This window comes from Eubalaena glacialis, chromosome 4 (genome assembly GCF_028564815.1).
Source record: "Eubalaena glacialis isolate mEubGla1 chromosome 4, mEubGla1.1.hap2.+ XY, whole genome shotgun sequence".
Classification (NCBI taxonomy): Eukaryota; Metazoa; Chordata; class Mammalia; order Artiodactyla; family Balaenidae; genus Eubalaena; species Eubalaena glacialis.
The window spans coordinates 127,344,589-127,474,916 of record NC_083719.1 but is presented as its reverse complement, the minus strand read 5'-3'; the positions used below and the strand labels follow the sequence as shown (position 1 = coordinate 127,474,916).

At 51.9% G+C, this 130,328-nt stretch overlaps 2 protein-coding genes across 2 annotated transcripts; both read left to right on the top strand.

Moving 5' to 3' along the window:
• Positions 1-51,746: 51,746 nt before the first annotated feature.
• ARSI (arylsulfatase family member I) lies at positions 51,747-59,198 on the top strand. Its single transcript, XM_061188338.1, has 2 exons — positions 51,747-52,653; positions 56,941-59,198. The coding sequence occupies exons 1-2, from the start codon at positions 52,337-52,339 to the stop codon at positions 58,343-58,345; spliced, it is 1,722 nt and encodes a 573-aa protein (XP_061044321.1). The 5' UTR covers positions 51,747-52,336; the 3' UTR covers positions 58,346-59,198.
• Positions 59,199-65,732: 6,534 nt separating this feature from the next.
• Positions 65,733-128,943, top strand: CAMK2A (calcium/calmodulin dependent protein kinase II alpha). The gene is made up of 19 exons (XM_061188336.1): positions 65,733-65,794; positions 82,204-82,298; positions 89,796-89,855; positions 96,967-97,021; positions 97,910-97,975; positions 98,088-98,160; positions 101,146-101,248; positions 102,569-102,652; positions 102,809-102,903; positions 103,969-104,091; positions 104,450-104,533; positions 106,081-106,123; positions 108,635-108,675; positions 113,382-113,414; positions 114,372-114,420; positions 120,957-121,032; positions 124,556-124,650; positions 128,387-128,615; positions 128,879-128,943. Exons 1-19 carry the CDS (start codon positions 65,733-65,735, stop codon positions 128,880-128,882), a joined length of 1,470 nt encoding a protein of 489 aa, XP_061044319.1. The 3' UTR covers positions 128,883-128,943.
• The last annotated feature ends 1,385 nt before the right edge of the window (positions 128,944-130,328 follow it).

Below are 130,328 nucleotides of genomic sequence, written 5' to 3'. Positions count from 1 at the left end.
AGTTAGCAGGGCCTACAGCACGCCCTCCCCCCAGCCACAGTTTGCACCTTTGCTCCAAGGGCAATAGATAGTCTCTGACTGATTTTATGCAGGAGGGTGATCTGGATTTATGTTTTTAAAAGATTGCTATGACCAAAGCATGGAAGATGGATTTGTGGAGAACAAAACCGGACGTGAGGGTGTTGTAGTTGTGGAGGGGAGGTTGGCAGGGAGAGGGTGACCTAGGCTGGGGAATATTTGAATCAGCTGTTCTTAACTTCATGGATCCATCGAGAAACTGAAGACAGCACGAACCTAACCTTTGCTGCAGAAAAATTTGAAGTGTACAGACACATAACGTTTTCCATCCAGTTTTAGGACATGGATAAGCACATACCGGAACCTCCTAGGCTTAGGAACTGCTGCTCTAGGAAGAAACAGGGACAGGACCAGGTGACTGATGGAATGTGGTGAAAGAGGAGACTAATCTACATTCAGCTATTTAGGAAATATTTATTAAGTACCTACTATTGGGGATAAAACTGTCTCTACCCCAATAGAGCTTGTAGTCTAATGGGGGAGACACAAGCTAAACAAATAGTCATACAAATACATTGTTACAAACAGTAGTAAGTGCAGAAAGGAAGAGGATAGTGTTTTCTTATGGAAGAATTGGAGACTTCCCTGGTGGCGCAGTGGTTAAGAATCCATCTGCCAATGCAGGGGACACGGGTTTGAGCCCTGGTCCGGGGAGATCCCACATGCTGCAGAGCAACTAAGCCTGTGCGCCACAACTACTGAGCCTGCGAGCCACAACTACTGAAGCCCGAGTGCCTAAAGCCCGTGCTCCACAACAAGAGAAGCCACTGCAATGAGGAGCCCGTGCACCGCAATGAAGAGTAGCCCCCGCTCGCCACAACTAGAGAAAGCCGGCGCGCAGCAACAAAGACCCAACGCAGCCAAAAATAAATTAAAAAAAAAAAAAAGCTACACTGGAGTCATGCTGCCTGTGTTCAAATTCCCGCTTTGCCTCTTATTAACTAGGTGACCTTGGGTAAGTTACATAACTTCTTGGTCCCTCAGTTTCTTCACCCATAAAACAGAGATAATTATAATTTCTACCTCATAGGGTTGCCATGAGGAGTAAATGAGTTCTAAGCAGAAATGCACAGAAGAGTTCCAACGAATAGTACTGCGCTTGTGTGTACGTTAGCCATTACTGTGAAAGCATTTGACAGGATGGAGGGACCTATCTCTTCTTGGGGAAGGATTCCCTGAGGAAATGATCTTTGTGAGGAAATCTGAGCTATATGCAGGGGAGGATGGGGTATGGGGAGAATCCTAGGCAGAAGAAAGAACCTGTGCAAAGGGCCTGAGGCAGAAGTTACAGCTAGAGAAGAGGTGAGAAAAGGCCTGTATAACAGGGCCAGAGGGAGAGCAGGGGGATTGGGGAGTACAGAAGGTGGGCAGAGGCAGATTTTACATTAAGGATCTTTCTCTTCATCCTCCGAGTGATAGGAAACCACTGACAGTGTAGACCCAAGAAGGACAGGATGACATTTGCATTTTAATGTGACCCGTGTGAATGCCTAGTGGAGAGTGGAGTAGTGTGTGTATGAGTAGCTGCAGGATAAGTTAGGGTTAGGAGTACCGGCAGGCATCCAGGGAGAATATCACAGAGGTGGTGCTGGTGGCAGTGCAGTTGGAGAGCGGTGGAAGGTTCCAGTTATCAGGAAGTAAAATCGTCACAAAGATGTGTGGGAATGGAAGGTAAGGGAGGGGTAGTGTCAGGATGGACTCTGAGGTTTCCCTGCAAACAGGCAGGCAGTAGTTTTCACTGAGATGGGGAAAACTGGAGACCACTGGGAGGCGGTGTTGGGTGAGCGAGGATGGGAGGGTGTGGAGGGGGACGTGAAAAGTGCAACTTCCACTTTAGATGTGTTGAGCTTGAAAGGCCTTTGGGACACAGTGTAGATGTTGAGTAGGCGCTTGGAGGCCTGGCTTTGGAGGCACATGAGGATGGGAAGTTGTCAGGAGACAAATGATCACGAGGCTGTGGATGAGGGCTGGGTTGTCCAAAGAGAAGGCGCCCCAGGATGGAGCTGTGAGACACACCACAGGTTAGGGTTGTGCAAACGAGGATATACCTGCAGAGGCTGAGAAGGAGGGCCTGAGAGGTGCGAGAAAACCCTGGAGAGTGGGCGTAGGGAAGGCAGCCAAGGGAAGGAAGCTGAGAGTTTCAGGAAAGTGGGAGGAGTCAATGGGGAATGCTCTGAGAGGTCAGAAGGATGCGGATGGAAGCAGCGGCTTTCGTTAATGACAGACACGGGCAGATGTTGGTAGCTTTGGGGAGCACTGTTTCTGCAGAGTGATGAGAGGGTCAGATGGCAGCGGGTCTGATGAGTGAAGGAGGGGTGAAGGAGGCAGTGGGTCTTTTGAGAAGTATTTGTGTGAAGGGGAGGAGAGAGATGCTATGACGGGGTCAAAGCATATGTCGGGGAGGGGAAGGTGTGTTAGAAGGTGGAAGAGACCTGAGTTTGTTTACAGGCTGATGGCAGATCAAGGGGAGAGATTAATTAAGGGTGTGGGAAAGAGGGGAGATAATCAGCAAGCGATGTTCATGAGCATGTGCGAGGGGATGGGATCAGGCATGTAGGTGGAGAGGCTGGTCTTGGAAAGGAGGAGGGATGACTTCTCTAGAACCAAAAGAAGGAACAAAGAGAGGATGGGTGCAGATGTAGATGTAGGTTTGTAGTGGGATGTTAAGGGAGATTTCATCTTGAGCTTCTATTTTTTCTGCAAAGTGGGAGGCAAGGTCTTCTGCTGAGAGTGAGGAAGAGGTGGTGAGGAGTCTGAAGGAAGGAGGAGAGCGTGCATTCAGACAGCTGAGGAGCAAACTTGCCCACAGAATCCCCAAATGTCCGACACTGTTGACAACCCAGTGTGTCCTGTCCTGTCGGCTGGGTGATTTCCCCCACCATGGGTCACCTACCCACGTGCAAACAGGGGAAAGTACTTGGTGGGGTTTATCCAGGCCCAGGGCCTTGCCAGATGGGTGGGGAAAAGGGCAAAGGGTTCTAAAATGTTGGTGAAAGAGATGCCTGATCTTTCGGCCCTGGGAACTAGGCTGGCCGGGGTGGGAAGTGAAGACAGATGGGGTCCATTTTCAGGGAGAGAGTGGAAGCCTTCATGGACTGGGTAGCCACAAGGTCAGTAACCAGGAGCCTGAGCTCAGGGTTGGCAACTCGAATTGATGACCATGCCCTGGTTACTGACTGGGTGGCTGGTAGGGCTACTCACTGAGACAGTGAACAGGCTGATAAGCATGCAAATCATTAGGAAGATAAAAGTTTTTTTACCCCTCCAAGAACCAATTTTCATCCCCTTGGGGCATTATGGCCCCAGTTGAGAATGCCTGCCTTAGTAGAATGTAAATTCCCTGAAGGCAGACTGGTGGTCCTCTTGTTGCCTGCATTATTCCCAACCCCGGTCCATAAATACTGGCCAGTGCAAGGGTGGTTACAGCCTGTCTCCTGAAGAAGAGAGGAGGGCAGAGCAGGCAGGGCACACACCATGAGTACAGGGCTGGAAGCAGAAATGTGGACGTCTTCTAGAAGACAGTGGAGAAGGAACTGTGTCTTCCATCCTTGGCTGACCTTGGAAGAAATGGAGAATTGGTATTAAATTAAAAAACAAAAACCAAACCAAACCAGGATGATCTAATACCTTTGGTCTGGCAACAGGTTGCTTGTTTTTGTTTTGTTCCTAATGAAATTCATTTTAGGCGTTTATGGTTTATCCTTGGCTCCTGGGAGGCTGCTTCTTCTGTGGACAATTTCTCTGTTTCCTTGATTTTCCAAATCATACCCTTCACTGCATTGCCTTGGGGCCCAAGCACAAAATCAAAACATTAAACTGATAAAATATAACATGGCAACAATTAAGACAGCAACAAACAAAAGAGTGCATTTAAAAAAAACAAAACAGCAAACACAAAACAAAACAAAGCACACACAAAACTGGCCTCAGAGCATTTTTCTACCACTTAGAAAAAGATGTCTTTGTTAGTGTTAGGAGCCAGAAGCTCCCAGGCCACTCGACTGTGAGCGCCTCTCAGGTAAGCAGTATGCCTTAGTCATCTTGAATTCTCGAGCAGGGCACTCAGGAAATGAGTGAAGGAAGGACTGTCAGTAGAAGGAAAGGAAGCTAAGCAGGTAGGGCTCTATCCCCTTCTCTTCCCAGCAGGAGTGGCTCCTGCACAGAGGTGGGAGGTAGCTCGATACAGGGGAGAGGTTACTGGGCCAGGAGTCAGGAAACTGCTTTTTTGGCCTGGCTCTACTGTGTGACCTTGGGTTAGTCTCTTGCCCTCTCTGATCTTCAAATTTTCTTTTCGTCAGAGAAGCTGGACAAAAACCCTTCCAGCACAAACACTCTCAAGAGAGGAGCCCATGTGGGAAGACTGCCTTTGCCCCCAGCACCCAAAGTCGGCCCCTTCATCCACTGTGAAAATGGACTCTCCGTGGCCAAGTCACTTGTGCCAGCTGTGTTTCCTGCAGCTTCTTTCTCTCTCCTGGGATGACAATTTCTCTGTTTCTTTTTTTCTTCAATCGCACTGGAGATTTTTTAAAAATTAATTAATTAATTAATTTTTCGCTGTGTTGGGTCTTCATTGCTGTGTGCTGGCTTTCTCTAGTTGCAGCGAGCAAGGGCTACTCTTCATTGTGGTGCGTGGGCTTCTCATTGCAGTGACTTCTCTTGTTGCGGAGCATGGGCTCTAGGCGCGCAGGCTTCAGTAGTTGTGGCATGTGGGCTCCGTAGTTGTGGCTCGTGGGCTCTAGAGCGCAGTCTCAGTAGTTGTGGAGCACGGGCTTAGTTGCTCCGCGACATGTGGGATCTTCCTGGACCAGGGCTCGAACCCGTGTCCCCTGCATTGGCAGACGGATTCTTAACTACTGGGCCACCAGGGAAGTCCCCGCACTGGAGATTTTTAAAGGTTATAAAAGATTGAAAAGTTATTACTGCAGTAACAAATAAAACAGTTCATAGATATATAAAGACTGAGTTAATCTTCCCTTCTCTCATCCATTCCCAGCCCACTCCTGAAACCGAGTGAGGCCCTTTGGGGTTCCCGGGCATGGAGGCCCTTTTGTCCCCAGTTTCTTGTCAAGACTCCAGCCTCCATGACCGTCCCTGAGTTCCAAAGGGCAGATTCGAACAGTTGCTAATCAAGTTGCTAATCCTTCTTCTGCAGTCAAGAAACCACCTGAGGAAAGATTAAAGGAACCAAAGGGACTACCCTGGTGGTCCAGTGGTTAAGACTCCCACTCTGGGACTTCCCTGGTGGTCCAGGGGTAAAGAATCCGCCTTACGATGCAGGGGATGCAGGTTCGATCCCTGGTCAGGGAACTAAGATCCCATATGCCGCAGGGCAACTAAGCCCACGCGTGCCACAACTACTGAGCTCGCCCGCCTCAACTAGAGAGCCCGAGTGCTGCAAACTGCAGAGCCCACGTGCCCTGGAGCCTGCGTGCCACGACTAGAGAAGAGAAAACCCGCACTCCACAACTAGAGAGAAGCTCACATGCTGCAACGAAGAGCCTGCGTGCCACAACGAAGACCCAACGCAGCCAAAAATAAATAAATAAATAAAATAAATAATAAAATAAATCTTTAAAAAAAGAAAAAGACTCCTACTCCCAATGCAGGGGGCCCGTGTTCGATCCCTGGTCCAGGAACTAGACCCTGCTGCAGCCAAATAAATAAATTAGAAAAAAAAAAAGATGAAAGGGACGAGAGAAGCTCATCAAGATTAGGAGACAGACCACCTGAGACAAGATGAAGGGAGCGCAAGCCCTCCTCACCCCTAATCTTGTCAGAGACCCCACCTTTGAACCATCGTTATAAGCCCCTCATCAGATCCTCCCCTGTTGGGACACATAGTTTTTCGAGGCAGGAGCCCCCCTTTGCCTGGCAAAGTAATAAAGCTATCCTTTTCTACTTCACCCAAAACTCTGTCTCCAAGACTTGATTTGGCACCGGTGTACAGAGAGGCCAAGCTTTCGGTAACATTCCCGACACTCAGCCCCTCCTTTCCCCAACCCGTCTCAGGGGCCTAGTGTCAGATCCCTTCATGTCCTTCGTCCGCGCAGACATAGACATCCTTCACGAGGTTTCAACCCCCTTTTCCGTTCTCTCTTCTTTCTATTTTACGAAAGGGGATCATACTAAACACACAAATCCGCAACTTGCTTTTTTTCAGTTAATAACATATTAGAGCCATTTCTCCAGATGTTTGGATCTGCCACGGCCTTTTGAGTAATACTAACAGCTCACATTTGTAGAGTGGGTACCATGAGCCTCTGCTGTGCATCCTAGGCAGCATATAACTGGTTATTAGCCCCGTTTATAGACGAGGAAACAGGCTCAGAGAGGTCAAGGCCTCAGCCGTGCAGCCAGTGAATGGCAGCATTCAGACAGGCTCCCGCTGCTGAGTGCTCCTAACCATTCCCCGTGGCACCACTGACCGACAGAGGCGGGAGAGAGTGTGATATAGGTTAGTCCCTTCTAGTTGTTTGGCTAATACAACAGTGCCGCTCAGAACAGCCTAGTAAATACATTCGTACAGACCAGAGCTTTAATTCTCGTAGGATGGAATCAAAAGGGGGTCAGAGGAGATGAATAGGTTTATTTTAATAGCTAAAGCCAGATTAACTGCCAAAAGGGTTGTAACAATCCAGTCTCGTCGGCATAATTTCTTCTTCTTTTTTTTTTTTTGACTCAAATACACTTTCTTTCTTTCTTTCTTTCTTTTTAATTTTTGAATTTTTTTTATACAGCAGGTTCTTATTAGTTATCCATTTTATATTTATTAGTGTATACATGTCAGTCCCAATCTCCCAATTCATCACACCCCCATGCCCACCCCCCACCCCCTGCTGCTTTCCCCCCTTGGTGTCCATACGTTTGTTCTCTACATCTGTGTCTCAATTTCTGCCCTGCAAACCGGTTCGTCTGTACCATTTTTCTAGGTTCCACATATATGCGTTAATATGTGATATTTGTTTTTCTCTTTCTGACTTACTTCACTATGTATGACAGTCTCTAAATTCATCCACGTCTCTACAAATGACCCAATTTCGTTCCTTTTTATGGCTGAGTAATATTCCATTGTATATATGTGCCACATCTTCTTTATCCATTCATCTGTCGATAGGCATTTAGGTTGCTTCCATGACCTGACTATTGCATAATTTCCTCTTTACGTGGTTATTTCTCAGAGCCGAAAGGGTCCTTGGAGGGCATGGAGCCCAGCTCTCTCGTCTTGCCCATAAGGAAACGGGCCCAAAGGTAGGAATTGACTTGGAGAAGTCCCCAGTGGGGTAGAGGCAGAGGTAGGCCCTGTCTCTCTTTGCCTGGACCATTGCCACATTGCTCTTCCCTCCAGGCAACCTCTGCCCTCATTCTCTTCTCCCCGTCACTCTCCCTTCCCCTGTGTGTTCTTCACACTGCATTTGGCATTGCACCACTCTGCTGCTTACCAAACCTTCCCCAGATGAACCACTGACCATGGGATCAAATCACAGTTTCCTAATAGGCATTCAGGCCCATCCCAGTCTGTTCATCCTTCAAAACCAAGTACAAATGCCACCTCCACAATGATGCCTTCCCTGACTACCCCAGCTTCTCATCTCAGCATCGTCGTCTGCAGCAAGGCCCCCTCTTCCGGCTGCTCCTTCCAGGAGGAGCCACATTGCAGAAGAACGGGCCAGGAGGGGGCAGTGCACAACCAAAGGAAGGTCTCCCTAAAGGTCAAGGTCGCCAGGGTGCCTGGGGCCCACTGAGGGCCCTGTGGTGTGTACTCCTTAGTCTCTCTAGTGTGGATGCCTGTGGGAAAATGAGGTTCCACCCAGGGCTGTGACCTGTGGCAAATGCCACCTCTGCCTGCACCTCAGTTTGCATCTCTGTAAACAAGAGGGATGGACAAGTTTAATGTTTCTGAAAAGTGCGGTGACTCACAAAATGATTTCAGGAGATACATAGATGGACATTTCAAAATGGAAATCATTATGTATTTATTTTAAAGTGTATTAGACAAAAAATAACCAGCACATCAAACCTGTTATTTCACAGATATCATTGCTTAGAGTGGGGCTAAAGTAGGCATTCAAGTAAAAAAAAAAACAGTGAGTCAATGTAAAAGAAAGTATCAATTAAATAACAGTACAGGTGGTAAGACAGCGGTGAATGGCTGCAATTGGGAAAACATTGGTCTGCCTCTGACATTCTAGTTCTAGAATTCTGTGATTTGCGGTGACTCCTGCCCTCGCCCAGGTGTGGAGGGAGGGAGGAGAGGAAGGAGCTGTCTCTAGGGGCTGGGGTGCTGGTTCTTGGGGCGGAGGGGCAGGAATTATGCAGATGGGCCGTGTCCCCACCACCAGCCCCTCCTCTCCCCGTGGAGGGTACCAGTGCTTGCCCCTCTCCCCCCGCCTTCTTTCTCAGCTTTCCTGCAGTTACTAAGGAGTGGGAGGCTGAGAGGGGCTGCATTCTGGAAACTCATCTGCTCCCTCATTCTCACCCAGCACCCTGTTTGGCATAAACTATTCAGGGTGATGATTAACGAGGATGCAGGAAGGCACTGGGGGTGGGGAGAGAAAATAAGGTGATGTGGATAGAGTTTTCTCACAGACGTGAATGTCCAACCTGGAATGACTGTCTAACGATTCCCAGACTTGCCCAGGCATTGGAATCACCTGGCGATTCACTAGAAAGACAATTCCAGGGCCCCACCTCAGGCAATTCTGATTATGGGGCCCCTGCATCTGCGTTTTTCAAAGCTCCCCAGTAAATGTTGATGCTTCTAGGTTTGCATCTCCCTCCGTGTACCTGGGGAGACACTGAGGCTCAGAGAGGTTGTGTCACTTACCCAGAGTCACCCAGTAAATCAACAGCAGATGTCCTGACTCCCAGCTCAGTTCTTCCCACTAAGCATCCCTTGCTGAGCCTGGTCCACTGTTAGCAAAGAGAACTCCACTGACAAATGTGGTGCAATTCATCTGAGCCTTCTTTGCCTCTGAGCTTCTCAAGGACTTTCCACAGAAAAGAACATGCTGTGTGAGCAGCCATCTGCTGAGAGGGCCGGAAGAGGTGGTGAGGGGTGGAGGAGGGTGGCAATGGAGGGGACGGCTGGGAGATGCAGGTTCCTCTCTGCAGTTGCCAGCCTGCACGAGTAGCCTGCTGAGGGCAGGAGCCAATTCGGATGTATGCCACCAATAGTTGGGTTTTCACATGGGATCCTGAAGAAACAGAATTAGGAGCAATGACTAGGAGTACATTTCAGATGGAATTCTCTAACCGTGATCAGTGACCTGAGAGACAATTGACCCTGGAGCAACTGTCCAGCTCTCTGCTTTTCTTTATTATAAAACATTTAACATGAAAAATATAGGGACAAATACATACAGCTCCTATGTTCCCAGGACCTAGATTGTGAAACATGGCATCACAAATAAATAGGAGCTTCTCAGCCTATTCCCCTCCCTCCTGCCCAGAGAGTCACCACCCCATTCCCTGAGGTTGGTGTGAATCCTTCCTGTACATGTTTTCATATTTATGCTACGTATGTATATATTCATAAAACACATAAAGTGTTGCTTTGCAGATTTTTGAAGTTTTTGTAAATGATATAATATCGTACATTGTCTTCTGCAACTTGTTTTCATTCAACCTTTTGTTTGAAATTTATCCACGTTAATGTGCAGAGCTCTGCAGAATACATCATCACTATTCTAATCCTTTTCATTGTATGTACCACAATTTATTAATCCATTCTCTTGTTGATGGGTATTTATTTCCAGTTTTCCACTGTACAAAACACACAGCCGTGGACATCCTTGCATCTGAAGGCCTGGCTAATTTCTGCCGTTCCACATCCAGGTTTAGGCAGGCAATCGTCAGACTTCAGAATTTATGTCACTCTGATAGGGGCTAAATGCCTCTCCTTCGTATTTTTAATTGTATGTCTTTGATCAGTGAAGCAGAAACGTTTTCATCATTTTATTGGTCTTTTGCATTTCCTCTCCTGTGAATTGCCTCTGTATCCCGAGCTGTGTTTCCTTGGGTTGTTTGTGTCGTTCTTATTGATCTGTGACAGCTTTAATCCTGGGTCTGTTTCTACTATCTTCTGCCAGTTGGTGGCTTGTCTTTTCACTTTATTTATGGAGTCCTGATGCACAAAGGTTTTACATTTTAATATAACCAACAGCACCAATCTCTTCCTCTACTGTCTGGGCTTCTGCGGGTTGCAGAAGCTGAGGCCATTTTTCGGTCATAGTGCCCTTCTCGGGAGGCCCTGGGGTGGAGTGAGAGGTGAGTGGCTTCTCCAGCTGGGCCAACCTGGGCTGAATTCAGCCTGAGAGGTTTATAGGCTTGGTGAACTTGGGAGGAAGTTAACTTACCTCACCTCTGGGTTCCAGCTTCCTCACTTGTAAAATTGGGATGAGGGGGAATTCCCTGGTGGCCTAATGGTTAGGACTCAGCGCTTTCGCTGCCATGGCCCAGGTTCAATCCCCGGTTGGGGAACTGAGATGCCGCAAGCTGCGTGGCGTGGCCAAAAACATAAAAAATAAAAATAAAAAAATAAAATAGGGATGAGAACAGTCTTGAGTTCTCTGGGAGGCGGGGAAGAGGAGGGCAGTGGCAGGAAGTACTGAGGCCCCCAGGCAGGACTCACTAAGAAAAGTCTCTGGAGAAGCTGCACCCAGAAGGCCATCCTGTGAGGCTGCCCCAACCTTGTCTGGCCCAAAGGGATCAACACAGTCTCTTCAAATCTAACTACATCTCGGAGTGGGAGTTCTTCTCTGGAAGAACTGGGACATGGGGAACCCAGATCTATCAGCCCTGGGTCCCGAGGCATGTTGGCTGGCTCCAGAGACAGGGATGTGAGTGGAGTGGCATTCCTGGCCTCTCAGGAGAGGAGGCAGGATGCACACCATGGCCGCAGAAAGCTGCCCATTTGCCCGTGGCAGCAGGCTTGGGAGAGCACCGGACGGCTCCAAGGAAAACATTTGTCTGGGAAAGAAAGGGCCACACGTGCCTGGTCACTTTCACTCATATGTGACCACATGATGCCCACCGAAACAGGTCTCTTGAGGCCACAGCAGGGCAGTTACCCCTGTTTCCTCCAAGTAATTCATCCTGGGCACAGCACCCTGTTGGGGTGGGATCAAGCTAAGGGTGGGTGGGCAGAGCCCTCTCAGGTCAGCAGCCTCTTGGACGAGGCCATAGAGCCATGGTCAACAAGGCCAGGGGCTGTCTCTCTCTTTTTTTTTTTAGGTCATTTAACTTATCTTTTTTTTTTTAAACATCTTTATTGGAGTATAATTGCTTTACAATGGTGTGTTAGTTTCTGCTGTATAACAAACTGAATCAGCTATACATATACATATATCCCCATATATCCTTGCTCTTGTGTCTCCCTCCCACCCTCCCTATCCCACCCCTCTAGGTGGTCACAAAGCACCGAGCTGATCTCCCTGTGCTATGCGGCTGCTTCCCACTAGCTATCTATTTTACATTTGGTAGTATATATTAGTCCATGCCACTATCCAGGAGATGTCTCTTTATTCACCCCACTTACTGACCCCAAAGTACTACCACTGACACCATCACCACCACAGGGGGGTCAGCCTGCTCAAATGACCAGAGCACTGGGATGGCATCAGGAGCATTGTTTACTTTGAAACATCTCTGGAGTAGGTGATACATATACATGATGCAAAATTGTAAATGTACAAAAAAGATACAGAGAAAAGTAAGTCTCCCAGCTTCCCAACCCCTCCCCCAGATTCCCAGGAGGAAGCAATGTTACCGCTGAGTATATACATACATGTATTTACATGACATTGATAGTGACACATTATACACACTGTGGTAAACCTTATTTATGTTTTCCTACCCTATCTTCTCTTTCCCAAGTTGAGGACAGGCAGGAGTGAATGTTCTAAGAATGATGGATTAGTGAATGGGGTGGTGGATGAATGAATGATGTTCGATCAGGTTTAGGCCTTTTTTACTCTGTATTTCGAGACCCATCCCTGACCTTGGGAGGTTCCCTCCTCCTTCGGCATGTCACTGCAGGTGGGTAAATTCAGGCCTTCTTGACCCTGGCGTGGAGCCATAATGAGGGAACTAAGTGAACCAGGCAGCTGAACAGCTTAATTGTCATTTCCACCAGCAGATGGTTACCAGGGAGACTCAAAGAATGTTAGAACTGGGAGGGGTTTTTCAGCTACGTGGAGGCAGCCTGACAGAATCTCAGATTGGGGGCGGGGGGTAGTCCCCAAGTTCATTAAGACTTTAATTTTTTTATGCTCATTTCAGTGATAATCTAAAACAATTAAAAATTATATTTTTGGATCATCTGGTTGTCTGTCTCATGTGCCTCATGTTGCATGGCCATGTGACTACACCCGTGTTGGTGTTTGTATTTATGATCACACGGGCACTGGGAGAATCAATGATTACACAGACCCCTGAATAAACCAAGATTTTCAGGTAGATCAAACCGAGAAGGTTCTTATATTTTGTGTCTGCAGACCTCCGCAGTCAAGATCCCTTGACGTATTCTTAGGATTGTTGAGACTTTTTTTAAAGGCATCTGGATGTTACTCTAGTACCAGAAACCCTGGTGAAGACAAGAGGATGCCAGGCAAGGGTCAGGAGGCGGTTTGTGGGTCCTGTCTCTGCCTCTGATTGGCTGGGTCACCTGGACTCTTCTGTCTCTTCTGCTTTAATTTCCTCATCAATAAAATAGGAATCAAAATGCCTTCCTTGCAGGATATTATGGAGGCAAAATGAGACAGTAAATGTGAAAGTTCAGTCTTTATAAGTGTGTTCAGCCCTCTCATTTTACGAAGGAGAGGGATGAGGCCTGAGAAGGTGAAATGACTTTTCCAGCATCAATTATTGGCAGAGCTGGGCTGGGAACTCAGGCTCCTAATCCCACCTGGTGCTTCTCCCACTGCCCCGGGCACCTAGGCCATTAGCAGTAATGGTGTGACTCTAATTCTGGAAAGTGTAGTAATAACATCTCAGACGGGGCCTGCCACAACTTGGGCAAACATACTATCTTTATTTTTGTTAAAGAGATTAAATTAAGGAAACCAAACAAATAAATGAGCACATTGAACTCCCCACAGCTATACCTCTCTTCCTGGAGCAAAACCAAATTCTTCCTCAGGCAAAACGTCAGACAGGAGGTCGATGGAGACAGAACACCCAACCAAGCACTGCAGTGCCTGACGCTTTGATTTACCAGTTTGCTGGGGTGAAGGGTTACTGAGCCAGGCACGTGGGCTTCATTTCAGCACCTGCTATTCTGGGGGATGCAGTTTCAGGTTCAGGGTCACCCAGGGCAGACTCTGAGCTTCAGAAATCAGGGACCATGTCTGGTCAGTGCTGTTTCCCCCAAGCTCAGCTCAGAGCCTGGCATACAGTACGTGCTCAATCAACGTTTAGAGAATGAAGGAATGAGTGGCTTGTGTCACTTTCTTTGTGTTTAAAGATTCGGAGGGGCTTCTCAGAGAAGATTTTCGCACAAATCCCCGTTCAAAATCAAAGAGTTCAGGAAGTGAGGGAGATCAGGGCAGAAATGGCCTGTGGCCTGGATTTCAGGGATCAGGCAGGTGGTAAGCGGGCATGAGGCCAGGTCCAGAGGCTGAGGTCAGACACAACAGGTTGATTGATTGATTAACTGATTGATTTGTTGGATCAAGTCTCTGTGCTGAACATGTTCCATATGTCAGGCTCTGGGCTGGAGGCTGGGGATCCCAAGTGGAGAAAGTCCTACATCCCAGGAACCTCCAGTCTGCGGTGATGAGCACACAGTAGTGAAGAGGAGTTTGGGCCTCAGAATCAAAAAGACGAGAGCGCAAACCCCAGCTCCACAATGTGTGACCTTGGACAAGCCCCTTTACTTCTTCTCTACATGTCAGTTTCCCTCCCTGTAAAATGAGATGAAGACTAATAACTTCCTCCTCCACTGGTAAATAAGATACAACCCAAAGGCACAGAACACCTGGCCCAGAGTGATGGCTTAGTACCTGCTATCCAGCGTAACCATCTGACTGGGACTGGGCCCCACTAAGTATGGGCCCAGCTTCTCCCTCTACCCTGAGTCCTGACCAGCTTCTCTGACCCAGCAAGAGGAAGCAGCTCTGATGGGCACCTCTTGTCCGTGCACATCAAGTTATTTAGAGTTGATTTGTTATTGTAGTTGTCGTGGTTGTTATTTCTCCTAAGAACATTGATGCTATGAATAAACTGTGCATTTCTCTTGGTAAATGTGGAAAAGAGTTTCTCTCTGGTGTATATAATAATAATAAACAACCAGAAAAATAAGGACACTGAGCAATCGCGATGAATGCTATGGAGCTGGAACCTGGCTTGGAGGTGTTCTGAGAGGTCAGGTGTTAACCGTATAGTTGCTGGATCATGGAGAGGTTGGGGGTGTCCCCAGGGGAGGATCTGGGGCAGCCAGAGCACAGGGCGTCACATGGTGAAGGGATTGGGGAGAGACTCAGAGTAGTAGCTATTTACTAACTGGTATTATTTGGTTACTAATACCAACATGGAATTATTTCAAAATTTTAACAACCAGTGTGGTCAAAATGGTAAGCACTGGTGTATATACACCTGGGAGTATATATGTCCAGGAGTGGAATTGCTAGATTGTAGGGAAAGTGAATGATCAACTTTATAAAATATAATAGGACTTCCCTGGTGGCGCAGTGGTTAAGAATCTGCCTGCCAATGCAGGGGACACAGTTGGAGCCCCGGTCCGGGAAGATCCCACATGCCGCGGAGCAACTAAGCCTGTGCGCCACAACTACTGAGCCTGCGCTCTAGAGCCCGCGGGCCAAACCTACTGAGCCCGCATGCCTCGAGCCCGTGCTCCGCAACAACAGAAGCCACTGCAATGAGAAGCCTGCGCACTGCAACGAAGAGTAGCCCCCACTCGCTGCAACTAGAGAAAGCCTGTGTGCAGCAAAGAAGACCCAACGCAGCCAAAAATAAATAAATAAGTAAACAAATTTATTTTTAAAAATGTGTATATATATATATAATAACAGATTGTTTTCCAAATCACTTATCCCTACAGACATTTCCTCTAGCAGGAAGCATCTGGTTGATCCCCATCCTTGTCAACACTTGGTATTGTTAGATTCCTTATTTTTTTTTCTCAATGTAGTGGATGTAAAAGGATATCTCATAAAGGTCTTAATTTGTATTTCTCGGAATCCTAACGAGGATAAACATCTTTTCATATGTTTATGGGCCTAGAGTTATTTGCTTAAAGGACCTGGGCCTCTGACACCACAGAGAACATTCTGCTACCTGCCTTTATCAACAGCCAGGTGGAGTGGTAAAAGCACCTGGTGGGAAGCCAGGAGACCTGGGTTCCAGCCTCAGCATGGTCACAGCCCCACTCTGTGGACTTAGGCAAGGCATTTGCCTTTTCTGAGCCTCAATATTACCATCAGCCATGCTGGGGAGAGCCTTATTCTTCTCACAGGTTGGGCAGGGAAGAGATCAAGTGAGATCATGGAAGTAAATGTGCTTTGGGAACTGAAAAATCCTGCAGCAGGCAGGGATACGTATTCCCTCTTTGAAGACAGGTTAAGAAGGCTGTGAAGCCCGGGAAGCAGGAGCAGCCAGCCAGCCTCCCGGAAGCAGAGAGCACCAGCTCCAAGGCTTGAATGAATGTCTTCTTCCTTCTTCCTGTCACCACCTCCAGGCACTCTCTACCCCCCATCAGGCAGAGAAGGAAAAAATCCCTTTAACTCTTGGCACAAACATGCCTTAGGCACTCTGAGGGGCTTTGGGAACCCAAATTCATGCCCCGCTTGCTCTAATGTGAAGGTGGTGGGCCTCCTGGGGGCCTGGTCCTTTCTTGGGAGGCCTGCTGGGCAGGCTTGCCAGCAGGCGGCCATGAACTTAGCTGTCCAGACCAAGTCCCAGAGACGCAGCCACGTGACCGTGCCTAACTCTTACATTCATGGCTCTTTCCTCCGTTCCTTCTGGCCTCACATCCCTCACCTGTTCGGTAGCAGGAAGGTTAGGCTAGACAGGCATTTCTCAAAGCGTGTGCTGTGGAACACCAACCATCATGGACAATGGTTAATAAGAGGAGGAAAGATTCTGTGGCGAATGAAACATTGAGTTAAATTATTTCTGCAGCTAACATTTGCTGAATGCGCCAGACGCCAGGCTAGGCACTTTACAAGCATTTTCTCATTGACCTCTTGCAACAACTTTCTGAGGCAGGCCCTATGGCTGGCTCCATTTTACAGGTGAAGAAACTAAGCTTTTGCAAGGTTAAATGACTTACTCAAGGTCTCTCAACTGGTAAGTGGTAGAGCCATGATTCAAACCCAGGCGGCCTATTTCCAGATCTCCTGTTCTCAATCAGGTTGAATTAACAGGACGTGGTGATGGATGACACTGTGGGGGTCTGAGGAAGGGGAGGTAGAATTCACATGCCCTTTCTCTGATTTAGCTCAGTATCATATAGTAGTGTCCTGGTGGCTGGAGGAGAAATACAATGAAAAAAAAAAAAAAAACAAAATCCCACCCCACTCTATCCTCCCAGAAGTTCAGATGAGGAGGAAGATTTAGCAGAACATGAAAGCACACTGAGGTGGGTATGGGGAGACAAGGCTTCCTGAAGTGGTCTCTTTTAAGCCAAGACTTAAGGGACCAGTAAACATGGGAAGAGGCTGGGAAAAGGGAGCCCCACGCAGGGAAAATAGCATGTGCAAAGGCCAGGAGCTAAGGCAGAGCATGCAAATCCACAGACACGGTGGACTGAAGAGGTGGGGACAAGGGAGATGAGAGCCTGGACGTCAGCATCCAGGGTAGTCACCCAAGGCCTTGACTTTGAGGCTTCTGGAGTGGGACTGGGACAAGGGAGGGGAGGGAATTTGAGGAAGTACTGGGGGAACAGTAGTCTGTTGGCTGGAGCTGGGAACATGGGCAGAGGAGTGAGGTTGGGGGTTGAGGGGCTGGTGGTAATGAGCTTGGCTTTGGCCTCCCCAGTGTTGAGGGAGGTCACCGTTAAGGTCTCTTCCACTGCTGACCTTCTCAACTTCCCTGGAAGGGAGGAACATCTCCGGCCCCTCCACCCTCAAATATTCTAGGCAGGAAGGAGAGGGATCTGTTTTGTCAACGCAGCTTGTAATAAAGAGTCTCATTCAGGGAGGCAAACAGCTGCTTGACTATTAATAGGCAGGGGCCTCAGCCGCAGCCTGCTGGGAGGGCCTCGGCATCCAGTTCTGCAAAGGTGAATCGCTTCCTTCTGCCTGTCTGGATTTTGCACCCCATGGCAGAACAATTGGCCAGGTGCTCATTTCTCGGAAGGTCTCACCCGAAGACTGGCCTGGGGCAGCTTAGAACACGTGTGGCAGGGCCCTGCTGAGGTGTTGACCCTCCCCCTTCACGCTGGACCCAGCCAGAGGGAGAGGGAGCCCAGAGGACCCAGAGCTGGCCTGAGAAGCAGACGTCCATGCGGATGGAGGGGAATGTCCGGTTGGGGTCTCCACAGCTGCTCTTATGTAAGATCAGGCACCCACCCTGAAGGGGGTCATGGAGAGACCAGAGTTGGGTGGCTGGAAGGGAAGGGTGTGTGTGTGTGAGTCTAGAAACAAGAAAACTGATGAAAGGAACTGAAGGGCACAGGAGGTGGAGGTTGAGCCTGCCTGGGGTCAGAGAGAGCCCATGCATGGGGCATCCCTGGTCACGAGCCAGGCCAGGGCTCAGAGGAGTCTGGAAGTCGAGACCTGAGAGGGTGAGGCCTAGGGAAGGCCACAGGCCCCTTCTGGCTGCCTCCATCACGACGCATGACCTCGTGTGTGGCCAGCCAGATCGCCCCTCTGAACGAGCCTGTGGAGAGGGCGGCTGGGAGTGAGCTAATGGAAACCCGATGGGCGCCCTGTTGAGGCCAAGGTCCTGCCGTGTGAGCAGCCCTGCGGTGCCTGCCCGAGCGGACACAGGCCTCACAGGCTGGCTTTGTTCCCACCCCCTCAGGTGGCTGCTTCAGGTGGTGGCCACTTCAAAGAAGCCCCAGGTAAAGCAGGGCCTCGCCTCAAGTTTCCTAAGGGCCCTGTCCGGGCTAACGAGATCATTAAGACGCTCCTTGTTAAATGGTTTAAATAGGGTTTGCCTGTACGGCCTTTGGCTGAGCCCTGCGCCCTGGGTGCAGTTTTTTTTTAAAATTGTATTTAATTTTAACGTACGTGTATTTGTATCTGCATACATACTTAACAACGTGCTTGAGAGTGTAGGCTCAGGCCTTGGGCTGCTGGGATTGCATCCTGGCCCCCTCACTTTCTGGTAGTGTGACTTCAGGCCGGTGACCTACCACTCCTCAGTGCCTCAGTTTCCCCATCTGTAAAAGGGGGCCGGTAGCCGCACTGCTGAATCACGCTATAGAACCATCCGCTGACTCCCCGTTGCCCTCAGGAGAGTGACCAGGCTCCTCAGACTGGTCAAAACTTCATGGCCTGTGCATGGCCCCATTCCTCACCACACCCCTTTCTCACTCTCCTCACGTGGACCAAACGCACCCACCCTCCGGATCAGCCTTCACGTGTGCTCTTTACCCATCGTGGAAGGTTCTTTGCCTTCATCTTTCCCTGCCTCGCCTTCCTTCTCCTTGAGCTCCCCATTAAAGTTCTGCTTCCTGGGAGGCCTCTGCCGATCACTTACTGGTTCCGTGTGTCCCCCCGACAGCACCCGCTGCATTGTACTGAAATGCCCCGCCAACTCGGTGGCTTTCTTTGCTAGACTAAGCTCCATGAGGGCAGGGACTCAGCCGCGCTCCTCACGGTGCCTCCAGGGCCCAGTGCTGCACGTGATAGTTTCTTAATAAGTCTCCGTCATTCATTCGCAGTTCTTTTAAAGGTTAGGGCTGCCTCTGGGTCTTCTGTCATTGGCTGTTCTTGAAGTTGCCCCCTGTTCCTTCTCACTGGCCTTGACTCAACCCCAGTGCAGCGAAGCGTGTGCCAGGAAGGAAGCACGGGGTCGGGGTAGGGGTCCAGATCCAGGTGCCCTGGAAGCCAAACCCACCTGGATGCGGCTGTCATTCCTCCGTCGACAACCCAAACTCCAGCCTCTTGATTAGGCCTATCTGGCTCCACTGGGCCTTCCGCTGAGGAGAGGATGCAGCTTTCCAGAGCATTCTGAATCTTTGTACTTCTTCCCCCCAGAACCCCACAACACTGGTGTCTAGATTGATAGGGAGGCCCATGAAGTGGTGCCCAGCTCCAAGTGGGAGGTCTAAGGCTGTCTGGCTGGCATAGCAAGACGGAGGTCAGGATCCTCACTGAGGGGGGAAAACAGCATTTTTCAAGTCACAGGGATGATGAAAGAGCAGATAAATGGGAGGCAGAGTAAGAAAACTAAAGTTGGGGGTGGAGCAATCAGGCGAGAACCAGGGCCAGCTTGGAAGGGTGAATGGAGGCTGGTAGTTCAGGACCAAGTGCGTGAGCAGAGTGAACCCACCACTAACTTGTGCCATTGGGGACAACCAGGCAGCTTACGGGGGCCACTCAGGCTAAATACTCACCTTCCCACTAAACCAGGAGGTCCTCAAGGAGACGGACCATGTACTCTTCACATCTGTGTCCCCTGGATTGCAGAATGAATCTCATATCCTTTCACGCAGTCAGCATTTAACAGACGGGTTCTCTTCCCTGGGCACGTGAAATTGATGACGCTCCTCCTCTCGTAGAAATGGATGTAATTTGTTGAGCTCTTACCATGTACCAGGCACGGTGCTGAATACTTCACATCCATCATCTCCAATGCCGTCAGGTCCACGAGAGCAGGAACTGGGTCTGTGTTGTCTCACCACTGCGTCCCCAGGGCCCAGCACAAGCCTGACACAGAACTGATGCTAAATATGTATTTGTTGAATCAACAAACACTCCTGCCTATAATCTGTATTTTACAGATAAGGAGATGAATCTCAAATAAGCTGAGTAACTAAGGTTATTTAGTTAGTGAGATGGGGAAGTCAGGATTTGCACCCACGTCTGTCTGACTCCAAAGTTCATGGGCTTAGCCATGCTCTGCTGTCATGGCTGTTTGTTATCTCAGACCTCGCTAGCAAAGTGTGACCTGAGAACCAGATCACTGGCATCACCTGGGAGCTTGTTGGAACTGCAGAATCTCAGCTGCACCCCAGACCTATTGAATCAGAATCTGCACTAGAACAAGATGCCCAGGTGATTCAGATACACGTTAAGCTGTGAGAAGCCTGTTTTCAGTGGCACACACTTCCTCCCTCCTCCCCAGCCAGTGCATCCCCACAGACCCTCAGGGGGGTCTGCGCCCTTGACTGCCAAACAGCCTCATTCAAACTACACTTGGCCATTGGGTCCTTTGTCCTTTGCCACGAGACTGCTGGGTGTAATTGTGCTGGCAGCTTTGGCCTTGACTTTTATAATGATTACCACTGAAGGATCAAAAGCATATTTTCACCTTTTAAATCTTGTATGCCCATCAAGTTTCTAGCAACGGGAGGTACATGTTCATGACAATGGAGAAAGAGTTTTCCAGATGGTGGTCTTGCCTCTGAACAGGACCATGGTTGGGGGGGGGGGTCTTGTCTGGACAGGGGCCCTTCTTGATTCTCTGCTGTTTTACATCCAGTCACAGAGGTTGTGGATTCTCAGCCCAGCCTCTGTTGATTATGAACAGATAATTTAATCCAATAATTTTATTTATAAACAATTCCCCAATGATTTAAGAGGCTCTGCTTTTTTATGTTTTGAAGATTATGAGTTTGGTCTTTCAAAATAGCTTAAAGAATTGCTTTGTCTAACAAAAGGAACAGAGAAGATGGCTCATGGTTTACTTCACCCAAATTTCCCCCTCTCCCTTCTCTCTCTGGCTGAGGCCCCCCACGTCTCTAGGCCATTGACCCCCGTGTGTCTCTAGCCTCTCCAATAAATTGTGTGCTGTTCTTGTTCAAGAATTCAATGTAGGAAACAAACTTACGGTTACCAGGGGGTAACAGGGGTGGGGGAGGGATAAATTGGGAGATTGGGATTGACATATACACACTACTATGTGTAAAATAGATAACTAATAAGGACCTACTGTATAGCACAGGGAACTCTACTCAGTACTCTGTAATGGCCTATATGGGAAAAGCATCTAAAAAAGAGTGGATATATGTATATGTATAACTGATTCACTTTGCTGTACACCTAAAAGTAACACAACATTGTAAATCAACTATACTCCAATAAAAATTAAAAAAAAAAAGAATTCAATATAGGGATTTTCTCCAGACTCACCTGACTTCTGCTTATAGGTTTATCTAAGTCAAGAGTTCTTAACCTCAGGTTTGTGAAATGAACTAGGAGGCCTTTGATCACCAAGAAACTGTATGTGAAATTTGGTGTCAGCATGCATTTTTACAGGGGAGAGTCAATAATTTTCTCAGATTCTCAGTGGGGTCTGTGACCTCCAGAAGATCACTGGTCTCTCTTGCCTCTGAACTTTCAGGACCCACATCTGCTTCTCTCCTTGTATTCAGGTGACTTGGATTCTATCCTATTTGTAAAACTGTAAGTTCCACGCGAGTGAGGACTAGAGCCAGTGCCATTCACGTCAGAGGTTCTGCCTTTTAACGTACAAGACCCTTTTGCGAAGCGCATCATCCTCCTTACACCAACACACGTGAAAGGTGTTGTAATTTCATGTATTTAGTTTGCAGACAATTCTTGATGCACTGATGACTTCCCAGACCTCTTAAAAAAAACTCTGCCCTCCTCCCCGCATCACATCCCCCCCACCCCCGCCCAGGAATCTGTAGCTCACAGGTTGAGACTTTGGTCATAGATGATAAGAAAGGAAAGATTCTTAGATATTATCAGTCCAATTCCCCCATTTCAAAGATGAGGACACTAAGGCTACTAAGAAAAAAAGTGACTTGCCCAAGGTCAGAATGTCTGTCAGACCTGGGGCTAGGAAACAAGGGTTCTGACTTCCCGAATTCCATGCCTGTCCCCCACTGAGGTCTGTGTAGCCTCAGCTACACAGACATTCACAAGAAATGTCTGTGAAATAAATGATTGAATATTGGGCATGGTAAGGATACCTGTAGATTTGAAGTTTATTTAGCTAAAATAAGTTAATAGTCTCTCTCTCTCTCTGTCACACACACACACACACACACACACACACACGCTTAGATTGCGCCGATACAGCAGTTCGAGCCTGGAGGAAAAGACTGAAGGGATGAGGGGGCTTTTCTCTTTGGAGCTTAAGGTTAAGGAGCCCTAACTTGATTTCATTTGACTCCAACTTCCGTTTCTAATAATAATTTTATCATACCACTTTTCAAGCGTGGATGCATTCATTTGATTATTATTTATTGAGCAACTTTTATGTGTTGAGTACTGTGCTGGGCTGAGGATGTGAGGGTCAGTAAATACAGGCGTGGTCCCGTCCTCTTGTTGCTTGCAGAGGTGATGGCTACGAACCTTCTTTAGAAGCCATGGAGCCGATTGTCTCCATTTTCCTGACTGCAAGTCTGATAGATCTTCATTGATCCAAGGGAGTCCAAGTAGCCAGGATCACTTCCTTCTTGTGGTGGGCACTGCTGCATCTGACACTCCCAATGCCAGGACTGAAAGGAACTTGGAGGACGTTCAGTTCAATGCTTTGTTTCATACGGGGAAACTGAGGCCCAGAGCAGCCACGGGACTTACCTAAAGTAATCAGAGAATCATGGGTCCAGCCAGGACCGTCACCTGGGTCTCGGAATTTGGTCCTGTGGGCTGGATTAAGCCAGGGGCAGAGAGGAGGGTGAAGGCAGGATTAAGGGCAGAGGGCAAGAGGCGGGAATGTACACGGGCTGAAGGGAGCAGGGAGGAAGGCATCCCTGGCTTTTCAGATATTGTTCTGGAGTCAGATGAAGAGAGGTTGCCTTGGATGTGAGGTCAAGGTCACCATCACGGAGAAGTTGTTCTGTGCCCAGCTGCCGAGGCTGAGCCCAGTTCAGAGACTGATGCTGCCCTCAGGAGCCAGGGGGCCTGGCAGGTGGGAAACAGAATTGTTACCAAATTTATAAAGTACTTCCCTGTACTAGAACATTTTTTTTTAAGATTTTTTTTTGGATGTGGACCATTTTTAAAATCTTTATTGAATTTGTTACTATATTGTTTCTGTTTTACGTTTTGGATTTTTGGGCACGAGACATGTGGGATCTTAGCTCCCCTGACCAGGGATCAAACCTGCACCCCCTGCATTGGAAGGCGAAGTCTTTTTTTTTTTTTTTTTAATTTAATTTCTTTCACTAGTGTATTTTTTTTAATTTTACTTATTTACTTATTTATTTATTTATTTATGGCTGCGTTGGGTCTTCATGGCTGCGCGTGGGTTTTCTCCAGTTGCGGCGAGCGAGGGCTATTCTTCTCCAGTTGCGGTGCGCGAGCTTCTCATTGTGGTGGCTTCTCTTTGTTGCAGAGCATGGGCTCTAGGTGCGCGGGCTTCAGTAGCTGTGGCTCATGGGCTTAGTTGTTCCACAGCATGTGGGATCTTCCCGGACCAGGGCTCGAACCCTGAACTGGCAGGCGGATTCTTAACCTCTGCACCACCAGGGAAGTCCCGGAAAGTGAAGTCTTAACCACTGGACCACCAGGGAAGTCCCTGTACATTTATATGTATTGACCCTGTCAATAAGAAAGTTGCTGCCCACCCCACCCTTCCCCAAAGAATTGTGAGGGTTAAATAATAATTATTATTGTTATAACAATAATAGCAGGAGCCATTTATCTGAGATACAAATATGTGACTTGGGAGTCAGCAGGCAGTCAGACGCGATGGTCAGAGCTGGTGCATCCATCACGATTTTACAGGGAGGAAGGAAGTGGCTCCACGGAGGAGAAGAAATTTGCCCACGGTCCCACTGTGGACCAGCAGTGGGTGGGATTAGGACTTGGGTCCTCCTGCCCAGAGGTCAGGGCCTGGCCTGATGCCCCTAGCTCTGCAGCCAGCCCCAGAGAGGGTGAGCACCGCCTTGAACAGGCCAGGCAGTTTCTACAGCCCCTCACCCTCCCTGACCTGGGGGTGCAGCCCCACTGGGTCTGTGCCTGCCCTCTCCGTCCCTCAGGCAAAGGCATCACCTATAGGCCCAGCTGTCATCACACCTGCGCTGAAGCAAGAGCACTTCTGCCCGGCTGAGTCCTGCCAGCGGCTCTGGGGCCACGGATGTCTCTGTCTTCAGGTGGTTGGCTTTGGGTGTTTCCAGTCTCCCCCTTCTTAGCGAGAAGGGGACGAGCAGAGGAAGACCCAGGCCTAAAGTTGAGGGCAATTATCTCTGGATAATACGTTTGTGGCCTGGGAGGTGAGAGTTCCGGGTGCCTTCACCCACGTAGCAGAGCCAGGGGATTTGCACAGTGAAGGGACACACTCCTGTGGTGAACGTAGGTGATGTCCAGAGATGGCGTGGCACACCGAATCCCTTAATGAGAACGAGATGAAAAGTTCAGTTTTATTTTCAGGCCTTCTCATTATACTGTTTTAATTTGATGCTAACATGTTTTTAATACCTCTTTAAGCCTTGCTAGCCTGTGTGTGTGTGTGTGTGTATATATATATATACACGCACACAGTTAAATAAATTTTTTTTAAAGCAGGCCTTGGGCTCGGAGCCTTTGGCAGGCAACAGTATCTAGTTAGAATTTAATAACATTGTTTTTATGGTATTTATTTTTACTTTTAGCTCCTATTTATGGCAGGTGAGACTGGTTTTCCATTTGCAGTAGTGATATAAAGTTTCCATTTTAAAGACATTTGTTTAAGTTAAAAAGAGTCTATTTAAAGAAAAACACTAAATGAATAATAATACAGGTGGTATGCAGACATAACCTACATGGTAAATGTGGTACGGGTACCACTGAAATTTGGGAAATACTGACACATGGAATTGTGGAACAAAAAAAGTCGTATGTTCTCAGAATCAAAGACCATTGAATTTTAGAAGCCCAGGATTCTAGAATCCCAGGACACAGATTCTTAGCACCATAAATCCTAAAATGAACAATATAATATATATGATACTATAAAACATAGTCTCTCACAAAATCTTTGCATGTGGAGGAGAAAGCCTTGAAGCCATCTGTTGGTTCAATTCCCTCATTTTGATGTGGGGAAACTGAGGCCCCAAGAGATTAAGGATAGAATGAAATAACATATGTGAAAGAGCCTTGTAAAACATAATGTGTTCTTCAAACGTGAGGGATATATGTAAAAGGGTTCCCCAAAGTCACAGGGCTTTCTAGCAGGGAACGGGGACTGAAGTCAGCTTTCGTGACTCCTGCCCCTGCATCTGGTGCTTTCTTGTCCTCCTCAGCTATGACTAGTTTCTTGAGGCTCCTCTGGCCCAGGCCCGGCCTCTGCTGGGAGCGGGGGGACATCTGCATGGGGGTGGCCTGCTGGGCCCCCTCCAGAGGTAGGAGCAGAGGAGAGGGAGGCCGGGTTCGGGGGTCCTGGACATAGGGGATCACGCAGTGCAGTGGGGTATGGGGGTGGCAACAGGGGCACATTTAGTCCTCTCTCTTCTCTTAGCTGTAGAGTTCCCACTTGCCAGACCAGAAGGTTGCCAGATGGCCTCCAAGGGAAAATCCATTTTATGATTCTAACTCAGTTTATTCTGGGGCCTCAGTTTCTTCTTCTGTCCAATAGGAAACTAACTAACACTTTTCCTGACCCCCAGGGCTGCAAGAAGGATTCCCAGGGTCTTACCTGTAAAGAGCGCAGGGCTCCATCCCAAGGGTATCTTGGAGAGTCTCAGTGGGAACCAGGACGTTGGGCAAAGCAAGGTCTTGAGAGCTGTTGATGGGATGAAGGGAAAAGAGGTCCATGACTCTGTTGAGAAAGACCTCTATTCCCCAGCTTCTGCCAGAGTGACCTTCCTTTCTCCATGGGCCTGAAATTTATGGGCTCTCCTTGGCCTGGGGCCAACTGCCCTGCAAACTGGGGCTCCAAGCTATGGTGACAGGCTGGACCACGTGGGGAGGTCAGATATGCTGATCTGACTTAGTGCCTCTGGGTACCCAGTTTTTAGAATTGTCCACTGAGCCCCAGGCACAAAATGTGGCCCCATGCAGGTCCCAGCCCTTCTTCACGCTGTAGGGAGAGGGGGTCTCTGGCAGGGGTCACGGGGGCAATTCCCTCTAACCACACAGCCAATGAGCCCTTTCTCCTGATGACCAGACCTCAGGGAACTCCTTCAGACTAATTCTCCAGGAGATCCAAGGCCACAGAGTTGCCCCCTTCTCATGGGGCACCTCATCTGCCAGGCCCAAATTATCACACCCACTTCTGAAGTATGTTCTCTCTCCATCTCCCCCAAGAACTGTTTCATGTGGCTTGTGGAAGGGGAAATGTCACGGGCAGTTGCTTCTCTGTAGCCTTCTAGCTGGGGCTGCAGCAACCTCTCTTCCTGAGGTGGCCCGCAGCCCACCTCCCGGGTGCCAGGGGCCCTGTGTGTTCAGTGAAGTGGATTCCTGTGCAAGTTCCAGGTGGCCCAGCAGCAGCCCGCACCAACACGCCTGACCCTTCCCGGCCCATCATCCTCCAGACAGGCGCCTGAGGAGGAGGAAAAAAAGGAACCACTTCTCAGCGTTGGCCCTCAGAAGTGTCTAAGCCATTCTCCCTACATTAATCATGGAAAAGACAGCACGCCCCAGCCCGGGAGAGAAAAGGCGCCTTTTTCATCTGTCTGGCTACATGGGTCTCAACACAAAAGTTCAGCTCTGACTAAGCTCTCACTCTTGACAGCTGTCCCACCACCTCTGACCCATCTCAGCCTCTTCCAACCACACCCGCAAAAGGTAACAGGATTAGGTCAATTTCACTTTGCCGAGAAATCCTTCCATAGCCTATCTTGTCCACTGTGCAGTGGAGGCCGCCTCGGGCTCCTTGGCACCCAGCGGCGGGATCCCTGCCCTCCCTGGCCGTTATCCTGGGCTGGGGCTGGTAAGTATTTCCTCATTAAAGCCCTGGCAGCTCGGCTCAGGTCTGCAAGCCAACACCAATAGTTACAACGGCCCCAGAATGTTTGACCAGATTTCTGCAGTTACGAGCTTATGAAGTTGAAAGGTTTTATAGGCGGGGACCATACTGGTGTTAAGGGAGACCATTCCTCTGGGAAGGGGGCACTGGTGCTGAGTCTGCTGTGTCTTAAGATCCTAGCGGCAGGAAGAGGAGACGAACGGGCCAGAAGGAACGGGGGAGGGCAACCAAAGAGCAAGAATAACGAGCCCAGACTGCCAGGAGGTAGGGGCAAGAGTGAGAGGGGCACCAAGGGGCACTTTTCCCTCCAAATGAGGAAATATAAATCCCGCAAAAGGCGAGAAACAAATCCTGACCACCTTTTGCAACCAAAGGAAGAGCCATTTGATCTTCACTGTTTTCTGTTCCCAAATCTGAAAACCTCAGCAAGGTCAGGGTGCCCGGGGTAGGTATCAAAGGGGCTGAGGACCCCTCTCCCCAAAGCTGATGCAAAATATTGTGAATGTGCTTTCTTGGGGAGAGGATCTCTAAACTGTATTACATTTGAAAACGTGTCTGTGACCAGAGCGCTGGAGTTATACCTACCTTCCCATTGTGTTGATAGGAGAACTGAGGCCCATTCTAGTCGTTCAACCACCTGTTCATCAAATATTTATTGACTGTCTAAGCACTGAGGCCACAGTAGGGAAGCAGACAGAAGGTCCCTGGTGGCATGATGCTAATTGTCACAGGGATGAAATGGGGAGGGGTGCAGACATGGGCTCGTGGGACGGGGCTGGTGGTGGGCAAAACCTCTCTGAGGAATGACATTGCAGCTGGGGCTCCAGATTCAAGAAGGTGGCAGCCATGTGAAGGTGTAAGAGAGTTCTAGGCAGAGGAAATAGCCAGTGCGAAGGCTCTGAGGGCATATGAGCTTGGAGGGAAGGCAGGGAGCTAGTGCGATAGGAGGGGTATGAGCAAGAGGCAGAGATGGGAGCAGAGTCAGCTGGTGAGATGGATCACGTGGGACCATGGCAAGGAATTTGGGGTTTATTCTCAGGGCAGTTGGAAGACACAGAGAGTTTGGAGTAGAATACTCCAGATAATGCCCACCTAAAGAATCTTCAACTTAGAATTCCAGAAGGCAAGCCCAGTGCTCTTCCTGCTGTATCACGCTGCCTTTCTCCAGGTTGCCCTGCATCCGTCACTCTCTGCTCTTTGTGGAAAAGGAGGAACCTCAAGAAAAGATCTGGGGGGTGGGGTTGCCTCCTTGACCACTGCAATAGTTCAGCTGTAGGCCACTCTGTATGAAAGGCCCCTACTGTAACATCTGGCCCAGAGAGGGAAAGGGGCTTGCCCAAGGCCACACAGCACATTCATGGCAGAGCAGGAAGTAGACCTAGTTCCTCTCCCAGGCCCGTGGTCTCTCCACTGGTCCATATGCTCTGGTTTATCACAACACACTCCAGTCCTGACAGTTAGCCATAGGCCAGGGCCAGGCTGGGGCCCTGAAAGGGGGTGGATAATGGTCTAGAGCCAAAGGGAATGACAGACAAAGAGGAAGCAAGAGGTCTGGTCCTGGAAGGGAAGCTCAGAGAATGGCCAGAAAACTCCATAAATCTTCTTGTCCTACTGGTAAAACCACTAAAACAATGAAGCAAAGCACCCACCTCTTTTCTATTTTAAAGAAATTCACTCTTATATTAAAAATGAGTTATACAGAAAAGTAGAAAAAATTCGCCTATGGTCTCATCACCCCAAAAAGCCATTGATGAACAATTTGGTATATTGTAGATTTGGGTTCTTCTTTCTCTATTGAACTTAACTCCACCATGGAATAGAAAGCAGCAGCATAGACAGGAAAGAGCTAGACTCTTGGGCCACCTTGCACGTGACTTTAACCTTGCTGTGCCTTCCTTTCCTGGGGGTTCAGATGGGGATAATTGGAGTACGTTTTTTGTAGGGTTGTTGTGAATACACAAGATCAGCTACTGGGGGGAGCCTGTGGGCAGGCAGTTGTCCTCTCAGGGACGTTGTGCTTCTTCCTCTGTGGATTTGCTCCTTCTGTCCCCTCTCCCTGGAGCAGTCCCTTGGCCCTGGGTGTGCAGTGGTCCCTGCGCTTCCTGGCCTGGACCAGTGCCCCCTCCTCCAAGATGCCTTCCCCAGGATGTGCATCTGGAGACAGCCCCCCTGAACCGCCTCAGCACTTTGGCCAATGTCTTATGAGGTCTCTTTCTACTTTGGATTGTGATAACTTCTGTCCAGATCTTCCTTCCTCCTCAACTGTACACTCAGACCTGGGATTTCATAGATCAGATGCATTTCAAAACAATTTTTTAATTGGAAACTGGGAGACTGAGATAGGATTGCCAATGTATTGGCAACTGTATTGCCAGTGTATTTTCTTTCGCTAAATACACTTTTAAAAGACTATTGTTTCATAATCTTTTAGCGATGATTTCCTTAAAGAAAGGACTTTTTGATATCAAACAAAGCAGAAAGGGCATAACTCCTGAACAAAAGACAATTCTTTAAACTGAGTGAACGAAGCTTTAGGAAAAACTACGTTGTTCTTACTCTCACTTTGCTGTAGATCTATGAAATCTTCCCCTTGGACCAGATTTGGAGCTGTTCCTCATCAGACTCTGCCTAGTTCTGCCTAAAAAGACCCTTGGCACTGCTCTCTGCTCCAGCGGGGTTTTCCCCCAGACCCTCACAGCCGTGATATTCAAGGGGTAATTTTTTTTTCACCTTGAAAGAGAAGCAGGGTCTGTGGATTCCAAAAACTGTTATTAATCCTTTAAAAAATGCCATGTTCCAACCAAAATGTGGACATGCTTTTAAATGTTTGTAGTACCTCCCTCTCCCTCTCCACTTTCAAGAAGTGAGGACTTCAAAGGCCATTTCCTTGCAGAAATAAACACTGGGGCTGGAGGTAGGGGAGAGAAACATGGGCTTGCTGAGTGGAAAAGAAAATTGTATTTTCCTTCTAAAAGGCACCCAGACCCATCACCGAGAAAATGGCCTCAGGTCTGCAGGACAATCGTTCAGAAGGTTGAGGACAAGGGTTGGGGGTGTATGCGGGCTGTGATGACTGGTCCCCTTGCCCTTGTGGGTTCCAACATGGGGTGGGGTTGAGCCTGGGCGATTCTATGAACAAGGGCCATGTTGGTGCCTGAGAACTGCTTTATCAGTGGAGCTTAAGAGCTCGACTCTGGAGCTTCCTAGCTTCATTCACAGCCCAGTCACTTAGCAGCTGTGTGGATATAACTTTTCCTTGCCTCAGTGTTGTCCTCTGTAAAGTGGGGGTAATAGTCTTCGTGAAGATCAAGCCAGCTGATGCATGTGTAATTGCTTACAGCAGTGCCTGGCATGTAGTAAGCACTAGGTAAATGGTAGCTGCTGTGATTGTTACTATTTCTGAAAATGTCCAGAGAGCAGGATGGCTGTCTAATTCCCTTCCCCAAGGTTTTGCCCAAACTTGAAAATTCCTATGGTTCTGATCACCTCCCAACCCTATCCCACTCCCTCATCAGGGGAAACGGCTGGATTCCCTGGAGAAGCAGCAGGCCATTGGCTCACGTGGCAGCCCGGGCAAGCCCCGCCACGGGGTGCAGAGCAGATGGACGCCCTGGCTTAGAGCCCCTGCTCAACCCCCTACTACGGCAAGGCCAGTGTTATAGGCCTTCATCTGTAAAATGGGACTAACAAGAGAGTCCTTGTGAGGATGCAGTGAGATGATGTTTGTAAAGGGCACGGTGCAGGGGAGCTCTCCCCCTCCTCCCCCTCCTCCCCCTCCTCCCCCTCCTCCCCCTCCTTCCTCTTCCTGTCTGTCTCCTTCTTTTCCTTCTCCATCTTTGTCTTATTCTTCTTCCTCAGTGGAGCCTGCATGAAAATGGCCTCCTTACATGTCCTTCAACATCACCTTGGACTTCCCTGGCAGTCCACTGGTTAAGACTCCACGTTTCCACTGCACGGGGCACAGGTTCGATCCCTGGTCAGGGAACTAAGATCCCACATGCTGCGCAGTGCAGCCCCCCCCCCAAAAAAAGAAAAAATCACCTGGGGTTGGCCAGGTCCTGATTCTGGGAAGAAACATGGGGTTGCACCCGAGCCTCAGGGGAAGGGAAAAGATGAGTAAGGAGAGAAAATAGCAGAAGGAATCAGAGAGGATGCCCCAGAGGTGAGGCTGGAGAGAAAGGAGCCCAGTTTGGAAGCTGCAGCAGGGCAGAGGTCAGGGAGCGTGTCCAGAGCCTGACCCCAGTGTGTGTCAAAGTGGGAGGAGAAGGAGTGCTCCATGGGGGGGCGGGGATCAGGCAGCTGCCAGCCCACCATGAGACGGGGACAGCTCAGAGAGAAAGGAGCTGGCCACCTCATGTGCAGAGAGTGGAGAGAGGGCCTTGACTTGGTTGGGGGCGGGAAGGCCCAACCAAGCAGCTAGGGAGAAAGGATTCTCAGGGGTACAGGGAGAGGAGGCCCAGGCTGGGATGGCTGAGCACTGTCCCTGGACGGCCATGGTCCACACCAGGAACCCAGCCTCCCAGGCTCCCTCCCCATCCCCTGAGTGACCAGGCGGGTCCCACCTCACTTTCTCTGAGAAGCTTTCCTCTAACTCCTCCCTGCTCCCCCAGCCTGTCCTCAGTCCCATTGTCACCAGGTGCTCTGTTGTCTGATCTTGCACTGACTGCAAGCCTGGTTTATTGTTTGCCTTTTCCTCACAAGATGTAAGATCTGGGAGTAGACGGCTGGGAGCATCAAGTTCACCTCCATATCCCCTGGGCTCAGCTCCATGCCTGGGGCAGAGCGAGCCAGCAGTAAATATTGGTTGAACAGATAAATACGAGCTAAAAAAGACATTGCTTAGCAACAGCAGTGGTGAGAAAGAAAAGGCTTCTTAGGTGATCTTGGCTAAATTCATGGCTATCCCTCCCTCCTTCCCTCCCTCCCTTTCTTCCTTCATTCCTTCCTTCCTTCCTTCCTCTCTCCTTCCCTCTCTTTCTTACACAATATATCAAGCACCTACTATGTGCCTAGTGCTATTTTAGGCACCGGGGTGTTGTGTTGAATGGACAGAGGGTTCCTGTCATTATAGGGCAGATATGTTAGTGGCAGAGCCTGGGAAACCACAAACTACGAATAAGTGTATAGTATAATGTCAGGTAAGGATAAATGTTTTCAGGAAAAACAGTGTCAAGGCTGTGTATATGCGTGTGGTTTTAGGTAGGGTGGGAAGGCGAGGCTTTGCTGAATCCTGGAGACCTGAATGAAGTGAAGCGGTACATTTACACTGCGGGATGGTGCTCCTGGTGACAGGCACGGCAGATGTTAAGGCTGGGTGGTGAGGGCAGCTTTGGCATGTTCCAAAGGGGGGTTGGTTGTTGAACTGCAGAAAAACAGACTTGAAGGGCTTTCATCTAGGCTAGCCTCTTCTGTGATGAAGGAGGAAAGACCCCCAAAGAGGGGAAGGAATTGCCCAAGCATGTCAGTGGCCGAGCAGGAAGCAGAACCAGGAGTCCTGGCATTTGAGCTCCTGCCACTGTGCCGATCCTCAGCCCCTCCTGATCTGGGGCCAGAAGTGCCCTAAAGGACCACCTCAGGCTAGGATCACACAACAGGAAAGCTGGAGGGGCCTCCCAGAGACTGCAGAGCCTCAGGCCTTCATTGTGCCAATGACAAGACTAAGGACCAGAGAGAGCGGGGCCATTCCCCAAGCCTCACAGCAAGCCTAGCCAGTGCGATTTCCCAACAAACCGGACCCATCCTCTTTGAAGCCTGGCAAGACACTGAGTAGGGGGCTGCATCGAACGCTGCTGGATGAAGGTATGAATGAAGGCCCAGGGCTAAGGCAGATGCAATTACTCCGATGCACTGGCTGTCTCTATGTTGTATGTGCTATTTCCCGGTGGTGATGATCAAATCAATATTAATGAATATTTATTCAATTTACCATGTGTCAGGCACTGTGCTGACTTAACTGCATTGCCTCTAAATATAATCCTTGCAATAAGCATATGGGGTGGCAACCAATCCTCCTACTTTACAGGGAAGGAAACTGAGACTTGGAGAGCCAAGTAACTGAACTAAGGAAGCCAGGAGAAAGGGTAAGTTCATGAGAGAACCTCAGAGATGGAGAGTGTTGGAGGGCTGAGGGCCCAGCCTCGGACATGTCTAATTAGCAGAGTCAGTAGAAAAACTATCATTGCAGTAAGTCTGCCCAGCTCATGGGTGAGGATGGGAGAGCAGTCAAGGGCTGAGAGCAAGCCTTCTGATCCGTGCATGGGGTTTCGATTGGCAAAGCCCCTTCACACCATACCCCACCTTGTTTGGGTCTCACAAGAACCTGGTTGGGGGTGGAGAATGCTTTTCCTTGTCTTACCATGAAGAAAAATGAGACCAGGAAGGGGAGTGCCCAGGGTCACGCTGGGAGCAGAATGCAGAGTCCAGGTGTCCTGATGCCCCAGCCAGAGCTCCCCACTCACCTGCGTCCCAGTTTCTATGGCCCCATGGGGAAAGTCAGAGGTCAAGGGGCCATGTCTCCTGACTCCTGGTGTTTTGGGTTGAATTGTGTCCCCCTAGAAGATATGTTGAAGTCCTAACCCCAGTACCTGTGAATGTGACCTGATTTGGAAATAATCTTGCAGATGAAACCAAGTTAAAATGAGGTCATATTGGTTTGAGGGCTATTGGAGGGAGGGCTAATCCAATAGGACTGGTGTCCTTTATAAAAAGAGAAGAGACACACACACACGGAGAACACCACGTGAAGACACAGCACACGAGGAGAACGTCCCATGACACAACAGAGACAGAGATTGCAGTGATGCTTCTGCATGTGAAGGAAGGCCAAGGTTTGATGGCCACCACCAGAAGCTAGGAGGAGGCAAGTATTCTACCCAGAGTCTCAGAGGGAGCACGGCCCTATGGAAACCTTGATTTTGAATATCTAGTCTCCAGAACTGTGAGAGAATAAATTTCTGTTGTTTTAAGCCACCCCAGCTTGTGCTACTTTGTTATAGCAGCCCTGGCAAACTAATATACTTAGTACCCAATCTTTCCACCAAAGGGACCCTCAGGAGTAAGGGGGAGGGTCCCAGGCCTTCCATGCACAAGCCAGAAGCAAGGTGGAGGCAGGATTCCAATGAGCAGGGAACATACTGATACTTTGATGCTTATAAATATCTTCTTATGCAGCAGGCATTGTTCTATGTGCTTTACATTTATTAACACACTGAATCCTCACAACAGCTGTGAATAGCAGAGTCCTATCGCCATCTTCATGTTATAGATGAGGAAACATCCCCAGAGAGGTGAAGTGATGAGTCTAGCATCACACAGCTAACAATCAGCTGAGCCTGGATCCAGACACAGGCAGTCTGTCTGATTACCATGACACTGGCTGGGGCAGAGATGGCAGTGTGTATCATTCCTGCCAGAGACAAACGCACAAAAGCAAAGCTCTGGAAGGGGGAGAGTCAAGGGCACTTTGGGGGAATGGTTAGTTTTCCAAGGTAGTGAACCCAGGGAAGGAGACCTGGTAAAGGTAAGAGCGTTCTATAAGGAAGACAAAGGCTTAGGCTTGGCCAATGTCAGCACTGCACGGGAATTAAGGCTGTGGGCTCTGAAAAGAGAGCTGCATCTTCAGTATGTTTCTGGATGACATGCTCTATTAGTCAGAATAGTTAGGTTATGCTGTGTTAAATAAACAATCCGAAAGCCTTAATGGTTTGTGACATCAAGGCCTATTTCTTGCCCATGTTACATATTCACTGTGGCTCCGCTGGAGGCTTACTTTCCTTGGCACTGTCCTTACTCTGGGACCTAGGCTATGAGGCATCTGCTTTTTGGAAAAGAGAGCGTTGGAGGACCTCAAATCAGCAATTAAATGCTGCAGCCCACAATAATGTACAATTCAGGACCAGAACTGGTCATGTGACCCCACCCAACCACAAAGGGACCAGGAGGTGTCATCCTTCCATGTGCCCGGGAGGCAGAAACCCAGAAATGTTTGGTGAACGGCACTAACGAGGACCACACAGCCAAGCTGCATTAAACGACTGGGAAGAACACAGTGAAAAACTGACTTCCTTTTCCCTCTCATTTTAGCTTTCAGATTCTTTCAAGGAGAAAGCCTCCGTTCAGCACTAGTGTGTCATAGACACCTACCCAACACGTGCTAATCTCTCTTTTTCATCATTTGAGAGCACCTCTCAGGTTCAGATCTTTGACAGCAACAGTATTTAGTTAGAATTTAGTTAGAATTTACTCACGTTATTTGGTTTACATTGCATTTATTTTTACCTTTGCCCAAGATAGACTTTTATTAATAGTAGTAATAAGAAGTTTTCTTTGAGAAAAATAATTAATTTAAGTAAATAAAACACAACCAGGAAACAAAAACCCAGAGTGAGCTTTAGAGTCAGAAGGCCTGGGTTCAGAGCCAGATTCCTCCACTTAATAGTTCCTTGACATCGGGCATGTAATTGAATCTCTCTAAGCCTCAGTTTCCGCATCTGTAAAATGGCAGTAACAGGAGTAATCACATCACAGGGTTGTTGTGAAATGTTGGTCAAGTTCTTACCACCATGAAGACCCATAATAAGTTCTCAACATTAGCAATTATTATGATCTAGCTGGGCGACCTCAGTTTCCCTATCTCTGAAGAGGGTTCAGGGGATGATCTATGGCAGGCTGTCAACCCTGCCTAGGACAGTCACCGTAGAATCCAGTGTGACTGAACTCTGTAGGCAGGGGGAGGACCCCAGCGAGCCTGGCAGCCCCCTCCCTTCTCCAGTCCGGGTCCCTCCCTGCAGGTGTTGTGTTGGACCTCTCGCTGACAGCTGTGTTTTCTCTGCTCAGCAAAGGCCTTAACCATAAACAGCAGAAATCTAGTGACCTCTGGCCCTCGGAAAGCCTCATTCCAGGGGCCTGGGTGAGAAAAGGCTCCTTGTGTCTGGGGTAGGGGTGGTTCTGCATTCCTCAGGTCCAACCATTTGGGCAGAGCTGCTCCAGGAATGCAGCTGCAGGGCCCAGGCACCCCCTCCCCTGCCAGAAATAGCCAGTGCTGGGCAGCTTTGCTGTGGTCTCCCTGCTCCGGGGAGGGCCTTGCTGGTGCTGGGAGGGCTGAGGGTCACAGCATCCTGGACAGGACACAGGCTGTCCCCTGGGGACAATGGTCACGCTCTCCCCAGCTGAGTTCTGACTCAGGAGTTTGGGAATGTTGCCCTGGAACCCCAGCCTACAGAGGCATGGAATTGCATTTAGAAAGAAATGAACATGTTTTAACACAGCTTGAAAGGTCCTGCCGCTCTGGCAGCCCCATTAACCTCCTCACCCTTCCTTCCCCAGCAGAATTTTGCCAGGCGCTGGAGCTCGCCCTTGCCCTTGCCCTTGCCCTGGCAGAAGCGCTCCACCTCCTGCCTCTTCATGAGGCTGGCCTCTCACAGTTCAAACCTCTCATCTACAGCGTAAACATCACCCCCTTAGAGAGGCCGCTCCTAGCCACTCCATCTAAGTGGCCTCCCCAAATCACCCTCAACCATATCTGTCACTTTCTTGCTCATTATCAGTTTGCCTATTTACGATGTCACTTTTTCCCATTAGAATGTAAGTTCCATGATCATGGAGACCACGCCTGTCAACATCCATGTTTTCTCTGCTCAGCCAAGGTCTCAACCATGAACATCAGCAACTAGATGACCTCTAGTCTCTGGAAAGCCCGGTTCTCAGCTTTGTCCCCACCTGGTAAGTACTCAATAAATATTGGTTAGGGGAATGAATGAGTGAATGGGTGAATGAATAAAAGAAGAATGCCAGAAAAGAGCCTGGATACTATTTACTATTATCTTAATAATAGCACTCAATTCTTAAGTGCTTTCTCTTTGCCCTGCCCTGTGCTAAGTGCATTATGTACATTTAGTCCTGCCGCAGTTCTGTGAGGTGAGTATTGGTCTTCCCATTTTCAGAGGCCCAGAGAGGGTAAGTAACTTGCCAAGGTCACATGTGAATAAGAGGCAGAATTGCGACTCCAGCTGCAAACCAGGTTTGTCTCATGGCAAAGTCTGTGCTCTTAACATCCCCTATCCTCTCTGCACCACCTCCGCACCCAGAGGTGGGGAGTGACTTGACCAAAGAGGGGTGGAGGGCATGTCAGAGAACCTTCTCACTGCTTCCCACCTCCTCTCCCAGCCTAGACCATTGCCAGGACCTTCCACCCCAGGCCCCTTCACAGAGAGCACACATGGTCAGCTTCCAGCTTCCAGGCAGCACAGAAACGGCTGAGGTTTCTCTGAGTCATCCGAACCCCTGAGACCCCCGCAGGTCAGCTCCCAGGCCATTAGGCCATGACCTGAGGCCACTCATCCGGCTGACTCTCTAACATCCAGCCTAGCTGGAGGATGCACCAGGCTCACCGAGGTACAGGGGAGGGCCTGTGGCTGTGCTGTGTGCTCTCAGCCCTGAAGAATGCTGCTGACTCACAGTAGGCGGGCTGGCCACCATGACTCAGGGATAGTACAGGCACGGCCCTAGGGAGAGGAGGCGGGGGTTTCCAGGTGGAGGCCAAGCCCCAGCCCTGAACTGACATGCCATAAGGGCTCTCTCCACATGAGCCACTGTTATGGTCCAGCTCGGTGACCTCAGCAGCCCTTCTCTCAGTGGGCCTCCACTTTCCTGTCTGTGCATGAAGCAGAGACGAAGCATGATCCATGACTGGCTGTCATCTGCGGTGAAGATAATGAACGTGGATGAGAACCAGGTGATGCAGGGCCTTGAGTGCCATTGTGAGGAGGTTGGACAGGATTCAGTGGAGGCCAAAGCCCTGAGCTGGGAGCTGGGAGTCTTGGGTTCAAGTCTCCCCCTTAACACCAAGTCATTGCATGACCTTGGTAAAATTACCTCCCCTCTCTGGTTCCCTCATCAATCAAAGGCTGGCTTCTAGTGGGCAGAGGGGACGGTCACTGACTTGGCTTTTGTCCACACTGTTCCCGCTGCTGAGAAAGCCCCAGCTGCCGTCTCTGCCTCCTGATCAGTCAATGGCCTGTTCAAATGCCACTTCCTCAAAGGAGCCTTTCAGAAACTTCCACTCAAAAGTCATCGCTCACAGATATTAAAATGATGGAAAATGATGGCATGAATCTACATTTGATGACATTTAGAAAAAGTCCAAAATAGATTAGGTGAAAAAAAGCAGGAGACAGAATAAAATGCATTAAAGGCATTTTTATCCATATATGTGTGTCTATAACTGGAAATGCATTAATAAAAGGTCTTGGAGGATATCTCTATCTATCTATCTATCTATCTATCATCTAAAATGTTAACAATGATAATCTCTGAGTCATGACAATTATGGTGATATTTAGTTTTTAATAAATATTAAAATATTTATTTAATATTTGATATTTAATATTTTTATTAATAAAAATTAATAAATTATGGTGATAATAAATTAATAAATTATGGTGATATTTAATATTTTTCAAGGTTTTCTAAATTGATGCGACAAGCATGTTGCTTTTATAAACAGAAAGGCTTTAGAGCTTCTTTCCAGTTCTCTTTTAGCTCTGATCTTTAAAGGTTCTTTTATTTATTAAACTAAAGTATCATTTTCTAAGAAGAGCATGCTGTCTCCCACCTCTTCAGGAAATGTAGCTTCTCCCTACTGCAACCATGTGACCAATGGGAGCTGCCATCTCTTTGCAGATCCACCCCTAGTCCCTGTTGATTGGCCAGGGTGGGCACCTGATTCCAAGCTAGGCCAATCAGAGCTCTCCTATGGGACTTTTAAATCTTATTGTGGTGAAATTCACATAACCTATGATTATGTGAGTGAACAATTCAATTCAATATTGTGCAACCACCACCTCTATCTAGTTCCAAAATGCTTTCATCACCTCCAAAGGAAACCCCATACCAGTTAAGCAATTGGTCCTGATTTCCCCTTTCTAACTCCCCTGGCAACCACCAATCTACGTTCTGTCTATGGATTTACTTCTTCTAGATATTTCACATAAATGGAGTCATATAATATGTGAAATTTTGTGTCTGGCTTCTTTCACTTAGCGTATTAGTTTTGAGGTTCATCCACATTGTAGCATGTATCGGGACTTCCTTCCTTTTTATGGCTGAGTACTATTCCATTGTATGTATTTACTATAATTTGTTTATCCATTCATCCCTTGAAGGCTATTTGGGCTGTTTCCACCTTTTGGCTCTTGTGAATAGTGCTGCTATGAACATTCATGTACAAGTGTATGTTTGAGTCCCTGTTTTCAATCTTTTTGGGTATATAGCTAGGAGTGGAATTGCTGGGTCATGTGGTAATTCTATGTTTAACTTTTTGTTTCCCACAGTGGCTGTACCATTTTACACTCCCATTCACAATATATCTACAAAGTCTCCAGGACTTCTTAACTTGGACTGGGAAAGACTGGCTCTGAATCTCTTCCTGGTGAGTCTGGGGCTACTTGTCTGGAATAACGAAAATGACACCCACAGAAGGGAAAAGGCAAAAGATGGGAAGAATGCAAGTCATCCCCGAAGCTCCCCTCCATCCCACCTCCATCCTTGTGGTTACGCAAGTCTTGCCTAAGCTGGCCGCTTGGGTTTCTGTCCCCCCAAGCGTCCTGACTGATACCCTCTTCTCAGTGCTGAGTTCAGAATCTTGATGGCTCAAGCTGTGTTTGAGGGTGCTCCAGATGCAGCCCTCCACATCGGGAGCCACCTGGACCCTGCAGCCGAACCGCTCAACCAAAAGCTCCCTCTGCTGCTCCCCAGGTCCTTAGCCAAGAGCCCAGACAGACCCTAAGGAAAATGTGACACTGGCTGGTCCTCTAATGAGAGAGTCAGCCAAGGAGGCTGGTGGTAAGGGCGGGTGGGAGGTGGGTTAGAGGGGAGAAGAGGGCAGGGGTTCTTCTGAGGACACTGTGGAGCTGGGAAAATGGAAGGGAGGCTGGAGGCCAGACCGGGGGCTGGGGGTAGGGGTGCCGGGTCGGGGTGGTAGGAAGAGGAAAAGGTGGAAAGAAAAACCCAGCAGAATTGCCAATGTTTAGATGGCCTTTCACAGGGTAATGGAGACAGCACGTCTGTGGCCAAACATAAAGGCGATGTTCCTTCAGGTTCTAAGAGGAAATAACTCCAATTTTGTTTTCTGGGTAGGGAAAAGGGATGGAAAATGATGGGGAAAGGTGGTTTCAGAGGTAGGGTCCAGGCCATTCTGACCCCTTCGTTCTTCAGAATCTCAAATCTGTGATCTGGGCCCATGGAAACAGAGCCCAGCTGGTTGTTTTTCTAAACAGGATCTGGGGAGCACACACTGGCCCCAGGATGAGGGCCCCAGGGGTGGAGGTAGGGAAGTCCTAGTGGTGGACAATGGGAGAAAGTTCTGGATGGCCAGAGCAGTGTATTATTTAGGGAATGAGGGCAGGCCACAGGTGCCATCTTAGGTATACTCTTGGTAGGATAGGAAAACGACTTTGTAATCGTTTTCTATAGAGAAAATGGAAAGGTAATCCACTCTTTCCTCTTGCATGTTTTTTAAAATTAATTAATTAATTAATTTATTTATTTTTGGCTGTGTTGGGTCTTCGTTGCTGCGCACGGGCTTTCTCTAGTTGCGGTGAGCGGGGGTACTCTTCGTTGCAGTGCGCAGGTTTCTCATTGCAGTGGCTTCTCTTGTTGCGGAGCACGGGCTCTAGGTGCGGGGGCTTCAGTAGTTGTGGCTTGCGGGCTCTAGAGCGCAGGCTCAGTAGTTGTGGCGCATGTGGGATCTTCCCGGACCAGAGCTTGAACCTGTGTCCCCTGCATTGGCAGGCGTATTCTTAACCCCTGAGCCACCAGGGAAGTCCCTCTTGCATGGTTAATTGCATTTTTCTTTTTAGTTTTTGACAGTTGGGATGCATAAAACATGGGACTTCACACAGGGATGTACTCACTGTTTGTGGTACTGCCCCAGGTTTGTGGAGTACAGACACAGGTCTTCTGGCAAATTCTATTCCACATGTGTATTTGTTCACCAGGGCTGCCATAACAAAGTAACACAAACTGGGTGGCTTAAACACCAGAAATGTATTGTATTATTGTCTCCCATTTCTGGAGGCTAGAAGTCTGAAATCAAGTGTCCGCAGGGTTGTTCCTTCTGAGGGCTGTGAAGGAGAATCTGCCCAGGCCTCTCTCCTGGCTTCTGGTGCTCTGCTGACCATCTTCTGTGTTCCTTGGCTTGTAGATGCTGTACCCCAATCTCTGCCTTCATCTTTACCTGGGGTCTTCCCTGTGTTTGTGTCTCTGTATCCAACTTCCCCTTTGTATAAGGACACTGGTCATATTGGGGTAGGTCCCATCCTATTGACCTAATTTTAACTTGAGAACCCCTATAACCCGTTTTTCCAAATTAGGTCCCATTCTGAGGTACTGGGGATTAGGGCTTCAACATATCTTTTTGGAGGGACACAATTCAACCCACTGACAACATGATACTCATCAAAAGGAAGTAAAAGGTTATGGTGCATTTCTAATTGTATGAACTGTTTTATAGAGAATATTGCTGACAGGAAATAACTTCCATTTTGTCTAAGTATCTCTGAGCACCAAATCCTCTACTTACAGTTGGACAGGCCTGATAATTGGTAGAATTTTCCACAGCCTAGTTTCTGGCTCCTTAGATTTCAAACTTCACTTATTCAGACACATAGTTCTGTTGCCAGATGCCGGGGGACACGTTCGCATCACTGTGTGAGCTCTGAGCCTGCACCTTTGGACAGGTGAATTGGCTCAGTGGACAGAAAGAGGGTCCCGAAGGCATTTACATACAAAGACAGCTGACTTAACTATACATGGAACCTACACAGCCACCAAATGCAGACTAAATGTTTTCCCAATTCACCTTCCCCTTAGCCAGACCCCAAGATGCCACAGCCATTCTAAAGCCATCTGACAGGAGGAAAATATGACAGTGAGGAAAGAGGTCAGAGTGGAGCCAGTGATCTCAACCCTTTGCAGTTAAAATGACTTGTGCAAATGTTACAGAAGCATATGACCACGTGAACACATTGCTAGGGCCCCTCCCGGGGCTTAGGGAAGGGCCCGTGCCAGCAAGGGATCCTGAAGCTTATGCTGTACTAGTTTTATGGTCAGTCTGCCTCAGAATGGGCATCACTCTCCATCTTAAAAAATCCCACAAACATTCATTTGAGAAAAACTTATTCATCTACTGTATGCCAGACCCTGTGCTAGACACGGATGAGGCAGAGACAGATAAAGCAAGCTGAGTGCAAATCCAACTTCTAGACATCACAGCCTCCCTGAGGGACCCAGCCCTGGAGAGACTGGGTTTTCCCAGGCATGAGTCATCGGATAAAGTAGAAAAACTAGCCACAGCTTAGGCCCGAAAGTGGGGCCCTTCCCTTTGAAAAATGTAGTGAAAACTCCTGGGAGAAGAAGCCTCCTCCCAGATTTTTCCTCCCAAGATAATCTTGTTGCTGGAGAGCCTTTAACAATCAGAGTTCCAGCTCAAAAGGAGAAGCTGTCCATTAAGCCAAGAGCGTGGGAGTCAAATCCCCCAAGTCAGATCTCAGAGCCATGCTCCTCCCAGGAAACTGTCACCTGCCTGGAGCTCTGAACCCAGGCGACCAGAGCCTCAGCCTCTGCATCCAACCTCTGGCCTGGGCCCAGAAACTTTTTGCTTTGACCTGGGATGAGCAGAAACTCATGACTCCCTAAACCAGTCCTGCTGGTAACTGACAAGTCCCAGCTGCCTGCCTCAGCTCCTGCCCAGCTTCACTCAGGGTCTTGGTCCTCTATATCATCTGAAGGACACATACTTTGGGGCATCCCCCTCCCCGAGCCTCAGTCTCTTCATAGGTGAAGTGAGATGACAATAGACTATTAACTCCCAGAGAGCCTGGTGTTATCCTCTCCACCACTGTAGCCTCAGGCCAGCTGAGTGGATGGCAATAAGTGTTCGTTGAGTGAATGAATGGGATAAAGAGATCCTTGACTTCTGTGTGGAGGAGGAATAGCTGGTACTTGTTCAGGTGCAAGTGACAGACATCAGTGCGAACTGGCATGAGGAAGACCGTATTGGTTCACGTCACTCACATCCAGGGGGGTTCTAGCTTCAGGATTCGCATGCTCAGATGCTGTTATTATGGGTCCGTCTGCCTCTGCCTCTGCACTTTGCTTTCCTCTCTGTCAGGGTTAGCCCCAGGCAGGTCCAGGCTTATATTTCAGCAGAAAAGAGACAATCTTGTTCTCAAAAATTCAAACAAAAATCTCGGACTCAAGTCTCATTGGACAGACTTGGACCCCTTGTCCATCCCTGAACTAATCACTGTGGCAGAGGGACATCTGATGCTCCGATTGTCCAAGCCTGTCCCTGGAGTTGACACCAGTGGAGAGGAGTAATTCTGCAAAGGGAAATCTGGGTTCTGCTTCCAGGAGAGGGGAAGTGGCTCCAAGGCAGACAGCAGGTGCCCACCACAGCACTCACCTGATGTCTGAACATTTAGGCAACTCTTCCCCTCTCTGAGCTCAGTCTCTTCATGTGTCATTGATGATAACACTGACAAAAGCCTTGCCCTTCTTCATATCCTAGAGCTTTTGTGGGGTCCAAATGAGACCCCACAAAAATGATAACAGCTAACATTTATTGAAGCACCACTAGGTATCTGGCCCTGTGCTAAGTAAACCTTTTACACTTTTATTTTATTTTATTTTTTATAAATTTATTTTATTTATTTATTTTTGGCTGCGTTGGGTCTTCATTGCTGTGCTCGGGCTTTCTCTAGTTGCGGCGAGCGGGGGCTACTCTTCATTATGCTGTGTGGGCTTCTCATTGTGGTGGCTTCTCTTGTTGCAGAGCACGGGCTCTAAGCATGTGGGCCTCGGTAGTTGTGGCGTGCAGGCTTCAGTAGTTGTGGCGCACAGGCTTAGTTATTCCACAGCACGTGGGATCTTCCTGGACCAGGGATTGAACCCGTGTCCCCTGCATTGGCAGGCAGATTCCTAACCACTGTGCCACCAGGGGAGTCCCTACACACTTATTTTAATATTTACAACAATCTATTTTACTGATGAGAAGCCGGTTGAGAGCATTTCCAGGGCTTGTACACTGTCACACAGCTAGCAAAGGTGGAGCTGGGGTTTAAAGCAGTGCCCTCAAGCATGAAGCTATATATAAACTGTAAATAATTTTACAAGCATAAGGGATTATTAGTAATGGTCTGTACTGTTAATAATAGTAATTTTTAAAAACCCTGAAAGGGAAATTCAAATAAATTTAGACAAATATTTGTTTAGTACCTACTATGGGCTGATCACTCACCAGGGGCTCAGAAGGAGACACATAAATAACTGTGAAACAGGCAGACTGTGATCTAATAAAGCCATAAGCACGCCCCAGGGGAGTGTGGGGAGCAAGAGATTGACTCCACGTGGGGAGGGGAGGGGTGAGGGACTCTGGAAAGGTCTCTTAGAAGAGGTAGGATTTGAGCTGAGCTTTAAAGATAAAAGGACTTCAAAAAAGGGAGGAAAGAGAAAGTCAACTTTATAAGGGACCTGGAAGGATCTGAAGACCCGGAACAGAGTTCCTGGATAAGAGTTAAGCATTTCTTTGCAAAATAACTTTCACACCAGCAGGAGCTTCAAAATGTGATCGACTAAGTGGAGGGCCACAGTTGCCATGGGAACAGAGGCAAGCTTCATCCCTGTCATTAGTGAGCATCCCTGCCTTCGAGCTGTCTAGCCAAGGCCAGGAGGCAGCGGGGGCTGCATTGTGCTGTCCCCGAGAAGAAAAAGCCCAGCAAGATTGCTGCCCTGAGAGGCTGACTCTTGTTTCACAGGAGAGCAGAGCTGACAGGTGACATCTGGGTCTGAGAAGATAGACAGCCAGGGGAAGCCTCTGTCATGAAGGGCTTTGGAATATCCTGAAGCTACTGGAGCCAGCAATGGGGCCTCAGGGACAGGGGTTTGAGGGCAGGGAACAGGCCTGAGAACAGGCTTCCAAGGTGGCTCCCATTTCCCTCGGGGCCTGAGGGGTGAAGCCATTCAGGAGGCAGCTCCACCTGGGATGTTGATGTGAGGGAGCCTCCCAGAGTATGTATCTGTGACATTTCCAGGCCCATTCAGACCTCCCAGGGGCCCTGGGACTGCCAGGGCATTCTAAGTACATTGGGAGAGTTGATATTTAACCACTCAAGTGCAGAGGGAAAAATGGAAGTGAAGACACTATTGGCGGGTCTGGTGTCTCTAATGGGAGGGAGAATGGTATGGTATTTAATATAGCAGGTGTTAGATTTTAGACCTAGGCTCAAATCCTGGCGCCGACACATCTCAGCTGTGTGACCCTGGGCAAATTACTTACTCTTTTTTTTTGGCCATGCCACAGGGCATGCGGGATCTTGGTTCCCTGACCAGGGATCGAACCTGCACCCCCTGCAGTGGAAGTGCAGAGTCTTGACCACTGGACCGCCAGGGAAGTCCCGCAAATTACTTACTCCTTCTTTGCTTCTCAGTTCCTCCATCTGTAAGATGATGGTAATAATTTTACCTACATCATAAGACTACATGAGAATTGTGAGATAATGGATATAAAGTGTCATGTATGGTACCAGGCACATAGTAGATGTTCAATAAATGGAAGCTATTATTATTATTACGTCTGAATTTCAATTTGGTATTGATTCAGGGTTTTTTTTGTTCCCCAAGGCAGGGTCACCTTATAAATTTGTGCTAAAAGCCAGTTTCTCTAAGTAGTACAATAGACGATGACCATGACAACCGTAATATAGTGATGGGATTTATTTGCCTTCCACGTATCCAGTGACTATAATGAAGGAGGAAATCAAAGTTCTACCCCTAAGTGCCAGGCCAAGGGGCTGGATTTTTTACTGCAGACGGTTGGTAGCCATTGAAAATTTTGGAGGAAAGGAATGACTTGATCAGGAGAATGTGGATTTTTGTCCCTGAGGCTGTACACTTGTAGGAATAGACTCTAAATATAATGACAATAGAATCTAAGTATAACGACAATAGAATCTAAGTATAGTAACAATAATAACAATAGCTATCTGTTCTCGAGAGCTTATTATGCACCAGGCACTGTGCTAAGAGTTTCACTTGGCTTGTCTGCTGTGATCCTGACAACAACCTTATGAGGTGGGTACTATTATTATTTCCATTTTACAAATAAGTAAACTGGGGTACCAAGAGGTTAACTCAGATAACTAAGTCACACAACTAGCAAATGGCAGAGCTGGGCTGGAACACAGGCAATCTGGTTCCGACGTCTCACATTTAACCCGAACACTCTTGCCGTCCCTGAACCTGCAAGGAACTTGGAGCCCTGGGGTGGGCGAAGGGGTGGCAGCACTGGTGTGCAGCCTGCCATCCTCTCTTTTAGGAGCCCCTCCATTTGTCTGGATCTCAGTGGCCCCCACTCTCCATCTGATTCTCTGAGACTTCACCTCTTTCTTTGAAAGTCCCATCTGATGTGTGTGTGTGTGTGTGTGTGTGTGTGTGTGCACGCGCGCGCACGCGCGCATATGTGTATGTGTGAGAAAGAGAGAAACTTCAGCTGACCAGCGAGGACAGAAGCCTCTGGACATCAAAGTGGGCAGAGCCTCAGATAGGTGGATGGATGGGCTGGAGGCAAGCCTGGGACACGTTAGGCTAATTCTGCCCAAGGCTGGCAGAGGCCACAGCGGGAACTTCTGAGAAGGCGGAGAACAAGTCCTTTCATACGGCCTCCCTCTAGCGAGCCGGCCTTGAGGTGGGGCCGGGGTCGGGTGGGTGGAGGGTGGATGGTGTGCGGAGAGGGGAGGCCGCAGTCGGGCTGGGCAAACAGATTGGGCAGTGGCTGTGAGCACAGAGCGCCCATTGTGTATCCAGAGCTCTGCTTTCAATAATCTACTCGGAAGAATGTTTCATTGAGCGCCAGAGAAAGGAGCCATTGAAATGCCCAGAGCCAGAGCCCCGTGAAGGGTTAAAGGCAAGGGGCTTTGGGTGCCCGGGCTCTTGCCACTCCAGGCTCAGATGTCTGATATGGGATTCTGACAGACAAGGGGCACTCAGCGAGACCACCAAGAGGGCCTGGAAGCAGGGGTCAGGGGAATGTGTGTCTCCCCCGGAAATGCTAAAGGGGCTGCCCCAGCATCAAGGAGGAAAGCACTTTTCCTCCCAGAACCATTTTGCCCAAATACAGCAATATCCAGCAAGAACCGGGCCTCAGCCTGCCCACTGGGGAGAACGGCTTACCTCGGCAGGCCGGTCTCTACCTGGACTTCTCACATGCACCCTTAACTGGGGCCCTGGCAATACATTCTCCATAGGGCAGCCATCCTGGCTTTCTTAAACACCTCTGACCTTACCATTAATCATTAATTAATTATAATGAATGATGCACTAGTCGAGAGCATGGGGGTTAAGGCGAGAACCAGTGGTTACTAGATGAGGTGAACAAGGGCACCTGTGGAATCTTCTCTTGCGGGAGGTCTTTACTCCTCAGTAGGAGGATACAGCCCAACTGTCAGAAAGGGAATTTCTGTGTTCCCACTTGGTGTGCTGCTTTCCCGAGGGCCACTCACCCTTTCAAGCTACAGAGGCTTATGGTGCTTGAAGTGCAGGGAACATAATGCTGGCATCTGAGGGCAGTGAGGAGGAGGCAGGAGGTGGATGAGCTTGACCTGTCCCTGGGGATCATGCTCTGTGGTTGCTGAGCCTGACCTCCAGCATCACAGCTGTGCAGGATCCTCAGCGCCACCACGGAAGCACTGCAGAAGGCACTGCCTCCTGAACCTGCAAATTCTGGGAGGATGTTCTACCGTGGAAGCTGAGCTTACACCATGAACTTGTCATAGTAACAATTTTGGATGGAAAAAATAGTTGATGCCTTCCCCAGCTTTCTTCAAAAGAGGATCCCGAACAGGATTGAAACTCTGGAGGGCGACCCGTCATTCATTTCTGTGCTGGGTTGTGATCTGGTGATGCCCTTGGTTCTGTTTGGGTAGATATGGCTCTTTGCTTCTGCATCAAATGGCCCCAAACTCCCAGGCTTTGGGAACTCATCAGTCTGATTTTATGTTTGTTCTTTTGTTTCTCCCTAATGTTTTCACTATGAAACTGTATTACTGTAAAACAGGCAGGTGCCTCAGGCCACCTTCTTATGTATTCCCTCTGAGCTGCTTGCAATATTCTTGGGCTGGCAAATGAAATCATTAGCCTTATAAGAATTGTGTATGAAGTAAGAGTCAGTAGGCTTGGAGTGAGGAAGGTCTGAGGAGCTCTACTCTAAGTTAAGGGATTGAACTCTGTGACATTTTTGTCTGTCCAGAGGCCTTCTATGTTTTCTTGTAGCTCCTTGATTTGGTCCAGCATAGACAAATTGACTTCCAGAGGATGACGACATGCATGATCTGTACATAAGATCTTTGCCAAGGTCAATTAAGTCAGAAGGAAATAATAACTGTACTGAGATAATTTTACTTCAAAGACCGCCAAACATAACATACACAGTTACACACCTACACACATACACACCTACACAAATACACACACACCTACACACACACAGCCCCCTACACAAATACACACACACATACCACGCACAGCAATGAAAGACAAAGGCACAAAAAAGACTCACCTGTGTTTCACTTTTATTTCTCTGTGTCCTAAAAAATTTTCTGGGAATAAATAATTAGAATCATAACATTTTCAAGTTGGAAAGAACTTTCAAAGTCCTTTAGCTTTGCTCCCCATTTTAGTTCAGGAATCTCTCCTATTACCTCCTGGACAGACGGGCACTTTTTCCCCTTCTTGCATAGTTCCAGTAATGAGGAACTCAGTGCTTTTTAAAGTCTGATTTCATCAATGGAAATCTCCAACAGCAAGTAACAACACCACACCCCTGCCACATCTGATCTGCATTTCGTGTGCATGTGCTAGGCTTCTAGTAGGGTGTTAATGTAGATGTCCTTTGGGGGTTATGGCGTATGTGTGCACCTATGGGAAAGGGGGAATGGAACTTCCCTGTGGATATTCCTGCTGTCAATCATCTTGGAATCATCTTGGATCCTGAGATAGAAACTGCAAAGGCTGGTTTAGCTGGAGAAGGGACTTCTGTTTCTCTGAGCCTTACTTCTTGGGTCTGAACTTAAGACATCTTGGAGTTCTTGAGATCTACCTGGATGGGGTAGGGCTGATGGACATTGTCCCAGGGAAGAGGACAGGTAGGCATATGGTAGAGAACACAAAGGGAAGATGAGTGAGCCACATTCTGAAAGTGCCATGACCTGGATTCACATTACTCTGTGTGTTTATTTCCCCCCTTGTCATCCCTGAGCCTTTGGAAATGTCTGGCTTCAATGTTGCACCCTGGCCCAGTTGTGTAATGGCATTAAAGGAAGAGTTGAGGGTCAGGGTTCATTTCCCTAGAACATTAGAGGGGGGGATGGAGCCCTCTGAAGCCACTGTGGGTTTCAGTGATTACTGAGGGACTCTTGAAAGAAATGTGAATATTGGGGAACAAGAGTCCACCCACTCTTCTCCACATGGTGATTCACCCATCACTGCCATCCTTTTATTAAGCAAGCTGCCAGATTTCCTACACAAGTAATCCCTTAAATTGGCCTGAAATCTGTTTCCCAGTAACTTTCACCCACAGGACTCAGTCTTTTCTCTCAGAAGCACAGAGAACAATCATCATAACCACTGACATTCATCAAGTGCTTACTATGTGCTAGGCATTTACTGAGAACTGTGTTGTATCTCATTTATATTATCACCCCATTTTACAGATGAAGAAATTGAGGCTGAGGGAGACAAAATAATTTGGCCAAGGCCTGACCTCAACTAAGTGCCAGGATTTGAACTCAAGCAGTCTGATGTCAGAGCCCACGGTCTTGAATTCTCAAAAATTCTGCTTGTCTTGTCCCTGTGGCAGCTCCACAGAGATCTACAGCCCGTGGGATGGCCTCCCTGGACCTATTCAAGGCTGAATCCCCACCCCAAGCCCCTTGCTGTTTCTCCTTGTGCCATTTCTCAGGAGGAACTTGGTCAGTTCCTCCTGACCAAGGTCTGGGACAGACAATGCAAAGAGTACAAAACCCAAGTCCATCTGACCTCCTGTGACCTGTCCCACTTTGACACCCTGGACAGCCTCAGGCTGAAGCCTCCGGAAGCACCATTTTAGCTGCATTCCCCTCAGGAGGCTGTATTTTTCCTGTCCGTCCTCAACATTTCTTCTGCCAGAACAACAGGCTCAGTTTTCCCTTCTGATAAATCTGGTCATCCTAAATATGGGGCTTTGAGCAAACAGGAGTGGCCAGCCCCACGCAGCCCTCATTTCGAAATGCAGATTCACTTGGGCTGCTATTTTGGAGGTCTGTTTTCTTTCCCCACACACAGTGGTTTTAAAGAAAAGGGAAGGGAACACGGCAGAATATTGGCAGGGGAAAGATGCTGGGAGAGAAGACCCACCTGGGCAGTCTTTGTGTTTCAAAGTTCCCAAAACACTGGCTCTTGGAGAAGCTCTGTGAAAAAGAGGGTCCTCAGTCACATAAAATTGGGAAATACAGTTTTAGCAACCCCTGCTTTTGGAGATGAGCATATTAAAGATTGAAGTTCCGGGAGTAAAAAAGCCTAACTAGTTTTGTTTAATTCAGTTTTCCCACTAAAAAATACAGCCTCGTTAAAATCTGGAAAACAATGATGCAGAGTGGAAGTTGCAAACAGGCGCCCGATGGCCTAAAATATTCCTCAGATAGGTTTGATTTGGCCTGTACAGGGCTTCAATTTACTTTAAATTAGTTACTAGCTCTTAACAATTGGAATATTTCTCATAATAATCTGGATTTGGGTGTTCTCGGAAAATCAGAAGATCTGGAAACACTGGTCCACATTCTTGCATGACAACAGTCAGCTGGACACAAGGCTGAGGTCTTTTGCTCCATGCAGCCCCTGCCTTCCTCGGCCAACACAGTGGCCTCTCTGCTTTACACATTTGTGATACTTGCCTGGCCCAGGAGTTCCCCAACCTTGCTTTCCCTGCTGTGGAGATTTCCTTGGGTGGGTGTTGGCCTGGGCGACCTCTGAGGCCCATTCATCTATTCATCCCTGCAATACGTACTGATCGAGCTTCTGAAGCCTGTGGAGAACGAGATGTATACAACAGCTTCTGTCCTCGGGATTCTAGGGCTGCCAGTCTAAGATTCAAGCTGTCAATTGAAGAATGAGGAGGGGGAGGGGTTGGGGAGAGAGGTAAGCCCCCGGCAAGGCCAGAACCTATTGCTGGTGCTTGCCAAAGTCGGTGCTTGCCAAAGTCGTCCCTACTCTCCATTGCTGTCTCTACTGCCACTCAGCCAGCAGCTGTTAGCCCCAACAGGGAAGAAGCCACCAACTTGCTCGTGATTTAGACGAGTTCCCGGCCATCTCAGGGCCTCAGTTTCACCAGCTGTAGAATGACCGGCTTGGCATAGAAAATTATGCGCCTCCCTTCCAGGACTGGCACTCAGAGAAGCTAAGACTCCATGATCGAGGAATGTCCGACCGGGCCATTCCAGAGCTGTTCCATCGAATTCCGAGCAGCCCCCTCCCTCCTTTCCCCAGTCTGGGCCAGGGCGGAGGCTGGAGCCAGAGGGCCCAGCCGACCCGGGCTTCCCGCCCGGGGGCGGAGCCGCCGCTGGACGCCCCGCCCCTCTACCTGGGGCTCGGCTCCGGCAGATGTTACAACTTTTTCGCATTCTCTCCCGCGTTGTCCCCCACAGACCCGCCCAGCCCGTGCTTCCTCCCCCTTCCCCGCTGGGGTCCTGCCCACCACCCTACGGAGCCGACAGTTCTCGGGACTCAGGGCGGGGCGAGAGGCTGGGCCAGGGGCTGGAGGGTCGGGAGGAGGAGAAAGAGAAAGCAGAGGCGAGAGAAATTAGGAGACGGGAGAAATCGAGGGCTAGAAGGAAGAGGGGAGTCAGAGGATGGTGGAGAGCACTTTTTGGAAGCCGCCACACCAAGTCTCAGGCTGGCCTGGCTGAACTGGGGGAGAGGGAGCACGGGCGGCGCAGAGCTGGCGCTCAGGCAGCGGGAGGCAGCTCGGCGCGGGCCTGACCTCCCCAGAGCGCCCCGCTGCGGCCGCGCAGGTCCGGCCTCACAGTCCAGCCCGTCCCGGACTGGCCGCTGGGCCTCCCCTGGGGACGCTGAGCGCTCTCGCGGTGTCCGGGCGGGCTGGCCGGAGGGCGTGCGGGCCGTGCGCCCTGGGCGCGCGAGGCGGTGAGGCCCTGGGAGCCCTGCGCGCCGGGACGCACGGGCCGGCATGGCGATGCACGCCCTCACCGGCTTCTCTCTGGTCAGCCTGCTCAGCTTCGGCTACCTGTCCTGGGACTGGGCCAAGCCGAGCCTAGTGGCTGACGCGCCCGCGGAGGCCGGCGAGCAGCCCTCGGCCGCTCCACGCCAGCCTCCCCACATCATCTTCATCCTCACCGACGACCAGGGCTACCACGACGTGGGCTACCATGGCTCAGATATCGAAACCCCTACGTTGGACCGGCTGGCAGCCGAGGGTGTCAAGTTGGAGAATTATTATATCCAGCCCATCTGCACGCCTTCGCGGAGCCAACTTCTCACGGGCAGGTAGGCATGGCCCAAGCCACTGATGCTGGTGGTCCAAGCCCCAAATAAACGCAGCTGTAGGTTTCACTTGTACCGACATTACCCCCACTGGGAAGTTCGGGCTCACGGCCAGTTCTGTCCCCAATTGGCTGTGACCATTAGTAAGTCCTTTGCCCTTTATGGGCCTCAGTTTCCCTACTGTACGCTGAATGGGTTGGATCATCTTTGGGGTCTTCTCCCTCTGATGTTCTAGGACATTCAAACTCCACACCATGTGAAGGAGACATCTGGTCATCTCTTTGTTAGAGGGACATGGCAGCCTCTGACATTTAGCTTTGAGTGCTGCTTCTATTTACACACCCTGAGACTCTGAGCAAATCACTTAACTCCTCCAAGCCTCAGTTTTCCTGTCCATAAAATGGGGTGAACAGTTTTAAATCTTGAAAAGGAGTGGTGAGGATGAAACCAGTTGCATATAGCCTGCTTGGCTATCAATAAATGGCAGCCTCTATGTCACTGGAAGGATTAGGATCCCCAAATTGTTTGATGACCACATTGGGAGGAAACCAAGGAGTTGATAGGTGGAGGAGAAAGACACACACAGGATGCAGTGACCTGTGTAGCCTTAGGCTAGTCAGTTTATTTCTCAAAGCCTCTGTTTTTTCATCTGCAAAATCCTCCCAAGTTGGCTGGGGGCCCCAAGGAGACGTGCTGCTTTCTCCATAAGGAGTTGTCCACAGGCAAGGTGGTAGGATTACAGGATTAAAAGAGCAGGGAAACAGGAGGCGGAGGGTGGAGCGGGTGTATGTAGAAGGCAAAACGCTGGCCACTTAGGAGAAAATCCTTTGGCACGGCTGAAGCTAATCCTTGGATGGGGCGTGCTTTCTCCCAAGTTCTACCCAAAAGCCACTAGTGTGATCTCAGAAACCAGAGCCATAGTCTCCCTGTTTCCTGGATGGGAGAAGCTGAGGCACAGAATCAGGGAGGGCCAAACTCGATGCCTGTGCCAAACTTCGGGGTCTGTAGGAGAGAGGACTGAGAGGCCAGGTGCTTTAGAGGGGCCCTGGAGCTGGGAGTCAAAAGGGATGCCTTTTCTTTCTTCCATCTGCTGCTCAGCATTGAGCTCTAGGAACTGGGAAAGAGAACAGGAAAGAGGAAGGGACACCAGTGTAAGTGTTGAGGGATGGGGGCCGATGGTAAAGACCAAGTGTTGACCAACCTCCAGAAGAGGGAGGAGGAATCTGCATTCCTGAGAGTTGTGCACATGTTTGCATTTCTCTCCGAGAGATGACTTTTGGTTTAAGCAGGGGAATGAACAGCATGCAGGGCAGCGTTCCAGCCCCGCCAGCACTGCCCCCCCCCCAGTATGCAAACTTAGCTGAGCGTGGCTGGGCAGCGTCTGCCCTCCGCCCCCTGCAGCTGGCTCCATCTGACTGATGCTGACTACTCTCATTAGTATTTGTTAGTGCATCCAGTCGTGTTTGGTAAAGCCGGAGAGAAACAGTTTCCTGCGTTACTCACTTGCAGACAGGCTGCGGTGACTTAGCTGGCCCACCCACTTTAGGAACCAGTGTTCCGTGGTGCCCAGACCCTATGAAGAGAGGCTCGCTGTGACTCAGGGGCCTAGGGTACTTCCTGTATCAAATCTGATCGTTCATTAGCTTGACTGAGGTCTGCAGAGGCCACATCACTGAGAGATTTTGCCATGAGTCGCAGAGACCTGGGCTCAAGGCTCAGCTCCACTGCTTGCCAGCTGTCTGAACTTGGGCCCGTTGCTGCACTTTTGGGAGTCTCAGTTTCATCACCTGTAGAATGGAGCTAATAGCAGTCTTCACTGTAGGTTTCTTATGCAAAGTAAGTGAAATAGTGTGCGCGGCATATAGTGTTAAAAATGGCAGTAGTGGGACTTCCCTGGTGGCGCAGTGGTTAAGAATCCGCCTGCCAATGCAGGGGACACGGGTTCGAGCCCTGGTCCGGGAAGATTCCACAACTAAGCCCATGCGCCACAACTACTGCGTCTGCACTCTAGAGCCCGCGAGCCACAACTACTGAGCCTGTGTGCCACAACTACTGAGGCCCTCCTGCCTAGAGCCTGTGTTCCGCAACAAGAGAAGCCACCACAATGAGAAGCCTGCACACCACAACGAGGAGTAGCCCCCGCTCGCCACAACTAGAGAAAGCCTGCGCACAGCAACAAAGACCCAACACAGCCATAAATAAATAAATAAATAAATGGCAGTAGTAGCTAATGATAGCTAACAACCAAAACAGCTTTTTTTTTTTTGCGGTCACTTTTGGAGAGGGACACAATTCAACTCACCCCAGCAGTGAAGCAGCGGGGCCAACAGGCTCCAACTCTTTTTTTTTTACGTTTTTTTTTAAAAATTTATTTTATTATTTTATTTTTTGGCTGCATTGGGTCTTCGTTGCTGCGCGCGGGCTTTCTCTGGTTGCAATGAGCGAGGGCTACTCTTCGTTGCAGTGCGCGGGCTTCTCATTGCGGTAGCTTCTCTTGTTGCGGAGCACAGGCTCTAGGCGCGGGGGCTTCAGTAGTTGTGGTGCGGGGGCTTCAGTAGTTGTGGCTCGCGGGCTCTAGAGCACAGGCTCAGTAGTTGTGGCGCACGGGCTTCGTTGCCCCGCGGCATGTGGGATCTTCCCGGACCAGGGCTCGAACCCGTGTCCCCTGCATTGGCAGGCGGATTCTTAACCACTGTGCCACCAGGGAAGCCCAGCAAAACAGCTTTAAGATAAGGAAAGCAAAACAGAAAAACCCACCCCAGTGCCTGGCTTAAAGTTGTCAGGAATTTAGGTCTGGGCTTGACTTTGATGCCCGGGAGTGAGAAAAACGTGTGGGGTTCTAATACACGTGTGAAGTTCCAGGCTTCTTATTTAGTCTGGGACTTGTAAGACTTGAGTAAAGGCAAGACACCCTAAGCAGATCACATGGGTGCCTTGACCACAGAAGGAATGGGATATGAATGAATAAACAAGGAATGCAGAGTTCTGTTAACCATTTGCTCCTGCCTCAGGGTGTTAGCCTGTGTGAGTGACCTGGATCTAGGGGCCACATAAACTTGTGGGCAGGCACATGAGAACTGGTCTCATAAAATGTGGGAACTGGAAGGTTTTTAGAGGTGTCCCATTCCAACCAACTCACTCCTACACATGACAAACTGAGGCCTCCGTGGGGGAAGAGAAGTGGCAACCTAGTTTGCCAGAAGAGGGTCTGTGCTTGGACTCTGATTGGATTTATGTTCAAGTCCTGGCTCTGCTCCTGACCACTGAGTGACCTTGGGCAAGGTCTTTCCCCTCCTCTGGACCTTAGTTTCTTTTTAAGTTGAGGTGAATAAACTAGAAAATGACTTGGGTCCCTTCTGGCTCTAAAATCCTTTGAGGGCCATTCTTCATTCATTCATTTTGTAATTGAGGGTCCTTGAAACATCACCTGAATGCTAGGAATACAAGGATGAGTAAGGGACAGTCTCATTAAATATCATCGGGCCCAAGAGCATGTACAGATGACTGAATAGAATCCTATGGCCAAGTTGGACCAATGAAGATTTGTACTAAATGCTGTGGGAACCCAGAAGCAAAAGTGACTCATTCTTTGAGTGAGAAACTGAGAAACTTTACAGTGAGGGTAGCATTTGGGCTGGGCGTTTAAGAGTGAATAGGAGTTTTCTTGGGAGTGGAAGACTTGCTCTAGGCCCCATGGCAAGTTGGTGGCTTAGAGTGTAGGGACTCTGAAACCTGGAGTCAGACTGCTGGGGATACAAATTCCAACTCCAATTACTAATTGTGTGAATCACTGGACAAATGACTTAATTTACTGAGCCTCAGTTTTCTTATTTGGGAGATGGGAATAATAATAACGACAGGCACCCCCTAGGTTACGGTGAGGATTTAGTGAGATAATTCCTGTAAAGGGCTTAGCACAATGCTGAGCATACAGCAAGTGCTTGGTGTCAGCTTTTATTATTGTTGTTGTCATGATTAGCCTGTGTTCAACTCTTAACTCCCCAACTTCCTAGCTGTGTGATACTGCACGGGTGGCTTAACCATTCTGAGCTTTATCCTCCTCATCTGTAAGATGACAATGATACCTGCTTCAGTTGATTTCGGGGATTCAATGAGATAATGCATTTGAAGTGCTTGGCACATTTGATAACACCTACTGGTTACTGTTACTTTGCTTACCGGTAGCGCTTGGATCAGAGCCTACCTCAGGGTGAGTGTTGGGGGTTGGGTGGCCAGAGCAGTGGTTCCTGGCTCACTGGTGCCTTCTGTGTCCTCCCCTCTTCCCACCAGATACCAGATCCACACAGGACTGCAGCATTCCATCATCCGTCCTCGGCAGCCCAACTGCCTGCCCCTGGACCAGGTAACACTGCCCCAGAAGCTGCAGGAGCTGGGTTACTCTACCCACATGGTGGGCAAGTGGCACCTGGGCTTCTACCGGAAGGAGTGCCTGCCCACCCGCCGGGGCTTTGACACCTTCCTGGGCTCGCTCACAGGCAACGTAGACTACTACACCTATGACAACTGCGACGGCCCGGGGGTGTGCGGCTTTGACCTGCACGAGGGCGAGAGTGTGGCCTGGGGGCTCAGCGGCCAGTACTCCACTCTGCTCTATGCCCAGCGCGTCAGCCACATCCTAGCCAGCCACAGCCCCCGGCGGCCCCTCTTCCTCTATGTGGCCTTCCAGGCGGTCCACACACCCCTGCAGTCCCCTCGCGAGTACCTGTACCGCTACCGCACCATGGGCAATGTGGCCCGGCGGAAGTATGCGGCCATGGTGACCTGCATGGATGAGGCCGTGCGCAATATCACCTGGGCTCTCAAGCGCTATGGTTTCTATGACAACAGTGTCATCATCTTCTCCAGTGACAATGGTGGCCAGACCTTCTCAGGGGGCAGCAACTGGCCGCTGCGAGGACGCAAGGGCACTTACTGGGAAGGGGGTGTGCGGGGCCTGGGCTTCGTCCACAGCCCCCTGCTCAAGCGAAAGCGATGGACAAACTGGGCACTGGTGCACATCACTGACTGGTACCCAACCCTGGTGGGTCTGGCAGGTGGCACCGCCTCGGGGGCCGATGGGCTGGACGGCTATGACGTGTGGCCAGCCATCAGCGAGGGCCAGGCCTCGCCACGCACGGAGATCCTGCACAACATTGACCCACTCTACAACCACGCGCGGCATGGCTCCCTGGAGGGTGGCTTCGGCATCTGGAACACTGCTGTTCAGGCCGCCATCCGCGTGGGCGAGTGGAAGCTGCTGACGGGAGACCCGGGCTATGGCGATTGGATCCCACCCCAGACACTGGCTGCCTTCCCCGGCAGCTGGTGGAACCTGGAGCGGATGGCCAGCGCCCGCCAGGCTGTGTGGCTCTTCAACATCAGTGCTGACCCCTATGAACGGGAGGACCTCGCTGGCCAGCGGCCGGATGTGGTCCGAGCCCTGCTGGCCCGCTTGGTGGACTATAATCGCACAGCCATCCCCGTGCGCTACCCGGCTGAGAATCCCCGAGCCCATCCTGACTTTAATGGGGGTGCTTGGGGGCCTTGGGCCAGCGATGAGAAAGAAGATGAAGAAGAGGAGGAAGGCAGGGCTCGAAGCCTTTCCCAAGGGCACCGTAAGAAAAAATGCAAGATTTGCAAGCTGCGATCCTTTTTCCGTAAACTCAACACCAGACTAATGTCCCACCGGATCTGATGGGGGGAGGTGAGGTCCTTCCCCACGCAAGCCTGGCCCTGGTCCTCACCAGCGAGGGGCCCCAGGTCAAGTCCTCATCTGCAGGGAAATGGAGGGCGTAGGGCCCCTCAGTTGAAGGCTGGGGAGCTTGGTTTAGGAGTCGGGAGAGAATAAACTAGACTGGGATCCCTGGGTCCCAGTCCCACCTCTCCATTGACTTGCTCTGTGACCTCGAGTGACCTGCATGAGCTCTCTGGGCCTCAGTTTCCTCATCTGGAGAATGAGCTCTAATAGCTTTGTCGCTCTGTGGTGTGGACCTGGTGCCTGGGGCAGTGGTGGAGTTCCCATCAACTTTGTCACCTCCTGGCTCACTTAAGGCCTTGCTCTTGAACCCTGGACCTCTGTGGTACTTCTTGGGTGAGGGACCACCTGGAGGCAGCTCCAGGCCTGGACCCCAGCCGAGGCGTGGTGATGTGGCCGCTCTCTGAAGGGATCCCCTGAGTGCTGAGGGTGGAGGTGCAGGGACCCGGGGGTGACCTTCCTGGATCTTCATGTGGCCTGGGCTAGTCCTGGGAACAGACCAGTGGCGGGAGCAGTGGTGGTGAGCTCCTCTTCCTGGGAGGGAAGGGGAGGACTGGGCATGGCTGTTAGCTCCTGCAGGATCAAGCTGTGAAAAGAGCCGGGCACCAACAATCAGGACATCTGGGTTCTACTCTGACCTTCGGCCCAGTCCTTTTCCCCTGGGCCTCGATTTCCCCACCTGCAATGGGAGTGCTAGCCCTGGCCCTGCCTACCTCACAGGCCTGTAGAGGACTGGCCAAGGTAAGGGTTGTGGAGGAACCCGTGAACTTGATTAAAACGCAGTAACACAGAAGCGAGGGCTGCAGTGCTCATGTGCGTGTGTGCACGTGCGTCCTGGGCCAGGCGTGAGCTCACTGTTGGTCCAGGGAATGGGAGAGGAGGTGGGCGCCCTGGCCAGGAGGCAGAACGTGTGGGACCTGGTCACAGAGCCACTGTGGGGCCTCGGCAAATCTCAGGCCCGCTCCGGGCCTCAGTGTCCCTGTGTACAGTGGACAAGCTGAGAGCCCCCCCCCCAGGTGTTCTGGGCGCCCCTAGGTGTGTGAGTGTTGGGGACACGGGCAGGGCGGTGGGGAGAAGAGGCATGGGGGTCTCGGGGCTCGCTGGCTGTGTAGCGGGCCTCTATCCGCACGCTGCGTTCTGCATATCTCCCTTCAGCTTCCAGTCGGTGCAGCGTGTGTAGGCGAAAGCCCTGCTGTGAATTTTGAAAATAGTTATTTTTGTCTCTGGCAAAGGAGGCCTGTTAGGACTCGTCAGCATGTGGATGAGCGGGACGGGTGGGGTGGGTGTGGTGCAGTGAGGGGCCTTCAAGAATTGGTTACAGAGCTGCATCCCTACTGCAGAGGTTGCTGAGCCCAGGAGGGAGGGGCAGGCCTGGGGCTGCGTGGTGGAGGTGACCGTCCATGTCCTGAGGCCCTTCCTCCCAGCCCTGCTCTCTTTACCTCTTATGGCCTCCCCCAACTGGAACCCTTCTCTGTCTCCAGGATGTTGATGCCTGGGTCATGATGGGGCAGGGGCAGGACCAGCTGGGGCCTCTGGGTTCCGGCCACCCCCAGTTCTTATGCCTGCTCTGGAGGGAAGCTCTGAAGTCCCAGGTCTGGCATACCCCAGGGATGGGTTATCCATGGTCTGCCCACGACCCAAGATATTCTGGCTCTGCCGGGACCTTGTCCCAGCTGCGTGGGCTGGCCCCTTCCAGAGTGGCATGGATTCGGGGCTCCCCTGCCGCCCCAGGCTTACACCAGTTGAGTGGAGGCCTCTCCTGTGTCTGCTGAGTTGGCCCGGCCCAAGGTGGCCCAGCCTCCAGCTCCAGCCCTGCTTCTCTTCCTGGGTCTCTGCCTTTTGGGGCCACAAGTGCAGGACCATAAAAGGCCAATTTCTCCTCTTCTCTAGGCACCAAGGCCTACCCCCTGTGGCCAATCTGGCCCCAAACATGGAGAGTCCAGCTGGGGCTGGGGGCTAGGGGCTGGTGCCTGCTCCCCATGCCCTGAGAAGGAGGCTGGATCTTATCTTAAACCCAGCCTAGAGCTCATCTGCCTCAGAGTCCTCCCTAACCCAGAGCCCAGCTAACAGCCCAGGAGCCCCACTCAAGCTTCAGCCTGTAACCCTGTCCACAGCCCAGCAGTCCCCAAGCCTGCCTAACTGGGGCACCGGCGGCTGGCCGGGGCCTGGGATTGGTTGCTCAGGATGAGGAGCAACTCAGGGCTCAGGGCGTTGTGATGAGAGGCTCAGCCTGCTTGCTGTGGCTTCTGCTCTGCCCAGCAATCAGCATGGCCCCCGACCCCCTTCTTCCCACCCCCTCTGGCTCCTGCCTTCCCCCCCAGCCAGGGCACCTGGGTCTGAACTCTGTGTCAGGCCCTTGAATGGCATCTCCAGGCAGATGCTTGCACCACCTATGGTGAGGAGGGACGGAAGGAAGGGCAGGCCAGAGGCAGCTCTGGCCCCTTAGGGGAGTGGAGCCTGGAGATGCCAGACAGGCCCCCTCTTTCCCCCTTGGCTGGACCAGATGACAGCAGATCTGCCACAGATGGGTTAGAGCCAGGGGCGGCCCCGTCGGAGTTGGGCCCTGTCTGTGGAGCCCTGGGCAGGGATGACCAGTCCCCTAGGAGCCAGGAGGGAGCCCTAACCTGGCTGGAGGAGCAGGGCTCTGGGCCCCACCCTGGGCCTTGGCACTATTTCCTCTTCCTGGTTGGTGCCTTTGGGTACCTTGGGACCTGGCAGGTAGCCCTGAGTGCAGGAAAGAGCGGGGCAAGGAGGGGAAGGGAAGGAGCACTGCTGGGGGAGTCAGGCATTCTGGCTTGTCGTCCTGACTGCCCTGGACTTGTGCGACTGCAGGAGGGCAGCTTCCTCTCTCTGGGCCTCAGTCCCCTGTATGTAAGCGGCCTGGGCTGCCTCAGGGCCCTTCTGGAGCTAGTGGAGTCCAAGGAACACAGGGCAGGGTGCTGAAGTCAAACAAACCTTATATTGGTTAAGTCCCGCCACATCTCTGCAAAACGGGTGATGATTGTACCTCTCTCACGGACATTTGTTGTGAGGTATAAATAGTGCAGTATGTAAAGTGCTTAGCACAGGGCTTGGCTCTAAAGTGGAAAGAACTGTTTTTCACGTCCTTGGAGTCAGTGAAGGAACATCTTGTCTTTACATTTCTCAGGAAGGAATGGAGGCCCCACTGGGAAAAAGACCTGCCATAAACACTGACAGCCAATGGCAGGACTTGAACTTGGGTCCTTGAGCTGCAGGTTGTGCTGTGCAGACATGGGCCCAGTAGCTGTGGTTCTCTGTCCCTTGGCTCCCTGTGTCCCTCTCCCCTGCAAGGAGTGCCACATATGTGGGACACCTCAGGGGACTGAGCTGCTCCCTGACCCCTGGCTCCTCTCCCTTCTGAGTGCGAGGCTGGCATGACTTACTGCAAGTAATGAACCAAATCACTCTCCACCTAGACCCTCTGCAGAATCATTTCTCTCTTGGCCCACTTTCCACCGATTCTGCCCCCATGCTCACTGCCCTTAATGGGACAGGCCTCTTGGGGACCTTGCAGATGGCACGTTTTCTGTGGTGCCTACCCAGGCCCTGCGGGACCCTGAGGCACTCGTGCGTGTGTGTGTGAGCACACGTGGAGGCTGTGCAAGGTGGGATTTGAGTCGGGTGTCACCCCCTGCTGTGGCCCAGGAACTTGGCCCTGGTCCCCGTTTGTCCCTCTCCAGCTCCTTGGGGTACAGTCTGTGTTCCGGTTCCCTGTCCTAGCGTGTCAGAGCCAAGCTCAGTGCCCTCCAGGGCTCCCACCCCTGGCCACCAGCCTGTGGCAGGCAGGCCTGCTCTTGAGTACCGCACGCAAGTTGCAGCTGGGGGCACACGTGCTGGCTCTCCTGCTGCCACTTCCCTGGGAAGTGGGGAGTCTGGCAGGAACAGTCCCCCTGCTGCAATCAGCGGCTCGTGCTCTCAGCGCCACCGAGGCAGGGCTGGCTCCTTGCTGCCCGCTGCCACCGGGCACAGCTGCCAGCTTCTCAGGCTCAGGGGAGGCAGTGAATTAGCAGTTGTGCCTCCTTGGCAGGGCAACAGTACAGTCAGGTTGGGGGTGCCTGTCTGAGGCAGTGCCCACACCCCTGTGCTAGGCTCTCGAAGGTTCGGAGGGGTGTGTGTGTGTGTGTGTGTGTGTGTGTGTATAAGAGAGTTGCCAAGGAGACCTTTTCCTCTTCTCCCTTCTCTTCCTCCCTCTCCGTCCTCTCCAGGCATCTCGGTACCATCAGGATCCTACAGCCTGGGTCCTGCCCATCCCTCCAGGACAGTGTGCACAGGATCCAGGCTAGAACTGGGAGGGAGAGAAGGATGACTGAGACTGAGAGAAAGAGGGGAAGGGAGATAGAAACAAGAAAGGGGATGAAAAGGAATAGGAAGGATAGGGACACCTGAGAAGGAAGAACTCAAGGGAAGGAAAGGAGGGGTGAGGAGAGGGGAGAGGATCAGGCCAGCTCCAAGCCAAGCAGGACTATCACCTCCTTTATTCAGAATATTAGATTCCCATTAATACAGCCTCAGGGCACAGTTGCCTTTTGTCTTATTTGTTAATTTCTAAAGCACCATTAGGTTGACACCTGACAAGCTGGAGGCCTTGTGACCCCTGCCTTCTAGCCCCAGTCCTTTGTTCTATGGGAATTCTGCAAACCAGGCCAGGGCAAGGTGATGTTCAAACCATGAGCTTAACTCCAGTGGGGACTCAGAGAATGGTACCCAAAGTGCTGGGACTTGAAGATAGTGATGTGTACTTGCATGATTCAGAGAGAGCAGTGTGAAGACGGAGGGACTTTTGAGTCCTTAATAAGAATAATTTCCCATCTATTGAGCATTTACAGTGTGTCAGACACTGTGCTCATCACATTTCATCCTGAGAACAGCCCTGGAGCTAGGGAATGTTTTACTCTATTTTGCAGATTAAGAAATCGAGACACAGGGCATCTAGGATACCCATCCCAAATCACACAGCCTATAGGTCATGGAGTCGCTCTAACTACTGCAGAACGCTGCCTCTCCTCTCCTCTGGGCAATGATGCAAGTGCCCTCAGTGGTGACTGAGGACTGTTCCAGCGCTTTCATGTGTGGTAGCCATCCCCTCCTGGGGACAGGCTAGAGGGTCTGGGACACAGAGGTGGCGGTGCAGCCCTTCCTCCAGTTGCGCGCATTTGCCTCTAGCCTCTAGCGGTATTCTGTGCCCTGCCCGCTGCCCACCGGCTGTGCAGCCCCCGAGCAAAGGGCTCTCTTCTCTGCCTCTGAATTGCAACGTTGGCGGCAGAAGCAGGAAGCATATTGTGCGCAGAAACAAAACTGAGTGGTTTTTCCTTTTTCTGAAGGTGGTAATGGTGCAATTAGTGGCTAAGCCATTACTCCCTCCTCCCTGGCTCTCCTCCCCTCCTTCCCCCTCTGCCTCCCTCCTGTTTCTCTCCTGGGAAGAAGTGGCTGCATCAGAGTCAACTCCATCATTCTTTCCCACTCCCAACTCTCAGGAAGAGGGGCAGAATTGTGGGGGGGGGCACCTAGATTTCTCCAGGGGCTCCTGGACCTAGGGTGGTGAGTCAGGCATCTGCTGTGGTTGGGGATGACCAACAAGCAGACAATGTGTCCAGCAAGTGAGGTGACCAGTAAGGCAATTTGGAGGTTCAGAATGGGTGGGTTAGAAACCCAGAGGGTTTGGATCCTGGATCCTTTTATCCTGTGCTCATTGTGGGCAAGTGCTGGCATGAGACCTCAGCCTGGTGGGCTGTGAAGTGAGCTTGAATGGAGGAGGTGGGTGTGAGGGTCTGAGATTCTGAGTTCAAGCTAGAGCGATGGGGGTGGTCATGGTCTCACTTTAGACCTTCCTTTTCCTCTTCTAGAAACTAAAAAGAGGCCTCATAGTTACATACTCCCCAAAGGCCTCTACAGCCCTCAGCCTGCTCTATCTTCACAGCCTTCCTCTGCAGTGGCAACTTTGTTCTGTTTTGTAGAAAAGGAGCTAGAGGCTCAGAGAGGGGCTGTGACTTTCTCAGCGTCACACAGTTAATATATGTTAGGGCTGGAATTGAATTCAGATCTTTAAATGCCAGTCCTTTTCCTTCTTAACCCCCCAGGCCTTGGGGTGAGATCTTGGGGCCATAGATATGGTTATTGCCCTGAAGAGTTGAAGTTGGCCAGGAAAGTGCCCACAAAATTTGGGAATGAGGATTTTAGGGCAGGTCCACGGCCACTCCCCTCCAAGCCAGGCCATGCTCCCCTCCCCACTGCCGCCTCCACCTCTTTCACCTTGACTTGAAGCACAAGCAGAAACTGGGACATGAGCCCCAGGAGACCAGATCTCCATGGCCCCTCTGGCGGCCTGGGGTAAGGGAGTGGTTATGGAAGAGACTTCAGGAGGGGACCAATTGTCATAGCTGAGAGGGGTTGGGGTGAGCAGGCAGCCAGGGATGTTCCCTCCAGAATCCTGGTAGCTCCTCTGCACTTCCCCCTAGCTAGAGTCCCAGTGTGATGGACAAGGTGGCAAAGAACAGAGAGAGAGAGAGAGAGAGAGAGAGAGAGCAAAATAAGAAAGACAGAGGAAGAGGCAAAAAAAAAAAAAATTAGAGGGGAGCAGAGAGATAGTTACAGAGACTACGGTGATCCACTGAGAGAGAGAGATCCCAATGAATTAGCCATCGTTTCCCTGTAAACCTTAGAACCTGGCTGTTGCCAGGGCAACGGGGCAATACCTGTCTCTCCAGAGGAGATGAAGTTGCCAGGGTAACTGCATCCTGTCTTTCCGGGGGACCATCCCAGAATGTGGCACCCACCGGCTGTTACCATGGCAACTGCCTTTTTGCCCCACTTAATCCCATCTTGTCTGTTACAAGGGCCCCACAGTGGGAAATGGGGGAGGTGGGAAGATTGAAGATTACTTGTGGACTAAGTTTGTTCTCCTTCCCCTCCTCCAACCCCTCCCTTGGTCCATCACCTCAGGGGTGCTGGGTCCACCCACCCCCGGGTCCACACAGGCCTGCAGTACTGTGTGCAGTAGGGCCAGGGCGTCCAGTAGCAGGTTTTGAAGTGGAAGGCAGGCAGGTGTTGGGGAGGCAGTTACCGGGGCAACGGGAACAGGGCGTTTCGGAGGTGGTTGCCATGGGGACCTGAATGCTGACGAAGACTCGCGAGGCTGTGAGCAGACACAGTGCTCTGCTCAGAAGCCCCGGGCTCGTCAGTCAAGCCGGTTCTCAGTTTGCACTTGGCAGCACGGGCAGGCGAGTGGCCCCTAGTTCTGGAAGCAGAGCAGCAGCACCCCAGTCCTGGTCCTCCAGCCCCAAGCCTCGCCTGCCCACCCAGCGCCAGGATGGCCACCATCACCTGCACCCGCTTCACGGAAGAGTACCAGCTCTTCGAGGAACTGGGCAAGTGAGTTGCACCTCAGAGAGTCCTGGAGGGCTCAGGGGGTCAGTGTCACGGGTGGGGGTGTGCACCTGCAGTGCTTCCAGTGCACACGCAGGGAGGAAGGCTGCATGTGTTTGGGGGCACTTGTATGTGCAGAGTGCCTAGAGCCAGGTGCGGGCATGTTTGCCAAGATGAGCCAAGGCCAGCCCGGCAAGTGTGTGCGTAGAGGTGAAGGGTTGACAGTGCATGGCAGTGTCTGTGCATGTATACACACACACATACACACACAAATGCACATGACCTGGGCACACACAGATTCTTAGAAACAGGATTAAAAAGGGATCTTCCCAGTCAGCTGAGTCTAAGGCTGGAATCCCCTGTTGAGTTTCTCTTGAGGTGGCCATCTCCCTCAACTTGGTTACTTCTGGTGACAGAGAGCTCACCACCTCCTGGGTAGTTCCTCCTGCCTTTAGGCACCTACAGCAGCTGTGCAGAGTGGCCAACTTCTCCCTGTAAGAACATCTCCTCCCCACCTCCCCCTTGCCAGCTCCTGCCAGGGGTGAGGGCAACGGTACAGCAGGGGTTAATAATGGAGCCACTGGTGAGGCTTCCTGGGTGTTGGGAGGAGGGGAGGGGCAATCAGGCGAGCAGTGGGGGGACACTGCTGTTGCAGGGGCTAGTGATGTAAGGGTGCACCAGCTCTGGTCCCTTGGCAAAGTTTGCCAGCCCCAGAGCTCATTTCCTGCCTCTGATGACTGGTGTAGAGAGAAGGGTGGGAGGATGTGGGGGGTGGAGAGCCCTTTGGGGTAGCCCCATAGATTGTGGAGTGTCAGGGAAGCATTCCCGGATGCCGCCAGCTAAGTCTGTGGAGGATCCAGGGATGGATCCATGGTAGGGGTACAGTTTAGAGGCAGAGTTTGCCCCGTGGGCAGAGCAGCTCCAATGCCCTGGGTGGTCCCTGCTGTAGCAGCAGGAGTGCAGGGGATAGGGGCCCTGTGAGCAGGTATGTGCTGCTGTGAGGTCTGGATGTGCACACACAGGGGTGTGCTTTGATGTGTGTTGCTGCGTGAGAACTGACTCTGGGGTACACTTGCATGCACTGAAAAGGTGTGCAAATGTTCACGTGTGTGTGCACCGGAAGGGAGGTGCTGGTGTGTGCTTCATGTGTAAGGCCTGAAAATGCAAGTGTGCCCTGCAGGGGTGGGTGGATGCAAGTGGCACAAGGAGGTCCGTTGGCTGGTTTGCATGGGAACGAAGGTGTGTACATGCGTCACTGTGTATACACATGTATGGCCGGTCAGAGCTGTATGCACATCAGCTGTGCGTAAATATATGTCTATGTAAGGATACGCATGTGGGACTTGGGCTCACTGGTGTTCCTGTGAGGTCTGGACATGCACATCTGAGAGGAACAGGGGGGCATGCCCACGGGAAGGTTTATGTGTGTGCGTGTGAGGCCTGGGCGCATGGGCTCGGGTGGGAGTGTGGGTGTTGAAGGCATGTGTGAGCTCAGGCTGGTGTCTGCATATATGTGGGAGGTGGGCCTGTGGTTGTGTACAAGTAGGCTGCCCGCACACACACACACACACACACACACACACTCACACACTTGCACACCAGGCTATCCTGATACCTACAGGCACACACCAGCTCCCTCATACAGACACACACCCATGTGCAGATGTGTGCTCACTCCTGTCTGCAGACTTCCTGTCTTTCTGAGTGTGTTTTTGTGCTGGGGATGTTGGGGGCTGGACAGCAGGAACGAAACGTTTGGGGCTGTTCTGGAGGACCGAGGCTGTCTGCTGCACTTGTGCAGGGACCCCTTCTCAGCTGGGTTCTGGCATCCACGGAACGAAGGATTCCCTGATCAGCTGGGAGCTGCCTTTCAGGGTGCGAGCAAGGCTCGGTTTCGGGAGGACTGCGTCACAGAGTGCAGTGAAATGGAGTTGAGACATGACTCAGGCGCTCAAAGTGAAAATAAAAGTGATGTTTTGCCCCAAGAGGAGATGGATATCATGAAGACTGGGTGCTGTGGGGGTGACTTGTCAAGGAGAGCCTGCGTGAGCCTTCTTGGAGCCGGGGCGCTTGGAGGGACTGGGGCACGGGCAGAATTTCAGGGGACAGGGAGCCCTTTCGTGGCCATGGCAGGAAAACTGAGGGTGGCGGGCATGGCCAGGCCTAATCTGATCAATTTCAGACCTTTTCCTTCCACAACCATCAGTGCTCTTAACTTTTTTTAGGTCACATATTCCTCCAGGAATCTGATGAAAGTCTAAGTCTACCTTCCCTAGAAAAATACACAAACTTACGAAATGGTACAGGCAATGTCAGGACTTGCAAGACATCGGAAAGGCTAAGGATGGGCCTGAGGTTCAGGATGCTTGTATTGGAAAAAAAAGGAGATGAGGCTCTACACCTCTAATGCCTGGATCTAAAAGGCCTGGGTGCATCACTGAGGAGACGGGGCTTTCGTGCTCTGCGTGCAGCTTCAGTCCAAGTGCCCAGTGGGACAGGAAGTGGCAGTGCCCAGAGAGGGCACAGGGTCTGGACCTCACCACCCATAGCACTGTGACACTGGGCAGGCTATAGCACCTCTTTCCCCTGACCTGTAACCTGGAGGTAAAAAGGGCTGGGAGGATGAAATGAGATGGTTCTCATAAAGACATAGTGACAAGCCTGGCACACTGGGGTCATTGTTGCCCTCAGACGGACAGGCTGAAGCTGACCTGCCACATCTTTACCTTTTGTCTGGAGTTTTCCTGGCTTGGCAGAGGGGGCTGACCAAGCCCTGCCCCCTACCCCACCACCCCAGGCTGGCAGGGATGCAACAGCTCCTGTTCTGTTGGGATAAGCAACGAAGGTGCCTGCAGGGCCCATCCTTCAATTGGTGACCCAAGGTCCCTGTCAGCCGGGACACTGCTGTTACCACCCAGAAACCGAGCCCCCATTCTAGGAGCCCACTTCAGATCACTGGCACGGTGACTGCCTGAGGCAGCTGGGCTGGCCCTCCAAGGGGACATGGGGGTCTTTGGACCTCCTTCTGAAGGGCCCTGGCTGCCCAGCTGGAGAGGAGGACACGTGCCTCTCGAGGGCTTCCTGGCACCCTGCCCAGTGAGGCCTGGCTCCTGACTGCAGGCCTTTGAGCAGCTCGTGGTAGGGCTGGCAGTTCCTCCCCCGCCTGGTGGGCAGCCAGTTGAGGGGGCGTGGGCTGGAATCAGGGCCCTGGGGCCTCTTGATGCCGCTGGACGAAGGTCGCACTGCAGCATATGATTCACATAAGCCAGGAACTTGATTCCAGTTTCCCTAGAGGGTTGAGGTGGGGCTGTCTCTTGGGACCCGGAGACTAGCTCACTCCCTCCTCCCTTGACCCCAATCCTCCTTCCTCTCATGGGAGAGAGAAATGGAAGCCCGGACCTTAGGAGCACAGAAGCTTGTTTGGAGGCAGAAGGCAGGCTGCAGCGACGCCAGCTGCAGGGTCAGAGTGGGCCTGGGCAGTGGGACCAGAGCTCCCCTGCAGACTCAGCCTTCTCGAAGACCAAGATCAGGGGAAAGGGTTGGGTTCCAAGAGGTGGAGAAGGAGGATGCCTCCACCAGCCTTTGACATGCTCTGGGCTTTGGATCCCACTCCCAGGAGAGGTTAGTTAGAGAGGCAGAATTGCCCTGCAGCCTGTGTAATCACTGGGCTGCACAGAAAGAGGCTCGGAAGGGGATTTTTCTTGAGAAAGGGGTGGGGGAGGAGGGAGGGAGGCTGGAGAGCTTGCAACCCACTCTTTCCTCTCTAGAAACAGGGGTCTGAAACTGACTCAAGGGCGGTGTTGGGGCTAGGGGAGGGGCTGCAGGCGCCAGCAAGTTTGCCCGAAGGAGGGGGGAGAGCTAGCTCCAGAGCCCCCAACCCCTCTTAACTCCATGGCTTTGTATCATGAATGGGGCTTAGGCTGGGATGATCAGTGGGGGACACTGGGGACCAGAGGCAGCTCCCTGCGCTGGGGGGTGGGGTGTGTGTGGGGGGCCCAGGGTCCTGGGTGCTTAGGTTCTCTCTTGCGACACAAGCTCTAACATCTGCAAAATGTGCTTAGCAATCCTGCCCTTCCCTGGCAGAGCTGTTAGAAGGATCGATGGTGTAATATTGGAGAGGGAGAAAACACATGGGCATCGATGTACTCCCCCCACCAAAGACTGGTATTGTGCTTTTATTTTGCTTCTAATAACCTCTCACCTTCACAACACTTTGGGGCCGGTGTGGCACTTCTCCACCCATTAGCTCTGAGGGAGGCAGAGAACTTACTGGCCCATCTTACAGATGAGGAGACTGAGGCTTGAGGAGGTGGAATGACGGGCTCAGCGGACTGGTGGCAGCTCTCAGGCTTGGGTGTGGGTCTCCAGCACCCTGCATGTAGGGGGAGGGTTGATGAGAGGGGCCGCTTCTGGTGCCCTGTCTGGGGAACACTTCCAGGGAAGAGGGGTGTGGCCTTGTGGGTGAGGGAACTCTGAACTGTCACTTTTTGTCCAGTCATGATTCTACTTCTAATTTGAGGCACCACCCTGGGTGGATTCCTTGTCCTTGGTGTACCTCAGCTTTACCATCTGTGAAATGGGGATCAGAACACTTCTGCAGATGCTGAAATGTGCCGTTAGAGTTGCTACCCTCTTTAGCCTCCGTCTGTGGAAGGCACCCTTGGGAAATTTCAGGCTTACAGAACACCAGAGCTGGGAGGACCACAGACACTGTCTCTCACAAGCATCGACGGTGGAGCCAACGCCCAGGGAGAGGTGGTTTGCCCAAGGCCACAGGGAGACGCAGAAGCAGGGTCTGGTAGGGGACCAGATGGTGTGCAGGGGCCAGAGGCCAAGGATGGGAAGTTGGGGGGCAGGTGGGAAGGGGACAGGCTTTCCTTCCTCCTCCTCCGAGCCAGCAGAGCGGAAGGCACGCACATGTTCTGGTGCATGCCGCAGGCCTCCGCCTCCACACAGCCTGAGACACACTGACACTGCCGAGCTTCCCTCCCGCCTGCCCGCCTCCCTGCACAAGTGTGCGGTGACTGCTGCCAGCACCCCTGCAGTCTTGGGCCCCGGTCCTCTCAGTGGGGTGATGACAGAGCCTTGGAATGCAGCGCCTGCATCCTGTTGCTAGTGCACGAAGACACACACACACGGGTGCATGTGGACGTGCAAGTACACAAACACACTGGCTCCAACAGGGCATCGAGCAAGAGTCTTACCTCCCAGTGCAGGGAGAGCAAGATGATGCTGGCTAGGCTTCTGGGCTGTCTCTCTGTCTCTCTCTCTCTCTCCCTCTGCCCTTGCCTCTCGTCCTTCCCTGTGTCTCTCTGGTCTCTGTTTCTTTCTCTCCGCTTCCCTCTTTTTTGTGCTGGTCCCTTGGCCATAGTCCACCCCTCCTGCACGCATGTTGCCCGTGTCACGGTCTCTTCCGAGCCTCTCTCTGGCACAGTAGGAAGCCTCCCTCCCCAGGCCAGCCTGGTGCAGCCCCCTGAGCATGTCACAGCCTGCTGAGACCCAGCCCAGGCACTAGATCTAGGTCCTCGTGGGGTTTAGCTGCCCATCAAGGCGTCAGGTGGGGCTGTAAGGCCGGTGGGACTTTCTGTGCTGGAAAACGCTGACGGCCTTGGTGTCTTGGCATCACATAAAAGGGGGAACATTTTTGTGACTCTTGCATCCACTCAACAAGTATTTCCTGACAACAGACTCTGTTCCCAGCCCCAGGCTGAGCCCAGCAGATACCACATGCCAGACTTATGTCATCTCTGCCCGTTTGGGGCTTATGGTTTAGTGAGAATCTGACATTAATTAAATCACTTCAGATATTATTATTTAAATGCAACTGGTTAAGGGCTGTGAGCACAAACATGGGGCTATGAGCTGCAAAGAGACCTCAACTAGTTGGAATGAGGGAGGTATCAGGGAAGGCTCCCCTGAGGAGGTGACACTGGGGAGCTGGAAGCTGAATAAGAGTCAGTCAGAGGGAAGAGTGTGGAATAGTGTTCCTCAGAGTGGGAACAGCACAGGCAAAGGCTTTGAGGTGTGTATTTTGATGGAGCATGTCAGCCCCAGGGAGGTTGGTGGCCCTACTCTTCTTAGGCCTGCTCAAATTGCCTCCAACTTTTGGACGCCTGGGTACTAAAAGGAGTATTAAAAACCTATAGAATGTCTAGAAGAGTGGGCCTAGGCAGGGTGGCCAAGGTCTGGAAGCCAAATCAAGTGAGAGAGGGCTAAGAAGCTGGGGGAATTTAGCAGGGAGAAAAGACCCCTCGGGGGTGTGTCCTCTCCCCTCATCTCTGCAGGGACATCATGGGGCCCCAGAGATGAGACAAGGCTGCTCTGTATGGCCCTGGAGGGCAGAGCAGGACCAAATGTGTAGAGTAACAAGGAGGTGGATTTCAGCTCAACGTAAGGAAGAACTTTCCAATGGTCAGAACTGCCCTTCTACCGCCCAGACGGACATGGCCTTGGGAGATAGTGAGCACTCTGTTAGCAGAGATATGCATGCACTTCCACAGCCCTCTTCTCACCCCGTGCGTCCAGTTCCCTCCTGCCCTGCATCCCTGTCCTCGCCTGGTGAGATGCTTTGCTGCAAGCACGAAGTGGGAGACGGTTTAGGGGCCAGAATAGCCTCAGTTCTGCACAGAATACCAAAATGAAGAGTGCTCCCTTGTCTTAGGGATGGGGAAATAAGGCCCAGAGAGGGTCAGGGCCTTGCCTGAGGTCACACAAGCCAGTAACACATGAGGTTTGGGCGCTCCAGCCTCCTTCCAGTCCAGTGCTTGCCTTTTTACCCCTTGGAGCCTCTCTCTCTGAAGCTCTGAAAGTCTTTGCTGTGTACATGTCGATGGAGCCAGGCCAGGAGGCCCTTGGAGCCAGGGGAGAAAGCAGACCCTCAGCCTTTTTCCTGCTTTGCCTGCTCTGATCCTGTCACCAAGCTCTGTGGATATATATATATTTTTTATACAGCAGGTTCTTATTAGTTATCCATTTTATACATATTAGTGTATATATGTCAATCCCAATCTCCCAATTCATCACACCATCACCTGTGGATATATTTTTTATTTTCCTCTTTGTAACCCATTCAAGAAAACCCAGGCATAGCCCAAACAAGGAATATGTTGGAACTTCTGTTGGTTCAATGTTCCCTGCAGCAAAGAGACTCTTCTGGTTCCCAGGCCTTCTGTGTCCCCCACAAGACTTCTGCTGGGTTGGCGCACGGCAGGCCTGTGGGGGGTGTGCAGGATAGCTCGAAGACACTGTGTCCCTGCAGGATCTTTTGGAGTCTGGAAGTGGGCGGCTGCAGCGGCTTGGGGAGGGATGTGTGGTTTCAGAAAAAGGTCCTAGGATTTTCTGGCTCTCAAATGCTAGTTTGCGGAGTTTGGGGCAGAGCTGCCATGCTGAGCTGGGGAGAAGAGAGAGAAAACCAAGTGGAAGGGGTCCTGAGCTGCCAGCCCCTACCATCTCAGCTTTATTTGCCGTCTGGTGACCTGCATAGCTGTGTTTTGTTTGTTTGTTATTAAGAAATGATACTATTGCTTCAAACGAAAAAAATAAAGAGAGGGCTTAAAAATGATCAACAGTTGATTTCACAGATGGGTAAACTGAGGCCCGCCCAAAAGTGAAGGGAATTGCTTAAAGTATGTAGAGGTGGGTGTTATGGAAACCAAGATGTTCCTTTCGTTTCTGGACAAATCTGATCCCAGATTTTTAACTGTTTGAGGAATCTAGGAGCCCTCAGAGAATCTCATATGAGCCACAGTCACCCCTGAAAACACACACTCACTCCAACTCACAGAATGTTGTATATTATTTCCCACAGATCCCCCCACCCTAACACCCATCTGTGGACCCCAAGTTAGGGCCCTCTGATCCGAGAGTATGGGGTATTGGAAAGAACAAAAGACGATGAGTCAAGAGTCCTGGGTTCAAGGTCTTGGCCTCAGTTTCTTTATCTGTAGAATGGGGAGAGAATGGACCTCAATGGCAAGATACTATTGCAGCTTCCGATGTAGCCACATGTGGCCCACACTCTGACCCCTGGGGTGGAGCTGCTCCGGTGGCCAACCCCAGCTCTGTCCCTTCCCCCAGCCATTCAAACCCCATCTGCTCTGGGTTCCATGCCCCCAGGGCTTGCTCTTTGCCAAGTGATCAGATCAGCTAACCTGGGCTGTAAGTTACTGACCACCAAGAGGTATTGGAAGCTAATCCTCTCACAGATAACAGGTCTGTATACATTTGAGCAGGAACGTTCCTTTTTTTTTTTTTTTTTTTTGTCATGTGATGCACCATGTGGCATGCGGGATCTTAGTTCCCCAACCAGGGATTGAACCCGTGCCCCCTGCATTAGGAGCACAGAGTCTTACTACTGGACCGCCAGGGAAGTCCCGAGCAGGAACTTTCTGAAATCACCCCAGCTTGTCTCAGACAGGTAGAATGTTTAGGTATATTAACCCAGAGTGGGGAGATTTGTGGGGAGGAGACTGGACTTTGATTAAGAGGTGCCTATCAGGGGCCTCCCTGGTGGCGCAGTGGTTGAGAATCTGCCTGCCAATGCAGGGGACACGGGTTCGAGCCCTGGTCTGGGAAGATCCCACATGCCGCGGAGCAACTAAGCCCGTGAGCCACAATTACTGAGCCTGCGCGTCTGGAGCCTGTGCTCCGCAGCAAGAGAGGCCACGATAGTGAGAGGCCCGCGCACCGCGATGAAGAGTGGCCCCCGCTTGCCGCAACTAGAGAAAGCCCTCGCACAGAAACGAAGACCCAACACAGCCATAAATAAATAAATAAATAAAATTTAAAAAAAAAAAAAAAAAAGAGGTGCCTATCACATAACATCCAGGCGAGATGGTGAGTAGGTAGAAATTTGGGACTAGCATTCTGAAGAGAGGAGGGGCAGTATAGAAGCAGATTTCAGTGATAGTCAGTGATAGTCAGTGGCTTTCATCATTTTTGGGGGGACGGGTGTCAGAGAATCCTTTGTGAAGCTAATGGAAAATATGCATTGTCTGCCCAGAACAATGCACAGACACAGAATAATTTTGTTAAAATTTTAGGTGTGTTCATGAACGCCCAGAGCCTCCCCAGAGATACCAGCTAATGGTCCTGGGTAGAAGGGATGGAGGGGGAAGAGGTAAGAATGGGTGGAGAGAGAACAGGGAGCATCGATGCTGTGGGAAGGAGGGATGAAGAAGTGAAAGCACTGTCAGCAAGTGGCGGGGGGGGGCGGTTCCGGGGAGAGTGCGGCAACCCAGAAACAAGAGGGAAGCTAGGTCTCAAAGCTGGGTGGTCAGTGGGGCAATCAAGGCAGATCAGACCTCGTGGGGGCTGCCGGGGCTGGCGGGGGGCTGGGGGGACTGGGGGGACGGGCCTGGCACAACTTTTCTTCCAGGGAGCCCGGGGGTGGGAACCAGATTGTGGTGGGTTCATGGAGTGTGGGAGGTGGGAAGAGGAGGCGGTGGATGTCGGACACTTGTTCTGGAAGTTTGGCAGCAACGAAGGGAGGAAGGAAGTGGCCCAGGTTGCTGGGTCGAGAGAAACGCTCTTGCTTTTTATTCAACTTTTTAAGTTTGGGAGAAGGAAGGTTGTTTATTTTTGCAGAATGAGGGAGACCTGGGTGTGTTTGAGGAAGCAGCCAATGAAGGGAAGACCCTAGAGATTGTCAGGACTCCTGCTAATCAGACCCCCAAGGAGGGCAGAGTGGAGAGAGGGTTCGGTGACTGAGGCCCCGTAAGCAGTGTCCCTGTCTGCTGACACCCACAGGCATATGCCCTGGGCTCTGGGAGGCTCCGGCGTAAAGGAGGGGAGGGTTCCTTTAGGGGAAGTTGGCAGTAACCAGTCTTGGGTATCAGGAACCTCTTCTTATCACTACGTAGCAGAGACTTCTCACAGCTGGCCCAGGAGGAAGTGGGCCTGGGGCTCCTCATCTCCATTTTTCAAATGGAAGGATAAACAGGCTGGCAGCCAAGGACCCAGGTCTTCTGAGTCCCCATCTAAGGTTCCTGGTGCCGCCTCTGCTGCCATGTCAGCATTTTGGGGTGTTTTAGGTCAGAGAGGGTGATGAACCTGCTGTGGGTGGCAGCCAGCAACTCCCAGGACACGCTGCCTGCCAGGCAGCTGAGAAGCAATCTCCCAGTGTGAATCTTGCTTTTCACGGCCCGTTAGCACGTTCGCACATTCTCAGCCACACCGGACCCTCTATCACGGCGCCCTCCCCACCCGTCAGTCAGAGAAACAGGTGCGGCCTCCCTGCCTGCTCATACCCAGGGGCAGGCTGCTGGGCCCTGGGGAGCACCCCACCCCCTCACCATGGCCTCCCCACACCTCCTGTCCTGGCTTGCTTCTTTCCCGAGCTTGGCAGACAAGGTCCATTTTGCCTCTGAGGATGCTGGCTGTTCTCATCACTTCGGAGATCATGATGCCTGTAAAAGGTGTTGTTTCTTGAGCATTTACTACACTCCAGGGACTGGGCTAAACCCACTGCATACCTTACTCTCTCACTGGATCCTTGAAACAGCTGCTCAGGGTGGGTACTATCTTTACCTACATTTTACAGGGGAGGAAATAGTCTTACCAAGGTTAAATAACTTGCTGGTAAGAGGCTGAACCACGATTTGAACTCTGGTTTGAACCAGAGTTTTGAACTCAGGAGCGCCTGTTCTGATCCACATAAAACCTCACTATCCAATATGGTGTTCACTAGCCACTTATAATGATTTAAATGAAATAAAATTAAAAATTCAGTCCTTCAGTCCTACTAGCCACACTTCAAGTGCTCTATAGCCATATGAGGCTTGTGCCTGTCACAATGGACAACACAGAATATTTCCATCATCATAGAAAGTTCTGTTGGACAGCTCGGTACAGAATATTGAAGGTGGAAAGGCCTCTGTACTTTTTAGCCCCAAGTCCACCCCACCCCCCAAGTTGCAGACGAAGAAATTGATGCCCACGCTGGGCAGGACCCCTGCCCAAGACCTCCCAGCAGGGCTGAGAGCTGCGGTCTTGTCCCTCCAGTGTCTATCTCACACACACCCCTCCCTGCCCACATTCTGTGACCCTCTCCTAACATGGGTACTTACCCAGGGTGACGCACGTGTGCTTTGTCACACCCAGAGCCTCTTGGCATCACATACACAAGGGCACTGATGGGCTGCTGACACACACCTGTGGGCAGACACACCCCCTGAACCCTTTGCACCCAGGAACGCTGTCACAGGCACTCCCAGTACCTCCAGTGGACATCCCCCACTCACGTAGGGCCCTCACATGCAGGCCTCATCCCTTCCTCTTGGGACCCCTGGTCACTCCCTCCCACCCTGCCCTCCCCACCTTGGCCTCCTCCCCTTTTCCGCCCTGTCCTGTTTCCAGGCTCCTACCCACCCACCCACTGGCCACCTGCTCAGCTCAGGGCTGTGGGAGGAGTGGGCTGGCTCTTCCTTTTGCCAAGGCTGCTGGGCTGTGGCCACTGGCTCACGCGGGACGAGAATGCAGAAACATGCCTTTTTTAAACAAAAGATAAAAAAGAAAGGAAGTTAGGGCTGCGAGCTTGCTGCCCACACTCTCATTTTTGCTGCAGATTCTCTTCTGCCCCTCCTCTCCTTGATCCCCGGCACCGGGGCAGGCAAGGAGGAGCCTTTCCACTTGTGGATGGAGGCCTGAGGCTGCGTAGGTAGAAAGAGGGGCTCCTTGGCCCAGACCCTTTCCTCGCCCCATTCAGGGATTTGTGTACCTGACACTGTGCCCAGTGTTTTGCATGTGTTACCTCCCTTAATCTCCCCAACAAACCCAGGAGGGAGGTATTATTATTGCCCCCATTTTATAGGAGGAAACAGAGAGTTGAAGGGCCAAGTTCAATATCACACAGCCGGGGGTCAGTCACGATCGGATCACAAGGCTTTGTGAGCCCAGAGCCCCTGCTTTTTAGGGTCACACTCTCTTGCCTTTGGTGGAGTCAGAAGAACAAGGGCAGGTGACCTGGATTCTCTTCACAGCCTCGAGAGGATTATACTTGCTCCCTTGAGGCTTCAGTTTCTTGATCTGTGAAATAGGGGATCATAATTCCAACTTCACAGGGTTGCTGTGAGGGCCAAGGAGCTTAGTGGTGAACGTGCATTTGAAGGGAGGACATCTTCTGGGTATGTGAGAGGCTGGTGTTCTCTGGATCAGTAGGCCTGAACTGGATTTGATAAACTCCTCCCTCTGAGCATCTGCTAAAAGCTATGCATTCTTGCCCCAGAAAAAAATGCATATGCCTACGTTCAGAGACACAGGGCTCCTGCAGCTGCTCCGCCCTTGGCCTGGACCCCTAGTTAGAGCCTGGGATTTACACAAATCTTGGTGCTGTGTTTTGAGGAGGAAGTTCAGCAAGCGTGCCTTCTCTTGTTTTATAGACATGGCTCTTAGGTCCTCAGCTCCTGGGGCAGAGCCCAGGGTCATAGAGCCTCTTGAGCCTCTCTGCACAGAGCCCCATGTGATGGCCCATCAGTGCTGATTTCTAGGGGGACCAGGCATCTAGCAGGACTTCCCCAGAAGGCGGGCAGGGCAGTGCCAAGCTGGCTGGGAAACAATCACTTGGGCAGCCTGTTAACTGAAAATACTGATTTCTGGGCCCGCATCTGAAGGTTCTGATTTGGTAGGTCTGGGAGAGGTCTTGGAATATGTTTTTTTTAAATTTATTTTTGGCTGCATTGGGTCTTTGTTGCTGTGTGTGGGCTTTCTCTAGTTGCGGCGAGCGGGGGCTACTCTTCGTTGCGGTGCGCGGGCTTCTCGTTGCGGTGGCTTCTCTTGTTGCAGAGCACGGGCTCTAGGCGTGCGGGCTTCAGTAGTTGTGGCATGCGGGCTCAGTAGCTGTGGCTCGCGGGCTCTAGAGCGCAGGCTCAGTAGTTATGGCGCACGGGCTTAGTTGCTCCGCGGCATGTGGGATCTTCCTGGACCAGGGCTCGAACCCGTGTCGCTTGCATTGGCAGACGGATTCTTAACCACTGCGCCACCAGGGAAGCCTGGAATATGTATTTTTAAAAGATTCCCGGACTTCCCTGGTGGCACAGTGGTTAAGAATCCGCCTGCCAATACAGGGGACACGGGTTCGAGCCCTGGTCCAGGAAGATCCCACATGCCGCGGAGCAACTAAGCCCGTGCGCCACAACTACTGAGCCTGCGCTCTAGAGCCCGCGAGCCACAGCTACTGAGCCCACGTGCAGCAACTGCTGAAGCCTGTGCGCCTAGAGCCCGTGCTCTGCAGCAAGAGAAGCCGCTGCAATGAGAAACCCGCGCACCAAAAAAAAAAGAAGATTCCCAAGGCATTCTGAAACAGCCAGTTTGATAACCATTGATCTAATGTCTTTATCTAGAATGGAGTTTTGTTTCTCTAGTGGAGAAATTATATTTCTCCCTCCCTCCCTCACCTCTTCCCTTTCTCCCTCACTCTAACTCCATCCAAGTTAATTAAACTCCAGCTCTGGCCCAAGCATGAGCTAGATGCTGGTGAGTGAGACAAGCCCTCCTTCCCTGCTCCTCCTCTCCCTGGAGTTCGCAAAACCTTTCCCAGAAGTGGCCCCTTGAAACATTCTCTCTAATCGGGCTTCTGAGAATCATGGTCTCCCACTGGGCAGAAACCTCCCTGTTTGGGTAGGGTGGGCACCTTTGAGAGACCAGTGTGCGCACCTTCCTCAGATGCCTGTTCCTATTCCTAACACCCCAGACTGAAATCTTCTCCCCGTCTCACTTCAGTCCCTCTCACATAAATCTGCCTCCTGTTCCTATAGTAGCATTTATGGAGGCCCTGTTGGTAGGTAGCATTGGGTACCTGGGCATGGGTGTGGAGAACATTCCAGTCCTGGCCCTCAGGAACCCTCCGTCTGGTGGACAGACAAGCTGAACGAGCAAGCACAGTCCTAGGCTAGATGGGGAGGTGTGGGGTGCTCTGGGAGCACAAACAATGGGACATGTCACCAGGAGGCTTCTCAGGGAGGGACACCCGGTCTGCTGCTCTCTCCAGGTGGAGGACAGGCAGGGCTGCACACCCCACGGACGGTCTGTTGCTGTGCCCATGAATTCCGGCCTTCCTCAGCTTTCCTACGAGGTCATATTTCCTGGTCCCTAGCCCTCCTCCCAGATCTTTCTTCCTCATCCTTCGCCACAGTTTCCCACCCGTTCCCTTCATGCTGCCCGGACACGAAGAAGCCAGTGACACAACGCCCAGGGGTGTGTGTAGAGCAGGCATCTCCGCCAGCCTGTGGGCTTCCTCGGTGCCTGCCAGCATCCTCCCCTGCTCCCATCAGCCTCATTTTTGTGGCTTGAACCTGCCTGTGTGCTTAGGAGAGGGGATCAAAGTTTGGAGGATATGGTGGGGTGAGGCCATTTCAGGAACCTGGGCATTCAGGCAAGCAATCGGCAGGCTCCCTGGGTGGAAGAGAAGCCAAAAACCTGGGGGAGCAAATATCTGAGTTCTAGACATGGCATGGCCTGTAGCTAGCTGTGTGACCTTGAGCAATCAATCTACTCTGAGCTACGCTGAAGCTCAAAATCTTGGGCTCCACCTCAGACTTAAGGAATCAGAATCTGCCTTTTAAACAAGATGCCTGGGTAATACATTAAAACTGGGGAAGGCTGCCCAGGAGACTTGCTTCTTGCCATTAGCCTGTGGTTAAGGTGGTAATGGTGGTGACCACAGGTAGTGTCTGGCCCCTTAGGGGCCTCCTCTGTGATGTGAAGGGGTTGGACCCGATGACCTTTGTGGTAGAGGGTATAACATGGCACCTAGATGACAGATCTAGCCCTCAAACTAGTTTTGTTTGGCAAAATACTATGTTTAAATTTTTTGGAATAAGGTACCAGTATTTAAAAATTGGGAAATGTCACGAAAATATCCAGACTTCCAGTTTTTCTCGAAAAATCAAACAATCTGGGAAATGGGCCACATTCCACATGGCAACAATGTCTCCTATGAGCAGTGAAACCCACAGCCCTTGCTCCAAGTTCTCCCAGCCACAAATACTTTGAAGATAAAAACCCAGGAGTCTCTGAAAACATGAAAAACTGCTCAGCTTCGCTCTTGATATGAGAATTCCAAATCAAATCTACACTGAGTCACCATGTTCCACCTCTCACTAGCAAAGATATGAAAGTTTGATAACCCATTGTGTTGACAAGGGTGGAGGAAAATGGTCCCCTCACGTACTAGTACGAAAGTAAGCTGGTACACCTCTAAGACGGATCATCTCTCATTATCTATCAGAATTACCAAACAGCACCTACCCTTTGACCAAAAAATACCAGTTCTAGAAGTTTAGTCGCAGACACTTGTACACATGGGAAATGTAATTCTAATGCACGCATACAAGGTTAGTCATTGCAGCACTGTTTGTAACAGCTATAGATCGGAAGTAACCTAATTGCCCATCGATAGGGGACTGGCTAGGTAAGTTATAGGACAGCCACATGATTAAATGAGGAACTCTTTTTTAAAAAAACATTTATTTATTTATTTATTTTTAAATTTTTATTGGAGTAGAGTTGATTTACAATAGGAACTCTTTATGTTATAATACAGAAGGAGGATCTCTAAAAAATTTCTGAAGAAGAGCAGAATGGGGGCTTCCCTGGTGGCGCAGTGGTTGAGAATCTGCCTGCCAATGCGGGGGACACGGGTTCGAGCCCTGGTCTGGGAAGATCCCACATGCCGCGGAGCAACTAGGCCTGTGAGCCACAACTACTGAGCCTGCGCCTCTGGAGCCCATGCTCCGCAACAAGAGAGGCCGCGATAGTGAGAGGCCCGCGCGCCGCGATGAAGAGTGGCCCCCGCTTGCCGCAACTGGAGAAAGCCCTCGCACAGAAACGAAGACCCAACGCAGCCAAAAATAAATAAATTAATTAATTAATTAATTTAAAAAAAAAAAAGGAGGAGACTGCAGAACAGCATGTAAGGTCCAGTATCCAGTATTGGGGAGAGTATCTGTGGAAAGATGCTCTGGTAACACTGGCCATCTCTTGGGAGGGGACTTTGGAGACTAGGGTACAGGGATGGGGAGGACTCTTTTAACTATCTACACTTTTGTATCTTTTGAACTTTGAACCATGTCAATGTGTTACCTACTCAAAGAATAAAAAACCGAAAATTTCCAGGGACCTAGATTCTGTGATTCTAACACTGCATGATTCTAATGTTTTAGAATTTGGTGAACCTAACTTATTATGACTCTACAAGTCTCATGTCTCATGAGGCCAAGCTCCTAATGATTTACTACCAGTGGTTCCCCTGGGTCTCCGGGCCTGCTCCGTCCCTGAATCGGGCCACAGCAGCCCCTACGAGCTCGAGCAGCCCTGAACGAGGGCTCCCTCCCAGCACGGTGCAGCTGCAGGGACTGTGGTGTCTCTTGGGGACGCAGCCCTTGGGCCCTCCCTCACCCTCTTTGCCTTCTCTGTCCTAGGGGAGCCTTCTCAGTGGTGCGCAGGTGTGTGAAGGTGCTGGCTGGCCAGGAATATGCTGCCAAGATCATCAACACTAAGAAGCTCTCGGCCAGAGGTAGGCGGTGGATCCGTGCCTGGCCTGCCCTCCGGGGCTCTCCTCCCTTCAGCCCTCCCTCTACCCCTTGGGTTAGAACCAGGATCTGGGTCTGTCCGCCTGGATGATGCTGCTGTCAGAGGTGGGGGCTCTTCTTCCTGTGGGTATGATGAGAATAGACACCTCCATATTCCTTCCTTAGAGGGTCTGGGCTGGAGGCCACAGTCTCTCCCACAAGCCAGGCTGTCTGCTCCTCATCCACCCATGCAGGTAAAGACTAAGGTGCCAAGTAGGCCTTCCTTTCGCTGCTTTTCTGCCGCTTGCCTCCATTCTCACCACCAGACCTCTGCACCTACCTTCCTCTCTGCCTGGATGCTCTTACCTGGCTCCTTACAAGGATAGCTCTTTCTCAACCTTCAGGTCTCAGTTCAATGACACATCCTTTGAGAGACTTCCCTGACCCCCAAACCTGAGGGGGACTTCCCCATTTTATATCTCTCATTACTGTTTCCTCTCTTTGTGGCTTTCTACCAACCTGGAGCTATCCCATTTACTGGCTTGGTGCCTTGTTTAATATCTATGTTCCCTCATGACCATAAGCACCAAGAAGGTGGGAGTGGGTCTCATTCCCTATATACGCCCAGCACCTAGGACAGCGCCCGACGCGTCCGGGGGCTCAACCAGTGTCCCGTGAACTCCAAGTGCATGCACTCTGCTTCAACCAAACCAGTCCACCCTCTGGTCCCTATATACTCCCTTGGACAGTGGCTTCCAAGCCTGGAATCCCCTGGAGAGCTTCAAACACTCCTGATGCCTGGATCCCGCAGGTTGCGATTTAATTAGTCTGGGCTGTGACTTGGGTTTTGGAAGTGATCCCCAGGTAATTCTAATTTGGAAGTGGTCCTAAACCAGTAACATCAGCATCACCAGGAGGTTGTTAGGAATGCAAATTCATGATTCCAGATATAAGGAATCAGAACCGCATTTTAACAAGACACTGGTGATTTGTATGGACGTTAAAACTTGGAACGCCTGCACAGAAACCTTGCTTCTTGCCCTTAGCATGTGGTTAGGGTGGTAATGGTGGTGACCACAGTCAGCGCGTTGGGGAGGATTATCTTCAAAGATCTCCGCTCTGAATGGTGGGTCTGTGCTGCCTTGGAGACCCCCATTGGGTGGAGGACATTCTGTTGGGTGAGGCTGGTGCAGGTGCGGTCTGTGCAGCCCATGGCTTGTACAGCGTGGAAGACATTGTGTGAGGGGTTGGTGAAGTGTCCAGGTGTTTGCCTGGCATCATGGCAGCTGTGTCTGGGCCAGGGCCCAGCAGGTGTGGATTTCACAGAGGCTGGCCCAGGATGTTCACATTGTCCCCTGCAGGCCTCCCAGTATGTTCCGTGTTGGAACGTGTGCTGCTGCCTTTCATCTCTCTGGCTCAGTGTTGCTGGGAGCCCAGTGCTTTCTCCTAGTTACCGAACACCCCCATAGGCAGACCAGTGTCCTGCAGGGAGAAGAGGCTGCGCTGGGGGTGGGGGTGGTTCTCTGAAGACCAGGGCCCGCCGTGCTACACAGTCCACATGAACGCTGGCGTGGAAGGGCGAGACCTGTGGAAGGTCAAGGGCCAGAGCCGGGGACAGGGAGCCAGGGCTGGCAGAAAGGCCAGTGGGAGCGCTGCCTCACCCAGTTGCTGGGACTTGCCTTGCCGTTGCTGTGTGACTAGTGGCTGTCTGGTGCCCTCTCTGTGCTTTACATCACTATTGATCAAGGGAGCTGTCCCAATACCTGAGATACAGAAGGGGCGGGACTAGAGTCACGGCTTGGGGTGATAGGTTGGGTTGCCCCCAAAATGAGGGAGGGTCAGAAACCAAGGTCTTGGGACTTCCCTGGTGGTCCAGTGGTTAAGGCAGTCCTGCCTTCCGATGCAGGGGGTGCAGGTTCAATCCCTGGTAGGGGAGCTAAGATCCCACATGCCTTGTGGCCAAAAAAACAAAATATAAAACAGAAGCAATATTGTAACAAATTCAATACAGACTTTAAAAATGGTCCACATCAAAAACATCTTAAAAAAAAAAAAAAAGAAAGAAACCAAGGTCCTCCCTGGATTCTGGGGAATCTTGGGCCAGTTCACCACATTCTCAGAGCCACATCCACACATGCGCACGACAGAAAGAGACAGATGCGTATGCCGGGAATGGAAGGAGCATTGCCTATTTTCTGGAAGGTGACTAAGCACTCCAGGGACAGTGTAGACTCTGGGCTGTGCAGTAACTGCCCCCTCTCTGGATTTGAGGAGCCTTTGACCTCCTGGGAGGAAGGCGCTCAGGCCTAGGTGAAAGAGAAGGGTGGGAGTGGGAAGGTTCTGAGAGAACCTTCCCAAAGAAGTCTGCCAACTGCCAACGCTTTTCTCCCCGGCAGGAGATGAGGGGCAGAGCTTCTTTTAGCAGGGTTTCTTTGTTTGCCACTCACGGTGCCTGGGGTGGGGAGTGGTTTGATGCTGAATATTTGGCAACACATTCCAAGCTTCTCCTGCTGGCACTCCCCGGTGACTTTGGCAGTTCCCAGCGGGGGAGGGCATGCCCCCCTGGGGTGTCTCTGTTCACTCCCCAGGGAGCTGTGGCTTCCCCTTCTCCATGGGGTCAGCCTCTTCTATCAAGCGTTTCCCAAACCCGGGAGAGATGTTTTGTGTCTATTTTTAAACTACTCTTTTATATAAAATGCTCATAGTATAAACAATTCGAGGAAGCCATAAAGACATGAAATGAAGGTAAAAATATTTTCCTGTCCCAGTCCCTGCCACATCCCTCTGGGGGCCTTTTGAAAAATACAGCTGCCCCAGTTCCACCCCTGAGGGTGTGGGATTCAGTAGGTGAGGGCCAAGCTCTTGCATTTAAAAAGTCCTGTCAGCAGTGACAACAGCCAGTACACGCTCAGCACCAGCTCCCTGCAAGGGGCTCTGGAAGCTTCCTAGCTATAGCCTCGCCAGGCAGGCACACACAGAATTCATCAACGTTTTAGGGCACGCTGGGCAAGCAGATGTGGCTGGTGCCGCCAGAGGTGACTGGCCCTCATACAGCGACCTCCATTAGCCCCACTGTCCACCTGAGCACTGAGGGGTCACTTCCTCCGCTCCCCGGCCATCAGTCCCAGGACACTGGGTGGGAAGCACGGGGTGAGCCCATTCAGGCTGCCCCTGAGCTTCAGGTCCATGCAAGGGAGCCTTCGAAGAGGCAGTAAGACACGTCTTTCTGGTCTTTCTCATCTCCTTCCCCACCCCTGCCTGGCACTCTTGGCCCTTGGGATTATTTCTCCAACCTTCTAGGATCTGGAGGCTTGTTGAAGTCCTGTGCGGGGAGGGGACATTTTCTGTTCCGAGATTCAGAGGTCTATTTTCTGCCCTGGTTCCTGTGCCTCTAGCCAGAATCCCGCTGCCCACCTGCCTGCCGGAGCCCACCCCCTCTGCAGGCAGAGCCCTCAGGCTGCCTGACTGCACTTCCCGGGGCTCTGCTTTGCCCCGCTCTGCCCTGCTGGTACTGTCTGGCCCCAGGAACCTCTCCCCAGAGTTTCCACCCACCTGCTGCCTGCCGAGCTCTGGGCAGGGCTGGCCCCCTTAACCCCAATATCTTGCCCCCAGGCCTGCCCCAAGGGACAGAGGGAGAAGATTCACAAAGCATTTATCATAATGGGCATTGGGAGCAAGTCTTCCTGGTACCCAGGCAGAAGGCTGCAGACTAGCTTCTCTCAGACCCCTCACCATCATGGGCCTCTACTGAGCTGGATGGATTAATTTATCAATTATGAGAATGGGAGGCAATATAGTACAGTAATTATGAACATGGGTTGAAATCCCAGCTCTGCCACTTCTTGGCTATGGGAACTTGGACAAGCTGCTGTGTGGCTCTAGGCCCTGGGAACAAGGCAGAGACCAGCAGACAAGGTCTTGCTCTCATTGCAACTGTTTTCTACAGGAGGGAGACTGAAAAGAACATTAAACACACAAGTAAGCTGGGTAATTTCAGGTAGCAATGAGTGTTACAGAGAAAATAAGACAGGGTAATGGGGAAGTGATGGGGCTGGAGGGACATTCAGAAAAGGCAGCCGGGAAAGCTCTCTGAGGAGGTGACATTGCGCTGGGACCTGCCTGAAAAGGAGGCAGCCATGAGAAGACCCAGGAGAAGAGTGTTCCAGGCAGAGGGCGCAGCAGGTGCAAAGGCCCTGAGGTGGGATGGGGCTTGCAGTACCTGAGGCCGCAAAGGAGGCCAGTGTGGCTGGAGTTTCAAGGCCAAGATGAGGTTGGACCCAGCACCCAACAGTCTTCCTGGATGTGGTGAGGAGTTTAGATTGTATTATAAGTACATTAGGAAGCTGTTGGCAAGTTTGAAGTCAGTATCTAATTTATATTTTAATAAGAGGTCCGTGGCTGCCCAGGACTATTGGCTGGGGGTTGGGGGGAGTGTTCAGGAGTAGTTCCTCAGAGCTCTGAGTTGTAATAAGGCTTGATCACCTTGATGAACACCTTGATTTTGATAAAGAGACTGCTCCTTTAGCACTGGGCCTCAGTTTCCCCATCTGCCTAATGGAGCAAGGCCTCAGAGGTCAAGAGGAACTCAGTCCCTACGTTTCTTGAGGTTCCCTACATATTAGAAAATGAAAACATTTCAAACAGAGTTACAAAAATTATTGTATAAAGTACATGTTTACATTCAACAAATTAATGATTTTAGCACTGAAATTTGCAATGCAGTGTAATTGTACTATGCACAAGATGATCACAAGATTTATAAAAACAATTAGTTCCTAGCTTTTCCAGCAGTGAGGTCTGGTAACCAGGCACATTTTTTTTTTTTTTTTTTTAATAAATGTATTTATTTATTTAGTTTTGGCTGCATTGGGTCTTCGTTGCTGTGCGCGGGCTTTCTCCAGTTGCGGTGCGCGGGCTTCTCATTGCGGTGGCTTCTCTTGCTGCAGAGCACGGGCTCTAGGCTCTTGGGCTTCAGTAGCTGTGGCTCGCGGGCTCCAGAGCGCAGGCTCAGTAGTTTTGGCGCACAGACTTAGCTGCTCCACGGCATGTGGAATCTTCCCAGGCCATGGCTCGAACCCGTGTCCCCTGCTTTGGCAGGCGGATTCTTAACCGCTGAACCACCAGGGAAGACCCCAGGCACACATTTGAAGCTGTGTGACCAGCGTTTTCTTCTTTCAATCCTGTCAGTGTAGCTCTGCTCCCGGGTGACCTCGCATGGAGAAAAACATCAGAATTCTGGATTTAGATCCTTTATCCCTTGAATGTGTAACCTGGGCCAGGAGGCCCCCAGCCCCCTCTGATAGGCCCCACTTTGAGCTACCTGGTTTCTGGTTCTGCTGGGGATGGGTGGGTGGGGGACAGGGTTTGGAGCTGGGGAGGGTCCAGCCTTCCTCAGCTCAGGGGCGGCCCTTGGCCAGCCCTGGATGGGGATCCCCCTCCTTTGCCTGGGAATCAGCTTTCCTCCCCCCGCCCTGGAGGATATGGAAGGATGCAGAGAGGGAAGAGGAACCGGGGGATGCCCCCAAGCCTGGAGCAGCCTCCCCTCCCCTAGCCTGTAGCCGCCTTTAGCTGGGGAGTGGAGCTTCCACTCTATGGAAGGAGGATTGGTCTTAATTCCTTTGCTGATGGAAAAGCCACATTTCAGTATTGATCTTGGTTTCTGCAGCCCTTGGAGAACGGCTGATGATTCCTCTAATGGAGGGGGAAGGGGAGAGGGGAGCTGGCTGCCTGGAGACAGGGCTGGGACTTTCTCCATCCTCATCATCCTCCCTGGTGCCCACCTGCTTTGGAGGGGCCATTCAGAGACAGGGGTTCTCGTCCTGGCTCCGCCTCTGAGTGTCTGTGTGATTTCCCTCCTGTGGGCCTCAATTTTCCCATTCGGGAATAGGGGGCAGGTGGAGGAGGTGGTGTTGAGTCAGGGTGTGGAGAATGGGACAGCACAGGGTTGTTTTTTGTTGTTGTTTTGTTTTGTTTTTTGCCGTGCCACACGGCTTGCGGGATCTCAGTTCCCTGACCAGGGACTGAACCTGGGCCACGGCAGTGAAGGCCCGGAAGCCTAACCATCAGGCCACCAGGGAACTCCCTGACTTAAGGTTTTAAAGCTTACGCCTGGAGCCTGACTGCCTGAGTACAAAGCGTGGCGCCACCGCTCACCACAGTGTGACTTTAGGCCAGATACTTAATCTCTCTGATCCTCTGTTCCCTCCTCTGTAAAGCTAGCACAGTGGTAGCACCACCCTCAGAGGATTGTCATGAGGGCTTGAGATGCACATAAAGTGCTCTGCATAATGCCTGGCCCATAGTAAATAGTCTACATTTGCGATGGGCTCCTTTTATATACTGTTTTGTTTTTTAAAATTAAGGCATTCAATACCAAATTGGAGAAAAGCACCAAAAAGGAAATTGCAAAATGCTTAAAATGGGGACAGTGAAGCCCATAGCCCAGGGCTGTTGGGAGGACTGAGTGGGGTCACGGGTGTGATTGCTCTCAGCAGCCTCAGTATCAGAGACCACAGGTGCAGACCCCGAGCAAGGCCTCTCTTCCAGGCGGGCAGGGAAATCCAGGGGATTTGGACAAAAGTCCTGAGAAGCAGGTGGGAGATCTCTAAGTAAGCCCTGAGGCTGCCATGGCCAAGTTCTACCTGCAGATTCTTTGGGGTTCTCTGTGTCCCTGGTCCCAACTCCTCTCACAGGAGGCGGCTTCTGTGAATTAATACGGCCCTTCTCCTGCAGAGAATTCCCACTCCCTTAGAAAGGTTCATTCATTCAATCGTTTGTTCTTTCATTCAGTTATTTCTTGAGCACCTACTATGGGCCAGGCATTTGGGTAGATGCCACAGGCACAACAGAGACCAAGTCCTCGTCCTCAAGGACAGAGATCTCCCTGAGACAGAATGGGACGTGCTGTCCAGGGGCCCCGAGAGCACAGAGGAGGAGTCCCTACTAGCTGGTATTCAGGGCAGGCTGCCAGGAAAGGGCGACATCGAAGGATGGGTAGGAGTGAATGACGGCCGGTGAAGAACAGGTGGGAGGCTGAGAGGGAGCTTTCCAAGCTGAGAGAACCGCGTGTGCGAAGGCTCCAGAGTGAGAGGGCTGAGCGGCGCGTGCCTGGAGAGGTGAAGTTCAGCAGTTCAGTCCGTCTGGGGTGTAGTGTGAGGGGCAGGGCTGGAGGAGGGGCAGCTGGAGCCTGTTGTGGGAGTGGGGATGTTCCAGGCTGCCTGGAGCTTGGCTCTGATACAGGAAGGAGATGCCCCTCGTTTGAGAGCCCTGAAAGCCAAGGGAGGGGAAGGGACTTCTGCGTCACTGCAAACCCAGCCTCTCTCTCTTTCGCTGCAACCCACTGCCTTCCTGGAGGACCCAGAGGCTCTGCCCGAAAGGCGAGCTTGCCCAGGGCCCAGGTGCTGCCCTGGGAGGTGGAGGTCATTAGAGGCTGTGAGGAGGGAGAGATGGGATGGGTGGAGGTTCCCCCCTCACCTGGACTCACCTGGGCGTCTGTGTTTCAGACCACCAGAAGCTGGAGCGCGAAGCCCGCATCTGCCGCCTGCTGAAGCACCCCAACATTGGTGAGCATGGGGGATGGGTGAGGGGTACAGGTGGCCTGGCCCAGCTCCCCTGCCTGCCCTGGTGGGTGTTTGCTGACGGGACGGGGTAGCTGCTCTCTTCTCAGGGACTGCGGCTGGGGGATGGGTGAGGGGTACAGGTGGCCTGGCCCAGCTCCCCTGCCTGCCCTGGTGGGTGTTTGCTGACGGGAGGGGGTAGCTGCTCTCTTCTCAGGGACTGCGGCTGGGGGATGGGTGAGGGGTACAGGTGGCCTGGCCCAGCTCCCCTGCCTGCCCTGGTGGGTGTTTGCTGATGGGAGGGGGTAGCTGCTCTCTTCTCAGGGACTGCGGCTGGGGGATGGGTGAGGGGTACAGGTGGCCTGGCCCAGCTCCCCTGCCTGCCCTGGTGGGTGTTTGCTGACGGGACGGGGTAGCTGCTCTCTTCTCGGGGACCGCGGCCATAGCGGTGGGAAAGGGGGTGTCTTGGTTTCCGCACTCCTCAGTGAGCAGCTTGGTTGGGGGGGAAGGTGAAGAAGGGGCCCTTCCTCCCAGCCCACGCTGCCAGCAGCCTCCTTCAGAAAAGCTGTTTCAGGAAAACTCCCCAAGCTCTGAGAGAGACGAAAATAGCCCAAGCTTGGACTTGACCGGTGCAGCCCACTCCCCAAACCTACCCCCATGCTGAGTCAGCCTGGCTCCATGGCCCTGCCCACCTGCATAGACCTGCAGTGCCGGCCTCTCCGAGGCCAGCCCCAAGGCGGCCCCTGCCCAGGGTGGACTGAACGCAGGCTGCATGGAGCGGCTGAGCCCAGGGCGAGCAGGATGGCACTGAAAGAGCACATCGCTACCTGACCTCCCCTCCCCCACCCCTGCACAACTACTGGGGGGCTGCGTCCCAGCCTGGCAGGGTTCTGAGTCATGGAGGGGAGGGAGTGCAGATTCTAGAGATAGTTCTGTCAGGGAACGGCTGTGTGACTTTGGGCAGGAGCACTACCCTCTCTGAGCCACATCTCCCATCTTCACAAGGAGGGGACTGTCTGGACCAGCTGGGCATCGTGTTAAAAGGTAGATTCTAGTTGAGTGGGTGTGGATGGGGCCAGAGGTTTTGCATCCCTAACACACTGCAAGGTGATGCCACGGCTGCTGGCTCACCAACCACACTTGAGGAACAAGGTCTAGGTGCTCTGTAAGGAACATTCCAGCTCTGACAGCTACCAAGCCTTCTCCCTCAGGAGGGAAGCATCTGTCTATGTCCAGGGCCCCAAGGGTTAACTTCCCTGCTGAAGAGAAGCATCTCCATCTGCTATTTATACCCAGAAGGCACGTCCCCTTCCCAGTGCCTGGGAAAAGGAGCAGAGCTGTACACACAGCAGCTAGAGGTTCCAGGGCTAGAATTGGAGAAGGGGTGGCAAGGCGGCTGGCGGGGAGCAACCCTGGTTGGATCCTGGCCCCTGACCTGTTTATGACCGCGGGCAGCTCCTACCCTCTCTGGGCCTCCAACTCCCCAACTGTACAATGGAGGGGGTCATGAGTGGTCTCTGACTATAAAATCCCATGGTGCTTAGAAAGGCCATCAGTCCTGGAGGAAGGAGGTGGGGAGTGTGTGTGTGTGTGTGTATGTGTGTGTGTGTGCGTGCGCCGCTGCACAATTGCAGCTGTCTCAGGTCAACGCTGCCTCCTTCTTCTCCCGCTCATTCCCAGCTCTAAAGGGGAGGAGTAAGTTATGGGCTCTGGGGCTGACAGACTGCAGCTCAGATCCTGGGTTTGCTGCTTAATTGCTGTGTGATCCATGACATGTTGTTTAACTGCTCTGAAGCTCAATTTTCTCATCTGGAAAATGGAAATGATACATACTTTGTAGGATTATGATGATCACATAAAGCATAGTACTATGACAGCCCCCCGTAAGTGCTTTATTATCATTAAGCTGCTCCACTTTTTCTCAGTCTATACCCTCCCACAGAACAACCTTACCTGAAGTCTTGCCTCTTGCCTAAATCTTCATATGATTCTCATTCCTTTGAGCCATGAAGATTTTGAGTCGTCAGTTTGGGGCATTATATATAACACAGTGGTTAAGAGAATGGAGTTTGTAGTTAGACACACCTGGCTTCAAATCCGAGCTCTGTCTTTTTTAAAATTAATTAATTAATTAATTTATTTATTTTTGGCTGCGTTGGGTCTTCGTTGCTGCGCGCGGGCTTTCTCTAGTTGTGGCGAGCGGGGCTGCTCTTTGTTGTGGTGCACAGGCTTCTTATTGCAGTGGCTTCTCTTGTTGCAGAGCATGGGCTCTAGGCGTGCGGGCTTCAGTAGTTGCAGCACGTGGGCTCAGTAGTTGTGGCTCACGGGCTCTAGAGTGCAGGCTCAGTAGCTGTGGCGCACGGGCTTAGTTGCTCCACGGCATGTGGGATCTTCCTGGACCAGGGCTCGAACCCGTGTCCCCTGCATTGGCAGGCAGATTCTCAACCACTGCGCCACCAGGGAAGTCCCCCAGCTCTGCCTTTTATATGGTGTTTGAGTTTGGGCAGGCTATGAACCTCTCAGACTCAGTACCCTTCTCTGTGAAATGAGGATAATCATGCTACTCACTTTCTAGAACTGTTGTGAGGGTTAAATGAGATATTGTAAGTAAAGCACTTAGCACAAGCCTGGCAGGTGGTAAAATCTCAGAAATGGCAGCTATCATCTTCATCATCGTCATTGAGTCATTTACTCCATTTGTTCACCTGATGTCAAGGGCATCCGAGGCCCCACCATGTGCCAAGGCCTCTGCTAGTCTCTGAGGATGTGCGGAAGAAATGAGAATGGGGGGGGATTTCCCGGGCGGTCCAGTGGTTAGGACTCCTTGCTTCCACTGCAGGGGTTCCAGGTTCAATCCTTAGTCAGGGAACTAAGATCCTGCAAGCCTTGCGGTGCAGCCAAAGAAAAAAAAAAAAAGAAATGATGGTGGGGAGGAGGTGGGGGTGGCTGATGGACAGGGACGTGGAGAGCAGAGCTGAGATCCAGAACAGGAAGACACTCAGAGGAACTTGAAGCTATTGTTAGGGCTGGAAGTGTCCTTGGAGGGTACCGCTTCCTGAGCCTCCAAGCATCTCAGTTCAAATTAGATTGGAATCTGCCCAAAGAAGTGCAAAGAGGTCCAGATGTGGATGCAGAACCTGAGAAGTGGGTCTGTGCCCAGAAAAAATTAGGCTGAGTCCTATTCAGGCTGCTTGGTGAGTCCAGCCAAGGTCACTGGCTGCTGCCTGTGTACGGCCACTGCCCAGCCATACACAGGGGACTAGGTCAGGGAGGTCCCTAGCTCAGCACAGGTGGGTCCAGCTGTGCTACGCACAAAGCATTTACCTCCTAGATCCTGCTTCGGGGAGGACAGTACTCTATTCTCTGTACCATTAGCACTTGCTGATGAGGCAGACCCGCCCCTGAACCCCAAAGGCCGCCCCGGGGGCAGGAGACAACCTGAGAGTTTAGCAGGTGATTTGGGGTGGCCAAGGGAAGTGAGGTTAGTCAGTGATGAAGATGATGATGTCTTCATTTATTAAGTTCTTCCTAGTGCCAGGCACTGTGTTGAGTGCTCTACAAGCATCATTGCATTAACCCCCCACACCAGTCCAGTGCAGTGGTATTAGCGCTGCTGCTAGGAGAGGAGGCTCAGAGAGGTTACGTAATTTGCCCAAAGTTACACAACTTCTAAGAGGTGGAGCCGGAAGGCAAACCCAGAGAGTCTGACTGCAGAGCCCATGTTCTCAGTCCTTCTGTGAATATCAAGAGTGTGCTGTTGCGGGGGCGGGGGGGCAGTGGCCAGGGGGTCAAGTACGACCCTTCAGTTTCAAAGAAAACAATGCTAACTGTTGGAAATAGGACAGGAATGTCAGAAGTTCATGAATCCAGCTACACAAATGAAAACTAGGTTACAGATTTGTTTGTTCTTTGACAAGCAGTGACAGCATAAGTCAATGAGCACAGACATGCCAGTCTCCCCACCAGGAGATGGGACTGTCACATAGGCCATGGCCCTCGAATCCTTGCTTCTCTGGGGCTCTGGGTTGAGTTTTTCCTGAGGACAGCCTCCATCCACGGGAGGGGAGGTTTTGTGTGTGAAAACAGCACTGAAATGAGGAGTCCTGTCTCCTGGGCTCTGAACCGTGATTCAGCCACCTCTCGGGGATTGAAGCCAACTCCAGTATCATCCCGCAGGTGGAAGCCGGAATCCAGCCCATATCCCCCTCACCTGGCTGATCAGAGGGCCAGCCTTTTACAATCAGCACAAAGGCACCATCTGAGCTACAGGCAGCTCTGGAGACGCCTCTCGCCCCCGCATTCTGTCCATTTCCCTGAGCCCTGAGGACCTTCTCTAAAAGGGGCTGAGGCTCCTGGCCAGAGGGTAGATCTGGAACCCCAGTCTTCTTGGCTGTTGACCCAGTTCTAAAAGCTCTTTTTGAGACGGTTCTGGATGTAGCTTGGCTTCTCAGAGCTTCTCACACTCAGGAAAGAGGAGTTAAAACACCTGAGCAGAGTAGACGGGAAGGAGTCTGCTGCCCAAGAATCCTCCTGGAGGAAAGGGTGTTTTTCAAAACTTTGCCCTGATACACTGTTAATGCAAGTTTATGGTAGATGAATGAGAAGACTAATAATTTTAAAGGTATCTCCTATAACCTCAGCATCTAGAGCTAACACTGATGATATATGCTTCCATGTAATACCTGATATCTGTACCTTCTCAAGTACATCTAAACATATTACCTCAGGTCAGGTTTCTTAGAAGCAGAGCCTGAGGCAGGGATTCAGGTGCGTGTGGTTTACTGAGGGTGTGCTCCCAGGGGAAGCCTGTAAGGGATGGGGTGAAGCAGGAGGGAGGGAGGGGAGGGAACTGAGCAGAGATGTGGCCTCAGGTCAAGTCTAACTCTGACCTGGTCCCGGGTGGGGGGTGCAGTGGGGAGGCCTCTGGAACATAAACATCTGGAGTTGTCCCTCCTTGAGGTAAGGAGACTGGCCCTTTGCACAGACTCTGCCTCCCCACAGTAGTCCATCATTGGCTGAAGGCTGTAGGTAACCTTGTGGGCAAGGTGGCTCCATCAGCAGTGCGCAATTCTCCAGAGAAGGAGGGCAACTGTGAGTGGCAAGCCAACCCACTGCAGCTGCAGGATGGCTGCACCATCTTACTAAAGGGGGTCTGGGCAGGGCACCAATGTACAGTTGTCAGATTCTGCACTCAGAAAATACAGGATGCTCAGTTCAAAATACATACATTTCAAAAGTCAAGCCTGGGCTTCCTTGGTGGCACAGTGGTTGAGAATCTGCCTGCCAATGCAGGGGACACGGGTTTGAGCCCTGGTCTGGGAAGATCCCACATGCCACGGAGCACCTGCGCCCGTGAGCCATAACTGCTGAGCCTGCGCGTCTGGAGCCTGTGCTCCGCAACAAGAGAGGCCGCGATAGTGAGAGGCCCGCGCACCGCGATGAAGAGTGGCCCCCACTTGCCGCAACTAGAGAAAGCCCTCGCACAGAAACGAAGACCCAACACAACCATAAATAAATAAATAAATAAATATTAAAAAAAAAAAAAAAAAAAAGTCAAGCCTATCTTTGCTTTGAAATGCATTAACAAATTGAAATAGGTTAAAGGATGAAGGGGTAGATAGAAATATAATAAAGTAAGTATAATAAGGCATTAATGATAGAACCCAGGTGGTGGGTACTTGGGTATTCAATTGACTCGTTTGAAATTTTTTATAATAAAATGTTGATAAATAATTAAAGCAGGATTATATTATATGTACTCTCAGGCTACCTACTTTTTAGTTTTGCTTTAAGGTAGTTTAAAAACATCTTTCAGTCATTATTTATAAATATATATCATTTAAGATTTTTAAAAGACATTTTATTTAAATTTGTATCCCCTTCATCCTCCATCTCTGATCTTCATCTCTGTAGACACACACTCTGCGGTATTTAATGCCTGCTTCTCCAAACTTTAGGTGCCAATATGAAGGCCATAAGCTCTTTAGGGGGCTCAGTATTGAGTCAGAAATACATGTACATGGTAGGAATTCAGATGGCACTAGGGCTTACAGCAAAAAGTCACAACGACCCACAACCCCAGCTGTCCCAATTCCTCTCCCCAAGGCACCCTCAGTGCCCACATCTCTGTATCCTTCCAGAGAGACTTATGCCATACACAAGCTGAAATACATCCTTTCAGAAAAGGACTATGCATACTGCTTTGCTCTTTGCTTTTTCACCAAACAGCATAATTTAGAGATGATTCCCAACCAGTGGATACATAACTGCCGCATTATTTTAACAGCTGTGTAATTTTCCATTGTGCAATGTACCATAATTCTTTGAGCCCACACCCCCCTCCACGGCCATTTTTAAGTTGTGGTGCAGGGAAGGACATGAACTTGTCCTGGGAGAACTTGTCCTTGGCTGGCAGGGTGTGGGACACCCCCCCCCACAGAGTCAGCCCCAGGCCTTGGGCCCCCTTTTTTTCCCCAGAAGCTCAGGGAGTAATTTGGAAGCTCTGGGCTCCTGGAAGCTCTGCCTTTGTTCTTGGTAAATGAGGTATGAAGAGATGACAGTTTCTCAGCAGCCAGAACTCAGGGACCAATGTCATTGCCCCCTCCACCAGCTCTGCTATCTCCTCAGACCTGGAAGCAGAGCCGGGCCATTAGCTCAGGGCCAGCACTGAGTAAACATCGATTGTGTGCCTCATGGAATTCTCACAAGAAGCCTGCGAGTCCAGGAGTTTCATTCTCATTGTCCAGGCAAGAAAAGAGAGGCTCAGAAAGGGATAGCAATTTGGCCAAAGTCACACAGCTAGCAAGTGGCAGAGATTTGAGCCACAAGTCTTTCCATGACACTGGCCTTCCCAGCAGGGAAACTGAAGGTTGGAGAGGGAAGGGGACCATACTTTGACCAAAGCAGGGGTCTTTAGTCTTTAAGCCCAGGCATCTTTTGGGGATGCCTGATGTCAGTGATCCTTTGTTCATATCTATTTGTCAAGGCACCTGGCAACTGGCTTGTGCTCAGTGACTTTCGGAGAAACTGGAATGTTGGCTATTTGAGGGGTGAGAGGGAGGCTGGGAGTGGGGAGCCCTGTGTCCTGCGTAACCAGCTGCCTTGGCCCCTCCTACAGTCCGGCTCCATGACAGCATCTCCGAGGAGGGACACCATTACCTGATCTTCGACCTGTGAGTCTGGCCCCATCCTGGGATGTAGAGTGGGGATGGGGACAGCCTTGGCAGGGATGACCTCACTGGGTCCCTTGGCCTGAAGAGTCCACATGCCTCCTAGGTTGGGCTGAATTCCCTCTTCTGATACAGAGTTTCCCAAAACATGGTAGGCCTGCCACCTGAGCAGTGCAGGCTGGTTTTCCTGACACACCAACAAACACTTTTAACTTTCATCATCATATATTTAGTTTTGTTTCTATTTGTGGCCAGTGATGCTGGTCTTCCATTTCTAGTGGTGATATAAAGTTTCCTTTTGGAATAAATTTAAAGTTTTTAAAGCCAGTCAATTGAATGAAAAGCAAACATGAACTGAGAGGTCTCAGTGGCTCCTGGTCTCACGGGTAAAGAACAATACTTGAAACAATGGGGACTCTGTGCATGTCGGAGTGGGGGGATGTGCAGCGGGGCTATAGGAAATCTCTGTACCTACTGCTCAATTTTGATGTGAACCAAAAAATTAGTTCACAAAAAATTTCACCACGTTCACCAAAAATTTAGCTACCCCCCCTCCCCAAAAAATAGTCTATTAAAAACCAAAAAAGCTCCAGCCATTGGGTTTCCAGGAGCCTAATGAATCATAGTGACGTGTTCTGAGTGTCTCACCCCCAGTTCTAACCTCAGCCTGGCTCTCCCCGAGCATGGAGGGGAGAGAGGTCAGTGGAAGGGTGGGCTGGAAGTCAGGAAGGGGGTTGTCGTGGGGAGCACCCCTGTGGCTTCTGGGGCCCCTCCCTTTGGGGCTGAGGTTCTGAGGTCCCTGGGCCCCACTCTTAGCTTCCTGGAGACTTTTCCAAAAGACGTGGCACCTGGGGCCTCTGTGGGTGAGTGACTCTGTGCCTGTCTCCCCAGCGTCACCGGCGGGGAGCTGTTTGAAGACATCGTGGCCCGGGAGTATTACAGTGAGGCAGATGCCAGGTGAGTACCAGGTGCAGCCTGGCAATGGTGCCTGGGGGCAGGGCACTCCCTCCAGCTGGCTTCCCAGGGGAGGCCCGCCCTCACCCCCTGCCCCCTTCTTCTCTCTCTTCAGTCACTGTATCCAGCAGATCCTGGAGGCCGTGCTGCACTGCCACCAGATGGGGGTGGTACACCGGGACTTGAAGGTGAGTGACCCGGTGCGGCTCACCGGGAGCCTGCTCCTCCATCCCCTGCCCTTCCCTCCACCTGCAGAGCCAGGGGTACTATCAGAACCCTGTGAGCTTCCCTGAATTGGGCTGGGTGGGGAATATCTCCCCCACTCTTCAGATGAGGAAACCGGGCTCCGGGAGGTGGAGCATCTGGGCTGGGGACCCAGGTTTCCCGACTCCCAGCCTCAGGTGCTTTGTGCCAGGCCAGGTGAGAGGCAGCTAGGCCACCAAGGCTGGCTCTGGTGGAGTCCAAATCCCAGCTGGGCCACTTTCTAGCTGCATTGCCTCAGCTTCGTTATGGTGGGGGTTGCCATAGCAACCTCGTTACAGGGTTGGTGAGAATGTCAAAGGAGACAGCACAGTGCCCGGTACACAGACGCGTTATCAGTCTTGCTTCTGGGCCTCTGAGGGGAGTGGTGAAGTAGGAAAACAGGCTTTGGGGCCCTCCAAGTCCTCCCTCTTCCCACTTGAAGGAGATGGACAGGACTAAGCAGATGTGGAGTCTAAGCTTGGCACCAGCTGCACGGCCTCACCCGGTCAGGACGTGCTTCACGGCGCTCCTCTGCTGGGCTTCAGGGCATCAGTGTGCGGTAGCTGCATAACACCACCCCCATTTTACAGAGCAGGAAACTAAGGCCTAAAGAATCCAAGGGATTTGCCCGAGAACAGGCAGTTCAGTTGTGCCTGAGCTAGGGCTGGAGCCCTGGACTTCTGACCCCAGGTCGCATGTTCCCGGTGGGCTGGGACCAAAAAGCCACTCACTGCACCTCCTGCTTCTGCAGGTCACCTAACCCTTCTAGGTGACTCTGCCAGCTGTCCATCAAACCTCTGCTTTTTGACTTTCAGTGACTATGAACTCACTTCTTATGGGGTAGCCCCTTGAACTATTAGGAAATGCTCCTTCAATCTTTCCCACTGTGGGGCTTCACCCGTGAACCCCAGTTCTACCATTTGGGGCCACACAGAGGTCAAGCCTCCAGCTCAGAACACCCTGGAGGCACGTGAGTGGCTTTGCGGTAGCTCCTAAGGCTTCTGCAGGCTGTTTTCCTCCATTCCCCCCTAGGATGGGATTTCCAGGCCTTCCTCATCCCGGGTACCCTCTCTGGGCATCCTCCAGTCAGTCCAGGTCCCTCTTTGGGGTGCAGTGCTCTGACCAGAACCCCTGCTCACCTCTGACTGTCACGAGCCATCTGTGGCTCTGCACCTGAGCCCAGGTGAGCTCCCAGTGTCTCAGTCTAGACCCGCAGGCAAGTGTGCACGCAAAGAGAGTCTCTGGTCAGACTGCAGGGCAGCTCTCCCTGAGGGCCTGTTCCCATTATAACCATAGCCCCTGCATGAGAGGAGGAACGGGGAGAGGCAGCGCAAATTTAGGCCATTCCGGATAGATTAATTAGTGGCACATTCATCAAATCAGGGCAGGACAGCTACTGAGACCCAGGACATGTTGGGAACACTGTCCCCAGAGGACCAAAGAGGCCTTAACGAGGGGCAGAAGGAGCTATACTTGTTTGCATCCTGCCTAGTTTGGGGCGGTGAAAGGTCAGGTGTGGGACTCCTCAGAAGTCCCAGTAGGGAAGGGGGTCAGAAGAAACTAGTTGTCTCCAGGGACTCGGAGCCCCCGCTCTTCCTCCCCAAACAAAAAATATGAGTACTGATACTTATCAAGCATTTGTAGGCCACTGCGAAGTGCTTTGCAGGGATTATCGTAATTAATCCATATGCCACCCCACGAAGTAAGCATTATCCCCACTTTTTGGAGAGGAGACTAAAGCTCAGAGAGGTGAAAGAATTTGCCTAAGTTCCACAGCATAGAAGTGGCAGCACTGGAAACAGAAGCTAGGACTTTCTAACTGAAAAGTTCCCACTTTTAATACCTCTCTGCCCTGAGGAGGGGGATTTCCTGTCTTCCAGACCCAGCAGAAGATGACAGCCTTCATGTCCCACAGGCCAGGTGGCACATAGGAGGCCCCATGTCTCTCAGCCTAGAGTGGTTCAGAGCACGGCTCTGGAGCCAGACTATGCCTCGATCTGGTTCTATCAGTTACTAGCTGTGTGATCTCAGTCAAGTCACTTAACCTCTCTGAACCTCAGTTTCCTCATCTTTATACATGTGACAAATACTTAAGTGCCTGCTATGTGCCGCCCACTGTTTTAGGTGCTGGTGATACATTGGTGGACAGAACACATAAGAAACTCATATTGTACAGAGGTGACGGATAATGAACAAGCACATAGACAGATGGGAAAACACATTAGAAATTGTGATGAGATCTATGAAGGTAACAACAAGGAGCTAAGACAGAAGATACCTGGGGACTCCTCCTTTAGATAGAGTAGTCGTGGAGGGCTTCTTGGAGGGGGTGACATGAAGGTGAGAGCTGGATGATGAGAAGGAGCCAAACCTGTGACGCACGGAGGGAGAGCAAATCAGGCAGGGGGAGCAGGAAGTGCAAAGGCCCTGAGGTGGGAACAAGCGTGACTGTTTCAGGGGATGTAAGAAGGCCACTGTGGAGAATGGAGATAATAATGCTTACTCCAAAGGGTTGTTGAGATAATAAATGGAATGATGTATGCAAAACCCTTAGCCCAGGGGCTGGCACATAGTGGAAGCACAATAAATGTTGCTTCTTTTTCCTTATTGTGGTGATGGCTGTTTCCCCACTGCCCCACCCCCACCTCAGCCCCAGAACCAAACCCTGAGGGAAGGGGAAGGAGGGCTTGGCAGGCTGAAGAAGGGTCTTCCTATTGCAGAAGGTGGAGGGCTACAGCGGGGTAGTCCTGTCTCTGGGAAGCTCAGGGTTCTGTGTTTGGGGCAGGCGTGGGGGGGGGGGCGGTGTGCCTCTGGGTCGCTCAGCTGCTCCGCCTGTAAGCCCCGAGCTCCAGAGGTGAGGCTCTGAATCTACTCACTGTCCTCTGGCTTTTTCCCCTCCCCCTTTCCCTCTTTTCTCTGGTCCTGGGAAGCCGGAGAATCTGTTGCTGGCCTCCAAGCTCAAGGGTGCCGCGGTGAAGCTGGCGGACTTTGGCCTGGCCATAGAGGTGGAGGGGGAACAGCAGGCATGGTTTGGTGAGTAGGGGCAGGGGGTGTCAGGGGGTATTGGGGGCCAGTCTTGAGTTGACACGTCAGCCGCTAGGAACCCCCTGCCCGAGCAGAGGAGATGGCTATTGCCCCATCTGGGGCTCAGGGAGCAGAGACCCCCATCCCTGCAGCTTCTGAGTCAGTGGGGGTCACCCACCCTAGCTCCCTGGGGGCCTGGTGCAGGGACATGGTTGTCATTAAAACAGTATGTGACTTCTTCACACGCACACCCGGCAGTGTCGGCTAGGGGCTTCCATGAGTTCCCCTAACAGCCTGGGTGCTAGATTATTATCCCGATTTTACAGATGAGGAACGGAGGCTAAGAAACTAAGAAAAGGTCAAAGGAGATGAAAAGGGGTAGAGCCAGGATTTAAGCTCAGATGATCCAGTGTGCTCTGAGATTTTGGCATAATTGAGTCCTTTCAGCTCTCTGGGGTTACTTTTTAGTGGGTAATGTTGATCAGTGGTTAAGAACCAGAGTTCTGGGTTCAAATCCTGACTCTGCTGCTTACAAGGTATATGATTTTGGGTGAGTCATTTCACCTCCCTGAGCCTTTGTTTCCTTATCTATAAAATGGGGATAATAATAGTATGTTCCTTGGGGTGGTGTGAGGTGTAAATGAGATCAGGCATAGAAAGTTCTCAGCCCTGCTTAGCACACACACTCATTAAATAGGAACTATTCTCACAATTACTCGTTAAAACATTTTGGGTGTCCATTATTTCAACGAATCCCCCCAACAGTGCTGGGAGGTGTTTAGGATAGGAATCCCTAATCCACTATTCACGGATGAGGAAACTGAGGCCCACGAGGAAAAGAGACCTACCTCAGTGACTTAGGGCAAAGCCCGAGTTAGGGACAGGCCTTCTGCCATCCCAGGACCAGCTCCTGGAAGGGGTGGGGAGTGGGTGAGGGTTCATCTCAGCCTGGAACTGACAGGCAAGGACATTTCACCTCTAGAGCCACCAGTGATTGATTGGTAGTGGTTGCCAGGAGGGTTGCGCTAGAAGTTTGTGACTCTGAGGCAGGACCCTGGGATGGATCAATGACTCTGCCATGAGGCTCTCGGTGCTGGGGGGGGGGGGGGGGGCGTGGTGACAGGTATACTCTGTCCTCTTCCACCTTGGTCTAGAGGCGTCGGTATCTTACCAGGCCAGGGCTTCCAGCCTTTGGCCGGCTCTGGGGGCAGGGGGCGTTTTCCCCATCTCCAGGGCAACCTCATCCCTCTTCCAGCAGGATCTTGTTCCGGGTTACTTACTTGCCAACCTCTGTGTGTGTGTCTGCCTGTCTGTGTGTCTGGGGAGCAGGGTTCGCAGGGACACCCGGATACCTCTCCCCAGAAGTGCTGCGGAAGGACCCGTATGGGAAGCCTGTGGACCTGTGGGCCTGTGGTGAGTCCATCCAAAGGCCCCTGAGTCCTCCTGGCTGCCTGCCACTCTGGTGCCCTCTCTGTCCTTTCCCATCGTTCTCCTCCCTCACTGCCACACCCCCCCCCCACCCATCACTCCTCCTCATGAGGCTGAAGCTTCGGCTGGTCCTCTCCTCAGGGGTCATCCTGTACATCCTGCTGGTTGGGTATCCCCCGTTCTGGGATGAGGACCAGCACCGCCTGTACCAGCAGATCAAAGCCGGCGCCTATGATGTGAGTGTTGCGCTTCTCTCCAGCCTCCCTGTCATCCCCTGGGCCCCATCCAGTGAGGCCAGAGACCCGAGGATGACCCTGTCCCACCCTCCCAGCCCATTTAGGCCTCCTGCCACTCTCTAGCTACGGGGTGGGGATGGGGTGAACAGCAGGTGGAGCCTGAGGGCTGACTGGGGCCAGGCCATGAGCTGGCAGTGCCTAATGACTTGGGCATCTAAGGGATGGGATTTAGTCCATGGGGCCCCAGAGGGCAGAAGCAGCACCAACGTAGTGTGAGAGGTCAGAGGGCAGGCCCCAGGAGCCAGGTTCCCTCTCTATGTATAGAGAGATAGATAGATACATACGTACATACATGTATACATACATACATAGATATATGCACACACACATGCACACATATTATATATTGTATATACAAATAGTAATAATAACTAACACACGTAGCAGTCTTCTAAATGCTCTCTATATATTACTACAGTTAATCCTCACACCAGTCATGACATAGGTACTATTGTTACCCCCATTTTACGGATAGGGAAACTGAGGCACAGGGAGGTTAAATAAATGTCCAGACCACTTAGCTAAGAAACGGTAGAGCTGGGATTTAAACCCAGGCAGTCTGGCTCTAGTGTCCATGCTTCTAACAACCAAGCTGTACTGCTTTTCTGCATGGCTGATATCTATTGAGCTATATGCTACGTGTTCTATATCATATTTAATCCTCACAACATCTCTCAGGGTCACATGACTTGCCCAAGCTCACACAGCCCAGGAGGCAGAGCCAGGACTTGAACCCAAACTTCTGATTCTGAAGTCTGGGCTCTAACCACTGTCTGGCTGCTTTGCAGATAAGGCACAGCTTCAGAAGAGCAGAGGGAGGCCTCCTTTCCCCGGCCATTGTTCTGATTTGTCCTGGGGTCGGGACCCTGCACCATTTCCTGGTTGTGGACGCCCGAGTAGAAGGACACTAGGACCCCTGCCTGCTCCCCTGCCAGTCAGGGGCTGGGGGATCGCAGGGGTGGCCTGGGGTAGGCTGGGCAAACCTGGCCCCTCTGCCCCTTCCAGTTCCCGTCACCAGAATGGGACACCGTCACCCCGGAAGCCAAGGATCTGATCAATAAGATGCTGACCATCAACCCATCCAAACGCATCACGGCCGCTGAGGCCCTCAAGCACCCCTGGATCTCGGTGAGCCTTCCTCAGCAAGGCCCCTCCTGGGAGCCCCTCCAGACCTCAGGAATAAGGCCCCTACGGAGGCCTGGCCCCTGCCCCTGGGCCTGAGGGCCCAGCATGGGGCCGACAGAGCTTAATCCAAGAGACACTGACCCCACTGCTGTTCTCAGGGGGAGAGTGGCAAGTGGGAGGTATTCTGGGTTGGCACATGACTGGGGGTGCTACTGGCTTTGAATGTCCATTGCCAGGATGTTTATACCATCCCTAGAACAAAAATTCATTCCCCCAAGATGACAACCACATCCATAGGATACTCTGGAGGGGGAGGGAGGGCTTGCCTTCCGCTCACAGACCTCTTCCCCACTCCCTTCAGCACCGGTCCACCGTGGCCTCCTGCATGCACAGACAGGAGACCGTGGACTGCCTGAAGAAGTTCAACGCCAGGAGAAAACTGAAGGTAACAGCAGGTCCTCACCCTCCATGCCCCCCGGCTGTGGGAGTAGCTTGGCCTGGGTCTCCACGGTGGCCAAGAGACCCGCTCACTAGTTCTTTCCTTTGTTGAGCCAACAAGTGTTATTGAACGCCGGCTGTCTGGGCTGGGCAGTGAGCGGCGGTGAGGACAGACAAGTGATGGAGACGTTATGGGGCAGTGGTGAGTGCTGTGACCACATGCCCTGAGGCTGTGGGAGTGCATAGCAGGGCCATGGAGCAGGTCTGGATGGACCAGGGAAGGATCCCAGAAGCCTTCCTGGGCAAGTGTCATTTGAGCTGAGATCCCGAAGGATAAGCAGGTATTAACGGTATAGAGACAGATTGGGCAGATGTTCCAGACACAGAGAAAAGCCTGTGCAGAAGTCTGGAGGCATGAGCATGACCCCTTAGGGGGACTGCAAGTGTTTCAGCGTGGCTGGGAGAGGTTTCTGGGGGTGACATGTGACTGGGCAGGAGACCATGGTGGGGGTGAGAGACCCCAGCTGCCAAGCACTGGAGAGGAATGGCCGAGGGACTAGACAGGGGTTGTGGCTCCAAGGAAGCCACAGTGTGACCCAGGTGGGCCCTAAGCTGCCAGCCTCTCAGCAGGTCTGTGTGTTCTCAGGGCCGTGACATCTCCTGGCCTAGACCTTGCCAGGGACCCCGTGAGCAGGTAGGAAGAGCAACCAAGGGGTCCCCAGCTGGTCGGAACAGAAAAGCCATCAACATGCTGAGTGACAGATGCTGAGGCCCTGGCTCCTTCGGAACCTGCTCACCAACTGCTCCCAGGCCTGGCATGGTGGCTCAGGACAGGGACACGGGCCAACGGGGTGGTGGCCAGCATGATGCCAGGAGAATTGCGTCTCACCCCCAACCCCGCAGTGGGAGCTGTCACGGAAGGAGTCTCAAAATGTCAGAATCAGGGAGTCTTAAAATCATGGACTGTCAGACCCAGAGAGTGTTCAAATCAGACAGCAATTAGAACCAGGAGGGCCATTGGTCCCCAGCCCCTTCATTGACAGAGGAGGGTTTTTCCTCATTAACCCAGGGTTCCAAACCCAGGAGCCACAGAGGGGCAAACTAGTACTGGAGTGAGGAGCTGAGTGCCCTAGGCAGAGGGTGGAGACAGGGGGGGACCAAGGGGTGCAGAGTCTACTGTCCTTGCCCCGTCAGGAAACTTCCTTGGCCTTTAGGAGCCCCACTGACAGGTGTCCCAGAGCACAGCCACCAGCTCTGGCCAGGCCGGTGGAATCTATTAATATCTGCTCCTAGGATGGCCGTGTACCCAGAGCAGTGCCAGCTAAGGCCTAGCTCACCCCTGCCTCACCCTTCTCCAGGGAGTTGGGGATGGTCTCGGGGCTGTGGGGTGAGAGAAATGGAGGAATGGAGGGCAAGGGGCAGAAGGCTTTGGCTTTGTGTCTGAATGGAGCACCTGCCTCTCCTTCCCCACTCCCCTCCCATTTCTCTGTCTCTCCTCTCCCCCCTCACCTCTGGCCTCCTCTCCCCCAAACCCCCTCCTCTTATCTGTTGCAGGGAGCCATCCTCACCACTATGCTGGCCACCAGGAACTTCTCTGGTAGGTGGTAGGACCTCAGATTTCCAAATACATCCTGCAGGAGGTAGGGGCATTGCCGTATGGGGTATCTGGTGCCCTCAGGCCAGAGGGCCTGGGGAGAGGGGGGCTGTAGGGGACCCCATGACTGGGGACTTAGCTCACCTGATGCAAACCTGCAGAAGTAGATAAAGGTCAAAGGTCATCAAGCCAAGGGCCCACCGGGAAGGGTTAGAGGTTAAGTCTGGCTCCCCCACCTCACAGCAGTGCTGGGGTTCTCAGGCTGCACTGGCCAGAGGGGAGGGCCTCACAGATGTCAGGGTACAGGTCCAGGAGGGACTGACCCAGGCCCAGGGAGTAGCAGTATTCCTGTTCCCAACAGTTACGAAACAGTGCCCGTGCTTTCACTCACGTGGTCTTTGTGACAAGGTGATTGCCATCCCTGTTTTCTGAGTGAGGAAACAGAGGATCAGGGAGGTAAACTCTGACTTGCTCCAGGTCACAGTGTTAGAGGGAGGCTTTCAGTGCAGGTGTGACCAGCCCCAGAGCAAGTGCCTTACCAAGCTGGGTCACCAAGGAGTCCAGGGTAGGAGCCTTTGGCCTTGGCCTAGGCTGGTTCAGGCGGGAAGTGCCCAGTGACCTGTGGCATGTGGCCCCGAAGAGAGAAGGGGAGGGGATCAGCATCAGGGCTTAGCAAGAAGCTCCCCTTGGCATGTTAGAGAGTGCCGTGGCCAGCGTCCGCCAGAGGCTTCTCTCTGGGGAGCCCGGGGCGGCGGATGGGGCAGTTGAGCAGATACAGCAAGGCTCACCCAAGGGGCCCTCTGGTTGGGGCGGCTAGAGCTGCTGCGGCACGTGGCTGGCTCCACTGCAAGGGGTCGGCTCTGGGAAGCTACAGCCCTGGCTTCGCTGAGAGGGTCCACCTGCACATTTAACCAGCTGGGGGAATGAGACCCAGGGCTGGGAAGACCCTGCAACTTCAGATTCGGGCTTTCCCTACCACACTGGACTGCCTTCCCACTCTCTCCCCAGACAAGGATCCTGCAGTTCCTTAAACTGAAAGATGAGCCACCCAGGCAGTCAGAGTCTTTTTTTAACAACTGAAGGGCCTCTAGGGCACTCTAGTCCAGAGCTCACAAAACGGAGCCCGTGGGTTAGTCCCTCTCTCTCGATGTGCTTGGGGGCACCAGTGGTGTTTAAAAAATTTTTTTTGGCATGAGTTTCCAGCACTTAACAACCAGGAGATTTCAAAGAAAATCCCAGATTTCTGACTTCTCTTGAAAATCAGAATATGTGGCTTCACGGGACCCACAGTCCTGTAATAGTGGGTTGGAGCTGAGAGGGGACTCCTTGGAGGCTTGAGGGGCAAGTCCTCTCCCTGCTGCTGTGCATCCTGGTCTAGCTCACAAAGCCCATGATGATGGCTGGCCATTCCTCTCGGCTTTGGGATCCAGAGGTACTCCCCCGGCCCCACCACTGCCTTGCTTTGCAAGAGGGAAATTTTGCGAGAGGGAAAAGTTGCATGAGAGCCTGAGAGGGGTCATAGGTGGAAATGTGAGGATGACTGGGGAGCTGGACCAGCCATGAGCCCCATCCCTCCAAGCCTCTGGGGCATCAATGTGCAGTACCACCCCTCCTCCCCAGCTCGCTCTCTCCAGGCCACCAGGAAAAGGACTTACAGTGGCTACCATTTACTGAGCATCTACTGCATACACGTCAAGTGCTATGCTAAGCACTTTATAGATACTGTCTGGTTTAACTTAAGGCCATTTGCTTGAGGTTTAAAGCAGCCAGATGTCAGGCTGCACAGGGCTGGGCATTGATGCCATTTCCTGACTGATGCCCTCTCCAAGGGCTCTGACAAGGAGGTGAGAAGGAAGGGAATGGGAAATGACAGGTGGGGCCTCCCTGAGAGCTGTTGCTCTGCTTTTCCCAGCCACCAGGGACACAGCCAGCCCCAGTGTGGGGCTCTGGAGTTTGAGGGTAGGGAGGCCTCTGCAGGGGATGGGTGCTCTGGCAGGGGTGGGCCCCAGAGCGGGGGCATCTGCTTCTTATCACCAGCAAAATGCAGCTTCGCAGCTGTCCAGAGTGAGTAGGCAGGGCTGACACATGACCTCCGCAGCAGCATGGGGCTAAAATTAGAGCGGGCCGGGGCGGGGAGGGAGCATCCAGCCCCGGGCTGGGCAGCCGGGCCTCCGTGTTGGCCGCCACTAGCACGGGTGGTGACCAGGATCTGGAGGGAATCCCCAGACTGAAACAGCAATCCCACGGTCCTGGGACACATTGGGCACCTCCCTCAACCCATGGAGCCAGAGGGTCACACTTGAGATTGCTGAGAACCCAGGCCCACTCCCACCCAGCGGGCCACCGGCAGACCCAGGGCCGCCCAGGAAGGAAGAGGAGTGAGGGGAGGAGGTCTCCCCACGTCGCTGCTCCGGCTCTGTGCCCTCCGCTGCCCGTGGATGTTGCTCTTCCTCGCCCTGTGGGCCCTGGTGCCCTGCCTGGTGTTGGTAACCCTCTACTTTTTCTCCTCTGCAGGCGGGAAGAGTGGAGGAAACAAGAAGAATGATGGTGTGAAGGTAAGTCCCGGCCAGCCCGGCAGGGCCTGCCTCTGACAGCGTTTCCGCCCACAGGGCCCAGCTTGCAGGGCTGGGACAAGAGCCAGGCCTTGCTGATGGTGTTCTGGGCAGATGTGCTCACCCGTGCAGCCTGGCATCCCCAGACCCAGACCTGGGCTTCGGTGCCCACCCTCCCACCAGGATTGGTGGGGGGCAGGTGGGGGAGGGGAGGGTTGAAAGAGGGTGGGAGAGGCAGGTGGCCTGGGGTTGGGGTGGGCATGAGGGCCGGTCAAAGGAGATTTCTGCGGTTCTGGAGGACTGGTGAGTGCGTGGGTGCAAAGAAGGGACAGAGATGTCATGAGGGGTGACCTCCTCCTTCCCGAGTGTAGGCTGGCTGGAATGGGCCCCTGACCCAGTGCACGCCCCAGTCCAGCCTACAAAGCCTGCAGGGGATGGACAGCCAATCCTCTTGGCTTTGACACCCAGAGGTACCCATCCCCATCAAGGCCTGCTGGTTCAGTGCTAAGAATCCCTTCCTCTCCCCGACCCAGGCCTGCCCTGTCCCCACCCCTGATGCCCGAGCTGCTTTCCTCCACACCCCACCGACCCCTCCCTCCCTCCTCTCTCTTCTCCCTCTGCTCTCTGGGGCCTTGTCCCCTACTTTCTGCCTGGTCCCCTACTCTCTGCAGCTCCTTCCTCCCCTGCCACTGGCTCGCCTTGTGGATTCTCCTCTCTTGAGACCCTGCCTTTTTCTGGGCTCAGATCCCTGCCTGGCCAGGGCCCCAGGGCTGAGCTGTGCCCAGGACACTGGAAGGTGTGGGATGCTGTCCAAACACAGCCACCCAGGTGGGCTGGTGGCTTCATGGCTTGGTTTGTAGTGGCATTTAGGGTCTCAGGCCCCTGGCTTTGGTCTGCCAGGGGTTGCATGGGAGGGGATCTGGGCTGTCTGCCTGAGGCCAGGATATGGCCCTCCTCTCTGCTCTTGGCCCTCTGGGGGCTTCAGTTTCCCCATAGGTACAGTGGGAGGGGGGAGGGCTGTGAACTCCATGATTTCCAAGATTTCAACTTTAAAAACAAACAAGAAAAAAATCCTTTTCCCTTCTCATCTTGGGTGCTTGAGGAATATGTAATTAATTTGGTTATCAGTCAAAGCCAGTGGTTTTCAAATGGAACTCCTTGGAGCCCAGAGGTTCTGGGGAGGTACCTCTGGCAGCAGATGGGGAGGGATTGGAAGGGGGAGGCCAAGCAGAGAGGTTTTGGGGCTTCTCACACCCACTTCAGCCAGAACAGCTCCGTGGACCAGCTATCGCAGTGGCTGAGAGAGCCTGGGTGAGCTCATAGCCCATTATTTGAATCTCCTGAGCCCGTGTTTCCTCATTCAAGCAATGGGTGAGCAGGGTCTCCCACCTCCCAGGGCTGTTTGTGAGGATGAACTAAGATACTGTGTATTGAGGACTTAGCACGGTGCTGGCATGCGATACATGCTCATGAGATGCTAGTCAGTAGTATTATCTTTTCTGCTTTATGTGTTGGGCTTTCGGGTAAGATTTCTCTTGAAGTTTGCTCAAGAAAATACTTGGAAAACACAGATCTAAAGCCAGCCCAATTTATAAAGTTAGCACACATCCATCCCAAATGCTGTAATGGAATCCAGAATTCAGTTTTGGCTTACCTGCTGTTTTGGGTTACCCATGAGTCACCCCCCTCCCCTCCCATTTTGAAAGGGTGATGGAGGGATGTGCAACTTGCGGGGGAGGGGGGCAGGCTTGGAGCAGCTGGGGCTCAATCTGGCCCTAGTGTGTAGACACTGGGGGTACTGGGTTCCCTGGGGAAAATCATATTTGGGGGATATGGGGCAGAGGCCACAGGCGCTAGTGGGCTGGGGCCCAGGTAGGTGGAGGAGGAGGGTCTGAGGGAGGGCTACCGCCGTCTGCTTGGCGCTCGGGTGTAGCCCTGGCAAAGCCCTGGTCAGGGCCTCCCTCAGGCTGGGTCATGGGACGAATCTCTAGTCTGACTCCTCTCTGGGCAAGGCCAGGAGGCGGAGGCTGTCTGAGGGCAAGGGCATCTCGTAGCGTGGCGGGGCTCTGGCTGTTCACTGCAGGGCCTTCCAGTGGGCACAGATGAAGAAAGTGCTGCTGCTTCCTGTAGGGCAGGACAGACCCTGAGTGACTTCTCAGGGTGGCCTGGGTGTGGAGGAAGAGACACTCAAAGGCTATTCCTGGCCCGACCCTTTCTCTGCAGCTCAACCTCCTCCCCTTCCTTGGGATGGAGGAGCGGAGACATCCAGCTGGAAGACGGGAGTAACCCAGGGGGATTTGCCCAGGATTTGGGGAGCCCGGCCTGCAAGAGGAGGGAGGTCCATTCATGTTTTTACTATGACTGAAACTGGACCTCAAGTCAAGAAGCCAGGGGTTTGAGCCTGGGACCCACTGTTCCCTCCCTTGGGGACCTGGGCCATCAGTTCCGTCATCTGTAAGAGGAGAAGAGCTGTTTTCAGGGAGGCTGGTGAGAGGCTCCCACCAGGGTGGGCCTGGTGTAGCCGCATCGTGATGCTCCTGTAGCCAACATGTGCTCGGCCAAAGCAGGAAATACAGCTTGGTCCCTAGAGACAAACCACTGATTCCACCTGGGGCTTAACTGAAGAAGCAGTGATCGGTTCCAACGTTGGAGGAAAAACTGGCGGGTTGGAGTTCAAGATATGACACAATACTGTACTTTATGGGCTTTTAAGGGCTTTTCAAGGCTAACTTTGACCATCCTCTGTTTCTACCATCCCTGCCAACCTTAGAACCATGTTCTTCATGTGGTTCTAAGAGATGTGACTCTACTTTTGTTGACAGTTCACTTTTTCAATGAAACTAACATGCTGGTCGGTGTAGGGTTATTATTAGTATCATCATCATTTTGTGATTCAGGAAAATCGAGTCTTTCTATTACCAAGAAGCGATGCCCCCCGTCCCAGCCACTCCTAGGCCTCTACTTTCATGAAGAGGGGCTGACCTCTCCCACCCCTCAACCCCACTCACTGCCCCCTGTTGGTGTCCCATCCGTGCGTCATGACCTCTCTCCCCCATGTCCCATCCTGTCACTGTACGTCCGAATTTGATGCAGTCTCTGCTCTGTGTTCCCTCCTCGTGTCCTGCCTGGAACCTCCTGGGCCTCATGCTGCTCCTCAGGTTTCCGCTGACAGCCGAGCTGTGTGGGCCTGTCCCCTCCAACACACACTGTGCCTGGCCCGGCTCCAGCCAGGAGTGAGGCCAACACTAGGAGGAAAGGGCAGGGAAGGAGGGGCTGGCTGCAGGCTACTGGCTTGCAGGAGTCACACTGCCCGGGCCAGCTGGGGCAGAGGCAGGGGCTGTGAGCACTTACACTGGAAATGCCCAGTGAGCCACCTCCATGCAGAGGCCCTGGATGGAGAGGACAGGATCTAAGGCTCCTGGCACTCAGAGACTCCTGGATCTTGGAGTCAGAAAGCCCAGACTTAGACCTGAGGACCCTTGGAGAATATCCAGTGCCTCCCACTGGCAAAGGCCTACCCGGAGGGCATCTCAAGTCTCCCCTCTGCTCCCCACACAGAGCAGCAAGGGGAGCAGCCTCCTGGCCTCTCAGATGTAAGTGTTTCCAGGATAAGCCTTTGAAGAGCCATCAGGCTGTGGGTACCTGGAGACCTGGACAGAGGAGAGGGCCTGCACTGGGGGTTCCAGCCTCTTCTTTGCTAGTAGCTAGCTGAGCGACCTTGGGTGGATCGCTGCCCGTCTCTGGACCCCAGGTTCTTGTCTGCTCAATGCAAGTGTCAGTCTTGGCCTGTAACCTTCTATGAGTGTGAGTCTTTAAGACTCCAGGCTTAGAGCTGAAAGAAGGAGAAGATAGTCTACATGTTCCTCTCTCCTTCCCTTGGTTCCACAGTTGATAATACAGGGGAAATGACAAATCCCCCCAAAGCTAGAATAGGCTGAATGGCAGGGCCCAAAGACTCGAATTCTGGGCTCAGCTGTGTGTCTGCCTTTGCCTCAGTTTCTCTATCAGCATAAAGGAGCCGAATAGGCCAGTCACTAGGAAGCTGTGAGCACAAGCAAGACTTCTGAGGCCACTTAGAGGAGTGGTTCCCACACCGGTCTCTGCTTTGGAATCACCTGGGGATATTGTTTAAAATAAAGATGCCCAGGCCCCAGCCCAGACCTAGTTATCAAACTCCTTAGAGGGGGCCTGGTTACGTATATTTTGGACAAGTTTCCTGAGTGACTATGACACTCAACCAAACCAGGAGTGGGGTCTTTTCAGCAGAGACACAGGAGGAGTCTAGGAGGAGACATTGGGCCTCATCTCCAGACCCGAGCACCTTTTTGTCCTTCAAGAGCTTTGGGTTCTGGAGGCCTTAGGCACCTGGTATCTGAGACCCAGGATTTGCTTCCTCCATCTGAACTTAGCCTAGGGGGAGCCCTGATCCAAGAGAGGCTTAGCCCGCAGCTTGGTGGTTGGATTGTTGAGACCCAGGCAGCTGTGCACGAGGCCCCAGAACTCCAGGCTGAGAGAGGCCTGGCCCTGCCAGGTCAGCTGCTGCTGGTGGCCCTGACTCCTTGTCCCGATGCCATTGCCGGCAAGGGACCACAGAGGATGACCCCGAGGCCCATCCTCCTTCCAACCCTCCCCTGTTGTTCGTTCCTCTGCTCCCTGCCGTTTTCACGCTGTGTCTTTTCCTGTCCCATCTCTTCTCCTTGTTTTTCCAGAAAAGAAAGTCCAGTTCCAGCGTTCAGTTAATGGTGAGTGTCTGCCGTCTCCCAAACGCCGGTAAATCCTGGGCCTCGAACCCTCGCTCCTGCCTCGCTCCTGCAGGCTGCACTGGGAACCCGGGCGGGGAGAGGGTGCTCAGGGTGTGCTTGGTACGTGTGCCTCGTGTGACAATATGTGTGTTGTGTGTGCGTGTTGTTGGCGTGTTTCTGTTGACACCTCCAACTCCATGACCCAGGCCAGCAGCCTGACGGTAGACCTGAGAACTCCCTCGGATGCGAAGGTTGATTTGAACCCCATCCCACATCCAGCCCATGGCTTCTCGCTTCGCCTTGCCCTCTGCTCTGGAACTCAGATCAGGACTTGGTTTGTGCCAGTTGTGGCCACTGGGGGGCTTGGTTTGGCCGAAGTAGCGGGCGCCGTAGAGGCCCTTCTTGAGCTTCTGTGAGGCTACCCAGGGCCTGCCGGTGGCAGAGGAGCCACCAGCCCCTGCCACTGTCTAGGGGTTCCTGCGGTGGCATGGTGGCCCACGTCCCTCTTCTTCTGATTCCATTGCTGTCTCCCTCAGTTGTGTGGTTTTTCTCCCCCTGAAAAGCCCAGCCTCTGTCACACCGGGCCTCCCCCCGTCTCTCTCTTCCTCTCCTGCCAGTGTGTGTATTCCTTCCCCATCCTGTGGCCACCATGTGCCTCTCTGCCCTCCACACCCCCTCTCTGCTCCCTCAAGCAGACAGGGCTCAGGACCCCCTTCCAGAAAGGCCAGGGCTCTCCATGCATCCACCCCTTCATTCACACCCCCGTCCCCGCCACCAGCCACCTGCTTAGTTGGGCCCGTCCCCTCCTTAGGCTTGGAAGTCTGACAGGGTTTTCAGTGCAGCAACTGGATGGCAGAGCCAATGAGGCTTACGGCAACGGGGCCGCAGCATTCGGCAGACCACACCTCTTCCTGCTTGACAAGCGGGCCTCACCACCTCCCGTGTTCTCTTTGGCAGGAATCTTCAGAGAGCACCAACACCACCATTGAGGATGAAGACACCAAAGGTAGGAGGGGTCTTGCCTGCAGCATCTGGGCCCCCGGGCCTCCTGGCAGGCCCCCTTCACTGACAGTCTCCGGCCTGAAGGGACCCCAAGGCCAACTTTGTGTCCTGTTTCTCTACAAAGAGCCTCGCTTTGGCTCCTTATAGACTGGGTATACAGTGGGGTGCCATTTCCCTATGTAAGGTGCCTGGATGGACTTTTCTCATGGTAGCAGTTATGTGTTGACTTTAACATGTATTAGAAAAAATTAATTTAACATAGTCAAGTCATAAATGTATCATAGTAGTATACATTTTCCTTTTGAAGTGTTTTTGGATTTAAAAAAAAACACAAGTTGATTTTAAAAACTTGAAGTAATAATAGTAAAGGAAGGGAAAGCAAAACTGTATGAATAGGAAATTCAACAACCTGGAATATGGGAAACACTGCCTAAGACCGACCCAAAATGCAGGGGCTACTGTAGCCAGTGGCTAATAGTCTTCACAAGCCCTCAGATGAAAGGGGGCGCAAGACCCCAGATAACGGTGATCTGATAGTAAGAGAGGAAATAATAGCATGGTAATAGGAATAATGGCTGCCTTTTATGGGGTACTTGCTGTGTGCTAGACCTGTTTCAAGTGCTTGATATTCACCTGAGCTTTACAACAAGGTAAGAAGTAGATACTGTGATTAACCCCATTCGACAGCCCAGAAACTCAGGGGTTGAGTAAATTGGCCCAAGGTCCCAGAGCTCATAAAGGGGACAGTTAGGATATGAACCCAGGCAGTGTGGCTCCAGGGCCTGGCTCAGCTGAGGAGGCCTTGGCATGTGGAAAGATGTTTGGAGCTTGGAGGAGGGAGGATGGAGCGCTGACTTCCACCCAGGGGACACCAGATCCTTGGATGAGTTAGTGACATCCTGCTGTTCTGCCTGTACCCAGCCCTTCTTCTTCCCCCAGGACAGGGAGACTGGCAAGGGAGGGGGTTCTCACACTCAGGTGTGTGTCAGAGATGCCTGAAATCTAGAAAAACAGCATTGACCTGGAGAGATCACAGCTGTGCCAGTTGAGATATTTTCAGGAGTTTAGATGATTTGCTTCTAAAAGAATATACAATGATGGGGAAAAGAGCATTTTATTACGTAATAAATATTTTTGCACAATTGCCATTCAGGCTTATTTAAGGCAGTTTTGACACACTAAACGCCGTTGACTGCCTCCTGACTCTGCCACGGTGTTTGGAAGACCAGCCCCACCCTATGTGTGTCCCTCTCCGGTCATTCCCAGCTGGGGCAAAGCAGGGGCAGGAGATGGTCACTCCATCACCATAGCCTGGGGCTAGAGCAAATCAAGCGTCTGTGAAAGCACCAGGGACAACCTTCAAAATGCATTAGCTTGAAGAATTCCCTTGGGATCAGGTCTGCATTCTAAGTCCCTCAAGTATCATTTTTAACCATTCCACTGGCCCTGCTCCAGTGGAATCTGATTCCATAGGTTTGTGGTGGGCCGAGATAGGTTGTTTCTGAGACATTCACCATATTTGAGGCTCATTGTAAGGTGCTGGGATTTTTGAGGAGACTTGTTGTGGCCTCATAATCCTGGTCTCAGAGCAGACAGGGTCTGTGGAGGCAAACTGGCTCTGTGATTCTTCATTGGAGTCCATCTGCTGGGTGACCTTAGACAACTTACTGAACCTCTCTGAGCCTCAGTTTCCTTAACAGTAAAGAGATGATAACAGTATCAAGCTCAGAGGACTGCTGTGCAGATGAAATGAGAGGCTGTGTCTAAAGTGCCTACACAGTGTTTGGCATGTGGCCACTGTTTAATAAATCTTAATTTCTCTTCTTTCAAACTGGAGCTTATGGTTGAATGACAGGAAGCCATATGACGTTTTCTTGGAGCATCAGTTTTACTCAAAGATTATTTTAAGACAAATATTTATATGTTCAACGGACAGAGAAATGTTTGGAATAGAATGTAAAATTTGTGTGCGCTATTAATGTAAAACGTGACCCGTTAAAGACATTTTCCACCTGGGGTAACGGCTCTGGGTTACATCCCCGAGGCCTGACATTTACAATCATTATCCTCTGCTTTAGAGATATCAGGATGGGAACATTTGCGAAGTCTTGAATTTTAGTTCACTTATGCCCCTTTTAAAGAGGGGAGGATGGAACTTCCATGGCGGTCCAGTGGTTAAGACTGCGCTTCCACTGCAGGGGGCATGGGTTTGATCCCTGGTCGGGGAGCTAAGATCCCACATGCTGTGCAGCATGGTCAAAAAAATAAAATTTAATTTAAAAATAAAATAAAATAAAGAGGGGAGGCTGAGGCCTAGAGAAGAGAAAGGGCATGTCAATGTTATTAATGGTAAAACTGGGACCCCGTTCCCTGCCTCAGTTTCCACACATGTAAAAGGCCATGTCTGATGGAAGAGATGCTGGCCCAGCCAGGAGCTTCTCCCCCTGTTTGGCAGGAGAGAGGAGCTCTGTGCCTCCCCCAGCTTCTCCAGGCCTCAGAGAAAGTTTCCAGAGAACCATTTTCTGGTGTTAATTTGTTAAGTCTTCTTACTAAGTGAGAATAGCAGCTGGTGGGGTGGATTCTGACCTAACATTAAAGTTAATTAGAAATGTCATCCTCCAGGGAACATTTTCCCCTCAGCAAAGAAAGGGACATTAATATTTCACAGCCCCTCAGGCTTAATACACAGGCCTCTCACCCTCTGAGCTGCATGGGGTTCTGCCAGACTTCCTCCCCACCGCCCTATCTCCTCCTGGTCAGCTCCTTGAAAATTCAATTTCCTCTCCAACCCAAAGAGCTGCCTTAGAATCTGGGCAGAGACATTCTGGGAAATATCAGTCAGGAATGCTGATCCCATCTCAGCCTCCTCATACTGTGTGACCTTGAGAGAGTGCCTTAACCTCTCTGGAGCTTCAGCTTTCCCATCTATAGCGGAGCCCTCCTGGTTGTCTGGGTGAACACCTGGCAGATGAGAAGTGCCAGAGGGTGCTACTGAGCAGCTGCTAGATGAATCTTTCGTATAGCAATAGGTCTGCCAAGGGCATGGGAGGGGCTCAGAACCAGAGTGAATTTCTCCAGATTTAAGGAGCACCAGACCCCCAGATCTTTGGTCCCAGAGAATGAAGCTAGGGAGAGGCCTGCCTGCTAGGCTTCAATTGTTGGCAAATTTGGTGTCCTGAGTGGCTGGAGGCCAAGTTAGGCACTGTCTCAGGCTGCATTAATAGAGGTGTAGTGTCCAGAATCGGGGAGGGGATAGAGAGTGCTACCCTAGACCAGATATTCTGCAATATTCAAGCCACATCAGGGATTGTGTGCTCACACTCAGAGAGGCAACTAAACAGCTTAAGTGCCCTCGAAAATAGATGGCCAGCTTGAGCCAGATCCTGCAAACCACATGTGGGAGGCCTTCAGCCCTGAGAAGAAAAGACTGGTGGGGGAAGGCACAGAGTCTGGAGAAGCAGGTACACACTGAAGGATCCCATAAGGCAGACCAGAACTATAACTAGGGGCTTTTAGGGGGAGATTGCAACTTGAAAGAAGGAGGTGGATGCAAATGGCAAAAGCTGTCCAGCAGTGCGGTGGCCTACCCGGCAGGCTGCAAGCCCCAAAGTTCCAACCAAAACTGAACCATCATATATCAGGCTGCTGGGAAGTGTCCCTGCCCGGGCTAGAGGCTAGAGACTGTCCTCAGGGAGAACTTCCAATTCAGAGCTTTCCAGTGATGATAATCACAGCGCTTGCTCATGGAGTGCCAGGCACCGCTCTCAGTGCTTTACATAATGCATCATTATTTACATAAGTGAGTTGATATAAAGGGCTTGGAACAGTAGCTGGTTCTGAGTGAGGACCATATGTGTGTTAGTTATTTTTATTGATATATTCTTAACTCAATCCTCAGAACCACCCTATGAGGTAAGTACTATTAGTAGCTCCATTATACATACGGGAAACTGAGGTAGGAGGAAGTATCTTGCCCAAGGGCACACAGTTACTAAGTAGCAGAGCCAGGATCCAAACTCAGGGGGTCTGGCTCCAGAATCCATGCCCTTGACCACTTGACTAGCCTCTCTGAGACGGTGGTGAGAAGCGGCCCACGGGAGACAGAGCGTTAAGCACCGGCTCGTGGAATGCCAAGTGGGAAGGGTTCTTAAAGCCGTGGATGGTTCTTAAAGCATGTGGATTCGCTCTGGATCATCACCCTGATTTCACGTGGGAGCAGCTGGAACGAGGTGTCTCCTGGTGGAGGTGGGTTTCTCCCCATCCTCAATCCCCAGCTTCCATGAAGGAGGGCAGAGTTGACCAGGATGCCGGGCTGTTGGGCTCCTAGGGACAGAGGCCACAAGGCAACTTGGGCAATTCCAGGGAACAGGGCAAAGCCAGCAGCCCCGGACCCTGATTTGGTCCATCCGCTCGTTCTTTCATTCAAGCTGCCTCCGTCTCAGCCCCAGGCAAGACCCCAGAGTCACCCGGCTGACCTCATGGTCTAAGACAGACCCGTTCCCAGCCCTGGTGATTCTTCGCAGAGCCAGGAGATAAAGAATTAGTGGCTCACTGTGGTGACTGACACTGGAGATGGTAACTTCAGTGATGTTACGTCTACTGAGCACCCACCACATGCCAAGAGCTGCGCTGGGCACCGGGCCCTGCCCTGAGGGGCAGGTGATGGGGGGAGAGGGAGATGGGCTTTGGAGCTGCACAGTCTGCTCAGGGCGGTTGGTCCACTGGAGCAGACTATTTCACCTGTCGCCTCCACGGTGACTGGAGCTTGTCTCTGACCAGGAAGTGAGAACCACATGAAATTGTGCTGGGAGGCTTCAAAGATTCGCGGCTTGAGCGCTGGCGCAGTCACTCACTCCATAACGAATGCCTGGCCAGGCCTGCTCCAGGCTCCAGGGATCAGCGAGCCTCCATGGAGCTCATATTTGAGCTGGGGAAGAGACAAGCATGTGGGCCCAACACGTCACGGAACGCGTTGGAGCTCCTGGGTCCTGTGGAAAACGCCCTGGGCTGGGAGCCAAACTCTGCACCCAAAATGTTCTATGTCCTTGGGCAAGTCACACCCCTTACCAAGCTTCTGTTTCCCCAATGTTGGATAAGGAGGCTGAGTCCCTGGTCCCCAAGAGTTCTTGCGGCCTGGGTGTCCTGTGATTCTTTGTCCTCTGGGCCTGAGGTGAGCTCCCCAGTGTGGGGGGGGATGGGATGGCACCTGCAGTTGGTGAGGAAAGGGGCAGGGACAAGGCCTCCTCTAGGAGCCGTCTCCCTCCCATGCTCCCTGCCTGAGAAACGGGCAACATGTCTACCCATCTCACCTGAGGCTGCTCCAGCAGGCCAGCTCACTGACCGGCTTGGAGGTTAAGCTTGAGCCTGGGGGAGGAAGGGAAGCAGGCCTGGCCCTGGGAAACCGCCTGAGGCTTCTGGGAGGATAGCCCTGCTGGGAGCCAGAACATTTGGCTTCAAATTCCTTCATTGCTGAGGCTCGGCCTCCTCATGTGTCAGATGGGGGGAAACTGGCCTTGCCTCCCCCTACCCCCCAGGCTGTGCGGAGCAGATGCAGTAATGAGTGTGGGAGGATACAGAAGGCGGCACTTACAGTGTGTACCTACTATGTGCCAGGCTCTGGTCCAAGTGCCTCAGGCACATCATCTCATCCCATGCTCATAACAACTCCGGGACGAGGGCATTGTCATCTCTATACGACGGACCAGAAAACAACCTTGTGCCCCACGGTTGCACAGCTTGTAAAGACCTGGGCTGGGATTTAGAAGAAGCCTGTCTGGTACTGAAGGCTGGGTTCTTTACACAACTTGTTCAGCACTGAACGTATGAGAGGTGATGGTGTCCCCATTTTACAGATGGGAAAACCGGGGCTCAGAACATCACACACCTAATAAGAAAACTGATGTATAATCCTCTACCAGGAAGACAGCAGCTGTTCGTGGTGTTTCAGTGGCGGACAGGGGAGGCCAGGTGTCAGCAACTGGGATTCATTCTGCCTAGAAAGTTCTGGAAGGCTCAGCGTCTGATTCCTATAGGCACCCAAATGGAACAAAAACTGACTCAGACCTAAGGGATGAGTAAGCCCTAAGCCCTTCCTTAGTGGCCCCAGTTTGGACCATGCGGGAGCCCCTGGTTTGTGGCTGCTGGTGACAACCTCCACAGGTGACCTTGCTTGGATTCAGGTGGCAAAACAAGGTAATGGAGAAGCATATTTTGGAATCAAGACCTGGGTTCAAATCAGGCCTAGAGCCAGAATCATGCATGCTGTTTGGAGGCAGAGGCTGCCAACTAAGACACTGGCTCTGCCCATTGTAGTTGAGGGAACTTTCACACTTTTTCACCTTTCTGGGCCTCAGTTTCTTCTTCCATGAAATGGGAGTAATGATACCCAGGGACAGTGTGAGGATAAACGAGACAATCTCTCTGAGGCCCTCAGGTGCCAGGACAGGGTCTGGTGCATGTTAGGGGCTCAGGAAACTGTGGTTGGTGCTGCATCCCAATCACTATCGCTATTATTTCTCTGTGTTCCCTCCTGCCTTACAGTGCGGAAACAAGAAATTATAAAAGTGACAGAACAGCTGATTGAAGCCATAAGCAATGGAGATTTTGAGTCCTACACGTGAGTCGGCTGGGTCCATTCTGCATGTCCCGCCTGGATTGTTGATCAGGGGTTGCTGATGGCTACCTTTAGGGGTCCTTGTCTCTGACCCTCATTTACTCACTTTGCATGTGCTGTGAATCAGGCTGAACTCATATTTCTGGTTTGCCTTCAGACTTTACGCTCTCATTAAGCTTTCTGTTCACAATACTTGTCTATATCTCAGTCCTGCTCCTATCTTGTTCCCCAGGAGGAACTCCAACAAAACTCTTTTGCTTCCCCAAGGACAGAGCGGGTGGGTCTCCACCACAACATGGGCCTCCTCAGGAGATGAGCTGGGAAGGAGGGGAAGGAAGCAGGCCCCTCCCCAGTCCTGCCACATGGGCCTGGGGCCTCACCCTGGACCTCCTCTGACCTCAGATGGGCAGGAGCAGGCAGGAACCCATAGGGTTTGTACCTCCAGTGAGTAGGGGTGAGCAAAAGAACCTCCAGAAGGAATCTTAAATCCTCTGGGGATAAGGCAGAGTGCACAAAAATAGCATGATATGAAACAGGTGGTATGAGACATCCCCTACACACCTGATCAGCTGTTGGAGGGGCAGCTGTGTGCAAAGGCTGGGCTGGAGCGCCCCCTGGTGGCCACCCTCAGCCTTGCTGGTCTGGCCCGGAAGCAGGCCTTCCGCTGGCCCACAGGAGAGCCAGGATTCTGGGCTGAGGCCTCAACATCTTGGCCAGAGCTAACAAGGCCTGGGCCTGAAGACCCCACATATGCTTTTTGGTGGACAAAAGCTGCCAACTAAGGGCAGAATGACCTTTGCCTATTGGGTTCAGGTGAGATGGGAATAACTGGGCTGGGCTTTGCTCCTCGGGCAGCCTGATCTTGGTTACCACTATGTCCAGGAGCTGAAGTTTGTCTCTCAAAGGCTTGGCAGTCCAGGCACATCCTAACTGTGGGAGGGTTTCAGCAGCAGCGGGTGGCAAAGCCCCAGCCATCTACTGATTATCTCTGGAGGAACAAGGATCTTGGAAGATGCAGGTGTGAGACGGAGGCCACTTGTACATGTGAGTGTGATGCACTTGCCCACACATGCACGTCTGTGACTGCGTGCACAAGGGGTGTGTACGGGTGTGTGTGCACGTGTGCCCCTGAGGGTTGCATAAAAGCATGGAAATGCACTGTTGAATGGGTTTTGCATCCGGTCCTAGAAAGAATTAAGTCAGCAATGGGAGAGCCCAAGCGTGGCTCTGGAAGGACACAGCCAGGGAGAGAGGGAAAGAGAAGTGGCTCCTATGGACCCCAAGCCTCTCACCTCTGTGATGTCACTTCCTCTGGCATCTGCAGCCCAATCTAGGTTCTGACCACTTGCCATGACCTCTGGGGCATATGGCGCTGAGTCTGGCCCTGCGTCACCCTGGATAAGCCCCTTCGTCTCACTGAGCCTCAGTTTCCCTACACGTACAATGGAATTGGAGCAGAGGGTCTCTGAGTCCCTTCAGAGGCAGGGACACCCAGAGACCCTCTGGAGAAGGGCTCCTCTTGGCCAGGGGCTGCTTAGTCTTCCAGACGGTCAGGGCTCAGACCCCCAGCCTTAGAGGATTCTGGATCTGGAAGGGTCCCGAGCATCCCATACGGTCTGAGCACAACCCCCCAGCTCCTGGCTGAGTGACCTGAGTGACCCCCCAGCTCCTGGCTGAGTGACCTGAGTGACCCCCCAGCTCCTGGCTGAGTGACCTGAGTGACCCCCCTGCTCCTGGCTGAGTGACCTGAGTGACCCCCCAGCTCCTGGCTGAGTGACCTGAGTGACCCCCCAGCTCCTGGCTGAGTGACCTGAGTGACCCCCCAGCTCCTGGCTGAGTGACCTGAGTGACCCCCCAGCTCCTGGCTGAGTGACCTGAGTGACCCCCCAGCTCCTGGCTGAGTGACCTGAGTGACCCCCCAGCTCCTGGCTGAGTGACCTGAGTGACCCCCCAGCTCCTGGCTGAGTGACCTGAGTGACCCCCCAGCTCCTGGCTGAGTGACCTGAGTGACCCCCCAGCTCCTGGCTGAGTGACCTGAGTGACCCCCCAGCTCCTGGCTGAGTGACCTGAGTGACCCCCCAGCTCCTGGCTGAGTGACCTGAGTGACCCCCCAGCTCCTGGCTGAGTGACCTGAGTGACCCCCCAGCTCCTGGCTGAGTGACCTGAGTGACCCCCCAGCTCCTGGCTGAGTGACCTGAGTGACCCCCCAGCTCCTGGCTGAGTGACCTGAGTGACCCCCCAGCTCCTGGCTGAGTGACCTGAGTGACCCCCCAGCTCCTGGCTGAGTGACCTGAGTGACCCCCCAGCTCCTGGCTGAGTGACCTGAGTGACCCCCCAGCTCCTGGCTGAGTGACCTGAGTGACCCCCCAGCTCCTGGCTGAGTGACCTGAGTGACCCCCCAGCTCCTGGCTGAGTGACCTGAGTGACCCCCCAGCTCCTGGCTGAGTGACCTGAGTGACCCCCCAGCTCCTGGCTGAGTGACCTGAGTGACCCCCCAGCTCCTGGCTGATCCATCTGGAGAATCTGAGGTCCTGAGTGGAGAAGCGAGTTGTCTGGAGTCACAGAGACAGGGCAGTCAGGGCAGAGCAAGGGCAGAGCGCCCTGCACTCCCCACGGCATCCAGCTCAGACGATGCTGGCCCAATGCCCTCCTCCACTGTCTTCAGTCCCTCCCTGTGTCAGGATCTTTGCTTGACCTGGGGTGCTTCCTGTCCCTGGCTTCATTGTCATCATCACAGGGGTCCATGTTGTGTTACAGAAGATCCCAGAGACCTAGGGGTGGGGGAGACAGTTTTTTCCTTCTTCCGGCTGGCTGTCAGGGTCTCCCAGAAAACAGACCTGCGTGGGAGCACTGAGCCGAAAATGCAGAGCAGTGGGCCTCCTCGGCCATGCCCTGTGCTCCTTCCTCCCAGGCGTCACTTCTTGGAATGCTGTTTTCCTCATCTTACAAAAGAGGAAAGTGTGGCTCACCAGGAGGGCTGCTGCCAACAACAGGGCAACTTTGTTTAAAGTAGCAAAACGCACTCCCTCCAGGGACACACCTGCTTGGTGAACAGAAGTTGCTTCACTTTAGTGAAGGAAAATGTCTCCCCGCCCAAGGAAGACCATTTAGGAAAAGCCCTCTCTGGATGGATCTGCTGCCCTGGGCGGGGGATGTAATTTGGAGAGGAGTGTACAGGCTGAATTATCCCCACCGGCGCCTTGGGGCAGTGCACAATGCACGACATTCATGGTGCTCTTGCTTAGAGAGGTTAAGCCCCTTGCTGGGGGTCTCATAACCTGTAAGTGGCAGGGCCACGACCTGGACCCAGGCTTCCCAGTTCTCAGTGGCACTAGCCAGTCAGCAATGCCCCACACTGTAACTGGACCAGCCCTGTCCCATCCGCCAACCTCACTGATCCTGTGAGGTGGGTGCAGTCACTTTTATTTCACAGGCTTGCCTTCCCGGGGTCCAGGCCCCTGGAATTTAGAGGGAGGCGCCCGAGAGGCCACCCTAGCCCATCTTTCCTCTGACTTCCTCCCCCCAGGAAGATGTGTGACCCCGGGATGACAGCCTTCGAACCCGAGGCCCTAGGGAACCTGGTCGAGGGCCTGGACTTCCATCGATTCTATTTTGAAAACCGTGAGCAATCCCTTCCCTCTGGGCTGCCTGTTGTCTGCTCTTTTCCGTGTCCTGCCAGATGGCACAGCAGGGTGAAGGGCAGGGTGAGGGGCAGCTCAGGAGGCAGCGAAGAGGAAGGTCCTGTGTGGACAGGGGTTGGTACCATCTTGGCTCCCTCTCCTAACCCTGGACCGTCCGACCCCAGTGGCTGCGGATGGGGACTTGGGATAAGCGTGACAAGCCCTCCCAGCCCTCCCCTGCCCATGACTCTGGTAGGGCCTGGGGAAGACCTTTCTTCCCTTTCTACAGATAAAGGAGCCTTCCCACCAGGGCACACCCCTAAGTTACAGTCATCTGAATGCCTGCAGCCACCCCAGCTGCCCAGCTGGTCGCAAGCTGGTGCATGGGTTGTTGCTGTGCAGGTGCCCCCGTGGGTGGGCAGTCTGGGGAAGGAGAGGACCAAGCTCACACTGCTGTGCCCTGCCTGTTTGTCTAGGTCTCTGTCCGCATGTCTGTCCTTCCCGGGCCTCTCCTTCGCAGGAGAGACCCTGGCAGCTTTGCAACCCGGGGCTGTCAGGGGGCTGAGGCTGGGCCTGACCTAGGGCGCTTTCTGCCTGTGTCTGTGTCTCACCTTGGCCAGGGGTCAGACAGGGACGAACCAAAGCACACGCAGGTTAGACTCCTGCAGCTCAGGACCCGGAGGGAGGCCCTGAGAAGTGGCACATCCAGGGTCCCCCAGAGGGAAGGCACGTACCACCAAGGCTATGCTAGGTGATTTCCGGTGCGTGTGGACACCAGTTGAAACAGCATTGGTTCACACAGTGAGAAAGTTTGTCCCTTTCTAAATTCTCTTTCAGTACATCCGGCTCCGCCAAGAGGAAAGGCTCAGTTTAACGCTAGTCTGTCTTAAGCACCGAATGCTTTCTAACTCACCTCATTATCAAAAAGAGAGTGGTCTCAGGCTCAGATCCCTTGCAGGCAAGAGCATGGAGCTAGGATTACATAACTTGATTTCATTTTAACTGGACTTATTATTAAAATTGTATTCTATGAGACTGGTTATTCATTAATGATTGTACTAGAAAGTTTTCTTTTAAAATAAATTCATATAAATTAATAAAGTGAATCAATTTAAGGAAATATTTTCATAAAGTTAAGTACAGGTAGATGGTAAAAAAAATAAAGGTGGTACTTAAGCAACTGAAGTTGGATCTAGTCCAACTCTTCATTGTACAGAGGTCCAGAGAAGGGAATGACTTGTCCAAAGGAACCCAGAAAGTTGGTGGCAGAACCCGGTCCTGATTCTCTCCAGTGCCTCCTTCCTTCCCCGTGCTCCCCCTCACCCGGGCATTAGTGTCCCCTAGATGGACACTCCTCTCCCGCCTGCATGCAGTCTGATGGAATCTTGTAGAGTACGAGGGCTTAAGAGCATCCCCAAAAAGCCGTGAAGAAGGAAGTTGCATTTTCCTTTGACAAATCAAACTCTGATTTTCTAAGGCTAGCAATGGAGATAGAGTGTGAGGAGAGGTGGCTGGACCCCACCGTCCCCATCACCCTGGAGCTCCCTAGCTGATCACCATGGCCACCTCTATACTCGTCTGTCCTGGGGTGGGGTGGGGGCACTGGTTCCCCAGAGAATTCCACAATCCCCACAGAGCAGAGCAGAGACCAGGCTGAACTGGCTCTGAAGACTGAGGGATGGCAAAAGGGAAAAAAAACACAGATGGCTGTGCTAGCCCTTGGTCTGCATCCTGGCAGCAAGCCCCATCACAGCACCAGCCCCCTGGACTCTGGGCTTGGACACCTGGTCACATCAAAGGACCCACAAGACCAAGACTCAGAGTAACTGCCTGCCCTGGGGAAAGTCCCACCCTCCTACCTGCTTTTTCCTGCTGGAGGACCTGGCCCTTTCTCCCATTCTATCCATGAGGGTAGAAAATGGAAGCCTAGAGTCTGTTCAAAAGATACCACATTAGGGTGGCCATTGCTTTACAAATGACCCTCAGGACTCTAGCCCTGGCAGACAACAGTAAGGCCCAGTGCCCTCAACAATGCTAAGCTCTGTTTGTCCCTTTGGAGATTGTTCTAGATTGTCCTAATTTAGACCCACCTCGAGACTGACTTCTTTTAGGTTCTACTGCATTTCTTTCAGAAACTGGCCTAGCTTTGGACAAGTCCGATTGCTTCTCTGGACCTCAGTTTCCAGGTCTGCTAAATGGATGCATTGAACTAGACGGTGTTGAGTGCCTCCAGCCCCAGATGCTGTCAAGGCTGCTTATGGAGGCCTCCTTGCATTTTGTGGGAGGGCCATGGAGTGACCTCTGACCTTGAGGTCACCCCCAAGCCTATAACACAAAAGCTCTGCACTCTCTCTGGCCAAGAGCCCAGAACTGTAAAAGTCTCTTAGACAGCATATCTAAGGCTCAGTGATTTTGAGTCATTTATCCAAAGCCTGGATATAGTGTGATTGTAATATTTAGCGGTGGATACTATTGGATGCTTTCTGAAGTCCTGGAAAAAAATTTTTTTTTAATATTTTTCAGGAAATCAGTGGCTCACAAACCTGTCTGGGCATCAGAGTCAGAGGATGGGGGAGGGAGAGGGAGCTTTTTAGTATTATAGATTCCTGAACTGGCAGTCTATATTTTAAATCAGCTCTCCATGGATTCGGATACATTCGGGCTACACTAAGGAATGGCATGAGGGTTCCTCTGAAGCCCAAGGTCCTGGTGATCCCTGTCCAGACCCTCCCTAGGTCATTGTCTTTCTGTACTTTTGTTTTCTATCTTGATGAAAACATTGAGAGTTCCTAGAACCAAGATGATGATGATGATGATAGTGATGATGATGATAATAATAATAGTAATATTTCACATAGAGAGAGCTGGTTTCTGGTACTTTTGTCAGTTCTATCATGATTACAAGAGCTATGCATTGCCCTCTAACTCTGAAAAGTTCCATGACTTCACCCCGTCAGCACCAGCACCATCCTTATAATTCCAAGATTCTAAGATTAGACAATTTTAATATTCTTCAGGTTTCCATCATTCTACATGTTGAGAATAGAGGTGGCAAATGAGGGACCCACAAGCCATAGCTGGACTACACATGTTTCATGTGGTCTGTATGATGTTTTAAATTTGAATTTGATGCCAATAATTAAAAATGAGGCATTCGACATAAAAATCCAGATTTCTAGATTCTCTTGAAAAATCAGGTGTGGCAACATGGGTCCCACTTACATAGCAAACACCAGGGAAGCTGTGTGCAGGGCACCTCCATAGAAGGGACATGGTGCCCTATTCACCACAGTCTCCATCACTCCCTATTGTCCCCCTGACCCAGAGACAAAGGGTCCGTTGTCATTTAGCATCTTATACCCAGTTCAGCCTCCTTGTTTATGTACTCTCCTGGCCTCTACAGGGATCTGGGTTGAGTCTCTGGTATAAGCTCACCTGATTCTCCATTCACCTGCGTGTCTGAGATACTATGAGTCGAAAATTCCATTCCCCTGCATTTGAAGAATTCAGCTTGTCTTGAAGTCCACTGTATCTCAGCTGGGATATGAGCTTGTCATCTACAAGTTCTGCTTTGACTCCCAGGGAGCTGAGCCCTGTCACAGAGCCCCACTCTTCGGGAAGCGAGGCAGGCAGAGGTGCCTCTGCCGAGAGGGTTGCTGAGAATTGGGGAAGTGAAGGAAGCGAGGCAGGAGACCCCCAGGTGCGACCCCTCTGCCCCCTCCCATCCCCGCCTGCAGTGTGGTCCCGGAACAGCAAGCCTGTGCACACCACCATCCTGAATCCCCACATTCACCTGATGGGTGACGAGGCGGCCTGCATCGCCTACATCCGCATCACGCAGTACCTGGATGCGGGCGGCATCCCCCGCACGGCCCAGTCGGAAGAGACCCGCGTCTGGCACCGCCGGGATGGCAAATGGCAGATTGTCCACTTCCACAGATCTGGGGCGCCCTCCGTCCTGCCCCAGTAAGAGCCCCTCCTTCCTGCCATCTGTCATTCAGGACAATCTAATGGAACGGGTGTGGTGCCGGTCTGGAGATGGTACACGTTGGGGAACCCGGCGGCTGGGAAGACCACAGGGAGGAGATCAGGCCTGGAGGTCCCAGGGGGTGAGGGGGAAGAGCTGGGGGGACCCACAGGAGGCAGCTTGAACTCCATGCAAGGAGGTGGGCAGGGGGGTTGCCCTCAGAAGCACCCACGTTACGCACCGCACATACCATGTCTTTCAGCTGAAGGACCAGGCTGGGGGCACTGTACCGCAGAGATCCACCGTTCGTCCGTGGAATGTGGCTGCTGGTTCTCCCACTTGGATTTTGCTGGAATTCCCCCAATCACATCATCCCATCACCACCACCATCACCGTCACCTTCATACCTGTGTCAAGAAAACCTGCCTGTTCGCAAAAGCCATCATGACTTCAGAGCAAATGGCGACATCTCCCCATCACCACCCGTCCCCTGCCAGGGCAGGGCTTCCTCAGGCCCACGTGCCCTGGGTGCTGGACCCGAGGACCACCCCCCCGCCGCCGCCAGCTGTCATTGGCCTGGTGTTGCCTTGGCCGTAAGCCACAGTGCCCAGCTGTGTATTCATCCAGGGGCTGGGGAGGAGGGGCGGAGCTGGGAGGAATGTGGCATCCGCCAGGTCCTCTCCCTGATCTCGCCTCTTCCGGGGTCCTCTAGGGAAGGGCAGAAGAATGCCCAGTCCCCCGAGCCAACCTCCCCCAGGTGAGAGGGGGAGAGAGGAGCAGATGCCAGGAGCCTCCCGCCTCAAACTGCCTTCCTAACTCTTCTCCCATCCTGTCCTGCCCTCCTGCTCTCCAGCCGACCCTCCTCCCTCAGTGTGGGGAGCGCGATCCTCTCAGGGTTCCCCCACTTCTTTCCTTCCTCCTTCTGCTGATGTTTACTTCCAACACTAACTGCCCATTCCACCCTTCCATCAGGCCCTGAGAATTCCAGCTTCATCACATCCAAGGGAGAGAATCTGATTGCTTTTGGGGGGCAAAAGAAAACAGCGTTTAGGTATCACTTCTACTTGGACCGCATGCCTTTTTATAGCCAAATTTCTGTGTGTTTCATAAATGGATTTTGCGTTAATGGATATTTATGTAATAACTAGACCTCTCAAATTGGTGAGAAGGGCTGGGTTGGGAAGGGAGGTGGGAAGAGGGCTGAGGGGTATTTTTTTCTGTTCTTGGTCTTTTTTTTTTTTTTTTTTTGGTCATCGCTGAGATGGACTTTGTCACTTGTGGTTATCTGGGGCTGAGATGGACTCAGCCCCCGCGGAAAGGATCTCTCTGACATTTCAGTCCCCAGTTCCCTTGCGGACTGGAGAAGCATCAGGTGTTAGTGCTGATGAAGGAACAGCAAATCAGGGCAGAGAGAGTGGGGGAAGCTGTCAGGGTGGCAGTACCTGGGCTTTACCTTGCTTGCCTCCCAAACTGGGGTCCTTACTACCGTGCTTCCCAGGATTTCATCCCCCACAACTGCGCACCCCCCTCAGCGCCCGCCACCCAGCTCTGGGGGGTTCACGAGCATGTGTCTTCATGCGGGTCCAAAAAGAGCACTGGGATTTCTCCTCTTCACACCTCCTCCTGCAGCTGTGGGTTTGCATCTCTTTCTTCCTTTCTCTTTCCCTCTTCCCTTGGGATTGACTCTGATGTGGAATGCCTTGGTACCTCCA

Coding starts and splice junctions, on each gene's coding strand:
- ARSI (XM_061188338.1), top strand. CDS start 52,337: ATGGCGATGCACGCCCTCACCGGCTTCTCTCTGGTCAGCCTGCTCAGC. Junction 52,654..56,940: donor AGCCAACTTCTCACGGGCAG/GTAGGCATGGCC, acceptor TCTTCCCACCAG/ATACCAGATCCACACAGGAC.
- CAMK2A (XM_061188336.1), top strand. CDS start 65,733: ATGGCCACCATCACCTGCACCCGCTTCACGGAAGAGTACCAGCTCTTC. Junction 65,795..82,203: donor CTCTTCGAGGAACTGGGCAA/GTGAGTTGCACC, acceptor TCTCTGTCCTAG/GGGAGCCTTCTCAGTGGTGC. Junction 124,651..128,386: donor TCGATTCTATTTTGAAAACC/GTGAGCAATCCC, acceptor CCCCGCCTGCAG/TGTGGTCCCGGAACAGCAAG.